The sequence below is a fragment of the Pleurodeles waltl genome, chromosome 6, assembly GCF_031143425.1.
Source record: "Pleurodeles waltl isolate 20211129_DDA chromosome 6, aPleWal1.hap1.20221129, whole genome shotgun sequence".
Taxonomy (NCBI): domain Eukaryota; kingdom Metazoa; phylum Chordata; class Amphibia; order Caudata; family Salamandridae; genus Pleurodeles; species Pleurodeles waltl.
This window is the reverse complement of record NC_090445.1, coordinates 951,325,177-951,469,355: the sequence shown is the minus strand read 5'-3', so window position 1 is coordinate 951,469,355 and position 144,179 is coordinate 951,325,177.

The following is a 144,179-nucleotide window of genomic DNA, read 5'->3' as shown; positions in this document are numbered from 1 at the left end:
AATGTGCGCAATTCACTTCCCAATGTTTTTTTCTGAGATGAACACAACAATACCAGAGTTCTAGATGTAATGCTGTGTGTTCCTGATATATATTCTTAAAAGGAGATTCATATGGTTGTTTAGAAATTGCTCAGAGTGTTTCCTGATTCTCATGCTAAAGAAAGTACTCAAATCTGAAAGTCCTATTTAACTTTTCCTGTTTCCTCCTCAGGCATTCGGTTATCTAAAACCTAGTCAGTTTTAAGACTATTTTAGGGTTGTTCATGTTTTTTTGGGAAAAGACGAAGCTTAGAGTTGTAACATGGTACTGATTTCATGAGATATAATTTTGATGTTGTGTTTTAACCTTTTGCTTCCTACAGGTCTCCTTCCCAGCTGTTCCCGTCCTAATCCCCTTTTCCCCACTTGGACTCTCTTTGACTCTGTGATAAATCTAATCAGAGTATTGGAGCTGTCTTGTGGTGGAAGTGTTGGGAACGTGCACAGACCCCGAGGATCTGGTGACTCTGACAGAATAGTGAGCCCACAAAATATTATCCTCCTGGTTTGTGTATGTTCTCAGCATGGCCACACTGGACGAACTAGTCAAGGCTATTGTAGGAAAGTACCATCTTGCCTGGCATGTTACCCCCATTTTTCACTGTATATATGTTGTTTTAGTTGTATGTGTCACTGGGACCCTGGTAACCCAGGGCCCCAGTGCTCATAAGTGTGCCTGAATGTGTTACCTGTGTAGTGACTAACTGTCTCACTGAGGCTCTGCTAATCAGAACCTCAGTGGTTATGCTCTCTCATTTCTTTCCAAATTGTCACTGACAGGCTAGTGACCATTTTTTACCAATTTACATTGGCTTACTGGAACACCCTTATAATTCCCTAGTATATGGTACTGAGGTACCCAGGGTATTGGGGTTCCAGGAGATCCCTATGGGCTGCAGCATTTCTTTTGCCACCCATAGGGAGCTCTGACAATTCTTACACAGGCCTGCCACTGCAGCCTGAGTGAAATAACGTCCACGTTATTTCACAGCCATTTTACACTGCACTTAAGTAACTTATAAGTCACCTATATGTCTAACCTTTACCTGGTAAAGGTTAGGTGCAAAGTTACTTAGTGTGAGGGCACCCTGGCACTAGCCAAGGTGCCCCCACATTGTTCAGAGCCAATTCCCTGAACTTTGTGAGTGCGGGGACACCATTACACGCGTGCACTACATATAGGTCACTACCTATATGTAGCTTCACCATGGTAACTCCGAATATGGCCATGTAACATGTCTATGATCATGGAATTGCCCCCTCTATGCCATCCTGGCATTGTTGGTACAATTCCATGATCCCAGTGGTCTGTAGCACAGACCCTGGTACTGCCAGACTGCCCTTCCTGGGGTTTCACTGCAGCTGCTGCTGCTGCCAACCCCTCAGACAGGCAGCTGCCCTCCTGGGGTCCAGCCAGGCCTGGCCCAGGATGGCAGAACAAAGAACTTCCTCTGAGAGAGGGTGTGACACCCTCTCCCTTTGGAAAATGGTGTGAAGGCAGGGGAGGAGTAGCCTCCCCCAGCCTCTGGAAATGCTTTGTTGGGCACAGATGTGCCCAATTCTGCATAAGCCAGTCTACACCGGTTCAGGGACCCCTTAGCCCCTGCTCTGGCGCGAAACTGGACAAAGGAAAGGGGAGTGACCACTCCCCTGACCTGCACCTCCCCTGGGAGGTGTCCAGAGCTCCTCCAGTGTGCTCCAGACCTCTGCCATCTTGGAAACAGAGGTGCTGCTGGCACACTGGGCTGCTCTGAGTGGCCAGTGCCACCAGGTGACGTCAGAGACTCCTGCTGATAGGCTCCTTCAGGTGTTAGTAGCCTTTCCTCTCTCCTAGGTAGCCAAACCCTCTTTTCTGGCTATTTAGGGTCTCTGCCTCTGGGGAAACTTTAGATAACGAATGCATGAGCTCAGCCGAGTTCCTCTGCATCTCTCTCTTCACCTTCTGATAAGGAAACGACCGCTGACCGCGCTGGAAGCCTGCAAACCTGCAACATAGTAGCAAAGACGACTACTGCAACTCTGTAACGCTGATCCTGCCGCCTTCTCGACTGTTTTCCTGCTTGTGCATGCTGTGGGGGTAGCCTGCCTCCTCTCTGCACCAGAAGCTCCGAAGAAATCTCCCGTGGGTCGAAGGAATCTTCCCCCTGCAACCGCAGGCACCAAAAAGCTGCATTACCGGTCCCTTGGTTCTCCTCTCAGCACGACGAGCGAGGTCCCTTGAATCCAGCGACGCTGTCCAAGTGACCCCTACAGTCCAGTGACTCTTCAGCCCAAGTTTGGTGGAGGTAAGTCCTTGCCTCACCTCGCTGGGCTGCATTGCTGGGAACCGCGACTTTGCAAGCTACCCCGGCCCCTGTGCACTTCCGGCGGAAATCCTTCGTGCACAGCCAAGCCTGGGTCCACGGCACTCTAACCTGCATTGCACGACTTTCTAAGTTGGTCTCCGGCGACGTGGGACTCCTTTGTGCAACTTCGGCGAGCACCGTTTCACACATCCTCGTAGTTCCTGTTTCTGGCACTTCTCCGGGTGCTACCTGCTTCAGTGAGGGCTCCTTGTCTTACTCGACGTCCTCTCTCTCTGCAGGTCCAATTTGCGACCTCCCGGTCCCTCCTGGGCCCCAGCAGCGTCCAAAAACGCCAAATGCACAATTTGCATGTAGCAAGGCTTGTTGGCGTCCTTCCGGCGGGAAAATACTTCTGCACGACTCTCCAAGGCAAGAGGGATCCGTCCACCAAAGGGGAAGTCTCTAGCCCTTTTTGTTCCTGCAGAAACCTCAGCTTCTTCTGTCCAGTCGAAGCTTCTTTGCACCCGCAGCTGGCATTTCCTGGGCATCTGCCCATCTCCGACTTGCTTGTGACTTTTGGACTTGGTCCCCTTGTTCCACAGGTACCCTAGATTGGAAATCCACAGTTGTTGCATTGCTGGTTTGTGTCCTTCCTGCATTATTCCTCTAACACGACTCTTTTGTCCTTAGGGGAACTTTAGTGCACTTTGCACTCACTTTTCAGGGTCTTGGGGAGGGTTATTTTTCTAACTCTCACTATTTTCTAATAGTCCCAGCGACCCTCTACAAGGTCACATAGGTTTGGGGTCCATTCGTGGTTCGCATTCCACTTTTGGAGTATATGGTTTGTGTTGCCCCTATCCCTATGTTTCCCCATTGCATCCTATTGTAACTATACATTGTTTGCTCTGTTTTCTAAGACTATACTGCACATTTTTGCTATTGTGTATATATATCTTGTGTATATTTCCTATCCTCTCACTGAGGGTACACTCTAAGATACTTTGGCATATTGTCAGAAAAATAAAGTACCTTTATTTTTAGTATAACTGTGTATTGTGTTTTCTTATGATATTGTGCATATGACACTAAGTGGTACTGTAGTAGCTTCACACGTCTCCTAGTTCAGCCTAAGCTGCTCTGCTAAGCTACCATTATCTATCAGCCTAAGCTGCTAGACACCCTATACACTAATAAGGGATAACTGGGCCTGGTGCAAGGTGCAAGTACCCCTTGGTACTCACTACAAGCCAGTCCAGCCTCCTACATTGGTTGTGCAGTGGTGGGATAAGTGCTTGAGACTACTTACCACTCTTGTCATTGTACTTTTCATAAGAGAAAAATATACAAAACAAGGTCAGTGTATATACACATAGCCAAAAAGTTTTGCATTTCCTCTTTTCACTCTTTTCTAAGTGCTGAAAAGTACTTCTAAAACTTTCAAAAAGTTCTTAAAAGTTTAAAAAGTTTTTTCTGTCTTTCCAAAAAGTTCTGAAAACTTTTTTCTCTTTTTCTATCACTTGCAACTCTCTCTAAAAAATGTCTGGCACAGGAAAGAATGTTGAACTGTCCAAACTTGCATATGATCACCTTAGCTGGAAAGGAGCAAGGAGTCTCTGCATAGAGAAAGGTTTGAGTGTAGGGAAGAATCCTTCCTTATAACTGTTAATTAACATGCTTAGAGTACAGGATAAGGGCATAAGTGCCCAATCTGTGGAAAAAGTAGCTAATGGTTCTCAATCTGATCCAGGGACTCCCCCAGGAAAAGGTTCAGGAAAGAAACTTCTCAGCCTGCCCATTACTAGACAGTCTAGCATAGTTGGTACAGAGGTTGAATCACACCATACTGATGGTGTGCTCTCACATTATACTGGTAGCCAAGCTGTTAGGGTGCCCTCTGTAAGGGACAGGTCTCCTTCTGTTCATTCCCATCATACCTCTGTATCTAGAAATGTCCCTCCCACCCACCCTGATGACAGATTGTTAGAAAGGGAGCTCAATAGATTGAGAGTGGAACAAACCAGACTGAAGCTCAAGAAGCAACAGCTGGATTTGGATAGACAGTCTTTAGAATTAGAGAAGGAAAGACAGAAGTTGGGTTTAGATACCCATGGTGGCAGCAGCAGTATTCCCCATAGTCATCCTGCAAAAGAGCATGATTCCAGGAATCTGCACAAGATAGTTCCCCCTTATAAGGAGGGGGATGACATTAACAAGTGGTTTGCTGCACTTGAGAGGGCCTGTGCTGTACAGGATGTCCCTCAAAAGCAGTGGGCTGCTATCCTATGGCTATCATTTACTGGAAAAGATAGGGATAGGCTCCTTACTGTAAAAGAAAATGATGCTAATAATTTCCAAGTTCTTAAGAATGCACTCCTGGATGGCTATGGCTTAACCACTGAACAGTACAGGATAAAGTTCAGAGAGACCAAAAAGGAGTCTTCACAAGACTGGGTTGATTTCATTGACCAGGCAGTGAAGGCCTTGGAGGGGTGGTTACATGGCAGTAAAGTTACTGATTATGACAGCCTGTATAACTTAATCCTGAGAGAGCATATTCTTAATAATTGTGTGTCTGATTTGTTGCACCAGTACTTGGTGGACTCTGATCTGACCTCTCCCCAAGAATTGGGAAAGAAGGCAGACAAATGGGTCAGAACAAGAGTGAACAGAAAAGTTCATACAGGGGGTGACAAAGATGGCAACAAAAAGAAGGATGGTAAGTCTTCAGACAAGGGTGGGGACAAATCTAAAAATGAGTCTTCATCAGGCCCACAAAAACACTCTGGTGGGGGTGGTGGGTCCAAATCCTCCTTTAATCAGAACAAGGAAAAGAAACCATGGTGCTATTTATGTAAAATAAAAGGCCATTGGACAACAGATCCCAGTTGTCCAAAGAAAGGCACCACAGCTCCTACCACTACAACCCCTACTGCTACACCTAGTGTCCCTACTAATAGCAGTGGTGGTGGGAGCAAACCTACTAATAGCCAATCCAAGGGAGTAGCTGGGCTCACTTTTGGTAATTTAGTTGGGGTTGGTCTGATTAGGGAGACCACAGAGGCTACTTTAGTCTCTGAAGGGGCTATTGATTTAGCCACTTTGGTTGCTTGCCCCCATAACTTGGAGAAGTACAAGCAACTAACCCTAATAAATGGTGTTGAGGTCCAGGCCTACAGGGACACAGGTGCCAGTGTCACAATGGTGATTGAGAAACTGGTGCACCCTGAACAACACATACTTGGACACCAGTACCAAGTAACCGATGCTCACAACATAACACAAAGCCACCCCATGGCTGTTGTAAATCTCAACTGGGGGGGGGGGTAACTGGTCCAAAGAAAGTTGTGGTAGCTTCAGATTTACCTGTAGACTGTCTATTAGGGAATGATTTGGAGACATCAGCTTGGTCAGATGTGGAGTTGGAGGCCCATGCAGCAATGCTGGGCATCCCAGGGCATATTTTTGCTTTGACAAGGGCTCAGGCCAAAAAGCAAAAAGGACAGGGAAGCTTGGATCCTGGAACAATGGACCAAGTGCTCCCTAAAGCTAGGGCTAGTAGAAGCAAACCACTTCCTACTATCCCTCCCTCTACAGTGGATTCTAATTCTGAGGAAGAAGAATTCCCTCCCTGTGCAGAACCTACACCAGAGGAGCTGGAAGCAGACACTGCTGAGCTTTTGGGTGAAGGGGGACCTGCCAGGGAGGAGCTGAGTGTGGCACAGCAAACCTGTCCCACATTAGAGGGTCTAAGACAGCAAGCTGTCAAACAGGCTAATGGGGATGTCAGTGACTCTCACAGAGTTTACTGGGAGGACAACCTCTTGTACACTGAGCATAGGGATCCTAAACCTGGAGCTGCCAGGAGATTAGTGATTCCTCAGGAGTACAGAAAGTTCCTCCTAACACTGGCACATGACATTCCCTTAGCTGGGCACCTGGGTCAAATTAAAACTTGGGACAGATTGGTACCATTGTTTCATTGGCCTAGGATGTCTGAGGACACAAAGGAATTTTGTAAGTCCTGTGAAACCTGTCAAGCCAATGGCAAGACAGGTGGCACCCCAAAGGCACCCCTTATCCCACTGCCTGTGGTTGGGGTTCCCTTTGAAAGGGTAGGGGTTGACATAGTTGGCCCCCTTGACCCTCCTACTGCTTCAGGCAATAGGTTTATCTTGGTGGTAGTGGACCATGCCACAAGATACCCTGAAGCAATTCCTTTAAGGACCACTACAGTGGCAAAGGCCCTCCTGGGAATATTTTCCAGGGTGGGCTTCCCAAAGGAAGTAGTATCAGACAGAGGAAGCAATTTCATGTCTGCATACTTAAAGGCCATGTGGAAGGAGTGTGGTGTAACTTACAAGTTCACAACACCCTATCATCCACAAACAAATGGACTGGTGGAGAGATTTAATAAAACTCTCAAAGGCATGATTATGGGACTCCCTGAAAAACTCCGCAGGAGATGGGATATCCTTCTACCATGCCTCCTTTTTGCCTACAGGGAGGTACCCCAGAAAGGAGTGGGCTTCAGCCCCTTTGAACTTCTTTTTGGACACCCTGTTAGGGGTCCACTCACACTTGTAAAGGAGGGTTGGGAACAACCTTTAAAAGCTCCTAAGCAGGATATTGTGGACTATGTACTTGGCCTCAGATCAAGGATGGCTGAGTACATGAAAAAGGCCAGTAAAAACCTTCAGGCCAGCCAAGAGCTCCAGAAGCAATGGCATGATCAGAAGGCTGTTTTGGTTCAGTACCAACCAGGGCAGAAAGTGTGGGTCTTGGAGCCTGTGGCCCCAAGAGCACTCCAAGATAAATGGAGTGGACCCCACACAATTGTTGAAAAGAAGGGTGAAGTCACCTACTTGGTTGACTTAGGCACTGCCAGGAGTCCCCTTAGGGTGCTCCATGTCAACAGCCTGAAACCCTACTATGACAGGGCTGATCTCACCCTGCTCATGGCAACAGATGAGGGACAGGAAGAAGACAGTGATCCTCTACCTGATCTCTTCTCTTCCACAGAACAAGATGCTGTGGTGGAAGGTGTAGTTTTGGCTGATTGTCTTACTGCTGAGCAGAAAGACAATTGCATAAATCTCCTAGGACAATTTTCAGAACTCTTCTCTACTGTGCCAGGCACCACTTCTTGGTGTGAGCACACTATAGATACTGGAGACAGTTTACCTGTCAAAAGTAAGATCTATAGGCAGCCTGACCATGTCAGGGACTGCATAAACCAAGAAGTTCAGAAAATGTTGGAACTAGGAGTGGTTGAGCACTCTGACAGTCCATGGGCTTCTCCTGTGGTACTGGTACCAAAACCCAATTCTAAAGATGGAAAGAAGGAAATGAGGTTTTGTGTAGACTATAGAGGTCTCAACTTGGTAACCAAAACCGATGCTCACCCTATACCCAGGGCAGATGAGCTTATAGATACACTGGCATCTGCCAAGTATCTAAGCACTTTTGATTTGACTGCAGGGTATTGGCAGATCAAATTGTCAGAAGATGCTAAACCTAAGACTGCATTTTCTACCATTGGAGGACATTACCAGTTTACTGTAATGCCTTTTGGTTTGAAAAATGCACCTGCCACTTTTCAGAGGTTGGTGAACACAGTCCTGCAAGGGCTGGAAGCTTTCAGTGCAGCATATTTGGACGATATAGCTGTCTTTAGCTCCAGCTGGGATGATCACCTGGTCCACCTTTGGAAAGTTTTGGAGGCCCTGCAAAAGGCAGGCCTCACTATCAAGGCTTCAAAGTGCCAGATAGGGCAGGGTAAGGTGGTTTATCTGGGACACCTTGTTGGTGGGGAACAGATTGCACCACTTCAGGGGAAAATCCAAACTATTATTGATTGGGTTCCCCCTACCACTCAGACTCAGGTGAGAGCCTTCCTAGGCCTCACTGGGTATTACAGGAGGTTCACTAAGAACTATGGCTCCATTGCAGCCCCTCTTAATGACCTCACATCCAAGAAAATGCCTAAAAAGGTATTATGGACAGCAAGCTGTCAGAAAGCTTTTGAGGAGCTGAAGCAGGCCATGTGCTCTGCACCTGTCCTGAAAAGCCCTTGTTACTCTAAAAAATTCTATGTCCAAACTGATGCATCTGAATTAGGAGTAGGGGCAGTCCTATCACAACTTAATTCTGAGGGCCAGGATCAACCTGTTGCTTTTATTAGTAGGAGGTTGACCCCTAGAGAAAAGCGTTGGTCTGCCATTGAGAGGGAGGCCTTTGCTGTGGTCTGGGCTCTGAAGAAGTTGAGGCCATACCTGTTTGGCACTCACTTCATTGTTCAGACAGACCACAAACCTCTACTTTGGCTAAAACAAATGAAAGGTGAAAATCCTAAATTGTTGAGGTGGTCCATATCCCTACAGGGAATGGACTATACAGTGGAACATAGACCTGTGAGTAGCCACTCCAATGCAGATGGACTCTCCAGATATTTCCACTTAGACAATGAAGACTCATCAGGTCATGGCTAGTCTTATTGTCCTTCATTTGGGGGGGGGTTGTGTAAGAAAGTACCATCTTGCCTGGCATGTTACCCCCATTTTTCACTGTATATATGTTGTTTTAGTTGTATGTGTCACTGGGACCCTGGTAACCCAGGGCCCCAGTGCTCATAAGTGTGCCTGAATGTGTTACCTGTGTAGTGACTAACTGTCTCACTGAGGCTCTGCTAATCAGAACCTCAGTGGTTATGCTCTCTCATTTCTTTCCAAATTGTCACTGACAGGCTAGTGACCATTTTTTACCAATTTACATTGGCTTACTGGAACACCCTTATAATTCCCTAGTATATGGTACTGAGGTACCCAGGGTATTGGGGTTCCAGGAGATCCCTATGGGCTGCAGCATTTCTTTTGCCACCCATAGGGAGCTCTGACAATTCTTACACAGGCCTGCCACTGCAGCCTGAGTGAAATAACGTCCACGTTATTTCACAGCCATTTTACACTGCACTTAAGTAACTTATAAGTCACCTATATGTCTAACCTTTACCTGGTAAAGGTTAGGTGCAAAGTTACTTAGTGTGAGGGCACCCTGGCACTAGCCAAGGTGCCCCCACATTGTTCAGAGCCAATTCCCTGAACTTTGTGAGTGCGGGGACACCATTACACGCGTGCACTACATATAGGTCACTACCTATATGTAGCTTCACCATGGTAACTCCGAATATGGCCATGTAACATGTCTATGATCATGGAATTGCCCCCTCTATGCCATCCTGGCATTGTTGGTACAATTCCATGATCCCAGTGGTCTGTAGCACAGACCCTGGTACTGCCAGACTGCCCTTCCTGGGGTTTCACTGCAGCTGCTGCTGCTGCCAACCCCTCAGACAGGCAGCTGCCCTCCTGGGGTCCAGCCAGGCCTGGCCCAGGATGGCAGAACAAAGAACTTCCTCTGAGAGAGGGTGTGACACCCTCTCCCTTTGGAAAATGGTGTGAAGGCAGGGGAGGAGTAGCCTCCCCCAGCCTCTGGAAATGCTTTGTTGGGCACAGATGTGCCCAATTCTGCATAAGCCAGTCTACACCGGTTCAGGGACCCCTTAGCCCCTGCTCTGGCGCGAAACTGGACAAAGGAAAGGGGAGTGACCACTCCCCTGACCTGCACCTCCCCTGGGAGGTGTCCAGAGCTCCTCCAGTGTGCTCCAGACCTCTGCCATCTTGGAAACAGAGGTGCTGCTGGCACACTGGGCTGCTCTGAGTGGCCAGTGCCACCAGGTGACGTCAGAGACTCCTGCTGATAGGCTCCTTCAGGTGTTAGTAGCCTTTCCTCTCTCCTAGGTAGCCAAACCCTCTTTTCTGGCTATTTAGGGTCTCTGTCTCTGGGGAAACTTTAGATAACGAATGCATGAGCTCAGCCGAGTTCCTCTGCATCTCTCTCTTCACCTTCTGATAAGGAAACGACCGCTGACCGCGCTGGAAGCCTGCAAACCTGCAACATAGTAGCAAAGACGACTACTGCAACTCTGTAACGCTGATCCTGCCGCCTTCTCGACTGTTTTCCTGCTTGTGCATGCTGTGGGGGTAGCCTGCCTCCTCTCTGCACCAGAAGCTCCGAAGAAATCTCCCGTGGGTCAACGGAATCTTCCCCCTGCAACCGCAGGCACCAAAAAGCTGCATTACCGGTCCCTTGGGTCTCCTCTCAGCATGACGAGCGAGGTCCCTCGAATCCAGCGACGCTGTCCAAGTGACCCCCACAGTCCAGTGACTCTTCATCCCAAGTTTGGTGGAGGTAAGTCCTTGCCTCACCTCGCTGGGCTGCATTGCTGGGAACCGCGACTTTGCAAGCTACTCCGGCCCCTGTGCACTTCCGGCGGAAATCCTTCGTGCACAGCCAAGCCTGGGTCCACGGCACTCTAACCTGCATTGCACGACTTTCTAAGTTGGTCTCCGGCGACGTGGGACTCCTTTGTGCAACTTCGGCGAGCACCGTTTCACGCATCCTTGTAGTGCCTGTTTCTGGCACTTCTCCGGGAGCTACCTGCTTCAGTGAGAGCTCTTTGTCTTGCTCGACGTCCCCTCTCCCTGCAGGTCCAATTTGCGACCTCCTGGTCTCTCCTGGGCCCCAGCAGCGTCCAAAAACGTCAAACGCACGATTTGCGTGTAGCAAGGCTTGTTGGCGTCCTTCCGGCGGGAAAACACTTCTGCACGACTCTCCAAGGCGAGAGGGATCCGTCCACCAAAGGGGAAGTCTCTAGCCCTTTTCGTTCTTGAAGAAACCTCAGCTTCTTCTGTCCAGTCGAAGCTTCTTTGCACCCACAGCTGGCATTTCCTGGGCATCTGCCCATCTCCGACTTGCTTGTGACTTTTGGACTTGGTCCCCTTGTTCCACAGGTACCCTAGATTGGAAATCCACAGTTGTTGCATTGCTGGTTTGTGTCCTTCCTGCATTATTCCTCTAACACAACTCTTTTGTCCTTAGGGGAACTTTAGTGCACTTTGCACTCACTTTTCAGGATCTTGGGGAGGGTTATTTTTCTAACTCTCACTATTTTCTAATAGTCCCAGCGACCCTCTACAAGGTCACATAGGTTTGGGGTCCATTCGTGGTTCGCATTCCACTTTTGGAGTATATGGTTTGTGTTGCCCCTATCCCTATGTTTCCCCATTGCATCCTATTGTAACTATACATTGTTTGCACTGTTTTCTAAGACTATACTGCATATTTTTGCTATTGTGTATATATATCTTGTGTATATTTCCTATCCTCTCACTGAGGATACACTCTAAGATGCTTTGGCATATTGTCATAAAAATAAAGTACCTTTATTTTTAGTATAACTGTGTATTGTGTTTTCTTATGATATTGTGCATATGACACTAAGTGGTACTGTAGTAGCTTCACACGTCTCCTAGTTCAGCCTAAGCTGCTCTGCTAAGCTACCATTATCTATCAGCCTAAGCTGCTAGACACCCTATACACTAATAAGGGATAACTGGGCCTGGTGCAAGGTGCAAGTACCGCTTGGTACTCACTACAAGCCAGTCCAGCCTCCTACAGCTATCACCCAGCTCCAGTCAGAAGTGGTATCATCAAAGGATTTGACAAATAGTCTAGCTGAGAGGGTGAGTCAGTTACAGAATAAGGTTGAGAAGAAAGAACAAAGTCCCACAGGTGTGTCTTGGCCAGGTACTTCTTCTCAGACTTCTGGAGGTAATCCGACTAACATTTCCCTCAATGTTCCTTCAGCCATTCCTTTAGCTCCCCCAGAACGCTTCTCAGGTGATCCCTTGAAAGCGCAATCTTTTCTGGTTCAAGTGGAACTTCACTTCACCTGCAGACCACATACTTTCCCCGATGCCCAGTCTAAAGTAGCTTTCTTGTTGTCATATCTGTCTGGAGATGCAGCTACCTGGGCTATTCCTCTTGTGCGTAAAAATAGTCCCCTGTTGTACAACTGGAAACATTTTGTTCGTGAATTTGAGAGAGTTTTCGATCGTAGAACCGTAACACAGTCAGCAGATCGTGAATTATTAGACTTACGCCAAGGGAATCAGGACTTAGGGGGTCATTCTGACCCTGGCGGTAAAAGGCTCTTACCGCTGGTCAGAAGACCGCCATCATCCCGCCGCGGCAAACCGCCACGGTCATTCTGACCCACAACTGCCAAACCGCCAAAAACCCGACATCCACTGAAGCCCGCCTCATCAGCGGTCAGCGATAAACTGGAGATGACCAAACCTCCACCGTCACGCCAACACAAACACGCCCATGCCATTACTAACCACGAATCCACGCGGCGGTCTTTGAACCGCGGTATTCCATTGGCGGTACACACCGCCGCGCTCAAAATACACACACCTTTACAAAACACAGCCACATTGGACAATTCAAAATACACACACCTGAGACACATACACACACCACACCCACACATCCATCACCATATAAAACACACACCCACATCACCCACAAACCCCCACAAATCGAAATTCAGAGACAAGGCGCAATACACAGAGAGAGAGCACAGGGAACGCAAACCACAACACACACAGGAACCCAACATCATCACCCACACCACATCTACGCACAAAACACCACACACCACCACACTCATCACCACAAACACCACCCCACACCTCATCCACACCAGTCCATGGCACCCCAAAGACCCCCCAGGTTCACGGACCAAGAACTCAGGGTCATGGTGGAGGAAATAATCAGGGTAGAGCCCCAGCTCTTCGGCACACAGGTGCAGCACACCACAATAGCCAGGAAGGCGGAGCTATGGCAAAGGATCGTCGACAGGGTCAACGCTGTGGGACAGCATCCCAGAAATCGGGAAGACATCCGAAAGCGCTGGAACGACCTACGGGGGAAGGTGCGGTCGATGGTGTCAAGATACAACATCGCTGTGCAGAAGACTGGCGGCGGACCCCCACCCACTCCACCCGAATTCACAGCATGGGAGCAAGAGGTCTTGAACATCCTGCATCCTGAGGGCCTCGCTGGAGTAGGCGGAGGAATGGACTCTGGTAAGTCTAATCTCAACTACTTCACCCCCCCAAACCACCAGCATGCCAACCCACACCCCCACCCTCACCCCTAACCCCCCAGCACACATACTCCCTGTTAATGTCTCACCAGCACAACCCACCCAACCCAACTCAAACCCCTGAATGCCAACACAAACCATGGACACCCATCACCAAAGCATGACCACTGCACATACCCATCCCCCCCCACAAACCACCCTCACAACTCCTCCCACATGGGACTGCCAGCACTGGGGGACAAGGGCACCCACAAATCGCACGCCACGGCACACACAAAATCAATAACCATATTCTTTTACCCCTGCAGGGCCCGAACGCCAACACACCGGCCAGGAGGGTCCAGATTTGTCCATCCCACCCCCAGAACAGGCCCCCAGTGATGACAGCAGCTCTGTCGACCTAGAACCTGATGACCAGCCCGGACCATCGGGGACCTCTGGACAGTCGGTTACCCTCAGTCAGCCCCAGGCCACAGCAGACCTACCCCCCTCAGGAAACACCAGCACAGCACCCACCCAGCGGGCCCATGCTTCTGTCTCCAGGACAGGTCAAGCAGCGGTGTGTCTACCAGTACAGGGCACCCAGGGTAACCCACAACCCCAACAACAACAGGGACCTGGGGGCACTGGTAGTGGGCACACCGTCCAGGGGACAGAGGCCCAGGAACAAAGAGGCACTGGGAGGGCTGCTGTGCGACAGAGGGAGGACAGGCCTAGGGAACCCACTGTCCAAGATGCCCTCACCACCATCATGGGAGCGTACCACCACTCCCAAGAGACGATGGCGACGGTCCTGGCCAGGTTCCAGGAGATCCAGGCCATGCAGGAGGGCCAGTACATGGGGTTCCGGGAAGAACTGCGCAGCATCAGTTCCGCAATGGGTACAATCGTGGTAGCACTCAACCAGATTGTCACCACATTGCGGGACCATGTGGCCCCCCAAAGGGCCCCTGCCACTAGCATGGAGGAAGAACAGCCCACCACCTCCGCCGGCGCTAGTGGTCAGGAGGCCCCGACACAACAGCATCGGCCCTCCCGGACCCCACCCCCTGCAGAACAAGAACCACCCCGCAAGAAAGGCCTGAGATCGAGGAAGAAGACAGAGTAGGATGTCAAGACCCCCGCCATGCACGGAAACCCCCGGATGTCATCCCACTGTCCCACTTGTTTACCCTGTCCAACCTTGAACTGCCCCTGCTCCACCTTCCACAGGCATATGGACAATGGACCTGTAGGAACGACAGTCTGGACACTGCCATGGACATGCCTCCACCATCACCCTGTTTGAACTATACACCTATTTTAAAACTTCAATAAACACAATTATTGCACATTAACCAACTGGATTCTGCTATCTATTTATTTAAACCAATTGTATGCGATATAACCAACAAAACATTTCTAGTTAGATTGTGATGACAACATACCAGTGTCACACAGCTGTAGTCCATGGGGAAAAAAAACAAAGGGCACTCCATGGGGATCAGATCACTGAAATAGGAAGTGATATACACAACTAAGTTACCATACATTGGGGTGAAAGGTCAGACAGTAGAGAGCCACTACAGTTACAGATATAATACAATGCAGGAGTAGATTATTACCTGTGTGTCACTGGAAATACTGCAGTATCACTCTGTCCCTGTTGTCTGTGTCGTCCTCTTCGTCTTCCTCCTCTTCACTCTCCGCAGGCTCCACAGCGGCCACAACACCACCATCTGGACCATCCTTATGCAGGAAAGGCACCTGGCGTCGCAAAGCCAGGTTGTGAAGCATGCAGCAGGCTACGATGATATGACACACCTTCCTTGGTGAGTACATTAGGGATCCACCAGTCATATGCAGGCACCTAGACCTGGCCTTCAGGAGGCCGAAGGTCCGCTCAATCACCCTCCTAGTCCGCCCATGGGCCTCATTGTACCGTTCCTCTGCCCTGGTCCTGGGATTCCTCACTGGGGTCAATAGCCAAGGCAGGTTTGGGTAACCAGAGTCACCAATTAGCCACACACGGTGTCTCTGTAGCAGTTCCATCACATAAGGGATGCTGCTATTTCGCATGATGTACGCGTCATGCACTGACCCTGGGAACTTGGCATTTAAATTGGAGATGTACTGGTCAGCCAAACAGACCACCTGGACATTCATCGAATGATAATTTTTACGGTTCCTGTACACCTGCTCATCGTCTTTTGGGGGAACCAAAGCCACATGGGTACCATCAATGGCACCAATGATATTGGGAATGTGTCCAAGGGCATAGAAATCACCCTTCACTGTAGGCAAGTCACCCACCTCAGGGAAAATGATGTAGCTCCGCATGTATTTCATCAGGGCAGACAACACTCTGGACAACACCTTTGAAAACATAGGCTGAGACATCCCATATGAAATGGCCACGGTAGTTTGAAATGATCCACTTGCCAAAAAATGCAGTACTGACAGCACCTGCACTAGAGGCGGAATCCCTGTGGGTTGGCGGATGGGTGACATCAGGTCTGGCTCCAGCTGGGCACACAGTTCCTGTATAGTGGCACGGTTGAGTCTGTAGGTGAGTATGACGTGTCTTTCTTCCATTGTCGACAGGTCCACCAGCGGTCTGTACACGGGAAGATTCCTCCGTCTCCTCGCAAGTCCCAGTGGACGATGCCTAGGAAGGACAACATGGAGCACAGAGTCAAGCAACCCACAGGTAAGTGCCCACAGCATGCCCAGTACACGAATCTCTCGGGATTGAAGGGCTAGTATGATTGTCGGTGCAAGGCCTAGCCATGTGTGACGCAGTAGGAATGAAGCCATGTGGGCCCTTGAAATGGCGGCTGCCTGACTTGTGAAGTGTGACAATGTGAAGTGAGGTCATTGCGCAAGCGTGGCACACCGTGGCGGTAGGCGGTCGCAGTCCGCGGCGCAAAGCCGCATTGGATAACATTGAACCCTATGGGTTTCACGAGCCAATGGTGGTGAGCGCCGGCGGTCGCGGTACGCACCGCCGCGGTACGCACCGCCGCGGCACGCACCGCCGCGGCCGTAACCGCCATTTTCTCTCTGCTTGATCGCACGAGACCTGAGCATCCACAGGAGAGGACCTATACTGCAAGTGCTGCTGTGACCTCGGTCTGGAAGTGACAATGGCTGCTGCGACTGGGGAAAGGGCCCCCGCCTTCAGTTCTGAGGAGTTGGAGAAGCTCATGGACGGGGTCCTCCCCCAGTATGCACTACTCTACGGGCCTCCAAACCAACAGGTGAGTACACGGGGGCAATGCATAGTGCCCAATGCCTGGGCTGAGTGGGGAGGATGTACGATGGAGGGGAGGGCAGCGAATGACGAATGCATGGCACGACAGATGAGAGCATGTGCCACATGGCAAGGTTGGGGAGGGGGGGCCACTCACATCCAGCATGGAGAAAAGTGATGACGTTTCTCTTCCCCCCTGTACATGTCACATAGGTCAGCGCCCATCAGAAGATTGACATTTGGCGTGCCATCGCCAAGGACGTCCGGGCCCTGGGGGTCCACACCAGAAGGGGCACCCACTGCCGCAAGAGGTGGGAGGACATCCGCCGCGGGAGCAGGAAGACCACGGAGGCTCTGCTGGGGATGGCCTCCCAACCTAGGAGGGGTGCTAGTCGTACCTTGACCCCCCTGATGTCCCGGATCCTGGCGGTGGCCTACCCCGATTTAGATGGGCGCTTGAGGACATCACAGCAGACACAAGGGGGTGAGTACCAGCACATTCAGCTATTTTGCGCGCAGTGGAGGTGCCTGGGTGGGGGAGGAGGGCTGTGGGTATCCCTAGGCCAAGGTGAATTCTGTAGGATAGGCCCGTCGGTGAAGTATGGTCCTGTGCCCCCGCCCCCCACCTCTGTAGGGTGCCTAGTAACGCGATTCATGGACCAGTGTATACTGTGTGGGCAGTTGTCGCCCATAGGCTTGTAGGGCATGTCCCAGTGAATGAGTAGTGTACCCCAAGTGCGCAGCATAGTGCAGGGGGCTTCTGTGTCTGTCCTCTCCGCCAACGGTGTCCCCAATGCATGCACTCAACTTGTCTTTATGTTTTCCACCCCCCCCATTTTCTTTGTTTTTCTATGAATGTGTGCATTAGCATCATCAGGAGGAGGAGAAGTGGCATCGGCGCAAGAGGGAGCTGCATCTCACATGGCCCCGGAGGGCCATGCAACGGACTCCGACATGACCAGTGAGACGGAGGGCGAGGGGGGCTCCACCACGGGGACCCGTGGAGACGGCAGCGACACCGACACGTCCTCGGAAGGGAGCTGCCTTGCGGTGGCGGCAACATCCGTGCCCACCGATCCTACAGGTACAGCTGCCACCCAGCGCACCAGCTCCGCCCTCCCAGCAGCCCCTCGGCCTTCGGCCCGTGCCCGCAAGGCCAGGAAGCCGGCCATCTCCTTCGCCCCAGGCACCTCAGGCCCTGCCCCTGTCACCCCTGCTGCCCTGAGTGAGGAGGTCATTGACCTCCTGAGGACCATCATTGTTGGGCAGTCTACCCTTTTGAATGCCATTCAGGGTGTGGAGAGGGAGGTGCATCAAAGCAATGCATACCTGGAGGGCCTTCATTCGGGTCAGGCTGCCCATCAACGATCGTTCAACGCTCTGGCCTCAGCACTGACGGCAGCGATTGTCCCTGTCTCCAGCCTCCCTCTTCTGACTCCCTCCACCCAGTCCCACTCCCCTGTTCCTCTGCCTATCCCATCCACACCTACAGACCAGCCTGCACACACCTCTACACCCAAGGGCAGCTCATCCAGACATAAGCACCACAGGACACACAAGCATTCACCCAAGCAACATCCAGATGCAGACATGCCAACAGCCACTACCTCCTCTGTGTCCCCCACCTCCTCGTCTCCCTCCTCCCTCCCTGTGACGTCTCCAACACACCTGCAAGCACACCACCATCAGCCATTGCACCCATCACCAGCACACCCTCCACACCAGTCCGCACACGTGCAGTCACCACCCCCACTGCCATGTACACGTCCCCTGTGTCCTCTCCCAGTGTGTCTGTCAACCCCGCTTCCCAACCACACAAACGCAGGCAGACACCCAAACAACAGCCATCCACCTCACGTCAGACTCCTGCCCAAGCACCTGCACCCAAAGACAGCACACTTGACTCTCCTACAACCACATTCTCTTCCTCCACTCCCATACCCACTCCAGCCACCCTTCCCATGGCTCCAAAGAAAATTTTCCTCTCTAAAGTGGACCTCTTTTCCTCACCTGACCCACCCCCTCCATCCCGTAAGAGTTCCACAAACACCTCAGCCACCACCAGCCCAGTAACTCCAAAGAACGTCGTGCCTGGTTTTTGGAGTCCGCCCTTTCCTTGGGCTGGGACATCGTCCAGCAGCAAAGGCACAGCCAGCCCCCCCCCGGGAAGAGGACCAAAAAACTGAAGGGCAGGCGCGACAGGCCTGATACGCCTGCCCCCAAGGAGGGTAGCCTTGCACCGTCACCTGCCACATCGGGTAAGGGAGCCAAGGGCCACGGACAGTCTGCCAAGGAGGGCAAGGGCAGCAAGGAGCAAAAGGCAGGGAGCAGCCGACCTGGCCATGAGGGCCCCACCAGCCCCATTCCGGGGTATCGAAGGAGAGCCAGGGCCCCAGGACTCCATCACAGGAGAGCCCCGCAACGGAAAGGTTCGATGCAGACTGAGCGGCAAGTATTGGCCAGGTGTGGTTCACTGGAAACACAAGACAGGCACCGCTGAACAGGGCCCCGCCGTGAGGAGCACCGCTGAACAGGGCCCCGCCGTGAGGAGCACCGCTGAACAGGGCCCCGCCGTGACCAGAACCGCTGAACAGGGCCCCGCCGTGAGAAGCACCGCTGAACAGGGCCCGCCGTGACCAGAACCGCTGAACAGGGCCTGCCGTGACCAGAACCGCTGAACAGGGCCCCGCCGTGACCAGAACCGCTGAACAGGGCCCCGCCGTGAGGAGCACCGCTGAACAGGGCCCGCCGTGAGAAGCCCTGCTGAACAGGGCCCCGCCGTGACCAGAACCGCTGAACAGGGCCCCGCCGTGAGGAGCACCGCTGAACAGGGCCCCGCCGTGACCAGAACCGCTGAACAGGGCCCGCCGTGACCAGAACCGCTGAACAGGGCCCCGCCGTGACCAGAACCGCTGAACAGGGCCCCGCCGTGAGGAGCACCGCTAAACAGGGCCCCGCCGTGAGAAGCACCGCTGAACAGGGCCCCGCTGTGACCAGAACCGCTGAACAGGGCCCCGCCGTGACCAGAACCGCTGAACAGGGCCCCGCCGTGAGGAGCACCGCTGAACAGGGCCCCGCCGTGAGAAGCACTGCTGAACAGGTCCCCGCCGTGAGGAGCACCGCTGAACAGGGCCCCGCCGTGAGAAGCACCGCTGAACAGGGCCCCGCCGTGAGGAGCACCGCTGAACAGGGCCCTTCCTGTCAAGCACCGCTCCGCTGGGCCCTTCATTTCAAGCACCGCTCCGCTGGGCCCTTCCTGTCAAGCACCGCTCCGCTGGGCCCTTCATCTCAAGCACCGCTCCGCTGGGCCCTTCCTGTCAAGCACCGCTCCGCTGGGCCCTTCATCTCAATCACCGCTCCGCTGGGCCCTTCATCTCAAGCACCGCTCCGCTGGGCCCTTCATCTCAAGCACCGCTCCGCTGGGCCCTTCCTGTCAAGCACCGCTCCGCTGGGCCCTTCCTGTCAAGCACCGCTCCGCTGGGCCCTTCATCTCAAGTACCGCTCCGCTGGGCACTTCCTGTCAAGCACCGCTCCGCTGGGCCCTTCCTGTCAAGCACCGCTCCGCTGGGCCCTTCATCTCAAGCACCGCTCCGCTGGGCCCTTCATCTCAAGCACCGCTCCGCTGGGCCCTTCATCTCAAGCACCGCTCCGCTGGGCCCTTCCTGTCAAGCACCGCTGGCCCATTGGCAGTCCCGGTTCTGTGTCGGACAGGCCTTCACGACGCACTCTGCCCACCATGCCTCCTCCATGACCAGTGTTCTCTGTAATCCACCTGATGGACTGTGGCTTTGCACTCCCCAGGATGTAACAGTGGGCAATCCACCCACTGTAGAGACTTGTGAGACTGTGGCTTTGCACTCCCCAGGATGGCACAGTGGGCAACCCACCCACTGTAGAGACTTGTGAGACTGTGGCTTTGCACTCCTCAGGATGGCACAGTGGGGAACCCACCCACTGTAGAGACTTGTGAGACTGTGGCTTTGCACTCCCCAGGATGCCACAGTGGGCAACCCACCCACTGTAGAGACTTGTGAGACTGTGGCTTTGCACTCCCCAGGATGGCACAGTGGGCAACCCACCCACTGTAGAGACTTGTGAGACTGTGGCTTTGCACTCCCCAGGATGGCACAGTGGGCAACCCACCCACTGTAGAGACTTGTGAGACTGTGGCTTTGCACTCCCCAGGATGGCACAGTGGGCATGGAGGCCCTTCGTGGATCTGGCGTCGTGGACTCATGTGGCTGAGGTGCCCCCCCTTCCCTTCCCCCTGAGGTGCCTGTCTTTTTATTTTAGTGATGCCCCAGCAGTGTTCTCTCCAATGGACTCGATCTCGTGTGTGGGCTTTGCCCATGTGTTGCTGCACATTGGCCCACGGACATTTGGACTTTGAATGACTGGGCCGGACTTTTGCTACTTGTATGGATAGAGTTCTAGATGTGTATTCATTCTTCATATATTGCTAAAGTCGCTATACTTTATTGTTGCAATAATATGGTTCTACTTTTACATTCATTGCCTTTTGTATTTGTTTTTGGGGGGGGTTGGGGTTGTCACTCTGACTTTTTTATCTGCATAGGTGTGTAGGTATTTCGGTGGGGGTGAGGGTGGGGGTGGGTGTGTGGCGTATGTGTGTGCCCGTAACCTTTCCTCCTCCCCCCTCCCCTGTGTCGTAGGTGCAGTACTCACCGTTGTCGTCTGCGGCGAGGTTCGTGATCCTGGAAGAAGAGCAGGAATTCAATGGCTGGGAGGATGTGGAGTTCGGGTTCCATGCTGTTCCGATTCCGCGTGGAGTGTGTCGAGGTAAGCGTTTTCCATTGGAGATGTCTGTTTCCGCTGAGTTTTTATCGGCGGGGCTCCCGCCCCGGAAAAGGTGGCGGATTGGTGGGTCGTGATAGGGTGGGCGGTACATTGTCTGCCGCCTGCCTGTTGGTGGTGACCGCCGCGCTGTTTGTTTGTACCGCCGTGGCGGTCGGAGTGTTAAAGCGACGGCCTGTGTTGGCGGTTCCCGCCAGGGTCAGAATTCATATGTTTATGCCGCCAGCCTGTTGGCGGGTTGGCCGCCGCTTTAACACTGACCCACAAGGTCAGAATGAGGGCCTTAGTGTCATATTTAGCCAACTTTAATCGGCTGGTCGCTGAGACATCCTGGCCTGAAGAAAAACAAGCGGCCTTGTTTTACAGAGGACTCAAAGAGGAGCTAAAAGACATCTTAGCGCAAATCGACCCACAACCTGCAAACTGTCAAGATTTAATAAACCTTGTCTTGAGGCTTGATCATCGTTTAAATGAACGAAAAGGAACGCGTAAAAAGACTGAAAAACATTCTTGGCATGCTCATGATAACAAAGACTCAAGAACTTGGAGAGAAAGAACACCGGAACTGATGGAAATTGGAACCATCAGGAGACCTTTGACCAAAGATGAAAAGGACCTACGCAGAAAAAATGGGCAATGTCTCTATTGTGGGCGGAAAGGTCATTTCGCCAAAGATTGTCCAATCAAAACAAAGAGCAAGCGAGGCCCAGTTCAGAAAGTTGCATCCAATGCATCAGTCGAGTCAGAAAATCTAAAGCACCCAAGTTGCAGAGAAGGGTTGCTCTTGGGTGTCACCGTGGATCCTTCACAATCCAAACATCTAAAATTGTGAATAAGAGTTCAGGTCAAGAAAAAGACCTATTTCAAGAAGGCTCTAGTCGACTCTGGGGCTACCGGAAACTTTGTTGACGCCCAATTGGTTCGTGCATGGGGGATCCCATCTATTGAAAAGAAGACCCCAGAAACCATCCAGGCAGTTGATGGGAAACTCTTGACTGGAGGTCCGATAACTCTTCAGACTGTCCCTTGACAATAATTTGTGAAGGTAAAAATCAAAGAAAGAAAAATAAAGAGGAACTCATCCTTGACGTGATCCATGTTCCCCAGTATGGGATCATCCTTGGCTTGCCATGGTTAACTCATCACAATCTAGAGATTAATTGGGCAGAACGAAAGATCGTGTTCTCATCAGTGCTATGTAAAGAACATTGGGGGTCATTCTGACCCCGGCGGCCAGGGTCGGCGGGAGCACCGCCGACAGACCGGCAGTGCCCCGCAGGGCATTCTGACCGTGGCAGTTCGGCCGCGGTCAGATGCGGGAAACCGGCGGTCTCCCGCCAGTTTCCCGCTGCCCTGCAGAATCCTCCATGGCGGCGGAGCGCGCTCCGCCGCCATGGGGATTCTGACACCCCCTACCGCCATCCTGTTCCTGGCGGGTCTCCCGCCAGGAACAGGATGGCGGTAGGGGGTGCCGCGGGGCCCCTGGGGGCCCCAGCAGTGCCCATGCCCATGGCATGGGCACTGCAGGGGCCCCCGTAAGAGGTCACTGCACCCGTCGCACCTTCCCACTACGCCGGCTCAATTCTGAGCCGGCGTCCTCGTGGGAAGGTTGATTTGCCCTGGGCTGGCGGGCGGCCTTTTGGCGGCCGCCCGCCAGCCCAGGGCAAATCCCAAAATACCCTCAGCTGTCTTTCGACCGCGGAACGGTATTTTGGTGGGGGAACTTCGGCGGGCGGCGGAGGCCGCCCGCCGAGGTTAGAATCACCCCCATTGTCTCCAAAGGACTCAAGAATCGGAAGTTCGCCATTCTTACATAGCTACCGCCGCAGAGAAAGAAGTTCAGTTGCCCAAACAGTATTCGTCTTATGAAGATGTATTTGATGAGAAGGAAGCAGAGAACTTACCTCCTCATAGATCTTATGACTGTCAAATTGATCTAGTCCCAGGGGGGATACTTCCCAACTGTCGTGTGTATGCCCTGTCAGAACATGAAAATCAACATTTACGAAAATACTTGGATCAATTCTTAGAGAATGGTTTCATCCGCCCCTATAACTCTCCCACAGCTTCTCCTTTATTTTTTGTTTCAAAAGCGAATGGAGAGCTTCGAACTTCTATCGACTATAGGGGCTTGAATAAAATCACCATCAAGAACAAATATCCTTTGCCTCTAATTCCGGTCTTACTGGAAAAAGTAAAGAAAGCAAAAATCTACACGAAGCTTGATCTTCGAGGTGCTTACCATTTGGTCAGAATGAGCGAGGGTGACGAATGGAAAACGACATTCAAAAAAAGATATGGCCTTTTTGAATACACCGTCATGCCTTTTGGTCTGTGCAATGCTCCAGCAGCATTTCAATTTTTCTTAAATGACGTTCTTAGAGAGTACCTCGATATCTTTGCCATAGTTTACATTGATGACATTTTGATCTACTCAGACAATGAGAATGAACATGTTCAACATGTCAAGAAAATTTTGGCAGCCCTTCGTAAACACCATTTATATTGCAAGCTAACCAAGTGTGAGTTTCATGTTACCACAGTTGAGTTTTTAGGGGTTATCCTTACCCCTCAAGGTATGGTGATGGCAGAAAGGAAAGTAAAAGCCGTATCTGAATGGCCCATCCCAAAGACTGTTCATGATGTACAATGTTTCCTGAGCTTTACAAATTTTTACCTGAGGTTCACCAATCATTTCTCCTAGACAGTGGCTCCAATTACTAAGTTATTAAGAAAGAAAGAAAAATGTGTATGGTCCCCAGAAGCAGACCAAGCCTTTTCAACTTTGAAAGAAGCTTTCTCCACTGCCCCAGTCTTGACTCATCCAGATGCGGATCGACCTTTCATAGTGGAAGCTGATGCTTCAGATGTGGCGATAGGAGCAGTCTTGTCACAACGAAACAAAGACACTGGTCAGCTTCATCCTGTAGCTTACATGTCTCGCAAGTTGAACGAAGCCGAACAGAACTATGTCATTGCTGAAAAAGAGCTTCTGGCGATTCGTGACGCCTTTAAAGAATGGAGACATCATTTGTTGGGAGCTAAATATACTGTCACAGTATATACTGATCATCGCAATCTTCAATTAATGAGTTCTGCCAGACTTTTGACTCCTCAGCAATTACGCTGGATGCTGTTTTTTGCCGAGTTTGATTTTGTGGTAACCTTCTGGCCTGGTAAAGATAATCGCAAAGCTGACGCCTTGTCCCGCCAAGAGTCTACCACATTGCCTGCAGTTCAAACCTCCAGAGCTATCATTGCTCCTGACAAGGTCCTATGTATCATAAAAACAGAAGATTTCTTTGAAGACATCCGCAATTCATTCACTCTTGAAAAATGGCAGGCGTGGGCCCAAGCAGATCCGAAAAGATCAATCAAGCAAGGATTACCCTTTCACGATGCTCGTTTGTTCGTGCCCACTACCAAACTTCTCAAGATAGTGTTTCATTGGTTGCATGTTAAACCTACAGCAGGTCACCCTGGTACTCCTAAAACTCTTGAATTAATCCAACGCTATTTTTGGTGGCCTACCTTAACAAAGGATGTAAAAACAATGGTAAACAACTGCGAAGTCTGTGCTCGCACTAAAACAAGTCATTCAAAACCGAAAGGGTTGTTACACCCACTCCCAACCCCAAGTCGTCCGTGGGAACACATCTCTTTAGACTTTATTACAGGTCTGCCAGTGGTTCAACAGCATTCAGTAATTCTGGTGGTAGTAGATAGTCTCACGAAATATGGACATTTCATTGCCTGTAAGAAATTACCCACCTCTAGTGAACTGGCAACTATCTTACTGAATAGAGTGGTTCGTTATCATGGACTGCCAAAAGTGATCCTCTCCGATCGGGGATCACAATTTGCCTCCAACTTCTGGAAGACATGGTGTAAAACACTCCAAGTGACATCTACCCTATCTACTAGCCACCATCCTCAAACAGATGGTCAAACTGAGAGACTAAATCAGACTTTGAAGCAATACCTACGTGAAAAAGCACTTAATTCATGGACATCAATGCTCTGGTTAGCTGAGTTAGCCTACAACAACTCCTTCCAGACGTTGACTGGCGTTACACCCTTCTTTGGTTTGTTTGGCTATCACCCTGACACCTTGCCCATTACAATTCCTCAAGAAAGTTCTCTCACTCCAGCTGTGTCAGAAATCATTCAACATTTGCATCAAACTCAGAAATCGATTCAACAACATTTAGAAAAAGCCACAAAAAAATACAAAAAGTATTATGACAAGAAACATTGTGAGGGACCGCAGTATCAACCTGGTGACAAAGTGTGGCTTTCCACAAAACATATAGGGGGTAATTCTGACCTCCGCGGTAAAAGGCACTTACCGCCGGTCAGAAGACCGCCATAACACCGCCGCGGGCACGGGAAACTGCCACGGTCATTCTGACCCGCAACAGGCAAACCGCTAAAAACACGACATCCACAAAAGTCTGCCACACCAACGGCCAGCGAAAAACTGGCGATGACCAACCCTCCACCGTCACGCCAACAGAAATACGCCCATTCCATTCCGACCCACGAATCCATGCGGCGGTCTTTCAACCGCGGTGTTCCATTGGCGGTACACACCGCCGCGGTCAAAATACACACACAGCTCCAAAACACTGCCACATTGGACATTTTGAAATACACACACCTGATACACATACAAACACCACTCCCACACACCCAACACAATATAAAACACACACCCACATCACCCACAAACCCCTATGACCACCATTTATTGACTAAGGCCAGAGATAGACACCACCAGCTAGTACAGAGCATTCACAGGCACATAACACCATCACTCACACAACATCCACGCACAAAACACCACACACCACCACACTCACCACACTCATCACCACAAACACCACCCCACACCTCATCCACACCACCCCATGGCACCCCAAAGACACCCCAGGTTTTCAGACGCTGAACTCAAGGTCATGGTGGAGGAAATAGTTTGGGTAGATCCCAGCTCTTCGGGACACAGGTGCAGAACACCACCATTGCCAGGAAGATGGAGCTATGGCAAAGAATAGTGGACAGGGTCAACGCTGTGGGTCAGCATCCACGAAATCGGGACGACATCAGGAAGCGGTGGAACGACCTACGGGGGAAGGTGCGTTCCATGGTATCCAGACACAACATCGCGGTGCAGAAGACTGGCGGCGGACCCCCACCTCAACCCCCAGAATTTACAACATGGGAGGAACAGGTCTTGGTGATCCTGCATCCTGAGGGCCTCTCAGGAATAGGCGGAGGAATGGACTCTGGTAAGTCTAATCTCAACTACTGCATGCCAAATCATACCCCCACCCTCCCCCCCACCCCCATCACACATCCTCCTTGCTAATATCTCACCATCACAACCCACCCATCCCAACACCAAGCCCTGCATGCGACCACAAACCATGGACACCCATCACCTAAGCATGCCCACTGCACATACCCATCCCCCCCAAACCACCGTCACAACAGCCCCGGAAAAGGTGGCGGATTGGTGGGTTGTGATAGGGTGGGCGGTACATTGTCTCCCGTCTGTCTGTTGGCGGTGACTGCCGCGCTGTTTGTTTGTCCCGCCGAGGCGGTCGGAGTGTTAAAGTGGCGGTCTCTGTTGGTGGTTTCCGCCAGGGTCAGAATTCCATTTTTTTTACCGCCTGCCTGTTGGCGGGTTGGCCGCCGCTTTAACACCGACCGCCAGGGTTGGAATGACCCCCATAGACTTCAAGAAGAAGCACATGTTCAACCCCAAATTTATAGGTCCTTACACTGTTCTTCAGCAAATCAATCCTGTGACCTATAAACTACAATTGCCGAAATCATTACGGATTCATCCAGTGTTCCATTCTTCCCTCTTAAAAAAGGCATTCCAAAAGGTCCACCCTCATCCAGCTCCTGTTCTAGTACAGGGGGAAGAAGAATATGAAGTCAAGAAAGTGTTGGACTCTATACTGAGAGGGCGTAACCTATGGTACTTAATCTCATGGAAAGGTTATGGCCCTGAAAGTAATTCATGGGGTTCCGCATCTGATGTTCATGCTCCAGTACTTGTGAGACGCTTTCATCGTCTCAATCCAGATAAACCAGGCCCTAGAGCGCGCCTGGGAGAGGGGAGTACTGTCAACACCAGGACAGTGCGCGCTCTACGGGCATCTAGAATGCAAAAACCCAACACTCGCAAGATAATGTAATTTATGCATTGTGATGATATGTTATTGTTGAACCTTTTGCATTGCAGAATTCCATCCAAAAGATTCATTTTTAAGGTAGGTGCTTATAAATACTGTACATTTGCAATGTATTGCTGCAGACATTCAGAGTGTGTTAGGGTGTGGTCCCTTTCCAGGGCCTTCTAGAGACTTTCCCTGCAACATGCCTGGGCGTGGTTCTAGGCTGGGCCAAGACTCTATAAAAGAGAGTCAGCCCAACTTCCAGTGCTCACTATTCAGAGGTCCCGGTGCAGAGCAGCAGCTTCTTCCTGAGCTCCTGTCCCGGCGGCCTATTTGGATTTTCCAGTCTTCTGCACTCATCTCTCATTGGTGATCACTGTTTCCAGGTGGTAAGACGGTGTTTGGACATTTCCCAACACCGTAATTGAGAATTTTCATATTCTTGATTTTAATTCTTAAATGAATAACAGATTACTTGTGTGCTGCCATTTTTTGACATTTGTATGGTGGTTTGCAAATAGGGAGGATGCGCAATTTATTCCATAAAGATTTGACTTCGTTATTACATTGTTGTTCATTGCGCGCTGATATTTCTTGACATTTACATGATGTTTTACGAGTTGGCAAGACGTGCAACTCGTTTCATGAGCATTTAACTTTGTTGTTCATTGCACGCTACCTTTTCTTGACATTTACATGGTGGCATTCGAATCGGCGAAACGCGCGCTTCACTTCTCGTGTGTAATTCATGCTGTTCATTGTGCGCTACCATTTTCTGGCATTTACATGGTGGCATCCGAATCGGCAACACGCGCGATTCTTTCCTTGAGTGTTTTTTCATGTTATTCATTGTGCGCTACCATTTCTTGGCATTTGCATGGTGGCATTTGAATCGACAAGACGCGTGACTCTTTCCCTGAGTGCTTTTCATGTTGTTCATTGTGCGCTACCATTTCTTGGCATTTGTATGGTGGCATTTGAATCGGCAAGACGCGCAATTCTTTCCTCGTGTATAAATAATGTAAATTACTGTGCGCTACTATTCTAAGACATTTTCTTGGTAGCATTTCAAGTTGACACGTTGCGTGATTTATTCCTTGAATCTACGCTGTGTGATTTCATGGTGCACAATCCTTTATGGTGTTTAATACTCATATAAAAATCTGCAATGTGCGCAATTCACTTCCCAATGTTTTTTTCTGAGATGAACACAACAATACCAGAGTTCTAGATGTAATGCTGTGTGTTCCTGATATATATTCTTAAAAGGAGATTCATATGGTTGTTTAGAAATTGCTCAGAGTGTTTCCTGATTCTCATGCTAAAGAAAGTACTCGAATCTGAAAGTCCTATTTAACTTTTCCTGTTTCCTCCTCAGGCATTCGGTCATCTAAAGCCTAGTCAGTTTTAGGACTATTTTAGAGTTGTTCATGTTTTTTTTGGAAAAGACGAAGCTTAGAGTTGTAGCATGGTACTGATTTCATGAGATTTAATTTTGATGTTGTTTTTTAACCTTTTGCTTCCTACAGGTCTCCTTCCCAGCGGTTCCCGTCCTAATCCCCTTTTCCCCCCTTGGACTCTCTTAGACTCTGTGATAAATATAATCAGAGTATTGGAGCTGTCTTGTGGTGGAAGTGTTGGGAACGTGCACAGACCCCGAAGATCTGGTGACTCTGACAAAAGCCTACTCGACATGGCACCACCAATGTTTGGTCAGGCTTTAATTTTTGGGTCCTCCAGAGTATCTCTGTCTCATTACATACAAAGACACCTTGGTACTATATACGGAGATGTCCGTGGAATTGAGGATTTTCCTCCTCAGCCAAGTAGGGAGTACCTAACTAATGCAGTAGGTTGTTCAAGCTTGAACTCTCAAAGGATAATCCCTATTTGGTGTGCTCATCTCTGAACAAAACTCACCATTCATTATTGCGAACCCACAACAGGTAGCAAATGCAGGTTATATGTGATTTATAGCCACATGGCCTAGTGGCCCGGGGGGTCCAGTTACATTTGTTGTTGAGGCCGATCCAGACTATAGAACACAAGTTTTTTATTCTTCTATCACATTTCGAGCAGCTGATGGGAACACAAATACTTTTCATCACTATACACCTGCAAATGCACCTGCACAATACAGAACATATGAATATCTCGAAATACCTCTATCATATCAAGAACATAATAATTGGCTTGATGGTGTCCTACCCCATACAATTCTACATTTTAGGTTGTGTCCTCTGAGTAATTATGGTCCTACCTGGCCTCTATTGGTCACATACTCGCCTCACCCTGCTACAGCGAACCTTAAGGTAGCTGAAGTCCATTACTATTATGCTGAGCAATATACAGACGATTAGTTCAGTTGTTAATGCAAAAATTTAACACAAACCTATCACGTGCTGCTCCGGCGCAACCACATGCAGTAATGCCAGGCATTAATCCTGCAACTCTACATTTGATCATGGGTAAAGTTCCCGCCAAATGAGAAGAGAATCCATTGTGGTTAGCTCAAAAAATAAATGCACTGGAAGTAGTATTTCCCCACACAGGACCACAGGATAAGCATAAAATATTAACTATGTGCTTGCCATTTGGGATGGTTCCCAAAATAGACAACTGCAATACCTGTGATACGGTATTTGCCTTGCTCTATACTACCAAACATGGTACACCAACACTTGCCAATATGGCGGAAGTGTTGAAACAAATTCAAGATGAATACGGGGCTACCCCTGCCCTGGACTTGGGGTGGAACTAATGGGCAATTTTGCCACAGTATCTTCAATTATATTAAGTAACCTTAAAGGGGAAGCAGTTGCACTAGCAGTGCGCATGCAGCTCTGGGATTTTCCTCCACAGGTACAAGAACGTGAGCTGACAAAGATTATCGCAGAGACCTACTCTAGTATTGGTTGAGATAGTCTGGGGGCCAGACCTCCAAAACCACCATTTCAGGGTAAATCTAATAAAGATTCTACCAAGCAAACTCTTCAGGGTAATAGGAAACGCTGGGATAAAAAACAACAAACACCTAAAAAAGAAAGGGGATCATCTCCACATACGGAGACCCCCACAGAATAGATATAATCTCCGAAATAGCGATAATATAAAAACGCCTGGCAGATATCAATATACTGATACACACCAAACTCGTTCCTTTCAGGACTCACTGGAAAAACGCAGTGAGAGAGGTGGGCAGTCAGAGCGAAGAACTGAGTACATGAAACCGAGACAGGAATCACAACGCTTAACAGAAGTTTCTGTTAAAAAAAGAAGAGAAACTTCCACAACAAAAACCCTAGTTTAAAAAGAAAAAAGTGGCTGCAGTTGCAGTTTGTCATGCCACTCAAGAAGAGGGCTCTATTGAAGAACAAGAAGTGGGCATTAGCGCTATTAGACAGCGCGGCAGAGGTCACAATAGTTTGCCGGAATCTTAAAGAGCATCTGGAGGTGAAAGCAACTGTTGACTTCCTGCAAATTGAAACTGCGGACATGCGTGTCTCCATGCCTTATAACGTGTACAAAGTAACATTACAGTTAGAAGGAGAAATTGAACGCACAATCAACGCAATATTTTGGGACCGTGTCGTAAATATATATGTTATTCTATTGGCCGAAAGAGATTGGCCACCTGAATTTGTCCATACTTGCCCATATAGATGTTATCAAACTTTTTTTTTCTCACCCCTTGTTCCTGATGAACTAGCAGAATCCTACGCCATTGATTTGGCATTGGCCTAGGCACCCATGTTATATCTCAACCACGTAGGGTGGGATAAAGATTGCCCCATCATGTAATTCTAATTAAAAATCAACCTCGACCTCAACTCGAGTATCCAATAAAACATAATGCTAAAGCAACCGTGAGGGAAATCCTCACACAACTGGAGTACCAGGGCGTAATTGAACCCTGTGTCTCACCAATGGATAATTCTGTATTCCCAGTAGCTGCACCGGACCATTCATACAGAATAGTCTTAGACTACAGACATTTAAACAGTCATACGCGCACATACGCTATACAAAACTCACATAGCACTGCACTCATGAACAACATAGTGTGCAAAAAATACAAAATAACACTGGACATTTCCAATGGTTTCTTCTGCCAAAATATAGCACCTGAGACTAGAGAGCTAACAAGTTTCAGCGCACTAGGCTCCCAGAAATAATTCCTTTTTACCCAAGGGGTACAAGAACAGTCCAGGACTGTTCGCGCCTTGTGTGACTTCATAAGCACACAACATTGACCCTGAAGAATTGTCCTATGTAGATGGTATCTATCTCATGGATGATGAATTACTGCAACATCTAAGATGGGTAGCCCGCACTGTTGTAGGATTTGCCGAATTTGGCTATAAATTAAATTTCAAGAAAACAAAAATAGCCTTCCTTAGCTTCCTGTTTTTGGGATATGAGCTATGAAGCGAAATAAAGAGCCTAGCGCCACAGTGCTTGGAAAATGCGCACAGTTACAACATCCAAATACCATTAAAAAACTCCAGTCCCCATTGGGTTTTCTAAAATTTGGCAGAATTTACATTCCAGATTACACATCACGCATAAAACCTTTATATGACTTAATACGTCCTGACTTTTCCAATAAATACTGGACAGTCGAACACGCACACATTCTCAGAGCTTTGCAAACAGGCATGCTTGCAGAACAACACTTACACACAGGGGACAATAAAAAACATATGGTCATCAGAGTAATTGCTGGTGCCATTTCTTTCACCTGTGTAATTTTCAAAGAGGGTGAGGTCCTGATAGCATACAAATCACATTTGTATTCAGCAGCAGAACAGCGCTTTGTTCCCACTGAGACAATTCTCACTGCTGTTCAGATGGCTGTCATGAAAGAAAGACCACTAGCCCGGGAAAACACATTATTGTTGTATCTCCAAACCCAGCCCTTGAAGCTGTTACCAAAACCAGCGTTACAAACGCTAAAGCATTACATCCATGTTAGATCCAATGGGCAGCGTTTATGACAGCCACTGATGTTGACTATATTTTTTACTCAAAACTACAAACTCAAGAATTTTTTGCAATATGAACTAGAATACCCAGTTCCGGCAAATACATTACATATTGATCAGTATCAAAGAGTCATGTACACCGATGGTTCAGCACACCCTGCAGTGGGCACAATGCATCAATACTCCGCTGCTTGCGCAGTTGTAAGTGGCTACATGGAGGATTGTACATTTTGTCCCCAGCATACATTCAGGCAAACCCTAGGGGATTGCACAGCACAACTAGCAGAGCTAAAGGCTCTGGTGATGGCATTGGAGCACACGGGCCCTGCACAGCTTACACTGATCATCTGTGATTCGTATTACTGCCTCCAGTCGTTCAACGAATATCTACATTACAGAATGGGTTCAGAGATTTTAAAGCCAACACCATTAAACACAGACTTCTGTTGGGGAAAGTGGCAGATCTGAAGGGAACGCTACCAAATGTCCATGTTGTACATACACTTGGACACCAGTGCATTGAAATACACGTTGCTGGAACTACACTGGCTGATGAAGCAGCCAAATCAGCAGTAGCTATGGCTTCTGTTGCTGCAGTAGCTCGTTCTGGACGAAACCAGATGATGACATATGGGCTGCCGTGAAAGCTACGGCTGAAGGCACGCTCTGTAGAAAAGCATTTCCTACTAAATATTCCTACCGAATAGGAGGCTTCCTTGACATAGAAGTAAAAATATCAGGCTTGGGAGATCGAGTAATTCCCAACAAAGACAAAAGACCAGAGTTAATTAAAGCAGCGCATGAGGGGGGGGGTTGCATTTGCCCATGGTGGTGTGGCGGCTACAATACCACTATTGCAAGCACGCTATTGGTGGCCAGCTCTATACAAACAAACCAAGCAGTACTGTAGTGAATCCTAGTTTGTTTTAATGGGATAACAGGGGTTAGCTTAGCCTTTGGCTTGCAGACTCGTGCCCCCGTCACCTGGTGACTTTTAACCTAGTTAGCGTGCTCTGTCTTAGTCCATTTAATTATTTAATTGTTCTAAGATGGTTGCCTTGTTTATAGTTAGGCCACTTGTTATGATTTGCATTACCAGTGCCACCGCGTTAAGGCGTCAAGATCAAGTGACAAAAACAAACAAATAGTAGTTGTTCACACTTAGGGACTTTCCCTCTCTATGCTTTTGAGGGAATTGTTTATATTATTTGCCGCCCCAAGCATGCCTGTTATCTATTGTTTGGGAACATACCTACGTCAGGGGTCCAAGTAGATCTGTATGAATACATCACACTTTAGACAGACAATCAGAGCGATTCCGACCAGTGGGCATTGCCACCATCGTTGATATCGATGCTGTACGTCGTCTTGACGCTTGACCCAGTCTTCGTGTCCCTACGGAGTCTGAGATAGAGACCTAATTCCATGGAAACAAGGGTTGGGGGCTCCTCTCCTGGACATGGCATTGGCAGATTAGGGTTAATATACCAAGCTCTCCTTTAGGTAGGAGGTTAGGCATATCATGATAGGGTATTAGGACATATTATACACCTCATGTCTTTTCATGTCATTGCAAGATGGTGGAGGTCTTTGTAATAATGACTCTTGTCTTTACAATTCTGTTTCTTGCATTGTTCATTATCCTAATCATTGCAGCCCATGACACCGATCGCAAATTGCAGTTATGTTAAATAAAAACCATTTAAACTTTACTGCATCTTTGTTATTGCCTGTGTTTGTATGAGACATGATATATCTGTGAGAAAAGGGTAATCTCCGTTTAACCACGACACTCCCAGAGATGTCATACTTTTGAGTCCATGCTTAAAGGCTGCCACAAATCACCTTTTACTGTTTGGGTTGTTGGTGAGGTGCTGCTAGTGAGCCGGTAAGGTTGGGACGACAGTTGTGACGTGTTGTAGGATAGGCATAGTTGCCTACAAACATAAGTACTGTCATCCTTCAACCAGCAGTCTTTCCTAGAGCAAGAGTCCAAACTACGACATGGTGCCACCAACGATGGTGCTTAGGCACTAATTTACGAATACCCTGACTATCACTGTCTCACAGACAACAAGTACCCTAAGTACCATTATACGGAGACGACTGTGGTCTTTAGGGAAGATCCTCCTCAGCTGAACAGGTAACACCTAATTAGGCTGTAGGTTGTTCGAGCTCGAACTCATAAAAGGACTTTACTCCCCATTTGGTGTTCCATTTCTCTAAACAAATATGGCTAACGCCATAGAAATTCCTGCGAATGCTAGACATGCATTAACACAACACTTAATAGCGCATGGCCTTACAGAAGATGGTGGGGATTTTACACTCATAATAGAAGCTAATGAAGCATACCAAACAGAAACATTTTATTGTTGGCTCACCTTTCCCGAGCTCGACCAAAGAACACATACATTCCACACATATGAAATTGCAAACATACCTCTACGGTACCAAGCATACCAGTATCAGGAAATATCGGTCACATACCAAGAGCATCAGAACTGGTTTGAAGGCACCTTACCACATGTATTACAAAGGGTGAGGTTAGGTCCTTTAAGTAACGATGGACCAACGTGGCCTATGTTTGCCACATACACACCTCAACCAGCCATACCAAATATGCCTGTAGCAGATCTGCGAAATATATATAATTAATTAGTGACATTATATAGACGACTAGTTCAGTTCGTAATGCGAACTTTGAACACAACACCAGCGCGACCAGCTCCACCTGCACCTGGTGGGTACCAATTGGCTACTGGGATTAATCCACAAACAGTGCATACTATCATGGGTAAAGTACCTACAGAATGAGAGAAAATACCGTTCTGGATTGCCCAGAAAACAAACCAGCTGGAAGCTGTGTTTCCCCATACAGGACCACAGGAAAAACATAGACTACTAACAATGTGCTTGCCCTTTGGGATAGTTCCCTCAGTGGATGACTGCGCCACATGGGGTACAGTCTTTGCTGCTATATATACTACCAGGCATGGTATCCCGACACTTGCCAATTTACCAGAAGTGTTGAAACAAATACAAAATGAGCACAGGGCTGCACCAGCCTTAGATTTGGGGATGAAATTAATGCGTAACTTTGATGAAGTTTCCTCAATAATACTCAGTAATATTAAAGGGGAAACAGTAGCACTGGCTATACGCCAGCGTCCCTGGGAAACTCCACAATTGGAACAGGAAAGACAGCAACCGAAAATAATTTCCGACACCTATACTAGTATAGGGCGGGATAGTTTGGGAGCCAAGCCAAAGAAATTGGAATTACAAAGTACCACCCTTAAGGAAGGTACCAAGCAGACACATGAGGGCTCTAAAAAGCGCTGGGAAAAACAAAAAGAATTTAAAGATAGACGAAATAAGAGAGCTGATTCTCCAAACCGAAGAAATCCGAAAGGAGATACAATCTCAGAAATAGGGAAAATATAAAAACTCCTGACAGATGTACTGATTACCGTCCCTCTCGTTCCTTTCAGGACGCACCGGATAGACGTAGCAAGAGAGGGGGCCGGCCTGATCGATGTCCTGCCACAGTTTAAAAAGAAAAAGGTGGCAGCACTGTCAGCTAAAAATGCCAGGACACTTGAGAACACTGTTGAGGAACAAGATGTGGTCATTGACCCTGTTAGACAGCCCAGCAGAAGTCACGATATGTCGCCAGAGTCTGAAAGATCATCTGGATGCGAAAGCAACTAGCGATTTCATTGCAGTTGAGGCTACGGGCGGCCGCGTACTTCCACCCAACAGGGTTTATGATTTAAAAATTGAAATAGAGGAAGACGTGGAGCGCACCATTGGTGTGATATTTTGGGATGAATTTAATAGTGATATCCGATTGGCCGAAAGAGACTGGCCACCTAAGCACGTCCGTAAGCTCCCACATGGGGAAGATTTCATTTTGCCTTCTTTCTCTGATCTTGTTCCTGAAGAGGTTAAACAAGCCTATGCTGTTGAATGGGCTTTTGCGCAGGCACCTGCGTTGTACCGCAATCATGTAGGTTGGGACAATATCCTGTTATACATGAAGCGAAAGCTCCAGTGAGGGAGATCTTCACTCAGCTCGAGTATCAGGGAGTAATTGAGCCCTGTACATCCGCAATGAATAACTTGTTATTCCCCGTTGCAAAGCCAGACCATTCCTACAGAATAGTCATTGATTACAGACATTTAAATAGTCAAACACGTACATTTGCTATACAAAACTCACATAGCACAGCACTAATAAACAATATAGTGCGTAGAAAATATAAAACAACGTAAGATATATCTAATGGATTTTTCTGCCAGAATTTAGCACATGAAAGTCGGGACCTGAGTGCATTCTCATTTGGCTCACAGAAATGCTTTTGTAGTTTACCCCAAGGCTATAAAAACAGCACAGGGCTATTTTCAGCCTGTGTAACATCAATATTACATGATATTGATCCTGAGGCGTTATCCTACATGGATGACATATATCTCATGGGCGACAACATCAACATTCATCTTGTTAGGGTCGATCGGATCACTTTGGGATTTGCCGACCTTGGTTACAAATTCAACCTTAAGAAAAGTAAAATTGCCTTTCTCAGTGTATTGTTCCTGGGATACGAGCTATCAAACGAGGGGAAGAGCCTGGCCCGCACTTTCTAGAGAAATGTGCTCAACTGCACCCCCCTAACACTCTCAAGAAACTACAGTCTTTACTATGTTTCTTCAACTTTGGCAGAACATATATTCCAGACTATGCACAGCATATCAAGCCACTTTATGACTTGGTACAGCCAAACTTTTCTAGCAGACAATGAACAGTTGAACATACACACATCCTTAGGGAATTGCAACAGGACATGCTAGAAGCTAAACACTTGCACACACCTGACAATAAAACTAATTTGGTCATCAGAATAATTTCTGGTGCCATTGGATTTACTTATGTCACCTTCAATGAAGGTGACACGGTACCCATAGCATATAAATCACATTTATATTCAAATGCAGAACAACGTTTTGCACCTACAGAAAAGATTCTGACTGCAGTTCAAATGGCCGTCATAAAGGAGAGGCCACTTGCCCAAGGGAAACGCATCATTGTCGTTTCCCTGGTGCCGGCCTTAGAGGCTGTCACCAAAGCAAGTGTAGTGTGGTCAGTTTTACGTATATTTTGCGCATTAGCTTCAGGCCTTAGGCCTCTGTGCACTTTGCCCTAAATATATTTTATTAATTTGCTAACAGCTTAGAGCCTCTGTGCACTTTACTCTACAGTAAATGCTTTCTATTAGGCTTCGTACTGTTATTTTACAGAATAGCCAGTTCTACGGTGTTGTTTTTTATTCATATCACACTGTTTTGCCTACTTCAGCACTGGAGTTCTTCATAACATATTCACTCTGTGCTTTAGTCAAGGATACAGTCTGGTACATTGCCGATAGACGTAGTAGGAGTCTAGACTTGCCATTCCTGCGTAGGACCATTTTGTGATCACGATGACATGTTAGTTATAAAATCACTTCCTTGTCCCAATACATGCAAGAGGGAGATTCCGACCAGGGAACCACAACTAGACGCTGACTGCCTCGTTGCAGATGCTGAACCAGATCACAGGCCTTTGCTCAGGTATGAGTGTGTCCATCTCCCTAGTGATACAGAAAGGCAAGCTAGAAGCTTAACATGCTGTGCTCTAAATAGAACAAGCAGAGGGAGAGTAGAAACGGTTAGGAATTATGATAGCGTTATTCTTATGTTTTACTCTCCTGGTTACTATATCAATCCTACTATGTTGTATTGTTCTGGTTATTGCGGCTCACGCCTTAATATCTAAAATACAGTCGTTTTATTAAAACATTATATAAAACTTATACTGTCTTTGTCATTTGTATATGAGACCATATTGTGAATGAGAGAGTTGGTTTGGATCTGAGTGACCACGACTTCCCTGAGAAGTTCCATAGATGTCATGCGCTCGGCTGCCCAATAATCTCTTCCCCGTGGGAGAAATGAGGCACTGCTAGTTAGCCGGAGCAACAACCGGATTTAGGGTGACAGAGTTCCTTACGCGTGGGTCAGACTGAGTCCCCCACACCGTTATCGATCCTGCTGCCTAGAAATCCAGTAGTCTCATTTAGGATAATGAGAGCCCACGCGACACAAGCGTTCCCAACGCTAAAGCATTACATCCACATTGGATTCAATGGCCAATGTCTCTGACCGCCACTGATGTTGATTACATCTCTGATCCAAAACTTCAGACACAAGAGTTTCTCCAGTATGAACAGGAGTACCCCGCTCCTCTAAATATCTTGGCACTTAACAGATACCACACTGTCATCTATACTGATGGTTCAGCACAACCAGCTGTAGGTACTAAACATCAATACTCAGCCGCTTGCGCAGCCATGAGCAGAGTGATGGAGGATGGAGTTTTCCACCCTCACAATACCTACACGCAGACCCTAGGGGACTTCACAGCTCAGTTGGCTGAACTTAAAGCTCTTATACTAGCGCTAGAACACACAGAGCCCGAAAGCCTGACTTTAATAGTCTGTGACTCATACTACTGTGTTCAGTCATACAATGATTATCTTAATCATTGGAAGCTGAACAGGTTTAGAGATTCTAAAGGGAACACCATTAAACACAACACATTGTGGGGGAGGGTGGCTGATCTTAAGGATAAGCTACTGTTTGTCCATTTAGTACATACACTGGGCCACCAACGTGTAGGAGTACACGTTACCAGCAATGCTTTGGCTGATGAAGCAGCCAAATCTGCAGTAGCTACGGCTTCTGTGGCTGCAGTGACTCGTTCACAAACGAGATTGGATAATGAAATACTGACTGCCATGAAAGCTTCGGCTGCAGGCAAGTCCCTTCCAAAAGGATCCCTAAAAATTATTCATACCATATCAGTGCACAGAATGTTGCCTATGCAAAAATTCCTGGGGTTGGAGATTGAGTGATCCCCAACAAAGACCAGAGATTAGATCTAGTAAAAGTAGCGCACGAGGGTGTAGCTTCTGCACATGCTGGTATCTCGGCCACAATAACACTCTTACAGAAACGCTTCTGGTGGCCTGGTCTATGCAGACAGACAAAGCAATATTTCCTTTGTTGTGACATTTGCCAGCAAATAAAGGGCTCCAATAGCAAACGCCCACCACAGACATCCCTCTTAGTGTCCAGCAGGCCACTACAATGTGTGTACCTAGACCACTGTGGTCCACTCCAACCAGATGGTACATACAAATACAACTTAGTCACTGTAGATTCTTGTTCTAGATTCCTGTGGATATGGCCGCAGTGGTTGGCTGACGCTCGAACTGTTATAAAAGACTTGCTGATCTTTATTGGTACATATGTGGTTGCAGCATTCTATTCGGACCAGGGCCCTGCATTTGCCTCTAAGGCATTCAGGGACACCATGGGGACAATGGGTGTTGAACTCCATTACTCCTCACCATACCATCCGAGGGAAATTTGGTAGTGGAGATGCGGAATCGTGATCTAAAGCAGTCCTTAATAGCTCGAGTATTAGGTTCAGGCCTCAGTTGGCTTCATCACCTATATGGGGTCCAGAGAGCACTGAATAATCTGCCAAGACGGTCCGTGGGGGGACGCGCTCCTTATGAGGTTCTCTTTGGGATACCTATGTATGTCCCAGATCTTGATGCCTCTGGTTTAGTGGCAGCAGAAACACCATTTGACATAAATGAACGTCTCACTGTCTTACAGGAGCTTCAGCAATTTTGTGATGATAAATCATCTACTGGTGCTGCCACATTAGGAATAAGAGATTTAGCGAAAATGTCAACTGGCTGGATTCCTAAAGTTGGGGATTTGGCTTGTAAGAAGATCGCCGTGAAGAAGGAATTAGGTCCATCATACAGAGCAACTGTCCTGGTCTTGGGCATTCAAGGTACCAGAACTGTTATCTTACCACCACTGCCTGGTTCCAGAACGAACAGATTAATTTCCATTGATGACATCAAACTACACCCTGTGGCTGATCCTTCACAGTAGACCAAGAGGTCCCTTGGGGTTCCCGATCCCCTCTCACTACCCTACAGGACATACTTCTACATAGTAGAATGAACAACACTTCTACGGACTATGCAACTATGTCCAGAGCTGTTACAGATACCTTCTCGACCATGGGGAGGGCGGAAAACATACTCTTGCTAGTTCCAGTTACCACTTCAATAACAACACCTGTCAAAATTTGGCTGTTTTCTACACTACACAGACTGATGACACCGTCTACCATGAGCCTCCACGTGAATTGGACCAAAGTACAAGTAATGCACCCGCTCCAGTATTTGCGGAGACTGTCTCTGGCTATTTCGTAGACATTGACGATTTTTCCTCAGACTCATCCACTATTGTGATTGGAAATGTATCAAAAACACGTAACCTGTATCAATGGCTTAAAAAGAACTATTTAATCTACGCATGAAACTCTTTATGGTTCTGTTTGACATTTTCTGCATTATTTTTTTGGGTTGGTTTTGTGACTGTTTTCTTTTTGCTCATAAATAGCCATTACAGTCCTGAACACTCCTCTGTTGAGCCTGTGGATGAAGTCTTAACTCCATATCATTCCTCACACAAGGTCCGAAGAGACTTGTCCCCTTTGAACATTACAGCAATACCGATTTCTGATGGGATTGTATGGGACAACGTTCCCTTTGATATATATGGGCCTACTGAGATTATTCAAATTCCATATGTATTCAAAATATCTATGATATATGTGATTACACCTGATGTTGCATCTGATGATTGGGATGTCCAAACAGTTGATTCCATGCTAACTGAAATGAAGGACTATTCCCTATTTGAAAGTGATGATGTATATGGACATACAATGAATTATGGGGAAATGTTCTTTTATAACAATTGGGGACATTACTACCTACACTGTGCCACTAGACACAGGCCATTATTGAACTATACACAGTGAGAACACTGTTCAACACTACCGGTGGGGAGCCCAAAACACTATACAGATAAATTTACATATTTCACTGGGCATGACACGAAGAATGCTGAGTCATATTACTTCAAACTGCCTCCTTCACAAATTACAGAAATTTTGCTAACTAACACAAAATTGATTTATTCGGATTCCTTTGTTTCCCGGCTCGTAGTTGAAGGTTACGAATACTGGAAGAGCACTGTTGACTTAAAAAGTGTATGGGGAACACAAGATTGGCAAATACAGGGTAGGGAAGCTTTGTTTAGAGCTTGCTTAATTCCTGTGCAAATGATCTTTTTAAATGACACCATTCAACAGACATCCTGTCTGGGGTTAGCAAAAATTAAAGACATGAACACGCCCAGTAGATCCACACCGGTGAAGTTTAATGATTGGCAATATTTCCTTAATATCACAGAGGAAGGGCTAGATGCAATGGTTACGGCTGGTACCTATAATTCTTCACTTTCCAGTCCCGGCGGCTGGTTAAATTGGCCAACTGACACCAATAGGTGTCAAGCACGTTTTTTTAACTCTTCAGGGGGTTTTACAATTAACAGGCTAGACCCTCGCTTTGTATCGGGTCAACATACAGGTATAGTTACAACATACAGTGTGGGTAAACTGTGCCAACAATGGGTACAGACTAACATGTTAGCCGCAGTTAAAAAAACATCTTAACCCTCTTTCTGAAGATATAGACTTGCAGGATTTCCTGCTAGGTCCTAAGAAACAGCGCTCTAAAAGGGTCCTGTATGCTATGTTTAATGAAATATGGAAACTTTCACAGATAGAAGCTGCTGCACATTTAAGGCAATCAGATAAGGAAAACTTGTCAAAAAGCTTTAGCATTTGTGGACAACGGCATGACCACTCTGTCCAACAGGATTTATTCACTATCAAACATTGTGTCGTCTGATATTGATATCATTCAGACAGACTTGTCCCGTTTATATCATGGACAAACACAACTGTGTTCCATCATGCAGCTAGGTTGGACATTACAGACACAAAAAAATGGCCGCATCCCATGGAAGTATATTAACAGTAGTGAATTGTTCACTGCTTTTAATCTTTCCAGGGAACAGCAGACAATAGCTAAAAGGGAAGGTAGTTTCACCATGCTTCACATTGAAAAGTTAGATAAGTTGCCCTTCACAGTAGCAGAGAGTCCTTCAACAATTTGGCTCTTACATGGCATAATTAAATTGCCCATCTCGACCTTTCGTTTCTCGAATTGCTTGAAACATCTTGCAGTGGGCAGGTTCGAGCAGTTAGGCGATAGCTATATTAAGGAAGAGTGGGAGCTGCCCTTTGAGTATAAATGTTGGAATGGCGAAACAGAGGTTTTTCTAAGCGAATGTGAGACTTCTGTTAGGCATTCAATGATATACAAGCAGGTGTCCCTTCACGGCCTTTGCAATGCGGGAGTCACAAACTTGGCCTGTTTTCTAGAGGGTACTCCTGTCCCTTTGATTCGACTGGTGTTTCATGTACTTTCAAATGGAAGTTATGTGGTTCTGAGTGATCAAAGTTGTTGCGGCATGCGACCAGGAATTGCCTACGCAATCTCGGTCTCAAAGGTTGTTACGTGTTGCAGACATGTTTTATTCCCCACAACACGAGAGATAAAAGTATCTGGTATGTTTGCTAGAGAGACGTATTCTCTCCAGATAGCGAGATCATCAGTCGAGATACAATCCCTATTAAATACCAACTTCCCCAAGCACTTTGGAGAACTGGTATCCAGAATATTCAATGCTTCAAGCACTGCTGGGATTGCTTATTTCTTTAAAGCTGTCGGGTCTGGTTGTGTGTCCATCTTCCAGACTGTTTTCGGAGTCATCCCATCAGCCATCCATTCACTCTTTTCAAGCGTGTTTGACGGTTTTCCGATTATTTTGTCATTAATTGACAGACTACTACTGCTATTTCTCCAGATTGGCAGTGGTTGTTTCTTTCCAGCTACGCAGAGCGATGGAGCCACTCTCACCATCTCATCTTTGCCGTGAATTCAGGGTTTGGATCTTCGATGCTTCCTTGCTGGTGGAATTGGAGTGTGATTGGTAGTTGTCATTTTGGCCACTTCTCTGGTGCGTACAACCAGTTTTCCACTGCGTGTGGTGCCTATTCGAACACCTGCCTATGGTGAGTCTTGCTGCTGCACTGACATCTCCTGTGGACCAAGAACTGCTGGTGTCCCCGATGACGGTTCATTCACGGTCGTACCCCTTGAGACTTAGACTGCTCAGCGAGGCCACTTATGAGCCTTCAGTTTTAAGATCTACTATGGACAATGGCACTGCTGCTGGTGGACCTGCACATGAGACTGGCACACACTTCTGCTCTGTGGATCCGTATGCCCGCCTGGTGATCGATCTAACATCTGACGATGTGGATTCATTTTGAGATCCTTGGTTGGTGACTTCGATGACACTCTTAGAGATCATGACTATAGCAAATAATTTTATGAATTGGCTTGCCATTCCCAATTGAAAGTATACATTCAAATTGCTTTTACTTTAGCCTGCTGTGCTTGTCATGGTTGACATTAACTTTCTCTGTATGTATTTTTTAACTAATGTTTTTACTACTTTTTAATAAAAAATTTAACGTTTTTTAGCTAGTTTTTATGCTTTTAGCTTTTTAGTCGAGAGCAATTTTAGTGTTTGGATTCATCCACCTTCGGTGGCGTCCAGGTATGGCGTCATACTTGTTACGGCAATGGGGAGGGTGTAGTGAGTCCTAGTTTGTTTTAATGGGATAACAGGAGTTAGCTTAGCCTTTGGCTTGCAGACTCGTGCCCCCATCACCTAGTGACTTTTAACCTAGTTAGCTTGCTCTGTCTTAGCCCATTTAATTATTTCATTCTTCTAAGATGGCTGCCAGGTTTATAGTTAGGCCACTTTTTTGCATTATCAGTGCCACCGCGTTAAGGCATCAAGATCAAGTGACAAAGACAAACAAACAGTAGGTGTTCACGCTTAGGGACTTTCCCTCTCCATGCTTTCGAGGGAATTGTTTATATTAATTGTCGCCCCAAGCATGCCTGTTATCTATTGATTGGGAACACACCTACGTCAGGGATCCAAGTAGATATGTATAAATACATCACACTTTAGACCAGTGTTCTCCAAACTTTTTAATGCCACGCCCCCCCAGTTGGAAAATAATAATCATTGGGCCCCCCCTCAGAATTTTTTACAATTGTTTTATAAAAATTGCAATGTTTAAATATGTCTAAACCTATTTAAACATTGCAGTTAAGTACTGTTACTTTTTTAAAAATGCAATAACAAGCTTCTGCTTAAAACATAGGCATGTTATCTGCATAATGCTTTTTTTTGTCAGTGTCTGGCGCCCCCCCCTGGGATCACTTGCCCCCCTATGGGGGCCAGCCCCCCAGTTTGAAGACCTCTCCTTTAGACAGATAATCAGGGGGATTCCGACCAGAGGGCATCGCTGATATCGATGCTGCACAACATCTTGATGCTGACCCAATCTTCGTGTCCCTACAGAGTCTGAGATAGAGACCTCATTTCAAAGTAACAAGGGTTGGGGGCTCCTCTCATGGACATGGCATTGGCAGATTAGGTTTAACATACCAAGCTCTCCTTTAGGTAGGAGGTTAGGCCTATCATGATAGGGCATTAGGACATATTATACACCTCATGTCTTTTCATGTCATTGCAAGGGGTCTTTGTAATAATGACTCTTGTCTTTACAATTCTGTTTCTTGCATTGTTCATTATCCTAATCATTGCAGCCCATGCAACTTATCACAAATTGCAGTTGTGTTAAATAAAAACCATTTAAACTTTACTGCATCTTTGTTATTGCCTGTGTTTGTATGAGACATGATATAACTGTGAGAAAAGGGTAATCTCCGTTTAACCACAACACTCCCTGAGATGTCATACTTTTGAGCCCATGCGTAAAGGCTGCCACAAATCACCTTTTTACTGTTTGGGTTTTGGTGAGGTGCTGCTAGTGAGCTGGTAAGATTGGGATGACAGTTGCGACGTGTTGTAGGATATGCATAGTCACCTACAAACATAAGTACTGTCATCCTTAAACCAGCGGTCTTGCCTAGAGCAAGAGTCCAAACTTTGACACTATTTTGTTTGTTGTGACATCTGCCAACAAATTAAGGGTTCCACCGTCAAATACCCACCTCAGACACCCCTCCTAATTTTCAATAAACCCCTATTGTTGTGGCCAATAGATACCAATGGGTGTCATAAACGTTTTGTAAACTCCACGGGAGTTTTCTAACAAGTAGGCCAGACCCTCGCTATGTGTTATCCGAACATGTGGGTATAATAACAACATAGGGTGTAGGGAAATTATGCCAGCAATGGTTGAAGAGTTCCTCACTAGATGCTATTAGAGAATACCTCAGTCTCCTGTCTAATACCACTGACTTACAGGATTTTCTGTTAGACCTCAGAAAACAACGCAGAAAGCATTTCTTATTAGCAGTTTATAATGAAATTTGGAAGCTTTCTCAACAAGAAGCTGCTGCCCGACTAACGCAAATAGATCAGGAAAACTTACAGAAGGCATTAACTATTGTAGATAATGGGATTAATACCCTTTCTCACCGGATATACACATTAAAAAACATTGTTTCTTCTGCAATAGACATAATACAAAGTGACATGTCTTCTTTAAACCATGGACAGAGTCAACTAAGGTCCATTATGCAGTTGGGTTGGACACTACAAACATTGAAGGCAGGTCGAGCTCCCTGGCAATACGCTAGTGCAAGGGATAGATATATTTGTCACATTTAATTTAACGTGACAACAACAACTAATGGGCAAGAAAGAAGCGACTTACGTCATGTTAAATGTGAAAAGTTAGAAAAGTTGTCTTTTACTGTGGCTGAAATACCATCTGCTGAGTAGTTAATATACAGGGTCATTAATCTGCCTATTTCAACACTTCAATTCATGTCCTGGTTAAAACATTTTCCAGTAGGCAGATTTGAAAGGCTAGGAGACAGTTACATCCATGAGGTGTGGGAGCTGCAAATGTCTCAGTGGCATGAAGGAGGTCTTTCTTAGCGCTAGTGAATGCAAGACTTCTGTCAGCCATTCAATGGTTTGTAAACAGCTATCCTTGCACGGGCGTGTAATGCTTTGGCAGCAAACTTTGCTTGTTATCTGAAGTGAGTTCCAGTCCCCTTGATTTGACCTGCATTCCAGGTGCTCTCCAATGGCACCTATGTCCTCCTCAATAGTGAAAACTATTGTGGAATATGAGCCGGAATAGTCTATGTTATTTGAGCCTCTAAGATTGTTAACTTTCCGAGACTCTTTGGTGAGCTCATGGGACGAATATTTAATGCACCCAGTACTACTGGAATCGCATATTTCTTTGAGGTTTTTGGTTCTGGTTTTGTTCACACCTTCTCCCCTATATTTGGTTTAGTACCATCAGCCATCCACTCAATATTTTGAGTACCATTTTTAGTACCATCAGCCATCTCCAGTATTTTGGGGGGATTTCCGATAACTTTGGCTATAAGAGGTGGCATCTTGCTATTGCTATTTTTTCTACTCAATGGCTGACCCACCGCAACAAGCAGTACTTTAAGCACTCCCACCAGCGCAGCTGTGTCGTGAATGCATGATGCAGTACTTTGGAGCAATTGGAGTGTGACTGGTCTCTGTCATTCAGACCAGTCTTGCATTGTGTGCAGCCTGTGTTTCAGTGCTTCTCGTGCTCGTTTGAACATGCACTGAAAGTTTGTCTTTCTACGCAGCCCTTGCTTCATTGGACGCTGATCTGTTGATGTTCTCACTGAGGGCTCATTACCAGACATGCACGTTGAGGGTGCGTTTGTTATGGGTAGCTGCTTATGAGTTGCCCTTTGTGCAGGATGCAGCTCTAAACTCATTGTTGGGCATACCACGGAATGCTGCTGTCCTGGCTGAAACTCAGGCTTTGAAACACGAATGCTCCTTGGTTTTCCTCGGCAATTAATTTCCTACTTTATCACCTGTCGAAGTGGAAGATGTCCTGTCTTCAATTATACCAGATTCGATAGCCAACTTCTAAAATTACTCTGACTCTTGAAATTCTGCCTTTTTTACGCCACAGTTAACATTTTTAAATTGTCCTTTTTACACATGCGTCTTTTTAACTTGTCATTACTGACATTCTTAAATATATATCTTAGGTTGAGTTTTAGTAGCTTTTATACATAGTTAGGTTTTAAACCACCTTTGAACCGGCAAGGGGAGGGTGCTGTGTAGCCATTTTATTTATAGCTTCATACACGTTATTTTAGCGTACTAGGCCTGCCGCTGTGCACTTTTACCTAGATATATTTTATTCAGCTTTGTTTATTATTTTAACAATTGCCACATTTGCAGTCTTGTTTTATTTCTCTCTGTCTGGCTGTTCTTTGCCTAAGCCAGCACTGCCTTCTTAAAGAAGACATTTCTTTCACTCTGTGCTTTTCACAAGGCTGCAGTAAGATAGGTTCCTGGCAAACATGGTAACGTCTTGTCTTTAGTGTTCATAGAAACATACACACTCTTACATAGGGATCCTTTCTTGGAACATCAGCTGTTTTATCATGAAAACAGTACTTTGACCCATGTACGTTAGAGGGAGATTCCAGCCAGATGACCATGAATGTTTGCTGATTGCTGATTGCTGAGTGCTTTGCTTCAGCTGCTTAAGTAGCCTACAGGCCTCTTGCTCAGGTATGAGGGATGATGTCTGCCAAGAACCTGAAGGGCAGAACTAAAGCTTAACATGCTGTGCTCTAACATATCCTAGGTAGGAATTATTTTAACGATTCTAGTGACAATATGGTAGCGTTATTTTTATGCTTTGCTCTCCTTGTCACAATTTTAATCCTGTAATGCTTCATTGTCCTAGTTATTGCAGTACGTGTTTTATTATCCAAGATGCAGTTATTTCAATAAAATCTTATTGAATTTTATTCTGCCTTTGATTGTCCTTATATATGTGAGACTAATGTAACTGAGAGAAACAGATGCGATCTGAGGTGACCACGATTTCCCTAAGGAATAAATTGTGTCATGTGCTCGGCTTCCCAATCATCCCTGCTCTTGGGTGGAGATGAGGCACTGCTAGTTAGCCGGAGCAAAACGCGGATTAAGCCGACAGGTGTCACCCATAGTGGGTTCAGACTCAGTCTCCCACAGTGCAAGTGATTCTTCCACCCAAATCCAGTAGTCTCATTAGAATAATGTGAGCCTAAGCAACACACCCAAAACAGACCCAACCCTCTCCACAACCAAATAAATAAGTTTCCCCAGTGTCCAAAGTAACAAAATTGTCCAAAAGTCCTTGCCCTAACTTCCTTTCTCAATTTCTACCCTCTCCACCCACAACAAAAGACCCTCACACCTAATAAATATATTTAAAAAATGCACTTATAGGGTATAAAGGTGTGCCACCTCTTGGCAAAGCAGTACCAACTACTGTAGGATGCAGCAGGGAAAGTGGTCTGTGGTGGATGATGATGTGGAGGTGTCGTGGGAGTGGTGGATCCCAGCTGACAATGGTGCCTGCGACATTGTGCCCAAAATGAAGGTGCTTGCAGCTGGACAGAAGGACTGGTGGCAGTGGCATGAACCTCTACCTCCTCCTCGAAGGCCATAAGTCAGTGAAATGTGGCCTGGTTGGCCTCCATGCAGTCGCATCGCAGCTGGGTGGCTATCTTTTGGCTTGATGGTGGACCAGCAGGAGTAGCTATATCAAGAAAGAAAGAAACTTTTAAAAACATAAATTGAAAATAATGCTCAGTGCAAATGCTTGTTTATCTAGTGACAGACTACCAGAACATTACTGGTCCCATAGGGCCATTGATATTTTTGATGTGATTAGAAAAAGGGCTAGGTTTTCCCCAAACATGCGTAACATAAAGCACTAACTGCAAGGAATTAAGCCAGAATGCCACCAGAATAAAAGTGATTTTTTCCATTTACAGGATTTCATAGCAAAAACTAAACAACACTTTGGTTGTAAAAAGAAAAAATACCTCTCATTAATGAGTAAGGCATGGACTGAACTGTGGTGATCAGAGTTTTGAGGCCCACTAACTCAGTGCGGGTCACTGAGGCAAAAAATGTAGGGGTGCTTTTGACACCTCCCTTTCCTGTGCTATTCAGACCAAGAGGACTATGGGCCAGATGTACAAACCCTATTTACATTTCTTAATGGTCTGAATCGCTATTTTGGGCATTAAGAAATGCAAACTGGGCTTCCCTTATGTACAAAGCCCTTTAAGGAACTGCAAATTGTGATTTCTATCCTGTAGAAATCAGAATTACGATTCCTAGAGTAGGAAATCACAAATAGGAACTTCCTATTTGTGATTCCTATTCTGATGTACCATGCATTTCCTAAAGGCAACTTGGTCAATTAGGAGATACAACTACCATTGACTTAAATTTGATGGTAACCAGGTGCAATTTCAAATAAGCACCCAAAAGTGCTTTTTATTAATTGTAATAGAGCACACATGCCCCTTAGGCATATGTGTGTTCTACAGGTGCACCCCTATTTTTGAGATACATCAAGGGAAAGCTTTTTCCCATTGACATCCTTGGTTTTGCATTTCCTAAATAGTGATTTCCTAAAAAGAAGTCACTATTTAGGAAATGTAAAGCCGGCCTATTGACTTAAATGCAATGAGATTTCCTAATAGACATTTCCTAATTGGGATTCCTACTTTGTAGGAATCGCTATTAGGAAATCAGTATTTTAGTACATTGCAGTTTGCCTTTCTTAAATATAATTTTTATGAAATCGCTATTTAAGAAATGCAAAATTGCACTTTGTTACATCTGGTCCAATGAGCTAATTTTTCTCCATTATCAAAACTTTAATAAAGATTTTCCCACTCATACCAGCCGATCTCAGAGTTGCAGTGCTCATTGTTCCAGTTACATCGCACCTTGACTAATGCAGTGCTCTGCACTTAAACTTTAATAATGCTATCCCAAATAGACTTCTGACTATTCAGAATGTGGCTGCTCAATTAATACTGGACCTTCCAAAATGTCTGTCATCAGAGAGGGCATTCAGTCCCTGCATTGGCTGCTGGTCAGGAAGCATGTGACTTTCAAAGCCTTCTGTCTGGTTCACACTGCCCAGTGTTGCCAAGGGCCATTGACCCTGCGAATGGTCTTCCACTATATTCCCAGTAGACAGATGAGGTCTGCCTCTCTTAGGAAGGTGAAAATGCCTAGATTTAAAAAAAAAACAGGTAGGGGGTTGCCCCTATTGGGTTGCTGTAGGACGCTGGTCTGGTTTATAATGGGTACCAAAAGTACTTACATCTTATACCAGGTCCAGTTATCCGTTATTAGTGAAATGTAGTCAGTGTCTAGAAGCCAGGCTGCCTAGAGGTAGCTGTAGGCAGAGCACCCTAGGCTAAACTAGGAGACATGCAAAGGTCTTGCAAAATCACTGTAGTCACACAGTACTCACACACATGAAAAACAATACTCAGTGTTACAAAAATAACTTTGTTTTAGTCACACAATGAAAAAATACTTTGGAGACTATACTCCCTTAGGAGGTAAGTAAATTACATAATGTATATACTAGTAACCAAAAACAGGTAAAGTACACAGAAGGAAAATAGTGCAAATAGTGAAAATTACAATAGGTTGCAATGGGCCTAGGGAACACAAACCATTTACTAAAATAGTGGAATGTGAACATCGGTTTCACACCTAGGCAAGTGTAGTGTGGAGAGGGGCGCTGGGAGTGTAAAAATACACAAAAATAATTTAATTAATGTACCCCACCCCAGAGCCCAGGAAAGCAGGAGTAAAACACAGCAAGTTTCCTAAAACACACTAGAAATCATAAAAGAAGATAATGCAAGAACCAGAAGAGACTGCAAGACACCAACAATGGATTCCTGAACCTGAAGACCTGTGGAAGAAGGGGACCAAGTCCAAGAACCACTGAAGAGTCCAGGGAAAACAGGAGCTCCTGCTAATCCAGATGAAGGTGCAAAAGAAGAACCTCCAGTGAGAAGACATGGGCTCTCATAATGACATTGGCTGTAAGTCCCGCTTACCGCCATGCTGACTACCGCCAACATACCGCTACCCATGTCATGACACACATATAACATTCCGTCACTATACAGACACACACACAAGTCCGCCAGCCCAAAGGTCAGTGACAAACTGGTGGTATCCAAACCCACAACGTTACGCCAACAGAACTATGCCCACAGGATTTTTTTTTTTTTTTTTTTGTCCTCATTTCGCCACCCACGCTTTGGTTAAGAGGAAAAAGGCAATGGCCAAGGCAATTAATAGTATGGCTCCAGATGTGCGGTCCACACCACTATTGGGCCACCCCACCTGTTCTACTTATTGCACTTTTCCCAATCGACTGCCATCGACCAAGTCTTATTATTTTCTTCAAGACCTGATCGTAACCAAAGCAGCACCCAATAGGGAGAGGGGAGTTCTAATCATTGGACTTAAGTTTCAAGAAGAGGAGACCAAACAAAGGAGCTACAAAACATAAATTTGATAAACTGCTGATAAACATTTTCCCAATCCACCCAAAAGTTGTCTCTTCTAGTGAAAGAACCTCATTGTTCCATTTTGCACAGTCGATTTACAGATGTTTGCCAATCCTGAACAAGGGTGGCAGAGGGTCCACCCATTTACAACATATTTCTCGTCTGGCTAAAAGCATTAATACAAACAACAAGTGCTCCTGATGTACTGACATTTTCTGATAATTTATACCCTGTTCACAAACCCCAAACACCACCATAAGAAGATTTATTCTTAAGTTTACATTAAAAATTACCTTTAGAATGCTTCCTATCTCCTCCCAATATTTAATCAACCTTGAACATTGCCAAAACATATGAACATCATCTGCTTTGTCTTCCCCACACCGCGGACAGTTTTTCTTAGCTTTCCCAATAGCTGTTAATCTAGCAGGTGTCCAATAAACCCTGTGTAGTGTAAACAAATGTTTTTTCTTCAACCCTGCAGGTTTAATAGTAAACCACAGTTCTGAACAAGACTTTTGCCACAATGCTGTAACTTCTAGGGTTGGAAACCCCCCCCCCCACTTCAAAAAGGGAAGGGATGCACCTTCCTCTACTGTTTCCAACAAAGCATGATACCACAAAGCAACCTCTTTTTTAATGGCTATCTGGTTTAATTTCTCTTCCCATGAGCTCCTCCCTATTTCTCCTGCTCGTTGAGATTTCACCCAACTAGATAACTGAAAATACTTGAATTTAGAGACTGTCCCTCTAGTACCCTCCTGAAATGCAGACCAGCTTAACAATTCAGATCCTTCTATAATCTGACCCTATCTTACCATCCCACTTGTTCTCAGAGGAATTGATAGCTTGTCGATAAGACATTCAGTGGTACCGGGTGAATCCCAGATAGGAGCAGAACTACAATAATAAGGTATCCCTAGCACCTTCTGAAAATAAATCCAAACATTACAAGCCTGTCTGGGGAGCTTCAAACGCACCTTCTTGAAGTATTTTGGGTGTCCAAATTTATATAAGAAATGATCTGCTCCTTCCTTAAGATGTGCCGTCAGAGCTCTCCAGACAAGTTCATACTCTGACTTCTTATTCAATAACATTCTGGTATTTTTTAGTTGAAAAGCCAGATAGTACCTAAAAAAATCTGGAGACGCAATACCCCCCCTTTCTTTCTACTCATCTTTTTCCAAGAAATCCTTACTCCCTTGGAGGCCCATACAAACGAGGATAAATCTCCCTGTAATTTTTTGAACCAGCTCCCCTTAAACTCTAATGGGATTGTATTAAATAAAAAGGTACATTTTGGAAGAATACACATTTTCAAGATATTAGATCTTCCGATTATAGAGAGTGGAAGAGCAGCCCACGCCTTTAGCAGTTTTTGAGTTTCCCTATAAGTTATGTCAAAATTTTACTTAGCTACATCATTAAGATCAGTTGTTAATCGGATTCCCAAATATTTGATCTCTTGATTAACTAAGGGAGAAACATAAGCCAAGTTCCAACACATAATTTCCGTCTTTTCTGTATTTATACTATAACCAGAAAATCTACCAAATTGCTCCATCAATGTATTGACCATAGGTAAAGTAGTCATCACATCGCTAGTATATAGCATAAGTTCATCCGTGTATAACGCTACTTTCTTTTCCCAGCCCCCAATCCGAAACGGGGGAATGTCCTTACAGGCCCGTAGTAAAATTGCCAAAGGTTCAATATATAAATTGAAAAGCAAGGGAGATAAAGGACACCCCTGTTGCGTGCCCCGCCAGATCCTGAATTCCTGTGATAGTTGGCCATTAACCAAGATTCTCGCAGAAGGACATCTATACAGTTCCCTAACAGCCCTAATAAAAGGAATTCCCAAGCCCCCTTTTTCCAACACGACCCCCAAGAAAGACCAATTAACACGATCAAAGGCTTTTGCTGCATCAAAAGTCAGAATCGCTAATGGAGCCTTTTCTTGTTCCGCCAGGTCTACTGCAGCAAATAACTCGTGAGTTACCTCATGGAGTTGCCTGCCCTTCATAAATCCCTTTTGATCCAAGTGAATCAGGTTACCTATAGCTTTCCCCAATCTCCTAGATAAAATCCCTGTGTACAATTTGTAATCCGAATTCAACAAGGAAATGGGTCTATTGGATGAACAAGACATTGAGGGGGTCATTACGACCCTGGCGGTCATGGACCGCCAGGTCAGGGGACCGCGGATGCACCGCCAACAGGCTGGCGGTGCATCCAGGCCTATTCTGACCGCTGTGGTAAAGCCGCGGTCAGAAAAGGGAAACCAGCGGTTTCCCGCCGGTTTTCCCCTTGCCTGAGGAATCCTCCATGGCGGCGCTGCAGGCAGCACAGTCATGGGGATTCCGACCCCTTACCGCCAGCCTGGTTCTGGTGGTTTTGACCGCCAGAACCTGGTTGGCGGTAACGGGTGTCGTGGGGCCCCCTAACAGGGCCCCACCAAGATTTTCAGTGTCTGCGTCGCACCCTTTCCACTCCGCCGGCTCCATTCGGAGCCGGCATCCTCGTGGAAGGGGGTTTCCCTCTGGGCTGGCGGGCGGCCTTCTGGCGGTCGCCCGCCAGCCCAGCGGGAAACTCAGAATTACTGCGGCGGTCTTTTGACAGCGCAGCGGTATTCTGATGGCGGTACTTTGGCAGGCGGCCTCCGCCGCCCGCCAAAGTCAGAATGAGGCCCTGAGTACTTACCTGGCTTTAGCAATAAACACATTATAGCTTCTCTCCAGGATTTAGGTACCTGTGCCCCTTCTACCAGCATAGAATTAAATAATTCCAATAGAAATGGAATAAGTTATTCCCCCAAAACCTTATATAACTCATTAGGTAAATTGTCTGGGCCAACTGCCTTCCCTTTTTTTAAGGCTTTTATGCCTTCAACAAGCTCAGCCCCACTTATCTTACAATTCAATGACAGCTTTGCTGATTCCTCTAAGACTGGGAGATGCGCTTTTTCCAAGAATGCTCTGATCGACTCCTCTGAATTTACCAAACTTTCTGAATACATTTCTTGAAAAAAAGATACAAATTCTCCCTCAATCTCTTCTTGCTCCGTACAGATCTGATTCGTAAGGTCTGATTTAACCGATAAAATATGCCTTTTAGAGAGGTCTGACTTAACCTTCCAAGCTAACAGTTTACTACAACCTTCTCCATATTCATAGTGTGCATATCGACTACTTTCAAAATTTAACCTATTGTGCTTCTCCAAAAAAGCATCTAAATTGATCCGAACCTTTTCCTCTTGGCGTATCAGCTCCTCTATTAGTTCTTCCTTCCCTTCTAATCGTGCATTATGAATTAAAACTTGAAAAGTTTTTAAGGATGATTCCATATCCCCCAACTTTTCCCTTTCTTCACAACGCTTATATATTGCCAGGCTCACAAGCCTCCCTCTAATATAAGCCTTATACGCGTCCCAAACACACCATAAGCTTGCTGTTCCTCGATTTAAATAGAAAAAATCTCTTGTATCTTTTTTTAACACCTCTACTATTGAGTCATCTAAGAGTAAAGAGCGATTAATTATACTCCTAATACCCTTATTTACGACCCTGATATCCAAGTGTACTTTTACAGCTGAGTGGTCCGAAAGGTGTGCTGGGTTATGGGCTACCTTTATCACCTCTGAACATAGACTTTTATGTATTAAGAAAAAATCTATTCTAGATCTATGCCCATATTTTTTTATTGTAGAATGTGTATCTATCTCCTTCACCCCCTTTCCAGTGCCATATATCTATCAATCCTAAATCCCGCATGGCTTGCTTCACCTGTACCCTAGTTTTAGGTGAATTAACCGTACCCCAGGGGGTCGACTTATCATGAGCAGGATCTAACAATATATTAAAATCCCCACCTAGCACCACTGGGTACCTAGCTAGAAGTAAAATGTTAAATAATTCTTGAAATGGCGTCGGGTCATCTAGATTTGGCCCGTAGTAACCCGCCACTGTGACCCAGTAACCACATAAACACACTTTTACCACTACCCATCTCCCCCTAGAGTCTACTTGCACCTCTCCTACCTTAAGCCTTATGGACTTTTTAATCAGGACTGCCACACCTTTAATCGCGCTAGTTTGGGAAGAACATACACTGAATGAAACCCAATTTAACCACTTAAGCCAACTCTTCCACTCATCTTGTTGAAGATGAGTTTCCTGCAATATAATGATCTCCTCCTCAGCCAATCTTAAATATTCAAAAATCTTCCTCCTCCTGTATAACACCCTTAGGCCGTTAACATTCCAAGAAAGAAATTTTTATCTTAAATTAACATACTTAGTCATTCCTGAAAAAAGGAGAAGAAAAAGGAAAAAGCATGAACACAAACCTCCCCCCTCCTATTTAAGCAAGTTATAAGGACTTTCCTATTTTTATCATTTTCTACCCACCTAACCCAAACCCAACCCCTACACCCAATGCCTCCCTCAACCTCCACCAGCACCAACACCAACACACACCCACACCCAAACCCAAACCCCCCCACAAGGGAACCCTCCCTATTTCTACTAGGATAGCCATCCTGTTTTCCTTAATTCGAACTCACCGTCAGACGGGACTTTTTCCCAGATCTTCACTGAGATGCCTTAATCTGTTCTATAAATGCACTAACCTCCCCCGGATCTCTCATGTTATACATTTTATTCTTCCACATAATACGTAGAGCAGCCGGGAACCTTAATTGAACCGTAGCCCCAAGAGAGCGGATCTCCCGCATAAAATTTCCCAATTCCCACTGCCTATCTAATGTTGCTTTGGACACATCTGATCTTATCCTGAAGGACCAATCTCCCTTGGAGAAAGCACCAACTTTAAGGGCTTCAGACAAAATTCTCTCCTTAATAGAATATGTACTGAAGTTTATCAAAATCCTCCTGGGGTTTTTCCTTCCGGGGTTCTTCTTGAACGGATCCCGATGGACTCTTTGAATATCCTCCTCTAAATTAAGCACTGCTATGTTCAGGATAGCCACCTTGATTAGAGCAATCACATAGCCTTTAATATCTTTCCCTTCCATTCCCTCGGGGACTCCCAAAAGCCTAATATTGTTTCTCCTCATGTTGTTTTCCAATGACTCTAGCTTATCCTGTAACATCTTTTCTCCACGTTTTAACTGTAAAATATCCTTAGATTGTGCTAACACCCACTCCTCCTGAGCCTCCACCACAGCCTCCAGCTTACCCAACCGATCTGTTAACAAATTAATTTTGCTTTCCAAAACTTCACAGGCTTCCCGAATCCTGGCTTGATTATTTTCTGAAATCTCGAATTTCTCTCTAATCTCTTTAATAAGGGAGATTAACAAAACCTGCACATCCATACTGTAAGTCACTGATCCACCAGAAGGGTTACCCTCTGCTTCTGGCAAGGTTAATGTAATGGAAGAGTCCTCCCTCTGCCCTTTTAGCTCCTTAACTATTTGATCTGACATATTTTGGACAGAGCTTACAGCTTGTTTTGATGCCCCCAAATCACCTAAAACCGGTTGAGCATTTGCCATAACTTGCGGTGGAAGAGTTGTGGTCCGGAAATACCTTGTGATCAAAGACTCACTCTTTCCCAGAGGCTCAATTCGGACTTCCTCTAGGGAGGGTTCCTGTATGGTTGTGATTGCCGTTGTTGGCGTAGGCTTGTGTGAGTAGTGATTTGGTTGGATAGGTGATTGTCTCAAGTGTGCATGCTTTGGTGATGGGTGTCCATGAAGGTCTGTGATGGGTGTCCATGCATTGGTGTTGCATGGAGGGCTTGGTAGTGGGAGGGGTGGATTGTGATGGTGGGGTGTATGTGAGGTGGTGGAGTGATGGGAGTGAGGGTGAGGGTGGGGGTATGTGATGTCATGCAGGTAGGGGGGTGATAGTAATAGAGATTTGACTCACCAGAGTCCATTCCTCCTGCTACTCCTGCCAGGCCCTCAGGATGCAGTATTGGCAAGACTTGCTCGTCCCATATTGTTAGTTGTGGGGGAGGAGGTGGGGGATGACTGACAGTCCTCTGTACTGCTATTTGGTGTCTTTCTGCTGTGGAACGCACCTTCCCCCATAGATCATTCTACTTCTTCCTGATGTCATCTCTTGTTCTGGGGTGCTGTCTCACGGCATTGACCCTGTCCACGATTCTACGCCATAGCTCCATCTTCCTAGCAATGGATGTCTGCTGCACCTGTGATCCAAATAGCTGTGGCTCTACCTGGATGATTTCCTCCACCATGACTCATAGCTCCTCCTCTGAGAAACTGGGGTGTCTTTGTGGGGCCTACCAGAGACTCCGGGGTTTTCAACTAGGAGAAATTTAAATGGAAGTTTGGTAAGAGGAGAACGCGACGGTGTCGGAGCCTCACGGTGTATGTCGCCAATTAAGCTTGGCCCCGGGGTGCACGGGCAGAAGTTAAAGACTTGGTAGGTGTGAAGAAAGGTAAGCCTGGCCCCCTGGGCGTGAATATTAATCCCCAGCTACTAGAGACTGTAGCAGTAGCTATTGTAAGTACTGGATTAGAGACTCATGGTGAGGGTTTAGTGAGGGGGATTGATCACACAGTGTCATATTTGGAACTGGCCCATCAGGGACCTCCGGACAGTCAGTTACCCAGGCACAGTCCCATACCACCAAAGAGCCTCCCTCTTCAGGAAACACCACCACAGTACCTATCCAGTGGACCCATACCCTGTCCTCAGGACACATCAATCAGCAGTGTGTCCACCACTACAGGGACCCCAGGCCACACCACAAACACAGGACGATCAGGGACCTGGGGTCAGTAGCAGTGGGCACACGGTTCAGGGGACAGAGGCACAAGACAACAGGGAAGCTGGGAGGACTGCTGTGCGACAGGGGGAGGACAGGCCCAGGGAACCGACTCTCCACGTGGCACTCACCAACATCCTGGGAACATACCACCATTCCCAGGAGACGATGGGCCAGATACTGGCCAAGTTGCGGGAGACCCAGCGGCTGCAGGAGGGACAGTATCTGGGGATCAGGGAGGACCTGAGGAACATCCACACCTCCCTGGTCACCATTGCAGGGGTGCTGGCTGACATGGCCAACACCATGAGGGAGGCAGTGGCACACCAACAGGCCCCTGACACTAGCCACACCGATGAACAGCCCTCCACCTCCGCTGACGCTAGTGGACAGGAACAACAGGCCACCAGCACCCCAACCCCTGCAGAAGGAGAACCACCCCACAAACGGTCCTGGTGATCCAGGCAGAAGCCAGAGAACATTACCAAGGCCCCCGCCAGGAAATAAGACTCTCCTGATTGTCACCCTTGTGTCCCACTCTGTCACCCTGTCAACCTTCAACTGCCATTGCTTCACTTCCTATGTCCCCTTGAACAATGCACCTGCGATACAGATAGACTGGAACTCTTACCTGGACTCTCCTCCACCACCCTCCCAGCCTACAGCAATACCCCATCCACTTATTAGCACATAAATACACATCCTTGTAAAAAATACAAGTGTTGAGTTTGTCAAGTGATTGAACTATGTATTTGTTTAACAATCTGTAGACATTGCAATTGTGTTGCAGTCAATACACCAGGAGCCAAAGTGGGGCACAGCTATCTGTAAATAGACATGTCAAAGGGTACAGTAAGTGGCCATAGTAGTGGGAATATCAGCCTGCCAGTGAAAATTTACAATACAAAACTGCAATGGAAGGTGAAGTTACAGTGTCTTACCTGTGTGTCACTGGAAGTACTGTTGTATGATTGATAATCTATTGTCCACATCCTCATCCTCAGCCTCATCTTCATCACTGTCAACAGGCTCCACCGCTGCCACACGCCCATCTGCAGCCTCATCCTCCTGCAGAAAAGGCACCTGGCGACATAAGGCAAGGTTGTGCAAAATGCAACATGCCACGATGATCTGGCACACCTTATTGGGTGAGTAGTAGAGGGAACCACTTGTTAGATGGAGGCACCAAAACCTGGCCTTCAGGAGGCCAAAGGTTCACTCCATAATTCTTCTTATTTGCCCATGTGCCTCATTGTAACGTTCCTCTGCCCTTGTCCTGGGATTCCTCACTGGGGTCAATAGCCATGAGAGGTTGGGGAAACCACAGTCACCTGCAAATACCGACGGATACCTGTTAACCAGACACTAACACTTAGGGCCAACCCCATACACCAACATATACTGGGTGGGGACCATGGGCTCACCTATTAGCTACACCCTGTGCCTCTGAAGTTGAGCCATCACATATAGGATGCTGTTATTCCTCAGGAGAAAGGCATCATGCACAGACCCAGGATACTTTGCATTGACATGGGAAATATATTGGTCCACCAGGCACACTATCTACAAATGCATTGAGTGAAAGCTCTTTCGATTTCTGAACACATGTTCATTTCTCCATGGGGGGGGCAACTGCAATATTTGTACCATTGGCTGGGACATTCCTGCTGCCAAGCCCATTGTCACTTGGAAGGAGCCAGTTGCCAAGAAATGGAGAACAGATAGGACTTGCACAAGAGGGGAGATCCTAGTGGGGTGACGGATAGCAGAGATCAGGGGCCAGATGTAGCAAAGTTTTGCGAGTCGCAAACGGGCCGAATCGCTATTTGCGACAGTGCAAAATCGGAAATGGGATGCAAAAAGCCCATTTCCGACTTGCAAAAAGCGATGGGACCCGTTTGCGACTCGCATCCGTTGCGACCCCATTTTGCGACCCGCAAATACCAAGGCGCAATTTGCGAGTCGCAAACCGTATGCAATTGCAACTCGCAAATTGCGACTAGTTGCAAAAAGCCCAGTTTGCATGTCCCATTTACCACTAACTCAGAGCAGGTGGTAACCATTACCAAAGTATAAAAGGAGACCCAGAAGGCATCTGGGTTACACGAGATGGCGGAGATATACCTGATAGCAGTTAGAAGGAGAGTCCACGCAGCCCAGCAGAGGAGGAGGAGGGGCCACAGACAGGAGAAGATATATAGAACAAGGCAGACTCTTTTTCAGCAAACTGAGGAAGATATCTATGACAAATGGCGCCTTAGCAGCGCAGCCATACTAGATTTAATAGATTTACTCAAACCACAGCTAGAACACCAGACTCTGCGTGGCTGCGCCATCCCTAAGCATGTGCAAGTGCTATGCTCACTGCACCTCTTGGCCTCAGGGAGCTATCAGGGGGTCATTGCTGTGGCAGGTGGGGTATCCCAAAGTGCAGTGTCAAGGTTCCTCAGGGCCTTCCTAGATGCCTTAGTCACGCACATGTCCCACTTCATATACTTACCAAGGAATGAGGCAGAAATTAACAGCACCAAGCTGGACTTTTACCGCATTGCCCACTTTCCCCATGTCATAGGGTGTGTAGATGGGACACACATTCAAATATGCCCCCCTGCTAATCTAGAACACCTTTTCCGCAACAGAAAGTGTACCCACTCACTCAATATTCAGGTTGTTTGTGACGCCCATTATGTCATCACGGACATTTTAGCTAAGTTTCCAGGCAGTACCCATGACTCATACATTTTTAGGCATAGTGGGATACATCAACGCCTGGAACGTGGGGAATTCAGAGACGGTTACCTCCTAGGTAGAGCCACAGACACTTGCAGACATACACACAGGTCACTGTGCACGACAATCTAGACTTCCTAACAGTGTACTTTTTGTGCACAACAGGTGACAGTGCATATGCTCTTAGGCCTTGGATCATGACTCCGTTTTTAACACCCAACAATCATTCAGAGAGGCAATACAACAGTGCACATAAGAGGACCAGGAACCTCATCGAGCGCACCTTCGGACTCCTGAAGGCAAGATTCAGATGCCTCCACCGCAGTGGAGGTGCCCTCCAATACACCCCCATTACCGCATTCAGAATTGTGGTCGCATGCGCCATCCTCCACAACATAGCCACCCGACGTGGGCTACCTCTCACCCCTGCAGACCCAGATCCTGATGATGAAAAGCAGGAACAACCACATCGCCATCATGGGGATAGGAGTATAGCTAATCAAGGCAGACTGAGACGGGAACACATTGCAACACAATATTTTGGACGGTACGTGTCAACTCCCACCATACTCACCTATTGACCAAAAACTCCATTTGTTAAGTGAAACAAAAATAACTGTTTTATTAGTGCATTAATGAAACTATTCACAAGTACTGATTGTCCATGGGCATGAAAATGCTAACCAGGCATGTGGCACATTCACGTCATGTGCCACATTTTATGGTCCAGGGTGATCTCTAAGACCTTCTGCCCCTCCTGCCAGCCTGGCTGGTCCCTGGTGCTTCCATGGTGCTCTGCCTGCCACTCCTGAGCACCCTGCTGTCAGTGACAGAGACATTGCTCACTGTCGAGCCCTCCTCACTGTCCTGGGGTGTTTCCCCTGTGCCCCTCGACATTTCCCGTGTCTCCATCATTTCTATAATGTGGGTCAGACGTCCCAGGCCCCTAGCCACATCCCCAGCGAAATGGCCCATCTCCACTTGCAGCCCAACTGTCCTCCTCCACAGGCCTGTGGTGTTCATGGCGAGCCTGCCGATGGATGTGGCCATCCTGTCCAGTCTGTGCATGAGCTGACGATCTCTGCGCCGCCCACCCTCGGCCTGGGCCAGTAGTCCTCCCGCCAGTTCCCTCATGGCAAGGGCAAGGTCCCCAGTGTTATTGCAAATCATGTCCATCCTTGTGTTGAGGTTCTGCATGCTGGCATGGTTATTGCGCACGAAGCGGTGCAGCACACCACTAATCCTCCCCAAAATTCTATTTTGTAGGCGCTGACCACGCAGCAGATGTGCCTCACTGGTGCTGGGAGGAAGTAGCCCGGATGCAGACTGCAGCCCTGATGGTATGGACCTGCGACGCCTGCGCAGCGGTGGCTGCCCTGTGCTTCCACCTGTCTCATCCCTGCCTGTTGCTGGGGCAGCCTCTTGTGGAATTGTTGCAGCAGGTGTGGCTACTGCAGGGATGCTGCTGACCGTGCAGGTGGGGGTGCTGGTGGGTCCTGAGGTGTCCTCATGGGCCTGGCTGCTTGGAGTGTTGGTGGTGTCTTGTTGGAGACCTGTGGGACATGGGGAACAGACTGTCAGTGTCTACTCTCTATTGCACACTTCATAATAAACATTTGCCTATGAACTGCCTACTTGACTACATTTCCCATAATGCATCATTCTGGCATTTGCTACCCTGAAATGGAGCTATCTTGGTTGTGCATGCCCCTGTGTACATGGTGGGTGGGGGTATGGCATTGATAGGGGTACAGGCATATCACATGGTACTCACCGGTTGATGTGCTGGGCTCTGAGGTGTCCAGGTCCCCAAATCCAGACACTGCCTCCTGCTCCAATGTTTCCTCCACCCTTTCTTCCAGGGGTGTGGGTGGTGGCACAGACGATGGTCCCCCTCCTGTGCCTCTCATCTCCCGGAGCCTTTCAGCCACCCTCTCCTTGGTCCGGGAGCGGAGGTCATACCACCTTTTCTTTATGTCGTCTATGGTCCTATGGCTCACCCCCAGGGAATTAATCTTGTCCTGTATGTCCTGCCACAGCTGTTTCTTGGTGGCTTCAGGAACATTGAGGGCTGATCTCCCAAACAAGTCATCATAGTGCTGACAGCCTTCCTCTGTCAGCACCTCCAGCTCCCTGTCAGAGAATTTCAGCTTCCTCTTCCTTGGTGTTCCCTCCATGGCAGCTGCTGTTTGTCCTGTGTGAAATTCGGCAGTTATAAAAGGGTGTGGTCCTGCCTCCTCCCAGGTGTATTAGTAAACTTCCTGGCTGTGATGTCATCATCATGTGCCAGGAAGTGTTTCCAGAGTGCTCTGGAGTGGTTTCTGGAGTGTTCTGCTGCACCTGTAATCAATTTTCAAGGTAATCGCAATTTGCGACATCTACTCGCTAATTGCGAGTTCGTTTTTTGCACACTCGCAAAAAGCGACCTCGCAATCTGCGGACTCGCACACTGCGTTGCGAGTCCGGGTGCGAGTCGCTATTTCGGCACGTTTTTTTTCCCTGCATTCCAATTTGCGACTCGCATTTTGCGAGTCGCATCAACTCGCAAAATGCGAGTCGCAAATTTTTGTTTTGCTACATCTGGCCCCAGGTCTGGCTCCAATTGGGCACACAGTCCTTGGATTGTGGCCTTGTCAAGTCTGTAGGTGAGGATAATGTGCCTGTCCACCAGGGGTCTGTACAGGGGGGATGTCTCCATCTCCTCTTCATCCTCAGCGGATGTAATCTGGGGGCAAAACGATGAGCATCTGGTCAATATTCAACATTTCCAAAATGTACAGTGCATTGCATGTTGTGACAGAAACTGTATGTTGTTGTATAGGCCCAAATGGTGCCTATGTGTGCTGTGACGCAGTTAGGGGCCATGGCCTGCTCCTCCCCCCCTGAAATGGCGTCCGCCTGTCCTGTGTGGATGGACAGGTGGAAATGAGGTAATGTCGCTGACATTGTGGGCGTTGCAGGAGGCAGTCGAGTACCGCTGTGCAACTCCTCATTGGTTGTCATTGAGCCCTATGGGTTACAGTAGCCAATGGCGATATACGCCGGCGGTGACGGTACGAACCCCCGCGGACGTGACCGTCATTTTCTATCTGTTCTCTCACTTGCTACCTGACCTTCAACAGGAGAGGAGCTACACTGCATGTGCTGCGGTGACCTGTGTCTGGAACCGACCATGGCTTGTGTCACTGGGGAAAGGTCCCCTGCCTTCACCGCTGTGGAGTTGTAGAGACTGCTGTATGGGCCTCCAGACCAACAGGTGAGTACGCTGTGAGCATGATGCATGGGTCATAAATGCATGGAGTGCTGTATGTGATGGTCTCGTGTAAGGAGGGTAGGTTGAAGGGTCCTGGGCAGCGTGCTGCATGTATGGTGGGCAATCTATGTGCGTAAGGGGATGGGAGGATTATGGTGGGCCATTATTGTAACAGACCAGACGGTATGACTGATGCCCTTTTTCTATGTGTATTTCCTCTGCAGGTCAGCGCCCATCAGAAAAAGGGTATATGACGTGCCATCGCCAAGGATGTGCGGAGCCTGGGGTCTACGGCAGGCAGAGCACCCACTGTTGCAAACAGTGGGAGGACGTGAGATGGCTGGCACGGAAGACGGCGGAGGCCCAGCTGGGGATGGCCTCCCAACGAAGAAGGGGTGCCCGTCGAACCCTGACCCCCCTGATGTTCCGCATACTGGTGGTAGCCCATCTGGAGCTGGATGGGCGCTTGAGGCCATTGCAGCAGCCACAAGGGTGTGAGTACAGTTTCCCAATAAACTACTTGCGCGTGGTGGGGTGGTCTCCTGGTGGGGGATGTGGGCCTGTTGGTGCCCCTAGGCCAGGCTGGACATTGCAGGGTAGGTTCCTTGTTGGGCAGGGGCTGATGAACTCCACCTCCAACCAAGCTAGTAGGCATCCACTACCCAGCAGGGCTCTGTGGGTCTCAGGTATGCTGCAATTGGCGTTAGGTATTACTGTCCATGGCATGTTGACTAGCATTGTGACTGGTAGTGCATTGCCTAGTGCGTAGGGCTGTTCCCTGTGTTTTTTGTACACCAACGGTGGTGTTGTTGCTGCCAATGACAAAGTGTCTCCTCTGTCTCTTCCCCCCTTTTTGTTTTGTCATCCTATCCTTATGTGCATTATCTGGCGGAGGAGCAGAGGCACCGGCGACGGAGGGAGCTGCATCCCACAGGCCGAAGGCACCAGTGGGACGGAGGGCAAGGAGAGCACCATGGCAGAGACAGGTGGGGACAGTTCTGAAAGTGATACCTCCTCCATTGGAAGCTTCCTAATGGTGGCGGACAGCTCTGTGCCCAACCCAACTGCAGGTACAGCCACCACCCGCATGCCAGCCCTGCCCTCCCAGCAGCCCCTCAGCAAGTTTCCCGTGCCTGCTCACCCAGGAGGTTGGGCATCTCCTTCGCCCCAGGCACCTAAGGCCCTGTCCCAGTTAGCTCTGCTGCCCTGAGTGAGGAGGCTATTGACCTCCTGAGATCCATCTCTGTTCGGCAGTCAACCATAGTGAATGCCATCCAGTGGCTGGCAGGGCATTTGCAACAAACAAATGCATTCCTGATGGGCATTCACTCTGGCATGGTGGCCCAACAGAGATCATTCCAGGCTCTGGCCTCCTCCCTGATGGCAGCCATTGTTCCTGTCTCTAGCTTCCCCCCTCCAACCTCCTCTGCCCAGTCCCATTCCCCTGAACCACAACCTATCCCAAGCACACATTCAGACCAGCATGCACCCAAGACAACACACAGGAGTGGCTCAGGCAAACACAAGCACCACACATCATCCCACAGGCACTCACACAAACATCATCCAGATGGAGACACACCAACATCCAATGCCTCCACTGTGTCCCCCTCCTCCTTCTCATCCACCTCACTCCCAGTAGCATCTCCACTCACACCTGCACGCACTACATCCACACTGTGGGAAAACAGGGCTGATTGCAGAGCCCCCTAACTTTTTGCCCCCATTTTCCACTTTTTGATGGTGTTTTCCTGACTCTGATGGTGCCCTGGGTACTGCTAACCAGTACTAGGGCCTGTGCTCTGTTTAAAATCAATATGCAAATTAGGCTAATTATAATTGGCTAAGTTAACCTACCTATAAGTCCCTAGTATATGGTAGGGCATGTAGGTTTAGGGACCACAGCATAGGTAGTGCACCCATAGGTGCACTGCTGAGGCACCCAGTGTCATTTTAAAGGCAGGCCTGCCTTGCTGGCTGTTTTTAAATTAAAGTTATATGCAAATTCGACTTTGGAATGAAAAGTAGTTACAAAGTCTTAAACTACCTTATTTTTACATATAAGTCACCCCTAAGGTGTGCCCTATGTGCCCCTAGGGCTGTGTGCTATGTAACTATAAGCAGGGACCTTATTAAAGTAGTTTTATAAGCCCTGGTGAGGTAAAAACAGCCAAATTTGTTTTTCCCTCATTGTAGTGAATGGCCTTCATAGGCTAGAATGGGGAGACTTTATTTTAATTTTTAAAGTCCCCTTAAGTAATGGATACCAAGAGTTTGGTATCAAATTAATTGTTATATTAAATCCCACAACTTCCAGTTGTGGGATTTAATATAACTTGTTCAGGTATAGAGTTTTAAACTTTACCTGAAAAGTTGCCAATTTCAGCTCTGCATTGTTTTTGCTGCTGTGCTCTGATTGGCCAGCCTCTGGCAGCCTGGCCAGGCTGCATTGACGAGGTGTGAAGTGGCCTGGCTTCACAGAAAGAGATGTGCCTGTGGGAGGGAATCTCCCCTCAGCAGATGGTGGGGCAGGAAGGGGGAGGGCTGCTAAACTGGTCTTCAAAGGCAGAGAAGGACATTTGGAGCACCCCAGCAACACCCCCACATCTTGCAACCCCAGACAACTGGGTGCCCCCTTGATTAGGTTAGGAGAGGGCAGGAGAGGGGTGTGTTTATGATTTTTAGCCACACCAGTGGGTGGGCTCAGCCAGATGTAAGAAGTTTTTCACCCAGGAGCAAGGATAAATCTGGCAGACCTGCACCCACAACTCAGTTCCCTACCACATCCAACAAGGAAGAACCAAAGGAGAAGAAGGACTGCCCTCCTGGACCCCTGGCCTGCACCTGAAACCTGCACCCAGAAGGACTGCACCAGCTGCACACTTGGGCTTCACCACAAGAAGGACTTTGCCTGTCTTCAACTGGTTCAAGGAGGGACTCCCTGTTTGCTACAGGTGAAAAAATGCTAACCAGAGTCCCCTGCACCAACTCCTGAAGAAACCGACCATCTGACCACTGCCCAGTGCCCAAAAAGGAGTTGTGCCAAGTGTATTCTGGGAGTTGTAGTCCGCACCCCCCCAAGGATCATCTCAGAGCTTCTGGACTCTTGGGGTGAGCTGTGGACCCCAAAAGAACCTTAAAGGAACATCTGGGAGAAGATCCAGAAGTTTGGAGAAGTTTGGAGAACTTTTGAAAAAAAGCTCCATAGAGGGACCGACCCGCCCCGGCAACTCTAGCCGGCTTGCCTCAACTGCGACCCGGCCTGATTTGTGATATTTGAATGCTTTACACTCTGGGGGTCATTACAACATTGGCGGTAAAAGCCACTTACTGCCATGCAAAAGACCGCCAACACACCGCAGCGGCCGTGGAATTCCACCACGGTCATTATGACCCACAGCTCGGAATCCGCCAAAATCCAGACACCCACACGAGTTCGCCACACAAGGTCATTGATAAACTGGCAATAATAAAACCTCCACCGTCAAACCAACAGGAATACGCCCACACTATCATGACCCACGAATCCACGCGGCGGTCTTTCAACAGTGGTATTCCATTGGCGGTACACACCGCCGTGCTCAAAATACACACACATTTAAAAAACACTACCACATTGGACAAATCGAAATGCACACACCTGATACACATACACACACCCAATACAATATAAAACACACACCCACATCACCCACTCACTATTGCGACTGAAGGACAGAGAGAGACACCACCAGAAAGAACAATAGCATTCACAGACACTCAACACCATCAATCACACAACATCCACACACCTCACACAACACACCTCTAAATATCACCCCACACATCACAACACACACCACCCCGCACATCACCCACACCACCCTATGGCACCGCAAAGACAGCCCAGGTTCTCTGAGGAGGAGCTCAGGGTCATGGTGGAGGAAATGATCCGGGTAGAGCCACAGCTATTCGGATCACAGGTGCAGCACACCACCATAGCTAGGAAGATGGAGCTATGGCGCAGAATCGTGGACAGGGTCAACGCAGTGGGACAGCACCCAAGAACTAGGGATGACATCAGGAAGAGGTGGAATGACCTATGGGGGAAGGTGGGTTCCGTGGTCTCAAGACACAACATCGCGGTTCAGAGGACTGGCGGTTGACCCCCTCCTCCTCCCCCACAACTAACAACATGGGAGGAGCAGGTCTTGGCTATACTGCATCCTGAGGGCCTCGCAGGAGTAGCTGGAGGAATGGACTCTGGTAAGTCAAATCTTTCACTATTTCATCCCCCACCCTACCTGCATGCCATCACATACCCCCACCCTCGCCCTCACCCCCATCACTCCAACTCCTCACACATGTCCCAATATCACAAACCACACATCCCAAACCCAAGCCCTGCATGTAACACCAAAGCATGGACCCCCATCACCAAAGCATGGCTACTGCACATACCCATACACCCCCCAAACCATCATCACACAAGGTCCTACACAGGAATGCAAGCACTGGGGTACATGGTCACCCACCGATTGCACACCATGGAACACACGGATGCAATAATCATGCTTTTACACCCCTGCAGGACCCCTACCCAACGTCACCGGACAGGAGGGTCCAGATATGTCCACTTAACCCACAGACGAGGCCCACAGTGATGACAGCAGGTGTGTCCAACTGGATCTAGATGACCAGCCCGGCCCATCTGGGACCTCGGGACAGTTGGTTCCCCTCACACTGGCACAAGCCACTACAGAGCTTCCCCCCTCTGGAAACACCAGCACAGCACTCACCCAGCGGGCCCATACCTCTGTCCCCAGGACACGTCAAGCAGCAGTGTGTCCACCACTACAGGGAACCCAGGCTAACCCAACAACCCAACAACACCAGGGACCTGGGGGCAGTGGTAATGGGCACATGGTTCATAGGAACACAGCGGAACTGGGAGGGCTGCTGTGCGACAGGGGGAGGATAGGCCCAGGGAACCCACTCTCCACGAGGCCCTCTCCAACATCATGGGAGCCTACCACCATTCCCAGGAGACGATGGCAACGGTACTGGCCAAGTTTCAGGAGACCCAGCGGCTGCAGGAGCAATAGTATTTGGGGTTCAGGGAGGAACTCAAATCCATCAATTCCACCCTGGGCACCATAGTAGGGATGCTGAAGGCACTCGTGAACACCAGGAAGGACACTGTGGCACAACAAGGGGCCCCTGACACTAGCCTGGATGATGAACTGCCCACCACCTCCGCCTGCGCTAGTGGACAGGAGGCACCGCCACAGGACCACCACACCAGCACCCCACCCCCTGAAGATGGAGAACCACCCCGCAAACGGTCCCTGAGATCCAGGACAAAGACAGAGAACAATGCCAAAACCCCGCCAAGAAATTAGACCACCCTGATTGTCATCCTTTTGTCCCACTATGTCACCCTGTCCATCCTTAAACTGCCCCAGCTCCACTTCCTATGCCCCTTTGGACAATGCACCTGTGAGACCATTAGACTAGACTCTGCCACGGAAATTCATCCACCATCACCCCTGGCCATTTTACAACACCCTTCAATATTGAGCACTTAAATAAACACCCTTAAATCACAAAACAATCTGGTGTCTGTCTGTGATTTCGAAATTGTGTATTAGCAAATACAGTGCTATATCAAATGTAATGTCAACATACCTCTGTCACACAGCTCTAGTCCATGAGGAAACAAAGCAGATGTCACACAGTGGGACCCACATCTGTGAAATCGTAAGGGAAAGTGACAACTCAGTGAGCATACACAGGGTGAAAATGACAGACAGATGAGAGGTAGTAGAATTAAATCAGATGTAGCAGGCAGTGTTGTCTTCTTACCTGTGTCTCACTGGAAGTATTGCAGGAACACAGTGTTCCTGTTGTCGCTGTCCTCTTCTTCTGCTTCCTCGTCTTCACTGTCCACAGGCTCCACAGCTGCCACAATACCTCCATCTGGACCATCCTCCTGCAGAAAAGGCACCTGTCATTGCAAAGCCAAGTTGTGAAGCATACAGCAGGCCACAATGATCTGCCATACCACCTGTCATCTGGAGGCACCGGAACCTGGCCTTCAGGAGGCCGAAGGTCCGCTCTACAATCCTCCTAGTTCGCCCATGGGCCTCATTGTAGCGTTTCTCTGCCCTGGTCCTGGGATTCCTCACTGGGGTCAGTAGCCATGCCAGGTTGCGGTAACCAGAGTCACCTGCAAATGGCGAGGGACAACTGTTAGACACACACTAACTCATAGGGACATCCCCAGACTCAGACAACTATTCACACTGTATTGGGTCCATGTCCTCACCTAATAGCCACACACGGTGCCTCTGGAGTTGCCCTATTACATAAAGGATGCTGCTATTCCTCAGAATGTAAGCGTCATGCACTGAGCCAGGGAATTTTGCATTCACATGGGAGATGTACGGGTCAGCCAAACACACCACCTGCACATTCATCGAATGGTAACTCTTCAGGTTTCTGTACACCTGTTCACTCCTGCGGGGGGGACCAAGGCCACATGTGTCCCGTCAATGACACGTATGATGTTGGGGATATGTCCCAGGGCATATAAATCACCTTTCACTGTAGGCAAATCCTCCACCTGAGGGAAAACGATGTAGCTCTGCATGTGTTTCAGCAGGGCAGACAACACTCTGGACAAAACGTTGGAAAACATAGGCTGGGACATCCCTGATGCCATGGCCACTGTAGTTTGAAAAGACCCAGTTGTTAGGAAATGGAGTACTGACAGCACCTGCACTTGAGGGGGGATTCCTGTGGGTTGGCGGATAGCTGACATCAGGTCTGGCTCCAACTGGACACACAGTTCCTGGATTGTGGCACGATCAAGTCTGTAGGTGATGATCATATGTCGCGCCTCCATTGTCAACAGGTCCACCAGCAGTCTGTACACTGGAGGATGCCGCCATCTCCTCACATGCCCCAGCGGATGGTGCCTATGGAGGAGAACAGCGAGCAGAGAGTCAACCAACTCTGAGGTACATAAACACAGCTTACTCGACATATGCCTGTATGAGTGTTTAGGCAAGGACTAGATATGTGTGACGCAGTCCAAAATAATGCCATGTGGGCCCATGAAATGGCAGCTGCCTGACCTGTAATGTGGGACAAGGGGTTATGAGGTAACTGCGCTGGCGTTGTACACCGTCGCAGTAGGCAGTCGAAGACCGCAGCGCAAACCTGCATTGGTTAAAATTGGACCCTATGGGTCCCAGGAGCCAATGACGATGTATGCCAGCGGTGACGGTACGCACTGCCGCGGACTTGACCAGCATTTTCTCTCTGTTCAATCACTTGATACCTGATCTTCGACAGGAGAGGACCTACACTGCAAGTGCTGCTGTGACCTCATTTTGGAAGAGACAATGGCTCGTGTGTCTGGGGAAAGGCCCCCTGCCTTCAGAACGGAGGAGTTGGAGAAACTTGTGGATGGGGTCCTCTCACAGTACACGCTACTCTATGGTCCTCCAGACAAACAGGTAAGTACACTGTGAGCATGCTGTATGGGCAATGCCTGTGTGGAGTGGTGTGGATGAAAGAGAGGGGTGGGTGAGAATGAGGCGTGCATGAAACGACGGTGAGTGCATGTGCGTCATGGCAAGGGTAGGGATGCGGGCCGATGACTGTGATAACTTCTCTTTTTCCCCTGTACTATTCCTGTAGGTCAGCGCCCACCAGAAGAAGGACATTTGGCGTGCCATCGCCAAGGAAGTCTGGACCCTGGGGGTTTACCACAGACAGAGCACCCACTGCCGGAAAAGATGGGAGGACATTTGCCGTTGGAGCAAGAAGACGGCGGAGGCCCAGCTGGGGATAGCCTCCCAACGTGGGAGGGGTGCCTGTCGCACCATGACCCCCCTGATGTTCAGGATTCTGGCGGTGGCGTACCTGGAGTTGGATGGGCGCTTGAGGGCATCACAGCAGCCACAAGGGGGTGAGTACACTCTCATTCTGCTGATTCAGCGGGCATTGTAGATGTCTGGGTGGGGGAGGTGGGCTGTGGGTTCCCCTAGGCGTGGGCGAGTTTAGTAGGCAAGGACCCTTCTTAAGGCAGGCCCTGTGGCACCCCACCACACCTGTGTACTGTCCCAAATACACCTAGTCAGGCTCCTGTGACATCCATGTGTGCAGAAATCGGGCACAGCCTTGTAACCCATGTCCCTGGGATTGAATAGGGAACTCCAAGTGCGCAACGTGGTGCAGGGGGCTTCTGTGTCTGTAGTGTCCGCCAACCGTAGCAGAATTGCATGCACTGAACATGTCTTTCTTCTGTCTTCCCCCCCTTTTGCAGTGTCCCTGTTCTTGTGCGCATTAGCATCATCAGGCGGAGGAGCAGTGGCACCGGAGCAGGAGGGAGCTGCATCCCACATGGCCCTGGAGGATGACACTACGGAGTCTGAATTCACCAGTGGGGCGGAGGGCGAGGGGAGCTCCACGGTGGGCACAGGAGCTGACACCAGCAATATGGACTCCTCCTCTGATGGGGGCTCCCTTGCGGTGGTGGGCCCATCTGTGCCCCCCGCATCTACAGGTACAGCGGCCACCCCTCCTACCAGCACCGCCCTCTCAGCAGCCCCTCAGCGTGTGTCCCGTGCCCGCTCACCCAGGAGGGTGGGCATCTCCTTCCCCCCAGGCACCTCACCCCCTGTTGCCCCTGCTGCCCTCAGTGAGGAGGCCATTGACCTCCTCAGGTCCCTCACTGTTGGGCAGTCTACCATTTTGAATGCCATCCAGGGTATGGAGAGGCAGTTGAAACAAACCAATGCATACCTGGAGGGCATTCACTCTGGTCAGGCAGCCCATCAGCAAGCTTTTCAGACTCTGGCCTCAGCATTGATGGCAGCCATTGTCCCTGTCTCTAGCCTCCCCCGTCCAACTTCCTCCACCCAAACCCAAACCCAAACCCCTGTACCTCAGCCTATCCCAAGCACACCATCAGACCAGCATGCACACACCTCAACACACAAGGTAAGCTCTGGCAAACACACATCCCACAGGCACTCATGCAAGCATCAGACACATGCAGACACACCAACATCCACTGCCTCCACTGTGTCCCCCTCCTCCTCGTCTCCCTCCTCCCTCTCTGTCTCTTCTCCACTCACACCTGCCTGCACTACACCCTCAGCCACTACGTCCATCACCAGCACACCCACCAGCACACCCCGCTCACGTGCAGTCACCACCCCCACTACCATTCACACGTCCCCTGTGTCCTCTCCCAGTGTGTATGTAAGGCCACCTCCCAAGGTACACAAACGCAGCCACACACCCACCCAACAGCCATCCACCTCACAACAGCCTCCAGCCCATGCACCTTCAACCAAAGTCACCAAACGTGCACTTCCTACAACCACTACCTCTTCCTCCACTCCCAAACCCCCTCCAGCTACCCGTCCCAGTGTTCCTAAGAAACTTTTCCTGTCCAACCTTGACCTCTTTCCCTCACCTCCCCCACCCCTTCAGTCTCCTAGGGCCCGACTCTCCAGGTCCCAACCCAGCACCTCAGCCACAACATCGGCGGGACCAGTGGTGCCAGTAGTCACCGGCTTCTGGAGTGCACCAGGCAGCAGGGCAGACAGTGTGGCAAGGAGCCAGAGCACGGACAGTCCCCCACCTGTAAAGCATAAAAAGTTGGCCAGTGCCCGGCGGGAGAGGGGAAAGAAATCAGCCACCAAAGCCGCTCCCATGGGTACAGTTGGGAGTGTGGAGACAGCTGCGCCACCATCCAAGGTGGGGAAGGAGCACAGTAAAACCGGCAAGTCTGGGAAGATCTGCACGGCGGACAAGACCGCCACCAGCCAGGACACCGCTGCCACCAGCCCCGCTGCCCAGGACACTGCCGCCAGCAGAACCGCTGCCCAGGGCACCGCTGCCAGCAGCACTGCTGCCCAGGACACCGCCACCAGCAAAACCGCTGCCCAGGACACCGCCGTCAGCAGAACCGCTTGCCAGGACACCGCCGCCAGCAGCACCGCAGGCCAGTGAGCGCCAATGATTCTGATGCTACTGAGGCCGCCACGGGCAGGATGATGCACTCTGGGCATAGAGCCCCCTCCAGAACCAGTGGAGAAAGGCATCCACTACCTCTGTCCTTGGCAGGATGAAGCACTCTGGGCACCAAGCCCCCTCCAGAACCAGTGGAGAGATACATCCACTACCTCTGACCTTGGCAGGATGAAGCACTCAGGGCACAAAGCCCCCTCCAGAACCAGTGGAGTATCACATCCACTACCTCTGTCCTTGGCAGGATGAAGCACTCTGGGCACAAAGGCCCCTCCAGAAACTAGTGGAGACTGTTATCCACTTGAGAGACTCTGGCTTTGCACTCCCCAGGATTGAACAGTGGGAAAACCACCCACTGTAGAGACTTGAGAGACTGTGGCTTTGCACTCCCCAGGATACATCAATGGGCATGGAGCCCCCTCGTGGATCTGGCATCGTGCAATCATCCGGCTGAGGTGCCCCCCCTTTCCTTCCCCCTGAGGTGCCTGTTTTATTTCTATCTGATGCCCCAGCAGTGTTCTCTCTGTCTTGTTCGGGTATTGAGTGTGGGCCTCGCCCATGCCTTTTGGGCCCAGTGGTCCACGGACTATGATAGTGGAATACCTTGGACTTGTATTCTTGGTGTATATATTTGTTTATAGTGTGAATATATTTATATATGTATATATTTTTGATTACTGTATTTGAATATATTACAATCATTCGACTCATTTCCTTTTGTCCTTGCATTCTTCCAGGGGGGATGGGTGTGTAACTGTAATGTATCATGATGTATTAGTGTGTGTGTTGTCATGGGTGAGGGTGGGGGTGGGGGTGTTGCGTATTCCGTGTGTGTGTCACTGTTTTTTCCCTCCCCCCTCCCCTGTGTCGTATATGCAGTACTCACCGTTGTGTTCGCCGCCGGCGTTCGTGCTCCTGGTAGAGGAGCAGGAAGATAAAGGCTGTAAGAATCTGAAGTTCCGGTTCCATGGCGTCCGGGTTCCTCATGGGATGTGTAGAGGTGAGCGTTTCCCCTTCCAAGTCCTGTTTCCACCGTGTTTTTGTTTGCGGTGAATCGGCCCCGGTAAAGGTGGCAGATTGGCCTGTTGTAATACAGTGGGCAGTACATTGTCCTCTGCCTGTCTGTTGGCGGTTACCGCTGCGGTGTTTGTTTGTACCGCCTTGGCGGTCGGAGTGTTAAAGTGGCTGTCTATGTTAGCGGTTTCTGCCATGGTCCTAATTCCATTTTTTTTACCGCCGGCCTGTTGGCGGTTTTACCGCCGCTTTAACACCGACCGCCAGTGTTGTAATGACCACCTCTGTCTCCTAAGTTAAGCCTTGATGCTCGTTGCCAAGCTACCAAGGGTTGAGCTGGGTTTAATTTACTGAGACCTAACTGGACCTAAGTGGAGGTTAGTGGCCTATTGCAAAGTGTAGGTACCTACCTGCCCTTACCAATAACCCATTTTCCAACATTTTTGGTGCACAGTGCTGGGATCCTGTACTTGTGTTCAGTATCACGTTACAGTTTTAAGTAAAACAAATTAAAAATCCTTTAAATTGTCCTAGTGCAAAAATAGATTTTTACTTTTTAATTTGGATTCATTTCAATTTTTTTATTTTTCAGATTTTTCGAAATTCTTGTTTCCAATTTTTGCAAAACGTTTTTGTTGACACAAAACTAGGGAACCATGGAGCTTGATCTGGCTAGCCTACCCACACTGACAGTAGTCCAGCTTAGGGGGTTGTGTACTGAAAGAGGGTTGCCTGCAACCACTGACCTCAGGAAGCATGTCCTGATCAAATCCCTGACAGCTTGGGCTGAAGCCCAAGAGGTAGACCCAAACGAAGCTCAAGAGGAGGGAGAAGTAGGGGAGGATGCTAGCTCCAAGCACTCAGGGGAGGGAGGGCATCTGAGCCTAAGTGAGGATGAGGAAGACCAGTCCTCATTACATACAGTCACTAGGGACAGACCCAATCTAGTTGGGGGAAGGGGGTCCCTTCAGGAGGAGAGAACCTGTCCCTCAGGGAAAGAGAGCTGGAGGCCCAGCTAGCATTTATAGCTTTGGAGGCACAGAAGCTGGCCCTAGAAGAGAAAAAGTGGGCAAAGAAAGAGAAAAGAGATGGTGGCAGCGACAGAGAAGCTGAGGTGTCCATGGGTGGAGGGTTTTGCCCCAGATTACCCAAGAGGGTGGTTCCTGTTTATGTAGAGGAGGATGACATAGACAAGTGGTTGGAGGCCTTTAAGAGGGCACTCCAAATGAGGAGGGTTAGGCCTCAATACTGGGGTTCACGTTTATGGGAGTTGGTCCCCAACTACTGGAGGGATAGGCTTCTGACCTTAAGTGGGGAGGAGGCATATTCATACCCTAGTATGAAGAGGTGCTTAACCAAGAAGTTTGGTCTGACCCCAGAGCAGTATAGGATGAAGTTCAGGGACACCCTGAAGGTGAGTACCCAGTCTTGGTTTGACTTTGTGGACACCTCACTTAAGGCACTAGAAGGCTGGATTCATGGTAACAAAGTAAATACTTATGAGGGGTTATACAATCTGATCATGAGAGAGCACATCTTGACCAATTGTACCCAAGAAAGGTTACGCCAGCATCTAGTGGACTCTAAGCTGACCAACCCTAGAGAACTAGTGGAGGCTGCTGATGAGTGGTTGAGAACCAGGGTGGTTGTCAAGTCCCAGGGGGGAGACTCCAAGAAGGGGGGGTCAGGTCCCCAAAAACCTAAGAAGGGAGGTGGTAAGCCCACCACAGAGACTCCCTCTGTACCCCAGAACCGTAAGAAGGAGGAGAGTAAATCCTACCCAGGGTTAAAAAAGCTCTTGGACAGTAAGGCTTGCTTTGACTGTCAGCAGACAGGTCATTTCAGAGGAGATGCAGCCTGTCCAAAGAAGGTGGTTAGCACTGGGCTGTCCAGTGTAGCCATGGAGGAGGACTCCTCAGATGATGAAGTCCTCCTAGCATTGAGCTGGGAGGCAGGACCAGATGGTAAGCTGGTGATCCCTGAGGGTGGGAGTAGGCATTTCCACTCCATTCAGGTGAATGGGATCCCTACCACTGGCCTGAGAGACACCTGTGCCAGTCACACTATAGTGAGTGACCGGTTAGTGACCCCAGACATGTATGTCCCAGGAGAGACCCAGGAGAGACCGGAAAAGTCATGATAGCCACAGGGGAGGTCACCTCCAAACCTGTAGCCATAGTGCCCCTAGGGAGGGAGAGTATCCTTCACTGGTTTAGGGTGTTAGCCAGTGCTGACCTCCCCCTAGATTGTATCCTGGGCAATGACCTCCCAGAGGTGAATCTGGTCCCAGATGGGGCGGTCGCCCAGGCACCCCCTTAACCCAAAGTCCTGGGGAGTCAGTCCCCACAGTTAGGAGACAGGGGTCACCAAGAAAAGGAAAGAAGAAAAGGATGGGTGGGCCACTCTTAAAGAGAGTTCCAGGGAGCCAAAAGCCTTCTGCCCCAGTAGGGGGGGAGCCCAGAGTTGGCACTAGTCAGCCCTCAACTGACCCCAAGGAAGTCCTGAGTAGTCAGGCAGCTGTCAAGATGCAGGGTGTTGCCCTTGCACTGACAGAAGAGAGAGTGGAAGGAGGGTGTCTGCCACAGGAGGTGGTAGCCTCCCCCACTCTAGACAGCAAGAGGGGTGCCAGGACCCCACAGTTGCCCCTAAAGCAGCTCGGCCACCTGTCAGTGGAGAGCTTAGGGTGTGGATCTGGGTACTGACAGCTGTCAGTAGCCTCTGCTGGGTGCTAGCCTTCCTGGCAGCACTGCACTTGGCCTGGGAGGCAGACCCCAAGGCCAAAAGCAAAGTAGGCCCCCTGACCCTGTTGGTCATGGCGGGGTTGCTCAAGTGTTGGGTGACCTCTTTGGGTAAGCTAGTGGTTGCCCTAGCAAAGTTAAGAGTAGGGGAGGTGGGCACCTCACTACCTAAGTTGGCAGAGAGATAGAGGAGTAAGACCCCCTAGAGGGAAGTTTCAGTTTGAGATGGGTCCTTTCACTGTTGGGTTGGATTCACTACCCAGAGGGAGTGACCATGGCTGGAGGATGTAAGGCAGAGTAGGCCCTGCAAAGGGACAGCCTGTTCTCTTCATTGTCTTCCTTACCTGACAAGCCAGGAAGCCTCTCCCAGGGTTGGGCTGAGTTTCCTGGGCATGTGGGATGGGGGGGGGAGGGCTTGTGTGAGAAAACAGGGCTGGTTGCAGAGGCCCCTAACTTTTCGCCCCCATTTTCCACTTTTTGCTGGTGTTTTCCTGACTCTGATGGTGCCCTGGGTACTGCTAACCAGTCCCAGGGCCTGTGCTCTGTGTAAAATCAATATGCAAATTAGGCTAACTATAATTGGCTAAGTTAACCTACCTATAAGTCCCTAGTATATGGTAGGGCATGTAGGTTTAGGGACCACAGCACAGGTAGTGCACCCATAGGTGCACTGCTGAGGTGCCCAGTGTAATTTTAAAGGCAGGCCTGCCTTGCTGGCTGCTTTTAAATTAAAGTTATATGCAAATTCGACTTTGGAATTAAAAGTAGTTCCAAAGTCTTAAACTACCTTATTTTTACATATAAGTCACCCCTAAGGTGTGCCCTATGTGCCCCTAGGGCTGGGTGCTATGTAACAATAAGCAGGGACCTTATAAAAGTAGTTTTATTAGCCCTGGCGAGGTAAAAACAGCCAAATTCATTTTTCCCTCATTGTAGTGAATGGCCTTCATAGGCTAGAATGGGGAGACTTTATTTTAATTTTTAAAGTCCCCTTAAGTAATGGATACCAAGAGTTTGGTATCAAGTTAATTGTTTTAATAAATCCCACAACTTCCAGTTGTTGTATTTAATATAACTTGTTCAGGTAAAGAGTTTTCAACTTTACTTGAAAAGTTGCCAATTTCAGCCCTGCATTGTTTTTGCTGCTGTGCTCTGATTGGCCAGCCTCTTGCAGCCTGGCCAGGCTGCCTTGATGAGGTGTGAAGTGGCCTGGCTTCACACAAAGAGATGTGCCTGTGGGAGGGAATCTCCCCTCAGCAGATGGTGAGGCAGGAAGGGGGAGGGCTACCAAACTGGTCTTCAAAGGCAGAGAAAGACATTTGGAGCACCCCAGCAACACCCACACATCCTGCAACCCCAGACAACCAGGTGCCCCCTTGATTAGATTAGGAGAGGGCAGGATTGGGGTGTGTTTATGATTTTTAGCCACACCAGTGGGTGGGCTCACCCAGATGTAACCTCCAAAAATCAGATTCAGCCATGATGGATTTTTGAAGAATGTTGCCTCCTGGGATTGATTTTTGCCACATTTCAAAGGAAGTGGTCATCACAGGGGGAAGGACCCTGCACCTGATTGGAGAATCAAGACCCCCCTATTTTTCACCCAGGAGCAAGGATAAAACTGGCAGACCTGCACCCACACCTCAGTTCCCTACCACATCCAACAAGGAAGAACCAAAGGAGAAGAAGGACTGCCCTGCTGGACCCCTGGCCTGCACCTGGAACCTGCACTCAAAAGGACTGCACCAGCTGCACACTTGGGCTTCACCACAAGAAGGACTTTGCCTGGCTTCAACTGGTTCAAGGAGGGACTCCATGATTGCTACAGGTGAAAAATTGCTAACCAGAGTCCCCTGCACCAACTCCTGAAGAAACCGACCACTGCCCAGTGGCCAAAAAGGAGTTTGCGCCAGGTGCATTCTGGGAGTTGTAATCCGCACCACCAAGGATCATCTCAGAGCTTCTGGACCCTTGGGGTGAGCTGTGGACCCCAAAAGAACCTTAAAGGAACATCTGGGAGAAGATCCAGAAGTTTGGAGAAGTTCGGAGAACTTTTGAACAAAAGCTCCACAGAGGGACCGACCCGCCGCTGCAACTCTAGCTGGCTTGCCTCAACTGCGACCCGGTCTGATTTGCAGGTTCATCCCGCTGAAGAAAATCTCTGAAAAAGAGACTAAGGGCCTGATTATAACTTTGGAGGACGGTGTTAAACCGTCCCAAAAGTGGCGGATATACCACCTACCGTATTACGAGTTCCATAGGATATAATGGACTCGTAATACGGTAGGTGGTATATCCGCCACTTTTGGGACGGTTTAACACCGTCCTCCAAAGTTAGAATCAGGCCCTAAGTCTGAAGGTAAAAAGTTGACCGGGACCCCCCAGCCAGCGTATCCGAGGAGGGCTGCAAGGACGTCGGATCAAGATACAGGTTTTCTCCTTTCAAAGGATTTTCACCTCGGAAAAAACTACTAAGTCCGAAGGTAAAAATCTCCACCGAGAATTCCCGCGACGCGGATCCAGAGAAGGGCTCCAGGAGGTCAGATTGGACTGGCAGGTTCGTCCCGCTGAAGAAAATCTTCAGAAAAGAGACTAAGGCCCTCATTCCGACTCTGGCGGGCGGCGGTAGCCGGCTTTTGCCCGCCATGCGGCCAAAAAACCGCTTCCCACATTCTGACATTCCCGCTGGGCCGGCGGGCGCTAACCAAGTTAGCGCCGGCCGACCCAGCGGAAATGGGGGCCGCAACACAGGAGCCGGCTCCGAATTGCACCTGTCCCGCTTTTCACTGTCTGCTAGGCAGACAGTGAAAAGCTTCATGGGGCCCTGTTAGGGGGCCCCTGCACTGCCCATGCCAGTGGCATGGGCAGTGCAGGGGCCCCCAGGGGCCCCAAGACACCCCTTACCGCCAGCCTCTTCCTGGCGGTGAAAACCGCCAGAAACAGGCTGGCGGTAAGGGGGTCAGAATCCCCAGGGCAGCACTGCCCTGGCGGATTCGCCCAGCCGGGGCAAAAACGGCGGGAAACCGCCGGCCCCAGTTTTCTGAACGCGGCTTTACCATCGCGGTCAGAATGGGCTTGGAAGCACCGCCAGCCTGTTGGCGGTGCTTCCGTCATTCGTGGCCCTGGCGGTCTTGGACCGCCAGGGTCCGAATGACCCCCTAAGTCCGAAGGTAAACTTTTGACAGAGGCCTCCCGCGAGCTGTAGCCGAGCAGGGCTCCATCGCGGTCGGCCTTAAACTTTGACTTTGCCCCGGTCGAGGTGCAACCAGATGACCCGATTGGCGCTTTTTGTTTCTAGGCGCTAAAACACAATAATTCTTTACAAATTCATATCTCCTGTTCCCCTTATCTGATTTTATTCGTTTTCATATCATTTTAAAGATAAAATTATAATCTATTTTAATAAATTAGTTTTGGATTTTTAAACTGTTTACTGTGTTTTATTTAATTACTGTTTTGTGATATTTGAATGCTTTCCACTCTGTCTCCTAAGTTAAGCCTTGACGCTCATTGCCAAGCTGCCAAGGGTTGAGCTGGGTTTAATTTACTGAGACATAACTGGACCTTAGTGGAGGTTAGTGGCCTATTGAACAGTGTAGGTACCTACCTGCCCTTACCAATAACCCATTTTCGAACACACATCCACTGTCTCCATCACACCTATCACTTCATGTCCCTCAATTGGAGTCACCACCCCCACATCCATGCACACGTCCCCTGTGTCCTCTCCCACTGTGTCTGTACCCCCTCCTCCCAAAGTACACAAACGCAAGCACTCAGACATCCAACAGCCATCCACCTCACAACAGCATCCATCCCATGTACCTGCACCCAAACACAGTAGACAGACACCTCCAACAACCACTCCCTCTATCTCCACGCCCAAACCTTCACCATCTTCCCACCCCAGTGTCCCTAGGAAGCTTTTCATCTCTGCTGTTGACCTCTTCCTCACCCCTCCCCTCCGTCCTTCACATCGGGCCAGGGTGGGCATAACCCAGGCTAGCTCCTCAGCCACCCAATCCACGGCCACAGTAGTTTCGGCAGCTACTGCAGGTGTGAGAGGCTCCAAGGAAACACCCATCAGCACTGGCAGTGTGCCTGCACCAGCTACCAAGGGAAAGGGCATGGATGTAACACCACCTGCCAAGGGGAAGAGCAAGGATGTACCACCAGCTGCCAAGGGGAAGGGCAAGGATGTGCCACCAGCTGGCAAGGAGGCACCACCAGCTTACAAGGCGAAGGGCAAGGAGGCACCACCAGCTGGCAAGGTCAAGGGCAAGAAGGCACCACCAGATGGCAAGGGCAAGGGTAAGGAGGCACCACCAGATGGCAAGGAGGCTCCACCAGGACAAAGGGCCTTCCCCTGCAGGCAGGAAAGACAAAAGGCCTGGTGCAGGGACTGAATCTGAGCCCCCAACACCAAATATGGCACTTCAGCCACTTGAGGCTGCAGGGGAAGGGCTGGAGCCTCCCCCCACCACTGCCTGCACTGCCACCAGCACCACTGCCAGCAGCAGCAGTCCCAGTGGGGCAGCCGTCCGAGGCTGCGTGGGAAGGGCTGAAGCCTCCCCCACCACTGCCTGCACCGCCACCAGCAACACTGCCAGCAGCAGCAGCGCCATTGGGCAGCTGTCTGAGGCTGCAGGGGAAGGGCTCGAGCCTCCCCACTACTGACAGCACCGACACCAGCACCGCCACCTGCACCGCCACCTGCAATGCAACCAGTACTACTGCCAGCACCACTGCCAGCAGCAGCAGCCCCAGTGGGCAGCCGTTCAAGGCTGCAGGGGAAGGGCTGGAGCCTCCCCACACCACTGGCAGCACCGACACCAGCACTGCCACCACTGAGCAGCCGTCGCCACTGGCGGGCAGTGTGTAGTCTTGCCTCCATAGACTGTAGTGCATCCTGACTACTGCAAATCGTGTGGGTCTGACACGCAGGTGAGTGACTGTGACCTTGTACTCTCCAAGTGCTGCATCACAGGGCACAAAGCCTCCTCCAGAACCAGTGGAAGAAGGCATCGACTTACCCCCTCCTTGCCAGGATGAAGCACACTTGGCACAAAGCCCCCTCCAGAACCAGTGGAGAAACCATCTGCTTGAGAGACTGTGGCCTTGCACTCCCCAGGACCAAGCAGTGGGCAAACCACCCACTATACAGACTGTGGCTTTGCACTCCCTAGGACTAAGCAGTGGGCAAACCACCCACTAAAGAGACTGTGGCTTTGCACTCCCCAGGACCAAGCAGTGGGCAAACCACCTACTTGAGGGACTGTGGCTTTGCACTCCCCAGGACCAAGCAGTGGGCAAACTACCCACTGGAGAGACCATGGCTTTGCACTCCCCAGGACAAAGCAGTGGGCAAACCACCCACTAGAGAGACTGTGGGTTTGCACTCCCCAGGACCGAGCACAGGGCATGTTGCCCCCTCAAGGACAAGTGGTGTTGTACCATCTTCCGGCTGAGGTGCCCCCACTCCCCATCCCACTGGGATGCCTGTGTATTTTCTACCTGATGCCACTGCAGTGTTCTCTCCATGTTGATGCAGGAGTAAGATGGGGCTTTGGCCTATGTGATGTGGCTCTGTGGCCCACGGACATTATGGCCTGGGCAGTGTCCCTCCATTTGTAAATATGTAAATACTGATTTGATTTTTGAGGACATATTTTGAGTATTTTATCTTATTACACTCAGGTCAATCACTTCCTTTTGTCCTTGCATTATTCCTGAAAGGTACGGGGTGGATGTGTAATGTTGTTACATCTGTTTGTGTGTAAGCTGTTGCGGGTGTTGTGTGTGTGTGTCACTCTCTTTTTCCTCCCCCGCTTCCCCTGTGTGCTCGGTGGCAGTACTTACCGTGGTGGTCGTTGCCAGCGCTGGTATTCCTGGTGTAGGAGGAGGTAGACCAGCATGGGGAACACCTGCAGTTTGGGCTCCATGGCGGCGTGGTTCTTCCCTGAGTCCTTTGACTTCTGAGATCTGTTTCCGCCGTGCTTTTGATGTCGTTGGTACCGCCCCAGAAAAGGTGGCTGTTAGGCCTCTTGTGATACTGTGGGTGGTACATTGTCTTCCGCCTGGCTGTTGGCTGTTACCGCTGCTGTGCTTGTTGCTACTGCCGTGGCAGTTGGTGTGTTAAAGTGGGTATCTGTGTGGGCGGTTTCTGTACGTGGTCCTAATTCAATTTTTTTACCACCGGCTTGTTGGCGGTATTATCGCCACTTTATCACCGACCGCCAGGGTTGTAATGAGGGCCAAAGTCTGTATTTCACCAAAGAAGACAAATGCGGGTTCCTGGTTGGTGCAGAAGATGTCCCACACCAGCTGGATGAATGCAGTCTGGTTTGTGTCGCTGGATTCTGCCAACAAGCCTTGGCACACGCAAAGCTTGCAGTTAGTGGAAATTGGCACTGCCCGGAACAAGGAGGGACCTTGTGCTCTCTGCCCAGGAGGGGAGGCAGAGGGGGCTCTCAGCAACTCAGAGAGCCCTCAGAAGACCAGGCAGCATGCACAGGAGTCCCAAAGCACAGGGACAAAGGAGGTGCAAATGGAGGCCCACGCAGCACGACACAAAGGATTCCCACGCCGCCGGAGAACCACTTAGGAAGCTGTGCATCGCATGATGGAGTGCTGGGGGCCTAAGCTGTGCACAAAGAAATTCTTGGAAGGTTGCACACAAGCATCGGCAACTGCAAGTCACAAGGTGCAAGGGGGTACTGTCTTGCGTAGGGAGGCACTAAAGTTAGACAGCTGGACGCTGTGACTGCCAGAGTCACTTTAGTCCACCACCTGTGTTTCTGGATCCATGCCTGTTGTCTGGAGAGGGGACACAAGCCACCAGTCATTGCTGCAGAAAGGTGCCTGCTGAAGCAGGGAAGTGACTGCATCACTCCATGGGAGATTCCTTCGGTTCTTCTGGTGCAGGCAGTCCACAGAGGATGCACGGCCTGGAAACTGTTGCAGTTGCTGGCAGGAGCTGAAGATACATTGTTGCAGAAGTCGTCTTAGCTTCTTTGTGGCAGTTTTGTAGAGTTCCCGGTATAAGATAAAGTACAGGATGCAGAGGATTCCTGCTGGAGTCTTGCAATCCGAATCTGATGAAACACCCAGAGTAGTGACCCTAAATTGCCCTGAGAGGGGGATTGGTCACCTAACCAGGTAAGCACCAATCAGGAGGGGTCTCTGATGTCACCTGCTGGCACTGGCCACTCAGACGATCCCAAAGTGCCCCACCACTTTGGAATCCAAGTTGGCAAAACCCAGGGACACTCTGGAGGAGCTCTGGGCACCACCCCTGGGGTGGTGATGACAGGAGAGTGGTCATTAGAGTGGTCATTATCCTTTCCTTTGTCCAGTTTCATGCCAGAGCAGGGACTGGTGGTCCCTGAACTGGTATAGACTGGATTATGCAAGGAGGGCACCATCTGTGCCCTTCAAAGCATTTCCAGAAGCTGGGGGAGGCTAACCCTCCCATGTCTGTAACACCTATTTCCAAAGGGAGAGGGTGTAACACCCCTCTCCTAAAGGAAATGCATTGTTCTACCTCCCTGGGATTGAGCTGCTCAAGATCCAGGAAGGCAGAACCCTGTCTGTGAGGTGGCAGAAGCTGGGGCTGCAGTGGAAACCTCAGAAGGTTGGTATGGCAGTACTGATGGTCCACTGTGGAGCCCCCAGAGTGCATGGGATTGTGCAACCAATACTGGAATCAGTATTGGGGTACAATTCCCAGTTGTTAGACACCTTACTTGGCCATATTTGGAGTTACTATTGTGAACCTGTGCATAGGTATTGACCTATGTACAATGCACACTTAAAATGGCATCCCTGCACTCACAAAGTGTGGGAAAATGGGCCTGGACGATGTGGGGACACCTCTGTTAGTGCAGGGGTGCCCTCACACACAGTTACTTTGCACCCAGCCTTCAGGGTTGAAAGACCTTCTCACATTATTCCTCTCTCCTTTTCCTAGATACCGTGCAATGGTGAGAATGAGACATGCACCGATGTCTCGGACCCTAGTCGGCCTTCCTACTCTGGAAGAGAGACACATCATCCAGACCTATCTTCAGAACCATCAGACCATCATGGAGCTGTGTACCCAGTTGTAGCCGTATCTCTTGGCTGCCATACGCAATCCCTATGCCATTCCTCCAACAGTACAGGTGTTGTGTCTGCTACACTTCCTTGCCTCAGGCCTGTTCCAAATTACAGTGGGTTTGGCAGCAGGGATGTCACACTCCATGTTCAGTCATGTGTTGAAGGATGTACTGTGTACTTCACTCAAACAGCTGGACAGCTACACCAGGTTCCACCAACATGCGGATTTGCTGACTGTTAAAGCTGACATCTATGATATGGCACATGTCCCTCATCTGATGGGGGCCATAGTTGGCACACACATTACTTTGATTCCTCCCAGGGCCAATGAACAAGTGTACAGGAACAGAAAAAGCGTTTAGTCCATCAATGTCCAGATTGTGTGTCCCGCTGACCAGTATATTTTCCAGGTGACAGCCAAGTTTCCTGGTTCTGTGTATGACTCCTACATTCTGAGGAACAGCAATGTCCCACACATAATGGCACAACTACAGAGAGAGAGGGCCTGGCTCATTAGTATATATTCAATAGTATGTGTGCATCTGTTATCTCACCAATCTGCCATGTGTCTCTACTGGTATTGTGATGGGTCAAACCTCTGTGCACAGAGTTGACTCTGGCTATCCTAATTTACCATGGCTGCTGACACCAGTGAGATACCCAACCACAGATGGGGAACACCGTTTCAATGAGGCCCACAGCAGGACGAGGCATGTCATCGAGAGAACCTTTGGGCTACTGAAGGACAGATTTCGGTGTCTATATGTCTCAGGAGGTGCCCACCTCTACAGACCACTAAAAGTCTGCCAGATCATTGTTGCCTGCAGCATGCTACACAATCTAACCCTGAGACATCACATCCCATTACTGGATGTTGAAGAGGTAGGAGCTGGACCAGTGGCTGATGATGGAGACACAGATAGTGATGAGAGGCAGATGATAAGGATGCAGCTGACTCTAGAACAGAGTTGATCCAACAATACTTCCAATTAAATACAAGTATGTGTTAAGTGTGTTTTATGTGAACTGTACTGCTGTCTGCCTTGTGACATTGATCCTCCTGGCGTGTGCCATCAGTCGAGGTGTTAAATGCAGCTATGCCTTTTTGTGGGCTTGGGGGAAAACATATTGGCTATCAGGGGAGGTGTTACTGTTCTAATGTCAGAGCTATTTTTACTGTGCTGTTGTCTAGCATCACATCAGCAAAGACGTGAACATGCTGTATGTTCCCTGTACTGCTATGTCAACTGCAATAGGACTACCAAACAAATTAGTGTTATCAGTATTGCTACATATCCTCCGTTTACACAATGGACTATTATGGAACACATCTTTTACTGACAGTGGAACTTGCCTTTAGTGGAGTTACGTCAGCTATGAGGGATGGACCATTGGAAATGCATCTCTGGAATATGTGAGTCTGCCATGGTAATACGTGTTAACATTCCACCTGCCAATCCGCACTAGGGAAGTCGACAATGTACTGCATGTGTGTTGAGTAGCAACATTGACTCCAATCGTGATGGTTGACACTGTTTTGGTCTATTTGCAGGTCTGTTGGGTGGTGCAGCTCTAGTTCCTGGCTTGACTGTTGGCTCCTTTGAAACAAGATTTCTTACTTGTTACAATAAAGAAAGGTAAGCAGTAGCTGTGCTCAATGGTGTTTATTGTGATTCACAAGTGCAGTGGGTGATGAGTGGTGTCACGGTGGATGAAACCATCAGAGTAGTTGGACTAGCTGTAGGTACTACAGGTCCAGTATCCAAGGGGCCAATGTAAAATGTAGACATGACAATGGACAGTCAGCAGGGTTCTCAGTGGCACACAAGAGAGAATGGTCACTTCCTGGCAGTGGTTTTGGTCTTGGCATTAGGTCCTGCAGGAAGCCTGGATGGAGAACCTCGTTTGCGTGGGGGTTCCTCAGCTACAGAGGGAGGGGTGATGGTAGTTTGCAAGTCCTTTGAAAGGTCCTCCATTCCACTAACTGTGGCAGAAATGGATGGCTCATGTGGTATGTGGCTAGTGGAAGGGGACTGCTGGTGGGTGGAGGATGCACCAAAGATGGTAGTAAGTTCCTTCAGCACCCCTGCAATGGAGGCCATGGTGGCACTGTGAGCCTGTCACTGCTGTAAGGCCTCCTGGTGGTTTTCCCTCTGCAGCTCCTGGTTCTCCTGCAAGGTTGAGAGGATCTGGCCCACCATGTCCTGGGATTGCTGGCATGCTCCTAGGACTTGGGAGATGGCCTCCTGGCCAGTCGTTTTCCTTGGGGGCCCCATTCTCTGGCCTGTAGGTGCCCTCCCACTGCCCCTGGCCCCCTGTTCCTGTGCTCCTGGCACAGTGTGCCCACTCCCAGTTTCACCAGGACCTCTATCGTCTTGGATGTGAGGGGTTGACTCTGATCCCTGTTCTGTGGGGCACACTGCTGATTGTACAGTCCTTACAACACAGGTTTGGGGGCAAGGGGTGGCTGGGCTGTTGTTGCCACTGGGATGGCAGACTCAGATGTGGGCAGGGTGGGGCTGGTGGTGGTGGACTGACTAGTTGTCCCAGAAGGGCCAGGTAAGTCATCAATATTCAGACATCCACTGGGGCCTTCATCCTGGGGAGGGCTGGCTGTCTCTGGCATCCTCTGCAGGGTGGCAGTGGCAGTGGTACCTGTAGATAGAAAGAGAGAGAGTTACATGGTGGAGGTGTACTTGTTAGTTTGATAGTGTGATTCATACAGTGGCTTGACTTGCCTCCCAATGATAGCAATGCTAGATGCAGAACTGCAGAAATTGTTTGTGGGAGATGGATTGTGACAATTTGTCCATGTTGCATTGAGGGTAGTGGATAGTGGATTGCATTGCTGTCATTCCCATGTACTAGTACACAGTCAAAACATCCAGTATGTGTAGCTTGTGTGATGGTTTTACGTGCAAATATTCCACTGCAAGGTGGGAATGGCATCTTTTCATGTGTAGGGAGTATGCATTGTGGGAATTATGGTGCTTGCCTTTGTGAGTGCTATCCGTGCACTGGGGAGGGACTGTGTGGGGATAGTAGGAGTCAGGTGTTATGGCATGCAGGGGAGGGGCATCAGGTTGAAGTGGGGAGTGATAGGGTAGTGTGCACGCATACTGTACAGGAGTCATTGGTGACGGGGAGTGTTGTTGACTTACCAGAGTCAGGTCCTCTGGTTGTTCCAGTCAAGCCCTCTGGATGCATGATGTCCAAAACCTTTTCGTCCCATATTATGAGCTATGGGGGAGGAGGTGGTGGTCTACCGGCAGTCTTGTTGATGGAAATTTGGTGCCATTAAGCCATGGAATGCACCCTCCCCCGTAGGTCATTCCACCTTTTCCTGAATTCCTCCCTTGTGCATAGATGTGTGCCCACTGAGTTGACCCTGTAACTATCTTCTGCCATAATTCAATTTTCCTAGCTATGGATGTTTGCTGAATGTGTGCTCCCAACAGTTGTGGCTCTATCCTGATGATTTCATCGACAATGACCCTCAACTATTCATCTGCGAATCATGAGTGCTTTTGAGGGGACATGGTGATAGTGAAGTCGTTTGGGGGTGGTGTTGTGCGGAAGGGTGGGGTGTTTGGGGCTTAATGGGTTGTGGGGGGTGCTTAGTTTGGTGTGCTGGTCTGTTGTGATGTTTGTGTGCAGTTGTGATATGTGTATTGTGTTGCTGGTGCAGTTGTGTGGTGTGTGCTGCATGTGAAGTGTATGTATGCTTATAGTGTATCATTGGTCAGTGATGGGTTTGTGGGTCCTCGCTGTCTGTTGGTGGTTGTAGTTGCAAAGGATTGTTGGTTGTGTGGGGGGGTGTTTTATAGTGGTGAGTGTGTGTAGTGTGGGTGTGTGTGTCTGGTGTGGGGTATTCAAACTGTCCGATGTGTTTGGGTTCTGCTAGAGGTGATATGTTGACCACTGCGGTTCTTACTGTCAATGGTTTTCTGCCGTGCACTGACCGCTGTGCAGATTTGTGGGTCGCAATATGGAGGGCAGGATGTTGTCGGTGTGGCGGGGCTGGTGGTGGGACAGCCTCACTCCGCCCTCGGTCGGCCTGGGGATGTCGGCTTTGAGGTGTTTTTGGGCGGTCTTCAATATGGGACTCGTAAAATGGCAATTGGGATACCGCCATCACTGGCATTATTTGGCGACCGCCACCACGGCGGTCTTCCAAAAAGACCGCCAGACTCGTAATGAGGGCCTGAGTGTGACTGTGAATCTCCTGTTGCCAACAGACCAACAACATGAAGAAACCTGAATTGAAAATATGCATCACCTGAGTGGCATCTGTGTTAGAAGGAGTCAGATGTGAAGATCTACAATCCAATAAACGGTTGCCCATTCATCGTTGAAGATGAAACAAAGAAGAAGACAAACTTCCTTGAATTTTTGCTAAAGTCCTGATGACTTTGAAACTAAGAGGTATAGCTTTGAAAGAAATATGCTGATTTTGTTTTTAAGTCCAAATAAAAAAACTGAGAAAAAGAAATACAGAAGAAATATCTTACAAGCCTTTTTTTTGTTTTTTGATTATTGTTTGAAAAAGATTGATTATTATTTGGAAAAAAAAGCCTTATTTTTTATTCTAGACTTTTAGACAGTTTTAGTTCTTATTTTGTTCTCTGTAGAAGATGGCATGCAGCAGATGCTTAAAATGTATAGTATGGTTTCACAGATAGTGATAATAGTGTTAATTGGTCTAATTTGACTAATTTCATTTTTCTGTAATTAACCATAGTACATAGCAAAGTAGAAACATGACATTAACTCATAGGGACAGATTAGTGAATAGTTATGGGGAAAATATTGGTGCTAATTTATTTGCCTAATTTATTTGATGAGAAGACAGAATTATGATTGTGTGTACCTTTCTTCCTTCTTCTGCAGATGAAGAACCAGCCTGATACTAACTGCCATTATCATGTAGTCTAGTCTGAAATATATGTATTTGTATATTTAATAGACAAAAGTTTCTGGTGTCATATCTTTTGAACTAACACTTTGCTTGAAGAACATCCTATTTCCAAAGATTCCCATTATCTATTCTAAGTATTTAAATATATCTCTGCAATCCAACTTGAACAATACAATTACTAAAAGAGGAGATTTTCACAGTCTGAGAACAGAGGCATGTGAATGTGTAGCAAAATTGAGAGGAGGGTGAACATTTTGAGAAATTGAAAGGATGAGAGCAAGAATAGGGAATAGATTGAGGTTATAGAGAAATATAGAAATTCAAATTTGTATTTGATGTTGAGAATGGAGCATGAGAGAAAGGGTGAATTGCTCATGCTGAGTTATAAACCCACACGAGCTAGGACAGTTTAGTTTGTGGAGTGAATGTTAATGGAGTTATGTTGTCAGTGGTGAGTTTCTTGTTGGTGAGGGGCCAATTCTCAGAGGAATTTATTATGTATGCTGTAAGAATGTCTAACATAGCCTGTGTTTTATTTTGGTGGATTTTTGCTACATTACTTTAATATTCCCAAGAGCTTATCATGTGAATGAACTGAGTCATTCTGTTTGCTTAAAGATAATTAAACGAGGATTTGACCAAATTGGGCTTTATGTGTGAGGAGCTATGATTCCATGGATTGGAGTGACATAAATGATGTGATAAGAAGATTGCTTATGCTTCTAGATCACCTTTCTTCTAATACAATTAAATTAGATAAATAATTAATTAATTGCTATTCACACAATGATTATGCAAAACTCCCTTATGCTAGGCAGCATTCATGTGAAGAAGGGCAGAGTCTGTAGAGTTTTGAAGGTGATAACTGTAAAATAATTAGCGCATATGCAACTAAAAACACTAATGTTTCTCATGAAGATAGAGCTTTTGAAGAGCCTGGCTTGTGGTAATCACTAGGGCCAAGATTTAACAGGGCATAGCAGCATTTTAATGACACATTAGCATCATTTTGTTTAAGCTAATGTGGTGTTAAAATGCTAAAAACATTGCACCATATTTACCAAGTGGCACAATGCATGCATTGCGCCACTTTGTAACCCTTTGCACTACATTATGCTTGCGCCAGGCATGATGTATGCAAAGGGGCACTCCCCCGTTAGGGGGGACGGAAAAATGTAGATTTCTTTGCGTCATTTTTTACTGCACTTTTAACACCTACTGTGAGCAGGTGTTAAATGGAGCCTCCCATTAGTTCCCTAAGTATTGCAATGGTCACCTTATATTAAACTTGGCGCACACATGGTGGCATTGGGAGTTGCTAAGAGGCACTAGAAAGGTGCCGCTGAACTAGGTGCAGTGCCACGTTTCATAAATATGCCCCTAGGTTTCTAGTATGGTGTGATCAAGAAGGGCTTTACAAAGGTCGGTGAGTGGTTTGATAGTTGACGAGGGGGCATGCTAAGGGTTCTACTAACATTTAGAATTATTGCGTTAATTTGTGCAATCATTCTATTTCTGTTGTTCACATTCTCTGATTTAATCATCAATGAATTGGATCTCAATTTTGGGTGTAAAAAAGGATTGACATCTAAGAGGAAAAGGTGTAAGATGAAGATGGCGGTAGTTGCTAGGGTCTGCATCTAAAATCTGCCTATAATGTTGGAATAATTGAGATACAAGAGACAGAAAGCAATACAGACTGAAATATAGTTTGGGGTTAGTGTTGTTAAAATCATTAGGGGAAGTTGATGATGTGTTTATGCATGTAAATCAAAATGTCCATTATTAATACACTCTTGAATTCATATGTGTACATGGACATAATGTAGTTGAAACAAATTTGCTACAGCATGTTAAAATGTATTTTCCTGTCTTATGCTAAGAAGGCTTCAGTTTGGCCTCAATGCCATCTTGCCTAAAATGGATGTCACAGCATCGTGTTTAATCTCCATTTATTTTTTGATGCACATAGTAAAGCAAGATGTGTTTATTTCTCGACGAAGTTGCTCTATCCTACTGTAACCCTTTTTCAATGACCTTCCCCTTGCACACAGTGTTACATTCATTCAAAATAGTTCACCTACAAATGACATTAAATGAGAAGGGTTGGATCAATATTCATTTAGTGGGTTAGTTCTAAGGGTTATGTGACATTTTTAGAAATCTGTAATTTGATTTGTTGAGAATGTAATTATTTTCCTACACCATGGTGACTTTGCAGTTCTAATGTTTGTCTGTGAAGACAATGGGTGTATAAACCCCTGAATTTGTGGATGAACCAGGTCATTTTAGGTTTCTACTATGGATGCTGCCTGATTTCCTGCTGATTCTGCTGTATATTTGCGACTTAGTGCCTGATTTATATATTGGTTTATTCGGTCCAGCCATCAATTTTACATTGGATTTCCCACCCGCCGCTTTGGCGGTCAGCCAGCTGTATTTAGATGGTGGCGGTTCCAAAGATTATTGTCCGTTGACGAACCGCCTTCACCATCAGGATTTTACACCCAAGTCTACAGTGCCATAGGCAAAAGAGGCTTGTGGCAGGACTCTAGCCAGTTTTACTGCCAGCTCAATCATGATTTGCCTTCCTGCTGATGTAACTGCAGCAGCTAAACCTCAGTGCCTGAGCTGGCGGAATGGGGAAGGTGTATATGCACAAAACTGACGGCGCCCAGCGGTTTCAACTTGACGGGTGGCGGTTGCCGCCCACCAAGGTTGAAATGAGGGCCATTATGTTAAAATAAACACATCTGCATTCTCAAGTTATAAAAATATGTACAGGTATAATTTTGGTGTATCTTGATGAATGCTTGCACAAAAATTAACACGTCAATCACAAATATCCAACTCTAATGTATGCACTATATAAATATGTCAGAAATAAAACTTGTGCTTTTCACTGTCAGAAATGAGAATAAGTGCATTTCACATTTGAATAAATAACATTATCAGCCATCAATTGCTAATAATCTAAAATAAATGCCAGGACAAATGCCAGGACAAAGGCATTGAAAATAAATGAAATTGTAACACAACAAGGAAATGTCAGCCATTTTGTGTGGTCAGCCAGAGTGTCGTTGACAAAGGCTTACATACAAACATCATAATTATTGAGCATTTTTTAAAGATTGTGTTTATGTTTTCTCAATTTAAATTTTTACGTTTTAGTTTTCATTTTTACACTATTTCTTATTTCATTTTTTCAATTTCTTTTTTCTTTTATTTTTTATATTTTAGCTTGAATTTTGTATATTTTCTATTTCTTTTACTTTTTTATTTCATTTATTTTGATTTTTAATTTCTTCTGAATTTTAATTTTCATGTACTTTTTAAAATATATATTTTTTTTTATTTAATTCTGCATTTTGCCTTGCTCCATCCATCCACATCCATCTGATCCATTCTATTCCTCCATCCATTCATCCACCAAAGACACACATCTGCATTACAGCTTTCAGTTTCTTAGGTGTAATTCCATTTCCTCCAGGACACCATGGCTGCGGAGCACGGCAGACAAATCAACAGCATCTTTTTTTTGTCAATTAGTCCATTCCTCCTGGGCCACCTTGTCGCCATAGGTTATTTAAAGGATTATTCCATTTACCCATTCACCGCTCTCTGACCACACCAGATGTCTCCTTTAAAACAGATGGAGATAAAGCAAAGAGCTAGATCTGCCTGTTGTGCTGTCAGATTTGAACTGCACTTTTGTTGGTGTGGTGGCGTGGTTTGCCTTTATAATGTTTGATTAAATAGGTATATTACATAAGTAACCATCCACACTAAGATTCCATTTATCTTTACTATTTTCAACCTGCAACAATACCATGTTTCACTAACTACTTGTTTTTCATGCTTGTTTGTTCTTATGTGCACAAGAGAAAAGACCCCCATCACTCACAGTAAGCCAAAGAGAAAGCCTTACAGTTACTTCGGTCCACAGGCACCAAACTCTTTCGCTTGTGCATCTTAGTGCCACTGCCAACCTAGAGCTTAAAATGCCCGAAAAGAAAGTTACTCCCAAGAAAGTGGTCAGTGATAACAAGCAGCTTTCTGCCAGTGGCGAGCCAACTGCAACCTTTTTGGGGACTTGTGCCTGCCACAACTGCCTCTGGGAGCAGCACTCTCGCATCAATAGCACCACCTCAACCCAAGACCATGCCTGTCAATGCGGCAGCTACTGCAATCATGGCGACTCTGACTGTTAGAAATGTGGTCTCTAGTTGGCAGAGATATATACCCTTGTCCAAGTAGGGACCCCAATCCTAGTTAGGGTGAGTCACAACACAATACAACTTATACTATGCTAGTCCTCTGGAGCTTGGCACATAGCAGACAGGCTTAACTTGGAAGGCAATGTATAAAGCATTTGAGTAATAACTCATACAGTAACACAGTGAAAACACCACAAAAGGTACTCTACACCAGTTTAGGAACATAGATATTATTTACCTGAATAAAATAAGATAAAAAAATAACAAAAATCCTATATGCACAAGTCAAGATATCACTTTTTAAAATTTTAAATGAGTCTCAATCCTTAAGAATCAGTTGTTGTATCCATTTAATACACAGTACCTGGAATGTGTAAAAAATGACAGCGAACGGGGGCCACAGAGAAGGAGATCTATTGAAAAATAAGGCACTGCATCAGATTTTCCGGTGCGGCACAGACGATGTGTTGTTTCTTTCCACTCTGTAAGTTGATGTGTCAATTTTCAGGAACACAGCCTTGGTTGCTCACTGTGATGCAGGGATATTTTGACATCCAGGGATGATGCGCTGAAAAACTGTGATGCGCTGGTAGGAAGGAGTAGGTGCTGCATCGATCCACTGGGAGATCTGGTGATTTTTCAGCCGCAATGCAGGAGCTGTGTTGATTCTAACAAGCAGTGCATTGATTTTCCACCGTGCAGGGATTTTTTTCTCTTTACTGAAGTCTTTGTGGCACTGAGACTTCAGAGCAAGAGGCAAGCTCAATCCAAGCCCATGGAGAGCACTTGTGGGAAAGGCAGACTCCTTCTAGCAGAGTTGGGGTCAGAAGGTTGCGGGGCAACAAGTAGGGCAGCACTCCTTCTCAGCAAGGCAGTCTAGATGAGTTCTTTGGGCAGTCAGGCAGCCAGGCAGTCCCTCTGACAGAGTCCAGTTGCAGGTCCAAAAGTGTCTGGTTTGGTGGCATCAGAGACCTAGTATATATATCCAAATATGTCTTTAAAGTGGGGAAAACTTCAAAGAGTGGTTTTAAAGGACACGTTTCCCTTTCAGCCCAGTCCTGTCTGCCAGGATCCCTGCTGAGGGTTATCTGTCCTTTGTGTGGGGGCATGCAACTGGCCTTCGAAGTGTAACAGAGAGCACCTCCACCCTTCCTGCCCAGGGAGACCCATTGAGTATGGAGATGAATGCAGATGTGGCTGAGTGTGCCGTATTTATGGCTGTTTGGGTGGAATGCACAAGGGGAGCTGTCAACCAGCACAGACCATACGTGGGTTGGAGATATTCTGTAGGGCACAGATGGCAGTATGTGCAGGGAAATACCAACTTTCTAAAAGTGCCATTTCTAAAATAGTAATATTAGATCCAACTTTACCAGCAGGATTTTCTATTACCATTCTGGCCATACTAAACATGACAGGGCTACTCCTTTCAGATCAGAATCTACCACTTGAAAGCATATAAGGGCAGTGCTAATGCTGACCTATGAGAGGATCGTGCCACACAGTAGTGGAAAATGAATTTGTGAGTTTTTTACTACCAGCACATGTAAAACGCATAACTTCATGTCTTGCCTTTTTGTGGATACCATGAATGAAGAGGTATTTTGTTCAACCACTATGCTTGGACCAACAGAGGTAACTAAGTAACTATTGTACCAATGAGTGTTGATATATTGATTGATTGTGATTGTGAATTTGTGAGTGATGACTGATGTATGTGGTGGCTGACAGTGAGGGAGGGAGCTCAACAAATTTGTAAACTTTTTTCCAATGCTTGCGATGTTTGGTGGCTGATGCGTGGTCATTTTGTCCTGAAAGTGATTGGCCTTTCAAAAGTAGTGAAATGTACTTGCAGTGTCTACTTGTTTTTCATGGTCCCTCAGAAGAAACTAACCACATTAGTTAGCAAACGTAAATCTTCACAAAAAATACTTCAGTTCTGTTTCTCTATTTGTTCTTCAGCAGCACTGCACTTCACAGGTTTACCTTGCTCAGTTTGGGTCTGGGACGGAGTTACTCTGAACCTAGAGGAGGAAGATGGAAGGACTCTGGGTGGAACTACAACAGCAGCTAGAAAGGAGAAAATTTTTTACTTCAAAGAGAACCCATGATGAAGCGAAGACTCTGAGGCCTAGTACTCACCCAGCTCTGTGAACTGGAGAGAGGCGTGTTGATTTGGAAATACTGCTGCGTATGTGTTTGCTACATTGAAACTCCTTTTATATTCTTGTGCTGCCTCCGAGACTTCCTGGTACACTCCTAACTCCTTATGAAGTTTACCTTGCTTTCTATTGTCCTTTTCCTTTACTCTATAATACAGTTATTGTTTTTTCTAATACACAGGCCTTCTTCTAGTCCTCTCCTGCACGAACAAAACTTGGATAGCTGGTGGCTCCAGCTTGCCTACCAGACCGGTTCAGACAGGCACTAGAGTGGCAGACATTCCAAGAAGAGTTTGGCAATACAGTATAATTTTCCTTTTAACAATCATAATTTTTAGAACTGGGTGGGTTACATCGAATCTCCCAAATTTCAAAACTAGATGACATTACACTTAGGATTCACTATCTGGGGTCTCTCTGGGGCAGAAGGACTGTTTCCAATGTATTTACTGAACTGTGTCATACGTACTTATCCCTTCATTTCCTTCCACAACAGATTGTTAATGGTGTGCTGCTCAGTGCCCCAATGAATATTGGTGTGGTTTCTTTTGTGTAGTGTTTGTCTTTGTCATACCTTTCCTCAAATCCCCTTTCCCATCCATTCATTGAGCCCTTAACCAGCTTCCCCCAGGCTGCATGATTTATTGAGGTGTGACCTAATTTTACACTGTAAGTGAATTACACACTTGCTAGAGCAGATGTGGTGAAAACACCAACTCACTGCATGACCTTCTACCTTTTTTTACCTGAGCAATATTCCACACCAGCCCCATCAACATCTTCTTTCATGCCTTGTGTGTGTGTGTTCCATAAACGCTTAACCTGGTCCCAAGATTCTTGAGTCTGAGCCATCTTCTCCTGACCCTATTATTTAATTTCCTAAGTTTAGATTTATACTATTGGTCCCACCATTTCTCAGAAGAAATTGATATAGCTAGATGTTATTGTCATATGAAGTGATTTTTGCAGTGTGTAAAATACAGTAATTGTGGTAGTCTGGTCTCAGTCTTCCTAAAGTTATGATAATATGATGATGACCCACTAACTCTCTGTTTTCGTTCAATCCAGTTGACAGTGATGGATAAATCTTTGATTAATACTGTAGATTAGTAATGATAGGGGGGAGTGGCACCTTCTATGAAGTTCAGTCTTTCCTACTAGCATGTTAGCCTGCTACTACTACTAACCCCCTTAAGATGCCATCTTGGGAAAAAACTTCTAGTAAGAAGACTCACTCGCTTCATCTATTTAGGTAAGAGAAGAACTGCGGATTGAAGTGAATTTGTTTAGTTAGTATTAAACTCCTACTGAAGAAGATGTTGTCTGTGTGTACTGTTTTTTTTGGAGGCAAAATATGCAATGGCAATCATCCCCTAGTGGTCAGTAATAATTGTAGAGGGCAATAGAGCAAGGGTCTACGTAAATGACATTCCACTTTTTTAGCAGATTAAAAATAACAGACTACACTACAAGACAGCATTGCAAACTAAAAGTCCAAAACATCAAAATAAAAATTTGAGATGCAAATGAAGTGAAAAAATCCCCTTTATTTTTTACATACAGAAACACTCTCTCTCCACCCAAAACAGCCCTACACCTCTCTCTGAACAAATAACCCTGTCCTCAAAAAGTCTAAAGTCCAACCCAAATCCCTCCCCACCCTCTCCAACCACAAGTCCCACCCACTAAAACAAAAAAATGAAAAAACGTCTTAAAAGAGGGCACTCTCAATATGGGTCTGGGGCTGGTCGAGGCTCTGCTCAGTGCTGACATCTCGGCTCTCCATCCAGTCAATCTGCTTTAAGATGCATTGGAGCAATGCCTAGTGGAGCAGGAGGGTGCAGAAACAGGTGCACTTAGGTTTTATGACAGCTGGCAGCAGTTCTTATGATGTACTGGCTGGGAGGCTGGGGGCTGGCGTGCTGCTTTTCTGGGTCCTGGGTCCGAGGCAGCTATTTTTAGCCTCTTCCTCCTCCAGCATGACCAAGAGCTGGTATTCTGCATAAACGTTCCCCTGCTTCTGCTGCCCAGACTGGCTACTATCTCCTGGCTTATTATAGTGGTGGTAGTCAGGCCGGAGTAGCTAAATCGAGAAAAAGAAGAATAACAAAAAACTAATTGAAACTATGATCTGAAAAAAACACTTCATCAAATGATAGATAGTGGGTGGCACAGTAGCACTACATTGCTGGTCCCATAGTGAAGTTGCAATTTGATGTGATTATCTATTATTAGAGGAGTCACAGGGCAATATTTCATTTGCTTACCTACACATGCCTCACATAAGAAGCATTAACTGTCTAGTCGAAAAGGATTAAGGAAAAATAAGACCAGAATAAAAAAACAGTGATTTCATTTTTTAAGGCTTTTTTAGTAACTAAAAAATGGATTACTTCTCATAATGATGAGTAAGGCATTAAGACGATGGAGTAGAAGTTGTTGTGCCAAATAATTGAAGGCATGCTAGCCAGTGCGTCAAGTACGTTGCTACTGTTTGCAGCTCGAGCAGCTGTAGTTGACAATTATCTATATTTACTTCCAATGGCCCTGCTGTTCCTCACATGCCTTTCAATTAGTTTAGTTTCCACACTGACTCCAAAGAGGCAGATGAATAAATAAGATACATCACACGTCATGCATAAAATGTGGATATATTTTATCTGGTCTGCCATAAGTAGAGGAGGGGGAAACGATGCACTGCACTACAGGGAAAGGAATGGGCTACACAGATTGTATTTGGCACGTTTGTCACAAAGTATCCCCTACGCCAAACTTGAAATCAAATCAGGCACTTACTAGTCCCACTTTTCTCACTAGTCTTGCCCACCATCACAAATTCTTTCCAGCAAAATGATTTGCTGGGCAAAAGGAAAGTGAAGAAACTTGACTTACCCTACTGCAGAGAAAGGCAGATGGATTAGACAGGTAGGTAGAGCTTTTGCTGTAGAAGAATAGAGGGGTGTCACTGATCTCTCTACAGAAGAAGAGCTCTTTTCTTTATTCATCCAAGCAATTATTCATTCATTCCTTCATTACACCCATAGTCACCATTAATTAAGCTTTGCTTGCTCTCATCAAGTCTTTCAACCAAATTCACAATCCTTAATCCATCCATTCAGTACCCACACTATCCATCCTTTCTTTCAATCACCTTTTCATCAATCCACACATTTACCCTATACCAATACTCACCCACACTTCCTTTTTCATCCACCCACGCTTCCTTTCCTTTCACTTTTTTCACCCATACTTTCTTATAACCTTCTATTTTATCACATTCCCATCAAGGCATCATTTTTAGTATACGTTATGTGTGCTTTTGCTGAGCAGCAAATAGAAGAGGCCATAAGTAACCCAACCACTGATGTGGCTGTAATGCATGGGGTTCATAAATCTGATCACAACAAAGCCCTTGTAGCTAGTGAGTAAGAGTAATTGTCAATAAGCAAGCAAAGTGACTTACCAGCACCCATACCTGCTGCTGCGTCTCCCCCGCTCCATCTGCTAATGCAATGGTCGAACTTGAACCGGCTCCACTCATTGGTGTGGCTATAGAAAAACAGTATACAGTTTTGAGGTACCAGGTCACATTCTTAATTTTCAAATAAAAAAAGGGAACCACAATTGTTATAGTATGGTTAGCAGTCTTCTGTCAAAAATATCACTCTGGGCATTTTGTTTAAATGTTAGAAAAGCCAGATAGTCAAGCCAACCAAAAGCTTTTCATAGTAGAGGGGCAAAGCTATACCCTTTGACTGACAGTGACTTAAAGTAATTGAAGAGCAACAAAGGGGTGAAATAGAAAATGGTCAATAAACGACAGAAAAAAAGATCATGCATGAATAGTAGGAATTAAACAAAACTCGGATAGGGGAGTTGGAAAAAAGGAGAACAGTATAAAAAAAGTAAACAAGGCAAAATTAAAAATAGTACAAAAGTGGATAGAGGTAAAGGTTAGGGAAGTAATAATAACATGAAATAATAGGACTTACTCGGATGAGCAGAGACATCAGCATAGATGCTGGTCGTCGGTTCCTCCCCAGCTGCCCCAAACAAGTAGCAGGGAGTGGTGCCTGCAGCAAAAGAGAGGCCACCGCTTTTAAGGGGGGGTGGGTTCAGCCAACTAGATAGGGAACAAGAGGAAGGGTACAGATAGTACACCACGCTAGGGACTGGTCTTCTGTGGAAGCCTCCAAAGATGATGATGTGCACCTCGTGGCCTCCATGCCAGTCCCCTCACCCTCTGTGCCACTGGATCCCTCGGTGTCGGTGGTCTCTGCATCCAAACTACAGTGGCCAGCTGCTTCCATGCCTATGTGGCCAATGTCTCCTTTGTCTGCTCTGTTAATGCTGAAATGACAGATACAACATGTTTATTGTATCTATGCAAATATAACTGATCATGAACTTTGATCAAAAAATGTTTTCCAACTTTTTATATTTGACCTGCTTCAAGGATCTCAAACTTTGGTTCTTTATTATTATATCATGCTTGTAGAGAACATTTTCAGAAACCATTTGTTCACAGTTTTGTGGTTCCACATGATAGCTCCCATATGATGTATGACCTTGACTCTCATATCCATTTTAATTTCTCTGCAGGAATTGTTTATCACCTCTGAATGGATGGGCTTTGTAGTTAAGAATAATAAACTTATGTCACCAAAAATGATATTCTTGTTTGTGTATACAAAACACTTACTAATGCGACATCTGGAACATCCACTGTATAATAAAAGCAGTGCTTGCAATGTCATCTGTAATAGGGCTAAAGTAACACCATTCACAACAGTGAAGGAGAAGCACACTTGACACTTTAAAGACCAGTGGCCTGTTTGGTACTACTGTCCCTTATTACATCAAACTACCTGATGTATATTTGTTGTTTAGGCCGGCATGTGTCTGCTCAAACCAGCTTTTTGGTAGTGAACATGAATCAGGTGGTATCTTTTCCCAAAATGAAATCTACAAAACACATTATTAAACACCTTGTGCAAAAATTATAACTTCAAGAACACTTCTTCTGCGTTGGACATATGGCAGCCCTAATGTTGATGGCAAAATTAGTTGCTGTACAAAATTCATTTTACATGTTGAAATCACACTCCAAATTACTCCCTTCATGCTGCTGTTGGGCTCTCAACTGCCCATCAAGGTCCAAAGAACCCACCACAAGTATGTGGGCCATTAGGAGGGTCAAGTGCAGCATCTGTTTTTCACACTTTGGGAGGACTGGCCTAGATGGATTTTGGATGACTCGCGTTGTAGGTCCTCCCACCTCTTATGGTAATGGATGCTGCACCACTTATAGACCCCAGGGTTTGCATCTTCTTGGAAGCGGCCTTTCATATCACCTTCTGCTGATGAGAGCTGACCTGTATGGATAAGGAAAAAGAAAGAAAAAAACATGTTTTGAGGTTTTGTTTGCCTGTATTGCTGTGACACAATTGTGTAACATCTCTCACAAGCATTTCTAAATAGTCATTACAGATTAGCTACCAGCATTTTTTTTTCCTAGGAAATACTCATTTGTAGTGACCTGTTGACTACCCTCAACATTTTCACTGTCCTCATGTTACTAATTCAGGCCACAAACGTCATCTAGGCAGGGGTCTGAAACCTTTCCTGTAGTGAGAGCCACTTCTGAGCATAACAAATCATTGTGAGCTACTAAAGGCTAAAATTGTACAATTTGAGCAAACACACTCATGCACAGCTACATTCTTTATATGTTTAGAGGCAGACACTATGGTTTGAAACACATACAATGGCTAAGAACAATATGGAAAGGCTACCATGTATGTCAGAAAGAGCATGGCTTCTAGTGATGTACAGTATGAACAACTGTGTGTAGTAATGGGACATATTTGTATGGGTGATAGAGAGTCTGTGTCACTTATAGTTCCAACTCCTCAGGGAAGAAGTTAGGAGCCCTGTCGCCTGCTTTGCCCGGCATTCTGTCAGCTAAAGGTCAGTAACAGCAGCAAAAGTAGAGGAGGGCCTGTTGGCTGCAGTGTTAGGAGGCAAGCAAGCTTTTTTGAGATGCCACTTACAATTACAGGGAGTATGCAATCCACGACAGAAATGGACACAGCCATTGATTTTTGGGCATAGCAGTCACACAAGTTAGCCTATGGCTCTGTCCATCATGGAGTGTTGCATCTACTACGCAGTCAACTTCAGCTGACAGCCATTGGATACCCAATGTCCTGACATCAAGTTTAGGTGTCTGCCATTTTAGGATGTGAAGCAGTGTATTTTTTAATTTGGTGAGCGTCACCACCACTCAAAATCGTAGCTAATTATATTACCAATGCAAGATGCATACAACCCAGTTTTTTCAAAATTTGACACATTAACATTCAAACCATTACTTTGTTTAACATCGATACTATTGCTATTGCTATTTATAGTCACCAACTAGTATGGGAAGCCCAAGTGTTTAAAGGATTAGGTACGTCTTTGAGGTCCTGACGAATCGCATAGCGAGAAACATGTTGACCTATGATGTAGAGTAACACAGGGGATCCTGTGTTCACCGCTTTTCATTCACACTACTCTCCAGTATGAGAGTTGGTGACTATAAATACCAATTCTTTGTTTTACGGGGTGTGTAGACATTATTTTACTATATTCCTATGTATTGTTTTTAATCTTGCCAGAGGTATTAACATTTAATTAAAGATATGAACGGTTTTTACCTCTAGACATTTTTACCTTTTCTATACCAATCCTCGATCCCTACTTTCGACCGGTGTGCATTTTGCTCAAAAAGATCTCCGGCAAAGAGCCCCCGTGTGGGGCCCGTCAGGCATTGCAGCGCCGGCCTGACGAGGAGCACAGCCCTATGATGAAGCATGTCACCGAAAGGTGATTGAGGGCTCGTGCTTGGAACCTTTTGGTTTTCCCTGATATGGAGAACCTGTAGAAAAAATCCCTCGTTTTTTGGAACCATGTGTGTAATTTTTTGGTTTATACAGTATTGGGAGCTCCACACACGGGACCAGGAGTCTGTCCTCCAAATATCCCACATTTCGCCCCTCCTGTTGTTGTTTTTTGATGAGTCTTCAGTTACAGACAGTGGTCCACTGGCCCTGGGTGTTGGACCAAAAATTAGTTACAAACAATATGAAATGATAGGTCTAGGCTATACCTTAAATGTATCTTCATGCGACATATGAAGCAATCTAAAAGTAAAAATTACTATTATTGGAATTATTAGGCCTTTGTTTGTTTTTAATAATTTACACATGCAGGTTAATTTACACAGATTCAAACTGCAGTAAAACTGTTGAAGAGTTGTCCTAAAATGAAAAATGTTGTTTAGAAAGTGTATGTTACATGTACCAGACTTTCAACCCAACACAGTAGAGAGGAGAAATGAGAAGAAAAGCCATTCCAAGGCATAGCAGACTATAATACAACTTATTAGAATTAATGGCATTGGTCATCATATGAACACTGCAAGGTAAATTGTGCATTAATACTTCCTATATTCAGCATGGCACAGAACATATTTGGAAATCTTTGATTCAACAACACTATGAATTATGAAAGCAAATACATCAATTCGATGGAGTAAAGAGAAGGTTACAAGCTACTAGATTAACACAACATGTGACATTTTCATAAAAAACATGAACTGGTGAGTGAAAAATGCATAACTGTTAGAAATGGGGTATTTAATTGGCAGTCAGGTTACCCCCTGTCCAAGCAAGGACCCTCACTCTAGACAGGGTAAAAGAGAATCACCCTCAGCTAACCCCTGCTTACCCCCTTGGTAGCTTGGCACAAGCAGTAGGCTTAACTTCAGAGTGCTAGGTGTAAAGTATTTGTACCAACACACACAGTAACCTAATGAAAACACTACAAAATGACACAAAAGAGGTTTAGAAAAATAGAAAATATTTATCAAAACAAAACAAGACCAAAACGACAAAAATCCACAATACACAAGTCAAGTTATCACAAAAAATGCAAAAAGAGGGGGGCGTGGTCTGGCCGGTGATCCAAATGGCCGCCTGAGCAGAGAGCTCCGTGCGCGGGGTCAGATCGGGGACCTCGGTAGGGGTGCAGTTTATCGCCACAAGCCCCCTGAGGGCCTCTGCAGGACCGATCAGCTCACAACTCTCGGAGCCATTCAGTGCACAATGGGGGTAGTGGCCGCTGGGTCGACGCAGCCGGATGAGGCCTAATGTGGCGTGCTGAGCCACGGCCTCGATTTACACTTTGGGCAGAGAGCCCCAGCAGTGGACTGGGCAGCTGGGGGTGCCTCCCACCGACCACGTGGAGAGACGGCCTGAGACTGGCTCCCACAATCAGGACCTGAACATATTTGAAAGGGGAGGCGAGGGATGCACTTCCCTTCTGAGCAGCAGGAGAGTTACCGGCATACTGCGCAGAAGAGCGTTGCAGACCGGATGACAGCCCCATGAGTGTCTAGGGGCTCACTCGAGTTTGCAGGACCCTGGTGGCCTGGCTGCAGAGATCTTACCTGGTCCCTGGAAGGTGCGAAGAAGCGCCACCCTGCTGTTCGGAGTGTCCCGGCCAGAGACAGGTGCCGGTTCCGAGGGGCCCTACAGGAGGGAAACCACCCCCAGAAGTGACTAATACCCCTGGTGGAGTTTTGTGAAGGGTAGGGCCCGTCTGCCTGACTACTGTGGAGCAGCGATTTGGATCCCAGGCAGCCATAACCCCCCCGAGGCTCAACAGTGACGGCACCACCCGGCCGCCCTCTACCCTATCACCAACCCGTTCAAGCTTGGTAATTCAAACTCGGCTCAGGGCTAGCACGGGCTTCCCTGCAATATTTGTGTGAGGGGCCCACCACCTATCAAATCGTCGGAAGATAAAGAGGAGAGCTGAACCTCTTGCTTAGGAATATGCTAGCAGCTACATGCCTCTAACGCCACGTGTGACATCTTTCTCTGGATCCAGTTCGCTTTGTTGATCCCCCACAGAGGCTACAGTGTCAGAAGTCTCAGTGGCAGCAATACAGACATCATTGCTCTTGCAGTAGGAACAAGACCTTGGGGCCATGTCTACACTTGAAATTATTTCTCAGGACCTTCCCCCCCCCAGGGCAATGCCAAACGGGAAGTCTTCCGGCAAACACTCCTGTCAACTATTGTTTCCCAAGGCCATGGCACAATCGAAACCAATGGCAGCACAGATGGCCCCTTCTGGCCCATGACCCCGCCAGCTGACCCCCACACAATGGAAGCAACGGACCGTATCCTGCAGGAGATCACCGCAGTGGGGCGACGCCTGGAGGCAATGGACTCAAAGATATCGGACCTGGCCGTGGCCTCTGCCTCCATACGGGCTGACATTGCCGGCTTTGGGGAGACAGTAACTGACCTGGATCGACACCTCATGACTGTGGAAGATCATGTCGTGACATTGCCCAATCAAGAGGCAGAGTTACGGTCTCTATGTGCAAAGGTCATAGACTTGGAGGACAGGAGTCGCAGAGATAATGTCCGCGTTTTTGGCATTCCGGAACACAAAGAGGGTGCTGTCATCAAAACCTTTCTTAAGCATCTTCTGCTTGAGCTCACTGGCCTGGACTTCTCACCGCCCTTGGAGTTCCAAAGTGCCCACAGGATTGGCCCTCTACAGAAAGCGACCTCCGGCAAACCCCGTCCCATTATTGCATGTTTTCGACATCTCGAACAAGCCCGACAAATCCTCTTGGCTGCTAAATCCCAAGGGCCGTATTCCCTGGAGTATCATAAGATTGGGATGGCAGCAGATTTCTCCAGGATAACAAATGAAAAGAGGAAGGCGTTCTTGGCCCTCCGTCCACAACTCAGGAACCAGGATGTTAAATTTGGTCTTTTTGAACCTGTTCATATGTGGATCATATATAATGGCAAATCTAGGGACTTTACTGAACCTGCGGACGTCAGCTCCTTCCTGGACCGCCTCGCTCAACACCCCATGGATTTCGCCACAGCACATCCGGAGCCCGACGTCTTAACCCCTGGAGATCCTTCCTCTGTATTTGTTTCTCCTTCCCCGCCACAGCTTCATTGTTCAGCCCCGGCGAAGAGGGGTAGAGTTTCTGACCGCTCGCTCAAATCACAGGGGGGCCGGGACCATGTTCTTCAAGCGGTGATTGACCACACCCAGGACCAGGAAATGTTGGGCTTCATTACGCTCAGTGGCCCTCTCCCACTACAACTGGCAACAGGCGCTTCCTCATCGGACAGCTAAGTGTCATATTAGACTATCTTTCTCATTGTCTTTCTTCTTGGTTAGAGGGGATGGGGGCTCAGGCCCAGTGTTATGTCCCCGCGATTGTGTTGTTGCTGATATCACCCGCTCCTACCTCTGGACAAGTTGCATGGACAGCTTCAATATAAGCCCTCTAATGCTTTGGGGGTCAATTTATGGTTGGTAACGCTGAGCAGCAGTAGGCCCCAGCGATTTGTTTGAGTATTCTCACATATGTTTCAAGTTACAGTATATTCAGATTTGTTTGCTCATCGCTATCACTTTTTGTACTGTACAATACACACTACGCATACCTTTCAACCTGCCTCTGGATATGGGATATGATTGCACCTCCAGGTGTCACCAATTCCTTCTTTTGCGCTCCATCCCTCTATGCCTCCTTTTTCATCTACTCTGTAGGTCTGCAGCCGGAGTGAGCCTCCACGAAACATAGCCTCAAGGGAACCCTGTCCTACTATACACCTTTGAATCCTGAGAGGTTTGTGTTTCTCCCCCCATGCCACTCACTGTTCGCACGTCATACAGGGGTGCTGCTCAGTTGGCACAAACCATGAGGTCTTAGTACCCAATCTGCGTTTTCCTTCGATCACTCTATCCCTCAAAGGGACACCATGTACCGAGTTGTTTTTTGTATTCTTCCATTCACATTTATGGGGGCTCTGTCGTGTCCCCCTTAGTATTCACGATACTGGCGACCACCGACATGCCTGTCATGAACCCCGAGATATATTTTGGATGTGGTGCCTGCCTGGATGTGGTACAGCACGGTACTTACCCTACCTCTTTGCTTTGGAGGGCGCTGACCTTCGATCACCTGTCTTGGCCGCAGGCCATGTTGTAGTCCCCCTTCCTATCCTGGTAATGCCCCACGTCGCATTTTACCCTTACAAGCTCTCTGTTCTCCATTCACCTAAGTAGCATTTAGCTTCATATATCAGTGGGTGCTTCTTGGTGGTCCAATTGGGCCGAATACATGCTTTCTCTTCCCCCTCTCGCCTTCCCCAGTGCGCGTCCGGCTCCGGCGCCCGGATCTTACAGGTTCCGGCCTGCAGCTTAACAGGGCTTTCAGTGGCGAGATATTGCCTCGCTCACTGGAGTTTTTGTTTCTTTTTTCTTCTCTTATATTCATTTCATTCCACTCTTCTTTCGTATCCCACACACCTTCTCTTTCTTTTGCACCTTCACACTTCTTCCCTCTCCCTTCGTGACCTCTATCTCTTTCGTATTTCTCCCTTTCTTTTCTTTTTTTTTCTTTTGCCTGTCTGATTCTTTTCTGTTTCCTGACCAAGAGTTTCCCCTATACTTCCCTCCCTACCCGTATGTTCCCTTCCAGAACACAAGTGCTCTGAGCTTTGCTGCCCCCAACCTATCCTTCCATTAATTAAACCAGCGCACATGGCACCTCCCGCCTCCTCCGAATAGGACTCATCTACACTTCATAATGGGGTCGGTGACCCCGCTCCCGGTCCTCTCCTGGAATGTACATGGTATGACAAATTACGTCAAGCGACAGAAAGTCCTATCTTATCTGCGCTCTAAAAGAACTGATATTGCCTTATTGCAAGATATGCACCTTTACCCATCAGAATCGTAAAAACTCTGCAGAGACTGGGTGGGCAAGGTGCTTTTCAGCGGAGCACCGTCCGTGCATGGTGAGGCGCAGGGTTCGGGGTAGAAGTGCGGGGTGGCGATACTCATTCGTCAATCCTTACAGCTCAGGCTTCTTAAGATGTGGTGCAATCCGGAGGGGCGTTACTTCCTTGCCAAGCTCACCATGTGCTCTTCCACAATTTGTGTTGGTACTATTTATGCTGCCAAGGGCTCCAAACGTTCTTTTTTCCTTTCTCTTAATCGACTATTGACAGAGATTGGTGCCTCCCAATACCTGCTGGGGAGACTGGAATCTGGTACAGGATGCCATTCTAGATCGATCAAGTGGTCTTGACACGGGCAATAATGCTGATCGGGCCATTCTAGGTGAGGTTTTTTCAGAGCATGGTCTGTTGGACCATTGGCGCCTTTCCCATCTGACCAAGAATACACCTTTATTTCCACGGCCTATGGGACTCAATCCCGTTTAGACTACTTTCTTGCTACTCACCGGTTATTACAGATGATTCGATCATCTGAAATCCTACCGGCCGCATTGTCTGATCACTCCCTGGTGTTATTGGCCCTGGAGTTGGGACTGGCTTCTCCTGATCGTAATCCCTGGTATCTCCAAACCTCCAGATATCGAACGCTGAAGGGAAAGGAATAACTCAGATCCCACATTACCACCTACCTTCAGAACAGTAAAGGTTCTGTCTCTTCACCTCAGCTGCTCTGGGTGGCGGCAAAGGCAACTATTAGAGGCCAGCTCATGAGGGACGCGGAAGGGAAAGGAACAACTCAGATCCCACATTACCACCTACCTTCAGAACAGTAAAGGTTCGGTCTCTTCACCTCAGCTGCTCTGGGCGGTGGCAAAGGCAACGATTAGAGGCCAGCTCATGAGGGACGCGGCCATTTTCAATGCCCAAAGGCACGATCAACAGAGAAAACGAGAAGATCGCATTGTCCAGACCACCCGTGTGTACACACTAACCCCCTCTCTGCACACCCGTCACTGCCTGGAACTAGCCAAAATGGAGCTCAACTCCCTCTACACGTCACAGACGGAATATGCCTTACAGCGATTGAGAGGTTGCCACTACGAGCATGGGGAGAATGCAGGAAGTCTGTTAGCTGCTCAGCTCCGCCAGAGGGAGGTAGCATTAGCTATACTGGCCTTGCACAGTGCCAATGGCATGCTAATTACACACCCTCAGGCAATCGCAGATGAGTTTGGTCATTTTTACCAAACCCTATACACTCCAGAGATAACTGAAGACACTAGTTGTTTGGATGCCTTCCTCGAGAGGGCGAATATACCATGCCTCTCTGACGAGGGCAGAGCGCTCCTTGAGGGTGACATTAGCAAAGAGGAGATACAGCAGGCAATAGCCAACCTCCCATACCATAAGGTGCCTGGCGAGGATGGGTATATGACAGAATTTTATAAATGGACGGGGACAGATACCGTAGATGCCTCATATGAGGCCTTTTGTGGGGCTGATCAGATGGGCTCTTCACATCCTCTCTCCAACAAAGCCTCCATCACTGTTCTACCCAAGCCGGGAAAAGATCCTCTTCCATGCAGTAGTTACCATCCCATATCCCTCCTTAATGGAGATATCAAGATCCTGGCAGGGATCTTGGCATCCCGCCTCAACAAGGTCATTCCCTCTCTGGTTCTTCACACCCAAATTGGTTTTGTACCTGGGCACACATCGGGGAACCACCTCCGTACCCTACTCCATGCCATCTGGATGACTCGATATTTGCAAGAGGAATCCCTTGCCCTCTTACTGGATGCTGAAAAGGCATTTGATCAGATAGAGTGGTGGTACCTATTTGAAACATTAAAACGTTTCGGTCTAGGGACGAGCTTCATTAATAGAGTGTGTTTGCTACATGACTCCCCGACAGCCAAGGTTAACTGCGGCGGGATCCTGTCAGACACCTTCTCTGTCAACAGAGGGACTCGTCAGGGCTGCCTTCTATCTCCGCTATTATTCCTACTAGCCGTTGAACCCTTAGTGGCAACAATTTGCGGTTCTAATCTTATTTCCGGAATATCAATCCCTGGTGGCTGCTCCACCATTTACTTATAAGCTGATGATATTCTACTTACCCTCACCGACCTACCTACTTCACTACCAGCTCTCAGAGTTATCCTATCAGAGTTTGAGCTTCTCTCGGGCTATTGGATCAACTGGGATAAAAGTGAGGCGTTACCACTATCCCCAGTAACAGTAATCGTGTCAGTTCGGGGATTCTCAGTCAAATGGAAACAGTCACGTCTTCACTATCTGGGCATGGATATTAAGAGAGATCTAAACAAAATGGTGGCTGACAATCTAGATCCACTGCTAGGCAGTATGAAACGAGATTTTGATAACTGGACACACCTGGGCCTCTCTTTGTGGGGCAGGGTGCAGGCGGTACAAATGGTGACCTTACCGTGTTTTTTATAGGTCCTGGGCATGCTACCTCTGCGAATATCTTTGTCTCTCCTCCGTGAGATAGATCGTCGTATACGGGCCTTTGTCTGGGGGACCATGCACCCACGGTTACCTACAGTCGCTTTACTCATAAGAAGTGAGTTTGGGAGGCCAGGTCTTCCCTCAGTAGAACTCTACACCCTAGCAGTACATCTCTTGCTGATGGTCTTTCTACTCCCGGGAGTGCGGGACCCTCCGCTCTGGGCGGAAGTGGAACGGACACTTTCCTGTTCCACATATGGACTCCAGGTACTCTTTAATGCAGGAACAACACCCCATTATACCACCAATCCTATGATCAGAGTTGCGCGAAATTCTTGGCGCCAAGCACACCGCTTAATGAAAGTGGATCCCCAAATACATGACAGGGCACCAATATGGGGCAATAAAGGTTTTCTGATTGGGGGAAAGACTATTTTCTGGGAGGAGTTGCGCTCAAAAGGTCTCCTGAGGGTGGATCAGCTTATAACAGGGGACAGATTGAAGTCATTTGCGGAACTCAGGGAGGAATTTGATCTTCCGGTACATCACTTGTGGCGCTTTATACAGGTTAGGAATTGTTTGGAGAGACGCATGGGGAACTCCCCATGGCGACTACCCCAATCCCTGATAATTCAATATCTGGATATCTGGGGTCGCTTGAGGGGCGCCATATCAGGACTGCAAGCATTGATGAATCGACGCCTTTTCTCTCTCCCCCTCCTCATCTCCCTCAAAAGTAAGTGGTGGGTGCGTCTGCAGGTCAAATACGAATTGGAGGATTGGGCAGACTTAATCGAGGCCAGAGACTGCGGAGCATGGGAGGCTCGATTGAAATTCAGTCTTTTTAAGACATTACATGAGTAGTAATGGACCCCTCAGAAATTGCGTACCGCTAGCTTACTGTCTCATGCCTCCTGCTGGTGATGGCCTCATGCCTGCTGCGATTTGCTACATATTCTACACGACTGCCCTGTCATTCAGCCCTTTTGGCGATCAGTGGGAGATACCCTCAGAGATGTGTTACCCTTACCATCTTCCCTCACCCCTTCCCTTTTTACCTCTGCATGATACCAGAGGCTAGTACGATATCTCCTGACCTCAACTTCGTTTACTACATATCGCATAAGCCACAGCAAAGGTATGTATCCTCAGGCACTGGCGCGCTGCAATTGCCCCCTCCTACGGGGAATGGATCACTGTGATGTATCAGGCTGCCTCCCATGAACGACTCATATACGACTTCCAAGATAAAACAGATGTGTTCCTACAAACGTGGTCATCCTTTCTTTTAGAGCCAGTGAGCTGACTCTCCACCGCGGAGGTCACAATGCAAGTGATCAAGTGGGGCCAAGGTTGTCCGTACACTCTCATACCACACATCAGGACGATATTGCTCCCTTACATGCCGTACTGGCTGCAGTTGCGTGCATGTTGTATACATGTACACGCCTTCACTTGTTCTCTGATCTCCACTCGGCCCTTTTAAGAGTCCACTGGCCACCTGCCCCCATTTTTTTCCCTTTCTCCCTACACCTCTTCAACCACTCCATTATTCTATTCTATTCTATTCTACTCTCCTCACTGACATTACTCCCGCCAACCCTCTTAGAATGTGCCCCTTGTCCTTCCCTCCTCTCATCTGTCCTACTCAGTCCGCCCCTCGGTCACAATCACTTTCACTTTCTCTATCACTATCACTACCATTAATATTATCATCTCCAGCTATACTACTCCTGTCTATACTCTCACTCTGACTTTTTTTTTCACTTTTTCCTTTCCTTTTACTTACATTGTCTCTCTTCCTTCCCCATATCACTTCTGTTCCCACTACTTTTATTAATAACCCCGTCATTCCTCCTCCGTTCATTCCCCGCTATGCTTCCTTTTGAGCTCTTCCGTCCCCTTCCTATGGCATGGGTTTCACCCATCACCACAGACCGCTCTGGTCACCTTTTTCCACCATTAACTTGTATTCTATGTCTGGAGGGCCTTCAGGGTTATCGCCTATCTGTAATTAACCATCCCCACGAGACATCCTCGTGCTCCACATACTATCGTACTCAATTTAGTCGTTGGGTAGTGGCGCTCTGAGACGCTTGGAGGAGAGATGGCTAGAGATGGTACGTTCTTCTAGAACCTATCTATACTTTGCAGTGAGGGGTCCAGGGGAACGAAGGAGGAGTATTATATTATATTATATTGTACTGTATTGTAGTATGGTATCGTTGTTTTGTTGTGTTATTGTATTATTGTTTTCTTGCATCGCCGTATTGTACTATTGTGCTATTGTTCTACAGTGTTATGATCAATCTATTCCTTTTATTTCAGTTGACTTTGCATGCTTAGCCAAATATAGAGGGTGCCCAGGTTCTTGTTGATTTTATAATATACCAGTGTGTCTTTCTTCCCTAATATGCTCGATATTTTCTGCAATGATCTGCCGGAACATATGGTGAAGGATGTAATCGAATCATACAGATCTGTTATATGCTATATGCACAATATTGTTCACTCTGAAAAAGGAAAAAATTACAACACAAAAAAAATGCACAAAGAGTCTTCATGTAATTTTAAACACAATGCTAACGCTGTTAGCGTGAAAATGTACCTTAGGTGCATCAAAAATAACCCCACACGGGTAAGTGTGTGTCAAAAAGGGTCTTGCAATGCGTCAATTTCACTCACAAGTGAGACCTTGCCCGGTCAGCACTCTCAGGTCCGGGCAGGCCTTGCGTTGTTTTTACACGATGATCTGATAACCACACAGCGCGGGTTGCGATCTCACCAACCTCCATCAGCGATGCTGTGCATCGTTTCACCAGCCCCAGACGTTGTTCTTCGGGTCGGGTTGCAGGCGAGCATCAATTTTCAGCTGCGAAACTGACGGGGTGTCGATTTTTCAGCCGCAGATCAGAGTTGTGTCGATCTTTTCCCCGCACAGCGTTCTGTGCATGGATTTCTCACTCTTGGGCTGCCAGCTTCTCCTTTCAGGGTCCCAGGAACTGGATGGGCACCATTTGGCAGAGTAGATGTCTCTCCAGAGACTCCAGGTACTGGCAGGGAGAAGTCTTTGCTGTCCCTGAGACTTCAAACAACAGGAGGCAAACTCTAAATCAAGCCCTTGGAGATCTTCACAAGATGGAAGGTACGCAAAGTCCATTCTTTTCCCTCTTACTCTGGCAGAAGCAGCAACTGCAGGATAGCTCCACAAAGCACAGTCACAGACAGGGCAGCTCCTCTTCCTCAGCTCTTCAGCCCTTCTCCAGGCAGAGGTTCCTCTTGGTTTCCAGAAGTGTTCTAAAGTCTGTGGTTTTGGGTGCCCTTCTTATACCCATTTTCTCCTTTGAAGTAGGCCTACTTTAAAGCAAAGTCTCTCTTGATTGTGAAATCCTGCCTTTCCCAGGCCAGGCCCTATACAAACACTAGGGGGTTGAAGACTGCATTGTGTGAAGGCAGGCACAGCCCTTTCAGGTGTAAGTGACCACTCCTCCCCTCCCTCCTAACACAGATGGCTCATCAGGAAATGCAGACTACACCCCAGCTCCCTTTGTGTCACTGTCTAGTGTGAGGTGCAACCAGCCCAACTGTCAAACTGACCCAGACAGGGAATCCACAAACAGGCAGAGTCACAGAAATGGTATAAGCAAGAAAATGCTCACTTTTTAAAAGTGGATTTTCAAACACACAATCTTAAAATCAACTTTACTAAAAGATGTATTTTTAAATTGTGAGCTCAGAGACCCCCAAACTCCACATGACCATCAGCTCCAAAAGGGAACCTACACTTTAATCAGATTTAAAGTTAGCCCCAGTGTTAACCTATGAGAGGGACAGGCCTTGCAACAGTGAAAAACGAATTTAGCAATATTTCACTGTCAGGACATATAAAACACATTACTATATGTCCTACCTTAACCATACACTGCACCCTGCCCTTGGGGTTACCTATGGCCTACCTTAGTGGTGTCTTACATGTAAGAAAAGGGAGGTTTAGGCCTAGTAAGTGGGTACATTTGCCAAGTTGAATTTACAGTTAGAACTGCACACACAGACACTGCAGTGGCAGGTCTGAGACATGATTACAGTGCTACTTATGTGGGTGACACAACCAGTGCTGCAGGCCCACTAGCAGCATTTGATTTACAGGCCCTGGGCCCCTCTAGTGCACTGTTCTAGGGACTTACTTAGTAAATCAAATATGCCAATCATGGATAAATCAATCAACCATACAATTTACACAGAGAACATATGCACTTTAGCACTGGTTAGCAGTGGTAAAAGTGCTCAGAGTTTAAAAGCCAACAGCAACAGGTCAGAAAAAATAGTAGGCAGGATGCAAAAAGATTGGGGGCGACCCTGGAAAAGGGCAAATTCCAACAATAACACTTTGACATATGTGCATACATGTAAGTAAAGAGAGGTTGAGCAACATCACATTACACTATTATTTTCCAGAGCCAATACAGGGGATCATGGTAGTTGTAGACATTTGCAAACACCATTGTCAATACTTGTTAAAATGTGAGTTAAACATACCTATTTAAATATATACAGTAAAACTGAATAAAACAATCACTTACAAGCACTATTCCTTCATGGGAAAATAGGTGGAGTACATAACCTGTTTCTTTAAGTATACTTTGAAATAAAGCAAGGACCTAGGCAAAAGCAAGGGATGATCAATAGAGAACAACACAAATTGAGCAAAACATATTGATCATTGGTAAAAAAAAAAGGGTGGTACAACTATGATGCCAGCAATTTGGATGAAACAAGATATTTTGGTGAATCAAGTTTAGATATATATGTTTTGATAAAGGTCTTAAAACATTCAGAACAGCTAATTTAAGGGTACAAACTACATTTGTGATCAGTGAGACATTGCTAAACTCAATTTACCAGTTTCCACTCCACCAGGGATTCCTGTCAAGCCTTCAGGATGTAGGATCTGAAAGACCTTCTCCTTGCAGGGCAAGAGTTGTAATGGGGAGCTGGGAGAACCAACACCAGTTCTCTGGGCCTCCAGGTGGTGCTTGGAGGCTAGTAAATACACTCTCCTGAGACGGTTGTTCCACCTCTTCCTAATTTCCTCCTGTGTGTGCAGATTGTTTGCTACAGCATTCACACTGCAACTATTCTGGTCTACATGTACCTTTTCTGAGATATGGTTGTATTTTGTACTTGGACTCCAAACAGATGTGGCTTTACTCTAATAATTTCATCCACCTTGACTTACGATTCTTCCTCTGTAAAACATAGATTCCTCCTCCCTGCTATAGTGAGTAACTAAAAAAATGATCTAGTGCCCCAAACGTTGATGGGATAAAAATAAACAGAGGAAACAAAATACTGAGAAAAAACCTGACTTCTGTGTGGCAAATTCAGCAGCAAATTGGTGTTCTGCAGTGGAATGGCAAAGGACCATGGACTGAAATGGGGTGTGTTTTATAGTGTGGTTTTTCAGTGTCCACAGTTGACTAGCATCCATCCAATAACTACAGCCATAGTACAATGCTGAACAGGTCCTGCCACGGACTCCCACTGTCAGGGGACAGTCACTGATACATCGCCAGCACAATTGTTTTGTCTAAATATGGTTAGAAAAACACTGCTGTCCCAATGGTGATCGCGTTCTATACTCTAGCATTGGAGCCAGCCATGATGGCTGCGGATACTGCTCGCTTGAAGGAGTACACTCCATCAATGCGAATGGAGGTTGAACTGCCATAGATATAAATCCGGGGGTCAGAACTCCGTCAGCGTGATGGAGTACTTAGGGCCGTCTTCGTGGAGCAACAGTTTTAGTCCTGCCAAGATCTAAATCAGGCCCTTAGTCTAGTTCTGGTTTTGCCTATTATTCTGCATGTGTTCCTAACACTGGAAGCCTTCTTGGCAATGACTTTAAACATTGAACTTAGCCTTTTGTTGCATTTTTATATTGTATCTTTTGAATTTTGTAATAAAACTTAATGGATTTTCTAAATTCCAATCTACAACTCACTTTTTTGAGTCTGTCCTCTTTTTTATTGACTGTATTTTTAAATACTGTTTCGAACTTTGGCTCTGGGACACATTCTCTCATGAAATTAAGGTTAACATCATCCCGATCCACCCAACCAACTCCTGGGTGTTCTTTTGAGATGCTCTATTTTATAGGGCCACGGTGTGCCCACAAAATCATGAAATCTAATAGGAAATTATATGCAACTGTATGCAACGTTGACATGGCCAGGTCATAGTAATTTAAAGTATGGAATCTAAGTCAGCATGTACTGCATATTACCCCTCTACACTGGAGTTGGGTCAGACTGACAGACGTTTTCTCCTTTGTTGTTAATTAGAGTCAGAAAGAGCATATCAATTCTAAAGATAAGATCTGAGTAGGGCAGGATCGCATAACATCGCATAACATCCCCTTATCTTTGATAACTTAAATCTTTGTGCCGGACTTGACTGAGCTCAACGGCATTTGTTACTGCAAAGAGTTGGGCAGCAACTCAGTGTGAGTATGGGGGGGTCATGTAGATAAAAAAGAAGAATGCACCCTTACCACATTACACAGAGGTTTGCATACCATTGTTAGTTATTTTCTCTGTCTTTGTGCCTATTCAAGGTCCACAGGTCTCATCTGTCCATCTAGGTACCAAGTTCTTTGTTACTGGTTTTGAACTAACATGGTCACAACAGTACACTGAAAATAGTCTACAATATTGATAATGGGTTGACAGAGGAGATTTTGAGAGTAGTGGTGCCTGATATGTATATTCGGTGGATGTACATGTGCTTTAGTCAGTGTCTCAAATCCCCTGCATCTGATAGAGTTCTCCACCACAGACAGTGTACATATCAAACCTTCAGGACAACCTACAAATTGCAGGTTTTACATAATTCAGTCAGTGTTTTAATTGTTGGAGAGGCATGAGTGTTGTCTTTAAAAAAATGCCAATTGAAAGGACGTTATTGTAAATGTGTCACCATTCTTGAACGTTGTATATACACTGATGTACCCTGCTGTACAGACCTACTTCACATGATCACTTTTAAAGTTTTGATCATACAAACTACAGGGCAGAGTTAAGAAAAGTGGTGCTGCACCAAGTGCAGTGTCACTTCCTTTGTGCCCCTTAGCACCCCCCCTATTGCTAATATGGCGCAGGGTAGGGGGCAATAGCGTCATACTTTTTTACGCTGTTGATGTTCTGTTCTGGGTTTGCACCACAATTTTGGCGCTAACCATGAGCAGTACATAGACCAATGGTGAGCCTCCTTTTAGCACCCGCTCTGAGCAGGCGTTAAAAATCTTTCAGATTTCTTTGCACCATTTTTCTGTCCCCCTATTGGGAGAACGCCCCCTTGCATACATTATGCCTGGTGCAGCCATAATGTGGCTCAAGGGGATACAAAGTTGCGCCGCTTTGTAAATATGGCACAGCGGTTTTGCCATAATATCGCCACATTAGTGTGAATAAAAATTTGGCTAATGTGGTGATATATGGCGCAAGGGGCTCTTAAATCTGCCCCTACAAGTATTAACACACAGCAGATATATTATTTGCTTTGATGTGTCACACAGGCAAATAGTTTGTGTCAAAATACAACTTTCAGCAGTTTCACAAAGGTTTCATCACTTTTCTGGCGGGTGTGGATCTGACTTCGGTCATCTTTCAGGCTCAGAACTGTATATTTGGTGTTAATTCCTTGCTCACACAGGAATTCCAACTTCCGGAAAGTAGGAGAACCTGAGAATCAAGACTGATAGACATCTCAATACCGCTTTTTTGAATAATTTACAGACAATTGATATAATGGCAATTGGATGGAAAAAGGCCACGTGTCCTAGGACCTACTCTGGTTTTACAAAAAGGGAAGCTTTTTTTACATTTGTAGTAGTACCTGTCCCTTTTTAAGTGATGCTTAAATGATCACAATAATAATGATAGTCAACATGTCGGCTAAAACTCGTTCAAACTACATCATTGAGGCATTGTATCATTTGGGACAGCAGCCTGGTTCCGTCTTGTGTGACCCATACAAATAATGAAAGAGCATTATTCTCCATTTAACTGACTGATATCATTTCTTGAGGATGACAGCTCGAGGGGGATTTGAAATGCTGCATTTAGAACAATATACAGTTCACAGGCACAAATAAGATCACAAGGGATTTATTATAGAGAAGAAACAAACCCAGGGTCACAACTGAAATTGAAAAAAAATGAAGCAGAATGTTGGTTCAATACATGGCACATGTATGCCCGAGACCATTTGTTGGGCCTGAACGAACTGTCAAGTAACAGCATACTCTTGGGAACAATAGCAATGGCCATCAATTTATTACGCTGCTAAGGATTGTTGAGTGGAAGAAAATTGGAATCTTGTAAAGGGAACATTTACATGAGGCTGTCGAATATTCATTTTCGTGAAAAGCAGAGAATAGTCCATTTAGAGAGAGACATCGTGCATCCCTCCTGGAAATGACAGTCGGAAAGGCAAAAATAGTAATAGAAAATTAATTAAACACCCTCTGAAAGAGACAAGGGGGACCAGATCAACAAAAGGACCCATGTCAAAACGATACAGCCTGCTGGTAAAACAGCAACTCACCAACATACAAAACTTTCCCTTTCCACTTTATTTGCAGGCACTGTTTAATTACTTTAGCCCACAGCAAGCACTAGGATTTATTTTCATAAACTAAGAGAAATGAATGAGATAAACAACACAGGTATGGTGAAGTTAGTGAATTTCAAAAAGGAAGAAAAGCTGTGTAGAAATGACATTTTTATGTATTTCACTTATTTCGCTGAAGACAAACCTAGCAAACCGACTTTGGAAAACAGTATTTTGCATAAAATACTTCTGCCAGGCGCTTGATTCGAAACAAAGTCCATCACTTTGTAACTTTGTTGAAATCGAATACCTTAACTCTGTGACCCTATGCAACGCTCCACCGCCTTTTTGACAAGCAGAGCTCAATAAAAATGGCTCATACATGCACACACACAGTCTGTTTGTGATTATAATTCTAAATTGCACGTACAAACAGTTTTGATAACTGGGCAGCATATTTTAAAACACACAATTAAAAAAGCAATGTATCCCTAAATGAGTTTGGAACTACTTTTATGAAACATATATTTTTTTAACAATGAAAGGTAATACAAAAAGCGTTAAAAAAAATTCTAAAAAAACTAAAACAATTTGAAATATAAAGCAAAGCTTGAACCATATGCACTCCATTGTGCTCATTCTACCATTAAGAAATGGGATGTCTATGTTATAAAAAAGATACTTATGGCCTGGATTGGAGTTTGGCAGACAGGGAACTACATCACAAACCTGACGGAGTACCCTGTCTACCAAACTCTCAAACCGCCTGCCACATTTAAAGGCAGGCAGAATATTAGCTTTCTGAAGGTGGAGCCCCCATTGGCTCCATCAATGAAAACCTTACTCCAAGGATCCAAAGGATTTAGGCCTTCTCGGAGTAAAGTCATCACACCACCCACTTAATTTAAAACTGATGTTGTATTTTTTATTTTTTCCTGTCCATCACTGCCAGGAAAAGTCTGGCAGTGAGAGACAGCAAAAACACCAATTACCCCACACTCTCAGGGAGAAAACTCCCAGGCTGTTGGAGTGATACATTTTGTTTTTCAGAAACAAACTCCCTCCTTTTGTGTTTGTTTCTGGTCCAGATATGATTGCTGGGCCTGTCTCTAAATTTAATGGAGTGAATACCGTTGAGATGGTGGACCTAATATCCTCCACCAACCTAATGGAACATTCTCGATACATCAAACTATAAATGAGACCCTTAATCTCTGATTTTGATTGGCCTGTGATTTTTCTTGTTATTTTCCAATCCAGAGTTACCCTGTAATCCCAGTTTTGGAGAATAATAGGCAGACGTCAGACTTTCTGTTCTGATTTCAGCACTTTGTCCCTGGTATATTATTCCTTTCTGCTTGCTGTAGGTGACATCTCTAAGTGAAACACCACCAAACTGTGGAGTTCCCACAAAATGTATAATTCTGTTATTCACCCATCGAAACCATGTGCCACTTGTAATGAGGTTCTTAGAGGAGCAGAGGCTATTGATGAAGGTGAGTCAAAAGTCCTCCCATATAAATAGGTGACTATAGAAAACAAGCATTTTCAAAGCCAATTGGACACCCAAACAGGGACCAAAATATACAGAACTGCTTGGCCCTTAGAATACACTGACTAGCATGCAATCAACCATACATGCATATTGATAGACGTCTTATGGTAGGTAGGTTGCATGTTTTATTCCATTCTGCTGTATGGCAATTTCAAAGTGCTAGATGTAACTGGTGAGTAAAAAAATGGAACAAAAGAGAGAATGAAGAAATAGCCTTCTGATTGGAAAAATCTTCCCATAATCTGAATCAGCAGTAGATGGTAGTCTGTCTAAGGCGTCCTTCTGGCCAGGATGTAGCAGTATATAAAAAGGTTTATAGAAATGCTAAATCGATGGGGCAACAATGTAAGATATTTGGGTCTAATTGAGATACCCCCGGAACAGTGTAAGCTACTGGGGTCTAATGGAGATATCGGTGCAAGCTTACCCCTAAGAATAAACCAACACATAGAGGGAGAAACACAGACAACATATTGTGACATGCCAAAATCACAAGGATGGAGGTCTGCAAGCAGACTATCATGTCCGTAATTGTGTTTGAATAAAAACATTTAGGCAGGTAATTTTTCTTAAAGGAAATGTCTGGTTTTCACAAAAGAAAATCGTTTTTTAATGTTTCAGAGAGTTGGTAAGAACCCCTTCCACTTTGTGATTCAGCTACCACATTGTTTGAGGAGTCAGTTACATGTCAATGGTTTGTGACTGTAACTCAGTTCAGAAACCATTGATACATCTGATATTGAATCGCAGTTCAGAATACACCTTCCAAATTACGATTTTGTATCCAGTCTGTAAATATTTACCAACTTCTAAAATGGGTTTAGTACATAGCATAAAACAGTTTAGCTTTTACAAACCCCCAACATTAGCACATCGCAGTGTTTAAGACTACTAAAAGATTGTGTACATCTGGCCCTAAATTTGGAAAGATGTGAGAGTCACAACTGTCCAAGGCTCCTACTATAACAATTGGGGTCTTTCCTTTTATTTTCCAGTGAAGCCACGACCTACAACTGCACATAACTTTAATTGCACTTTTTTAGTTCTCTTACAACCTTACTTTCTTGTCCAAGTCCACCCTGGAAACAAATTTACTACCACCTTCAATAAGGGTGAGTCTCAGACTATTTGCTGGGTGTGTATGAGTTGTGGAGTAGTTTGTGAATGCCCACAAACTTGTTAACTTGTGACTGTGTACAAGTAATTCTGGATCCTTGCCCTGAAAATCTCAGCTTCTGCCACTGGGAGAATACTTGTAGATTATATAACAATACACAGGAATAATACTATGGGCCTCATGGACAAGGCCTTTGTGTGGTGCAGGCAGTGCTCTACACTGCTCCACAGTGGGTCCAATGCGTCAGCTTGTAAAGCCTTGTGTCACATTATATCTGTGCCAGGTATAATGTATGCAATTTAGGTGTTCCCACTGGAAAAGCCATGCAGAACTGACACAGTGAAATGGTGTAAAGTTCACTGTGTCAGTTCTGCAACTTCAATGTGCAAGAGTTTTACTGCATGCTCAGACTAGGCGTAAAACTAATGCAGGGTGTTTTTCAATGGGGGTCTCTGGCATTGCTGGAACAGCGTTAATTTTGATGTTAGTCCTGCAATGTGTGCGTTTAGTGCCACAGATGTGTCAGAATTTCTCATGCAACTGTGAAAATGCAAGCCGTGAAGCTCTGTATTGTACATACACTGCATCCATGGCATCATTAGGGAGTCATAGGGCAGTGCAAGAAATCTGACGCTTGGTAGCTGATGCATCAGATTCTTGTAAATGAGGCCCTGTGTGTAAGAAAAACTAATTTCTAGTTTAGGAGAGTTATAAACATAATTTGCACTTATAAATCAAGACATTAGTATTAACAGAAGAAATAGCTTTGTGAATCAGCTACTGTAAATATGGTCCAGGACTTTAGTTTACATGAAATTAAAAGAAAGCTCAGGACTACAAACATTGTGCCCTCCGTGAAGAAATCTACCCTGAAATATTTGCTTATTCTGTGATTCATGCTTGTGAACAAATTTAAAGTATTTTAGTATTTTATAGCGTTGCGAAAATGCAAAATAATGCTACTCAGATTAATTAGAGTTCATTTAAGTGTTTAACAAACATTTGGAGGTTATATTATTCTATTTTTATGTTCTGGCCAAGGAAAGAGTTAGATGTTTTTGCCATTTAACATCAAAAGTACTCACTGCCATGCAATGTATTTAAAAAAAATTAACTATACTTAGCAATCTGTATCTGTTAATTATTCTTGCTCACAAATGCTTCCTGGCCTTGCAATAACTTCTAGGTTATAACATGGAGCCCTTCTTAGAAACTAAGGCCCATATTTATACTTTTTGACACAAACCAGCGCTGGCACTGGTTTGCGTCAAAAGATTTACCGCTGGCAAACGCCATTCCAATGCGCCAGGCGGGCGCCTTATTTATGGATTGACGTTACCCGGCGCTGCGGGCTGGTTAAAGTGAGAAAAAAAAATGACTCTAACTGGGCAGCGCAGGCACAGGGAAGAATGGGGGTTGTGCATCAAAAAATGGTGCAAGTCAGGTTAGAGTAAAAAATCATGGCTCTAACCGGACTTGCGCCATTTTGTGACGCACAACCCCCATTGAAATGACTCCTGTCTAAGGAAAGACAGGAGTCATGCCCCCCTGCTCAATGGCCATGCACAGGGGACTTCTGTTCCCTGGGAATGGTCATTGGGCACAGTGGCATGTAGGGGGGCCCAAGTTAGGCCCCCGTATGTCACTTAAAAAAAAAAATCAAAAATTACTTACCTCAACTTACCTGTCTTACCTGGGTTGGGTCCCCCCATCCATGGGTGTCACCAGGGGTGGGCAAGGGTGACAGGGGGTGTCCCTGGAGGCAGGGAAGGGCACCTGTGGACTGCTTCCATTGTTAGAGACCATGGAAATTAGCCCACAGGTCCCTTAACGCCTGCCCTCACCCAGGCGTTAAAAAACAGCGCAAATCAGGCTGTTAAACATTTTTTAAGGCTCACCCCCTACTGTGAGTCAAAATGACGCAGGAGTATAAATAAGGCACACATGCCTTGAAGTCATTTTTTGGACGAGAACACCTACCTTGCATGTCATTAACGCAAGGCGGTTTCCCACATCCAGAAAATGACGCACACTGCTGAAATTTGACGTTCGCAGGGTCGGGCGTCAAAGTATAAATCTGGTGTTAGGTTTGCGCTGAATTTGCGTCAACAATTGTGACACAAATTTGGCGCAAACAGAGTAGAAATATGCCCCAAAGGACGTTACCTTCAGATAGTCACACATAGATGTGTTGCAACAAATCCCTGCCTCAAAATGCCCTCTCTCCAAAAGCAAGTGGTTTTACTAATGCCCTTGGAAAAATGATAGAAAAAAACAAATGAAGATGATAAATAAAATCATGTGATAAAATCGGTGATTGAGTCAGTATGTGTACACATCTCTCTCTTCACCAATCGCAAACCATTTTATCCTACTCAACCCCAGAAAACTCTGCTGTTTGTTATGTACAATAATTTGCCAGGAGCGGCACGCCATTAAGGGAAACCTTAAAAGAAGAAAGAGAGGGCTAATGTGGGGAGATCAGAAAAGAGGAATGGAAGGAGGCTATGGAGGGAATCACCCGTTTAATTGTGAAAGACTGCGGCTAGTGGGTTTGAAACCAGTTTGCAGAAAGACCTGCATTCCAGAATGTAACACAATTCCAAAATCATTGAAAAGTAAAGTGATGCAAAGAAAGAATTTTTGTTTTCCAATTATTTTTTAACATGGTTACATCAAAACTATCATTTTTTTAAATAAAGTTTTTCATATTTCTCACTTTTAGTTTCGAACACAGGTCTTTTCAAACTAAAATATCTCTCCATCAATGTATATAGCTTTATCATGAATCTAAAATGCATACAAAATATAAGAAGCTTTTAATAATTTTACTGTACCTCTCTAGCCATGAAAGGAGACTCAACTGTCCATTTGCACATGTATGTGTCAGTGTCTGTGAACAACAAGCATGCACGTGTGCTAGGTGAGTGTGTGTGAAAAGGGTAGTGAGTGCAAGCCTCACTGGATTGTGTTGGTCCAAATTCAGTAAATACATTCAAACATGTATAGGACAAACTTGATAACAAAATGTTTAAAAGGTAGCCATGGTGAAGCTGTGGTCCACTTATTTTTGTTTGGAAATTCTATGCTTCTAAAAATACTAAAATAGTAACAATTGAAGTTAAAATGTAGAACATGAAACTGTGTTTGATGTCACTTAAAAGAGTACAATCAGTTCCAATACTTACTTCCCTATTCTCCTAAGTAAATTAATTGCTAGCTCAATAGTATTTGACCTCAAACATAACCTTCATAAACTAATGTATATAATCATCCAACAAACATATATGCAGATATCTGCTTATCTGCACAGCGACAGGAAGGTGAACATGGTGTATTCTCTTCAAGCTTTATCTTTCTATACACTTACTGGCTGCCCATCCACACTCACCATTCAAGATGAAAGGATTAAATAAACTGTAGGGCCTTCCTTTCCAGGATGGTAAGTGGGATAGGGGTTCTGACTTTACAATAACTTTTTTTATCTAGGGCTTTATACCACATTTCATTGTCTTTAGCACTACAAATAACTGTTGTTAGCATTGTATAATAAAATTATATTCAATTAATTAAACCGTCAAGGTATGAATTTATGTTATGGCATATTATGCCTATTTTATGGCATGCATATCACCTGCCATGGTATCCTTCAGCCTAATAAGGATGGAGCTGCCCTAACTGGAGTCTGTTGGGAGAGCCGTGTTTTCAGTTTCTAGCCTAAGTCTGTGATGGAGCGGGTAGCTCTGATGGGGAAGTGGAGGTTCTTATCGGCTTGGGGACCAGATAGGAAAAGATGTAGCCACAACTGAGGCTCAGCAGATGTCAGGGATATGGGCAAGGAGAAGGTTAGACAAATGGAGGTACCTAGTTGGTTTGTGGAACTGGATACAGCTGTTGCGGTATGCTAGGCCTTGCTTGGATAGTGCCTTGTAGGTGTGTGTGAGGACTTTGAAGAGGGCACGTTCTGTGAAGTGGGAGCCAATGGAGGATCTTGAGGTGTTTGATATGTGATAACAGAGTGGGAGCTTGAGAGTGAACTGGCTACTGTGTTTTGTATGAATTGGAATCTCTTTGTGAGTTGAGGGGTGATGCTGCCATTAAGGGTGTTGTCACAGTTAGTAGATTAGGGCTTGTGGAATTGATCTCTGGGTGTCCAGCAGGTGCCACCTGTACACTTTCTTGGGGAGCGTGAGTGTGTGGAAGCAGAAGGATGTGATTGTGCTATTCCGATTACTAGGTTCCTGCCCAAGCTGGATGAGCTTGGTGGTAGTCTTAGCTCTGAAGAACACCTGGCCAAGGACCAGAGAGAGAAGCCTTTTCAAATTGGGCCACTTCTATCTTCCTGGAGTTGAGTTTCAGGTGGTTGGCTTTCAACCAGTTTGGCAATCTTGATGATGCAGTTGATGAGTGCTCAAGCTGTCGTCAGAGGTGGAGAGGATTACCTGGATGCCATTGTCCTAAGAGATGAAGCGGAGTCCATGAACACTGATGATTTTGGCAAGAGGGGTCATATAGATGTTGCACAGTGTAAGACTTGTCAAGGAGCCTCGAAGGATGCTGAACACCAGGTTGGAGGCAATGGGTGAGCACAGGTTTAAGCTGACTGTTTGGGAACATCCTGAGAGGAAGAGGCCAATCCATTGGAGGAATGGTCTGTGAAATCCGGTCCTATGGAGGCATTGAGAGAAGATGAGACGGGAAATGGTGTCAAAGGCAGCCATGATTAGACTGATGTCATCAGTGGTGGTTGGCATTGAGGTGGTGGGCAGTCAGTTGACAGTAAGCTTTGCTAATACTTTGACTGGGTAGGCGAGGAGGAAGACAAGTCTGTAGTTAGCCTGTATCTTCAGTTCCACAAATTATTTTGTCAGGATTGGTAAGATTGTGGTGAGATTCCAGGGATCTGGGAAGGTGATCACAGTGAGAGAGCCATTATGAATAGGTGTGAAGGCTGTGCTTATGGGGCGAGTCCTGTGGTGAAAATAAGGTGAGGACAGGGATCTGAAGGGGCTCCCAAGTGGTTAGAGAGCATGGAGTTGGTGGTATGCAGAGGGGTGACGGCTGGCCAGCAAGTTAGTTAGCTTCTGAGATTCTTCTGTCACTTGAATGGAGGATAGCTTGGGTGCAGCAGTGCGGTTGAGGTGTGAAGATGGTATAGCTTTTGTTGATTTTATTGGCCAAGTAGTGGGAGAGTTCAATATAGAATCTCTGGGAAGGGATGGTTGTGGATCTGAAGGCAGGGGACATTAATTCAACTGAGATGAGGAGGTGGTTTTTAGCAGCACCATGGAGTCTTCACAGAAGGTGGTCCATGGTTTGAGGTTTATGATGGCACATGATAGGCCACCACAGTGAGGCACTCCTCGTTATTGAAGCTCTGTGGTCCAGATTTCTTCCGGGAACTTGCTTCAGTTGCGCCAGACTGTCTTGATTTGTTTGGTTCTCTATTGGTTGAGCAAATGGAACCTGAATCAGGAAAGAGAGTAGTTGGTGCAGGTAAAGGGATAGGCTTGTCCACTGTGATGTTAAAGAAGTTAGTGAATACAGGGTTGAGTGTCTGTCCAGTTATGTGAGTGAGGTAATTTACTCATTGGGTAATGTTAAGAATGGGGTCGTTGGTTGGCAGTCAGGTTACTCTCTGTCCAAGCAAGGACCCTCACTCTAGTCAGGGTAAGTCACACACAATCCAAATTATCCTGTGCCCACCCTCTGGTAGCTTGCCACTGAGCAGTCAGGCTTAACTTAGAAGGCAATGTGTAAAGTATTTGTGCAATAAATCATACAATAACACAATATAACACCACAAGCATTCATCACACAGTGTTTAGAAAAATATATAATATTTATCTTGTTAAATGCAGGTCAAAACGATTAAAAAGCAATAAGTATATGTTGAGGTATCACTGGAAAGTGATTAAAAGTGTCTTAAGTCTTTTAAAAGCAAACAAAGGGGGTCATTCTGACCCCGGCGGTCTGAGACCGCCGGGACCAGGGTCGGCGGGAGCACCGCCGACAGGCCGGCGGTGCCCCTCAGGGCATTCTGACCGCGGCGGTTCGGCCGCGGTCAGATGCGGAAAACCGGCGGTCTCCCGCCGGTTTTCAGCTGCCCATGTGAATCCTCCATGGCGGCGGAGCGCGCCCCGCCGCCATGGGGATTCTGACACCCCATACCGCCATGAACAGGATGGCGGTATGGGGTGCCGCGGGGCCCCTGGGGGCCCCACTTTGTATTTCAGTGTCTGCTTTGCAGACACTGAAATACGCGACGGGTGCCACTGCACCCGTCGCACCTTCCCACTCCGCCGGCTCAATTCTGAGCCGGCGTCCTCGTGGGAAGGATGATTTGCCCTGGGCTGGCGGGCGGCCTTTTGGCGGTCGCCCGCCAGCCCAGGGCAAATCCCAAAATACCCTCAGCGGTCTTTCGACCGCGGAGCGGTATTTTGGAGGGGGAAGTCTGGCGGGCGGCCTCCGCCGCCCGCCAGACTTAGAATGACCCCCAAAGTCTCTTTCAAGTACAAAGTACCTGGTTTGCGTGAAAAATCTCTGCAAAGAACCTCAGAGGAGGAGATGCGTGGAAACAAAGGGGTGTGCATCGATTTCTCTGGCCGCACACGGCGATGCGTCGTTTAGTTTTCACACAGGGACGGCTGTGCTTCAATTTCTGGCGCTCGGTCATGGATCCTCTTCGGGTTGCACGGTTTTCAGATGCCCCGGGGATGATGCGTGGATTTCCTGCGCTGGCAGGATGAAGTCACAGGAGGTTCTTCGATCCAGTGGGTGTTCCGTTGAATTTTCTCCCGCATGGCAGGTGCTGTGTCGATTCCTCTCTGGAACTCGGGCTGCATCGTTCTGGGTGTGCTGTGCCTCAATCCAGTGGGCCGTGCGTCAAATTTCTGGTTGCTACGCTGGCGCTGCATCAATCTTCTCATCGCGAAGTCGGGCTGCATCGTTCCGGTTCGGCGTGCGGTGAAATTTTCACTGCGGGGCAGGCTGTGCGTCATTTCTGGCAGGTTGTGCATTGAATTTCACCGCACAAGGAGTCCTTCTTGAAGAGATGAAGTCTGTTTGGTCCTGAGATTTCAGGGAACAGGAGGCAAGCTCTATCCAAGCCCTTGGAGAGCACTTCTTCACCACAGCCAGAGAGCAGCAAGGCAGCAGGGCAATAGCAAGGCAGCAGTCCTTCACAGAAAGCAGTCAGGTGAGTCCTTTGGGCAGCCAGGCAGTTCTCCTTGGCAGGAGGCAGGAGGCAGGTTCTGGTTACAGGTTTCTTTTCCAGGAAGTGTCTGAGTTGGAAGGGGCAGAGGCCCTGTTTATATACCCAAATGTGCCTTTGAAGTGGGGGAGACTTCAAAGAGTGGCTTAGAAGTGCACCAGGTCTCCTTTCAGTTCAATCCTGTGTGCCAGGGTCCCAGTAGGGGGTGTGGCAGTCCTTTGTGTGAGAGCAGGCCCTCCACCCTCATGCCAAGTAAGACCCATTCAATATGCAGATGCATGCAAGCAAGGCTAAGTATCCTGTGGTTGGGGTGTGTCTGAGTGAATGCACAAGGAGCTGTCAACTAAACCCAGCCAGACGTGGATTGTAGGGCACAGAAAGATTTAAGTGCAGGGAAATGCTCACTTTCTAAAAGTAGCATTTCTAAAATAGTAATATTAAATCCAACTTCACCAGTCAGCAGGATTTCATATCACCATTCTGGCCATACTAGATATGACCTTCCTACTCCTTTCAGATCAGCAGCTACCACTCATATAATGTCTGAGGGCAGCCCCAATGTTAGCCTATGAAGGGAGCAGGCCTCACAGCAGTTTTTAAAATAAATTTAGGAGTTTTACACTACCAGGACATGTAAACTACATAGGTACATGTCCTGACTTTTGCCTACACAGCCCCCTCCCTTATGGGTTGCCTAGGGCATACCTTAGGGGTGTCTCATATGTAGAAAAAGGGGAGTTTTAGGCTTGGCAAGTACTTTTAAATGCCAAGTCGAATTGACAGTGAAACTGCACACACAGGCCTTGCACTGGCAGGCCTGAATCAAGGTTAAGGGGCTACTTAAGTGGGAGGCACAATCAGTGCTGCAGGCCCACTAGTAGCATTTAATCTACAGACCCTGGGCACACATAGGGGGTCATTCTGACCCTGGCGGTCATCGACCGCCAGGGTCGACGACCACGGAAGCATCGCCAACAGGCTGGCTGTGCTTCCTTTTGTATTCCGACCGCGGCTGTGAAGCCACGGTCGCCCAGCCGGGTCCGGCGGTTTCCCGCTGGATTACCCCCGGCTGGGAGAATCCTCCATGGCGGCGCTGCTTGCAGCGCTGCCATGGGGATTCCGACCCCCTTCCCGCCAGCCTGTTTCTGGCGGTTTTCACCGCCAGAACCAGGATGGCGGGAACGGGTATCGTGGGGCCCCTGGGGGCCCCTGTACTGCCCATGTCACTGGCATGGGCAGTGCAGGGGCCCCCTAACAGGGCCCCAGAAAGATTTTCACTGTCTGCATTGCAGACAGTGAAAATCGTGACGGGTGCAACTGCACCCGTCGCACCCCTGCAACTCCGCCGCCTCCATTCGGAGCCGACTTCATTGTTGCAGGGCCTCTCCCGCTGGGCCGGCGGGCGCTCCTTTGGCGGGCGCCCGCCGGCCCAGCGGGAAAGCCAGAAGGGCCTCCGTGGTCAAGCGGCCAAGTGGCGGTTCCCGTTTGGAATGAGGCCCATAGTGTGCTACTGACTTATAAGTAAATTAAATAGTCCAATTGGGTGAGATCCAATGTTACCATGTTTAAAGGGAGAGAACATATGCACTTTATCATTGGTTAGCAGGGGTAAAGTGCGCAGAGTCTAAAAAACAGCAAATACAGTATCTAAAAAGTGGAGGGAGGCAGGCAAAAAGTTAGGGGTGACCACCCTAAGGCTGTCAGGTCTAACAGGTAAGTTCTGATATACTCTGGTATTCCTGTAGTTTGTGGTGTTGGGGGTGGGATGATCCTCTAGATCAGTGATTCCCAACCTGTGTTTCATGGACCTGTGGGGGTCCACGATGCCTACTCAAGGGGTCCACTATTACATGGAAAATAAATAATATTCACTGATTAATAAAGTGCATATACATAATGAAGCTAAATATACATATTCAAAGTTTAAAATGTTCTATAAATGCAAGGAAATTTTAAATTGGAGACTAAAAATAAGGATAGGATCCTCAGATTGATTTGTAAGAGCAGGGCAAGTGCATCAAATGCATTAGAGTATGGATGATGATTGGCCTCAGTGGAATTTAGAAACACTTGAACTTTCCTATTTAGATTACAATTTAGAGTTTTGTAATATTTGATTGTGGATTAAATAAATTATTTTGTCATTTACATATTTGTTTGATGAATGCTTCTTTCTGTATTGTTTGTGTATCTTTTAGCCATTCAAATCATTGAGAATTTGTAGGCTAGGTTACTCGGCTTCCAGTAATAACTCAGTGTGAGACCCCAATTCCAATATTAATTCAGTGGGGGGCCCCCGGTTACCCAGCAATGGCGAAGTGGGGGAACTTAGTAGTCAAATGGGTAAGAACCATTGCTCTAGATGAACATTGAGGTTGTCGGGTAAAACAAAGGGGTTGGAGAAAAGCGTCAGTGTGTTGGAGGGTGATGAGGTCCTCAAGATTGGTTCTTGGTCAAGGCAGCTGGTAGGGAATGTCGCCCCCAGAGTGGTAGTGCTCAATGAGCTCAGTTTGAAGACCATGTTGGTCATTATAACCCTGGTGGACGGTGTTAAAGCGGCGGTAAAAAAATTGGAATTACGACCGTGGCGGAAACCGCCAACAAAGACAGCCACTTTAACACTCCGACCGCCACGGCGGTACAGACAAACAGCTTGGCGGTCACTGCCAGCAGACAGGCGGAAGTCAATGTACCGCCCACAGTGTCACAACCTACCAATCCGCCACCTTTTCCGGGGTGGATTCACCGCAGACAAAAACACGGCGGAAACAGGACTTCGAAGGGAAAACGCTCACCTATACACACCCCACGAGGAATCTGGACGCCATGGAACCAGAGCTGCACATTTTTCCAGCCCTCATCTTCTTGCTCCTATACCAGGAGCACGAACGCCAGCGGTGAAGACAACAGTGAGTACTGCACCTACGACACAGGGGAGGGAGGAGGGAAAAAACAGGGGCACACACACGCAACACCCCCACCCCCACCCTCACCCACCACAACACACACACTAATACATATTTCTACATTATAGTTACAGCCCCCCAACCCCGGGAAGAATGCAAAGACAAAAGGAAATGAGTGTAACCATTGTAATATATTAAAATCAAGCATGCAAAAATATATATATACACCATAAACAAAATATACACCAAGCTTAGTAGTCCAGGTAGTGCTCCAATGAAGTCCGTGGAACACTGGGCCCACACGGTATGGGCGAGGCCCGACCATGATGGAGAGAACACTGCAGGGGCATCAGAGAGCAAGAAAACAGGCACCTCAGGGGGAGGGAAAGGGGGGCACCTCAGCCGGTTGAGTGCACGATGCCAAATCCAAGAGGGAGCCACATGCCCACTGCTCCATCCTGGGGAGTGCAAAGGCACAGTCTCTCAAGTATCTACAGTGGGTGGCTTGCCCACTGTTCCATCCTGGGGAGTGCAAAGCCACAGTCTCTCAAGTCTCTACAGTGGGTGGCTTGCCCACTGCTGCATCCTGGGGAGTGCAAAGCCACAGTCTCTCAAGTCTCTACAGTGGGTGGCTTGCCCACTGTTCCATCCTGGGGAGTGCAAAGCCACAGTCTCTCAAGTCTCTACAGTGGGAGGGTTGCCCACTGCTGCATCCTGGGGAGTGGAAAGCCACAGTCTCTCAAGTCTCTACAGTGGGAGGGTTGCCCACTGCTGCATCCTGGGGAGTGCACAGCCACAGTCTCTCAAGTGAATAACAGTCTCCACTGGTTCTGGAGGGGGCCTGGTGCCCAGAGTGCCTCATCCTGCTAAGGACAGAGGTAGTGGATGTGATACTCCACTGCTTCTGGAGGGGGCCTGGTGCACAAAGTGCTTCATCCTGCTAAGGACAGAGGTAGTGGATGTGATTCTCCACTGGTTCTGGAGGGGGCCTGGTGCCCAGAGTGCTTCATCCTGCTCATGACTGACTCAGTAGCGTCCGTGCCCTTGGCGCTCATGGCCCAGCGGTGCTTGTGGCGGCGGTGCCCTGTTCAGTGGTGCTTGAGGCGGCGGTGCCCTGTTCAGCGGTGCTTGAGGCAGCGGTGCCCTGTTCAGCGGTGCTTGAGGCGGCAGTGCCCTTTTCAGCGGTGCTTGAGGCGGCGGTGCCCTGTTCAGCGGTGCTTGAGGTGGCGGGCTCCTTTGCAGCGACTCAGCTGCTGGTGGTCCTCTCTGTCCCAGCGGGGCTTGTGCTGGCGGTCCTCTCTGGCCCAGCGGGGCTTGTGCTGGTGGGCCACCTCTCTGTCCCAGCGGGGCTTGTGCTGGCGGTCCTCTCTGTCCCAGCGGGGCTTGTGCTGGCAGTCCTCTCTGGCCCAGTGGGGCTTGTGCTGGTGGTCCTCTCTGGCCCAGCGGGGCTTGTGCTGGCGGTCCTCTCTAGCCCAGCGGGGCTTGTGCTGGTGGTCCTCTCTGTCCCAGCAGGGCTTGTGTTGGTGGTCCTCTCTGGCCCAGCGGGGCTTGTGCTGGCGGTCCTCTCTAGCCCAGCGGGGTTAGTGCTGGCGGTCCTCTCTGTCCCAGCGGGGCTTGTCTGGCGGTCCTCTCTGGCCCAGCGGAGCTTATGCTGGTGGTCCCCTCTGTCCCAGCGGGGCTTGTGCTGGCAGTCCTCTCTGGCCCAGCGGGGCTTGGGCTGGCGGTCCTCTCTAGCCCAGCGGGGCTTGTGCTGGCGGTCCTCTCTGTCCCAGTGGGGATGATGGCGGTGGCCTCCTGGGCAGCGGGGATGATGGTGGTGGCCTCCTGGGCAGCGGGGATGATGGCGGTGGCCTTCTGGGCAGCGGGATGATGGCGGTCTCCTCCGCCGTGCTGCTCTTCCCAGACTTGCCGGGTTTCTTGTGGTCCTTCCCCACCTTTGAAGGTGTCGCAGCTGACTCCACACTCCCACCGGAACCCCTGGGAGTGGCTTTGGCGGCTGGAGTTCTCCCCCTCTCCCGCCGGGCACTGGCCAACTTCTGATGCTTGACAGGTGGAGGACTGTCCGTGCTGTGGCTCCGTGCCACACTAACTGCCCTGGTGACCGGTGCACTCCAGATTCCGGTGACTACAGGCACCACTGGTCCTGGAGATGTTGTGGCTGAGGTGCTAGGTTGGGACCTGGAGAGTCGGGACCTAGGACACGGACGGGGTGGGTGAGGTCAAGGTTGGACAGGAAAAGTTTTTGGGAGACACTGGGACGGGTAGCTGGAGGGGATTTGGGAGTGGAGGAAGAGGTTGTGGTTGTAGGAGGTGTTCATTTGGTGACTTTGGGTGAAGGTGCATGCGCTGGAGGCTGTCGTGAGGTGGATGGCTGTTGGGTGGGTGTGTGCCTGCGTTTGTGTATCTTGGGAGGTGGCCTCACAGACACACTGGGAGAGGACACAGGGGACGTGTGAATGGTAGAGGGGGTGGTGACTGCATGTGAGCGGGGTGTGGTGGTGTGTGTGCTGGTGATGGCAGTAGTGGCTGTAGATGTAGTGCATGCAGGTGTGAGTGTAGACGAGACTGGGAGGAAGGAGGGAGACGAGGAGGAGGGGACACAGTGGAGGCAGTGGATGTTGGTGTGTCTGCATGTGTGTGATGCTTGCGTGAGTGCCTGTGGGATGTGTGGTGCTTATGTCTGCCTGAGCTTCCCTTGTGTGTTGAGGTGTGTGCATGCTGGTCTGAAGGTGTGCTTGGGTAGGCTGGGGTACAGGGGATTGGGTCTGGGTGGAGGAAGTTGGAGGGGGAGGCTAGAGACGGGGACAATAGCTGCCATCAGTGCTGAGGCCAGAGTCTGAAAAGCTCGCTGAAGGGCCGCCTGCCCAGAATGAATGCCCTCCAGGAATGCATTTGTTTGTTGCAACTGCCTTTCTACACCCTGGATGGCATTCAAAATGGTAGACTGCCCAACAGTGAGGGACCTGAGGAGGTCAATGGCCTCCTCACTGAGGGCAGCAGGGGTGACTGGGGCAGGGCCTGAGGTGCCTGGGGCGAAGGTGATATGCCACCGCCAGGATCCTGAACATCAGGGGGTCATGGTTCGACGGGCACCCCTCCCACATTGGGAGGCCATCCCCAGCTGAGCCTCCACCGTCTTCTTGCTCCAGCGGCGAATGTCCTCCCATCTTTTCCGGCAGTGGGTTCTCCGTCTGGTAGACCCCCAGGGTCCGGACGTCCTTGGCGATGGCACACCAAATATATTTTTTCTGGTGGGCGCTGGCCTATATGATTTGTACAGGGGGAAGAGAAACTTATTACCAACTGCACCGTCACAGTCATTGGCCCCCATCCCTACCCTTGGCATATGGCACATGCACTCACCGTCGTTTCATGCACGCGGCACTCTCCCCTCTTCATTCTTACATCCACTCCTCTCCACACAGGCATAGCCCATACAGCATGCTCCCAGTGTACTTAACTGTTTGTCTGGAGGACCGTAGAGTAGCGTGTGCTGGGGGAGAACCCCATCCACGAGCCTCTCCAACTCCTCCGATGTGAAGGCAGGGGCCCTTTCCCCAGACACTCGAGCCATTGTCTCTTCCAGACCGAGGTCACAGCAGCACTTGCAGTGTAGGTCCTCTCCTGTCGAAGATGAGGTATCGAGTGATTGAACAGATAGAAAATGGCGGTCACGTTCGCGGCGGTGCGTACCGTCACAGCCGGCGTACATCGTCATTAGCTCCTGGGACCCATAGGGTCCAATGTTAACCAATGCAGCATTGCGCTGTGGTCTTCGACCGTCTACTGCAACGGTGTACAACGCCAGCGCAGTTACCTCACATCCCATTGTAACACTTTAGAGGTTAAGCAGCCGACATTTCAGGGGCCACATGGCTTTATTTATAACTGCGTCACACATACTCAGGCCTAGACTCTACACACATACAGGCCACTTTTCGGATTATGAATCGTGTTCTATGTAAGCTGTGGGTACATACCTCTGAATTGCTTGACTCTGTGCTCGCTGTTGTCCTTCATAGGCACCATCCGCTGGGACATGTGAGGAGATGGCGGCATCCTCCGGTGTACAGACCGCTGGTGGATCTATCGACAATGGAGGAAAGACATGTGATCATCACATACAGGCTTGACCGTGTCACAATCCATGAACTGTGTACCCAGCTGGAGCCAGACCTGATGTCAGCTATCCGCCATCCCACAGGAATCCCCCCTCAAGTGCAGGTGCTGTCAGTGCTCCATTTCCTTGCAAGTGGGTCATTTCAAACAACTGTGGCCATTGCATCAGGGATGTCCCAGCCTATGTTTTCCAACGTGTTGTCCAGAGTGTTGTCTGCCCTGCTGAAACACATGCGGAGCTACATCGTTTTCCCTCAGATGGAGGATTTGCCTACAGTGAAAGGTGATTTCTATGCCCTGGGACATATCCCCAACATCATAGGTGCCATTGATGGGACACATGTGGCTTTAGGTCCCCCCCCGCAGGAGTGAACAGGTGTACAGAAACCGGAAGAGATATCATTCGATGAATGTGCAGATGGTATGTTTGGCCGACCAGTACATCTCCCATGTTAATGTCAAGTTCCCTGGCTCAGTGCATGACACCTACATCCTGCGGAATAGCAGCATCCCTTATGTGATGGGTCAACTCCAGAGGCACCTTGTGTGGCTATTAGGTGAGCACCTGGAAGCAAGTCAGTGGGAATGGTTGTCTGGGTCTGGGGATATCCCTACAGGTTAGTGTGTGTCTAACAGTTGTCCCTCGCCATTTGCAGGTGACTCTGGTTACCCCAACCTGTCATGGCTACTGACCCCAGTGTGGAATACCAGGACAAGGGCAGGAGAACGCTACAATGAGGCCCATGGGCGAACACGGCGGATAAACGAGCGGACCTTCGGCCTCCTGAAGGCCAGGTTCTGGTGCCTCCATATGACAGGTGGATCCGTATTCTACTCACCAAAGAAGGTGTGCCAGATCATCGTGGCCTGCTGTATGCTTCACAACTTAGCTTTGTGACGACAGGTGCCTTTTCTGCGGGAGGATGGTCCAGATGGCGGTGTTGTTGCAGCTGTGGAGCCTGTGGACAGTGAAGACGAGGAAGCAAAAGAAGAGGACATCGACAACAAGGACTCGGTGATCCTGCAATATTTCCAGTGAGACACAGGTAAGAATGCAAACCTTCCTACTACATGTACTTTAACATTACTACCTCTCTGCTGTCTGTCGTTTTCACCCAGTGTATGGTCACTGAGTTGTCACTTTCCCTTACGATTTCACAAATGTGGGTCCCACTCTGTGACATCTGCTTTGATTCCTCATGGACTAGAGCTGTGTGACATAGGTATGCTGAATTTACAAATGTAAGAGCTTTTTGCCACAGTAATTGATAATACACTAATTCGAAATCACAGACTGACTCCAGATTGTTTTGTGCTTCAAGTGCTCAATATTGGAGGGGGTTGCAAAATTGGAAGGGGTGATGGTGGAGGTATGGCCATGGCAGAGTCCAGTCTATTGGTTTCACAGGTGCATTGCCCAAATGGGCATAGGAAGTGGAGCTGGGGCAGTTTGAGGATGGACAGGGTGACAAAGTGGGACAAAAAGATGACATTCAGGGTGGTCTCATTTCTTGGCGGGGTCTTGGCATTGTTCTCTGTCTTTGTCCTGGATCTCAGGGACCGTTTGCGGGGTGGTTCTCCCTCTGCAGGGGGTGGGGTGCTGGTGTGGTGGTCCTGTGGCGGTGCCTCTTGTCCACTAGCGCCGGCAGAGGTGGTGGGCAGTTAATCGTCCATGCTAGTGTCAGGGGCCCCTTGTTGTGCCACAGTGTCCCTCCTGGTCTTGAGTACTTCCTTTAGCACCCCTATGATGGTGCCCAGGGTGGAATTGATGGCTCTGAGTTCCTCCCTGAACCCCAAATACTGTTCCTCCTGCAGGCGCTGGGTCTCCTGAAACTTGGCCAGTACCGTTGCCATCGTCTCCTGGGAGTGGTGGTAGGCTCCCATGATGTTGGAGAGGGCCTCGTGGATAGTGAGTTCCCTTGGCCTGTCCTCCCCCTGTCGCACAGCAGCCCTCCCAGTTCCCCTGTGTTCCTGGGCCTCCGTTCCCTGGACCGGGTGCCCACTACCACTGCCCCCAGGTCCCTGTTGTTGTTGGGGTGGTGGGTTAGCCTGGGTTCCCTGTAGTGGTGGACACATTGCTGATTGACGTGTCCTGGGGACAGAGATATGGGCCCGCTGGGTGGGTGCTGTGCTGGTGTTTCCAGAGGGGGGAAGCTCTGTAGTGGCCTGTGACTGTGTGATAGGAACCGACTGTCCTGAGGTCCCCGATGGGCCGGGCTGGTCATCTAGATCCAGTTGGACAGAGCTGCTGTCATCACTGTCGGCCTCTTCTGTTGGTTGTGTGGATATGTCTGGACCCTCTTGTGCGGTGACGTTGGGTAGGAGTCCTGCAGGGGTGTAAAAGCATGACTATTGCATCTGTGTGTGCCATGGTGTGCAATGGGTGGTTGACCGTGTATCCCAGTGCTTGCATTCCTGTGTGGGACCTTGTGTGAGGATGGTTTAGGGGGGTGTATGGCATGCTTTGGTGTTGGTTGTCCATGCTTTGTTGTTGCATGCAGGGCTTGGTGTTGGGATGTGTGGTTTGTGATATTGGGACATTTGTGAGGAGTTGGAGTGATGGGGGTGAGGGTGAGGGTGGGGGTATGTGATGGCATGCAGGTTGGGTGGGGGATGAAATAGTGAGAGATTTGACTTACCAGAGCCCATACCTCCAGGTGCTCCTGCGAGGCCCTCAGGATGCAGAATCGCCAAGACCTGCTCCTCCCATGTTGTTAGTTGTGGGGGAGGAGTTGGGGGTCCGCCGCCAGTCCGCTGAACCGCAAGGTGGTGTCTTGAGACCACGGAATGCACCTTCCCCCGTAGGTCGTTCCACCTCTTCCTGATGTCATGCCTATTTCTTGGGTGCTGTCCCACTGCGTTGACCCTGTCCACTATTCTTCGCCATAGCTCCATCTTCCTAGCAATGGAGGTGTGCTGCACCTCTGATCCGAATAGCTGTGGCTCTACCCGGATGATTTCCTCCACCATGACCCTGAGCTCGTCCTCCGATAACCTAGGGTGTCTTTGCCGTGCCATGGGGTGGTGTGGGTGATGTGTGGGGTGGTGTGTGTGGGGTGATAAGTGTGCTGATATGTAGTGGTGTGCAGTGTGAGGTGCGTGGAAGTTATGTGGGTGACGGTGTTGTGTGCCTGTGGATGCTAGTTTGTTGATGGTGGTGTCTCTCTCTGGCCTTCTCTTGTTGATTCTGGTCGTAGGGGTATGTGGGTGATGTGGGTGTGTGTTTTATATAGTATTGGGTGTGTGGGAGTGGTGTTTGTATGTGTATCAGGTGTGTGTATTTCGATTTGTCCAATGTGGCTGTGTTTTGTAAATGTGTGTGTATTTTGAGCGCAGCGGTGTGTACCGCCAATGGAATACCGCGGTTGAAGGACCGCTGCGTGGATTCGTGGGCCGTGATAGTGTGGGCGTATTTCTGTTGGCGTGACGGTGGAGGTTTTGTTTTCACCAGTTTATCACTGACCTTTGGTGTGGCGGACTTGTGTGGGTGTCTGTATTTTGGCGGATTCCGTGCAGTGGGTCATAATAGCTGTGGCGGATTTCCACAGGCGCAGCGGTGTGTTGGCAGTGTTCTGCACGGTGGTAAGTGGCTTTTACCGCCAATGTTGTAATGACCGCCCATGTGTTCTAGGTGGTCACTGGTGTTTGCTGAAATAATGGAGCATTTCAGTTTTCTTTTGTTTATGATGGCCAGACCTCCCCTAGGTGTGCTAGTTCTGCCTGGATTGTGATATTTTAGTGGGGGGTTAGTGTCATGTCCTGGTAGATGCTGGGTTATGCCCGTTTTTGATAAGGAACAGTAGGTCCAGAGAGAGGACATGCAGGAGGTTCCATACGTCTAAGTCATGTTTGTCAAACAAGAAGGTGTTGAGAAGGCAAGTGAGGATGGGTTGTGTTGTGTATGTAATGGTGTTTTGAGAGGTATGGTGGCGTGTAGTGCCTGGAGCTGGTGGAGATCAGGAGATGTGGGCTGCAGGGAACTGGAGGAGGTTTGAGGGTGTATGGTGGGAGATACATAAGAAAAGCAGTAGGAGGTCAAGGAGAATTCACCTTTAGTTCAGGTGAGGGAGGCAAGGGTGCAGTGCAGGAGCAAGGATGTCCCCCTCGGATTCATGTTGCAGAGGGCTTTGGCTGAGTAGAGTCCTGGCCTGTGGCTGGTTGACGGTGGACCAGGGGTCCTGGCACTGGCTATGGTTGAGATTGACACAGATGGATGCACCTTCAGCCCACCAGCAGTATGTCTGTGCTGTGGGATGAGGGAAGGAGATCTGGGGAGGTGGTGTGGGATAAGCAGGTGGAGCAGGAGCAAGGGATGGGAAACACAGCACAGAATCAGAAGGTGGCAAAAAGAATCATAAAGGAGGCCAAAAGGGGCAAAAGAAGGCAAAGAAGAGGCAGTGAGAAGCTCAAAATGGGATTAAAGTGAGAAAGAGTGACACACTGATAGAGTGGAAAGCGGGCAGAAAGAGGCAAAAGTGAAGTGAGTGAAGTGGGAGAGTGAGACCAAGAGTGAGAAACTGGCAAAAAGTGAGAGGAGGAACAAAGTGACAAGTGAGAGACAGATGCAGAGAAACTAGAGGCAGAAAAGAGGCAAACCACGGGAGGGAGGCTGGGGGCCTTGTTGTGACCCAACTCAGGGCGGTCAGAAAGGGCCAGGTCTGGTTGGATGACTAGGCACAGGTAAGGTGATCAGGCTATGCAAGGCAGCACTTTCTAATGGATAATGAGATACTAGGATTGTGGGTGATGGTGGTGCAAGAAGGTCAGAGCAGGAGTGAGTGGCAGGCAATACAATGTGTGAGCACAAGGTAACTGTAAGGCATACAATGGGAGTGAAAGAAGTAGAAAAAAAGGATAAAGGAGGCACAAAAGACAAAGATAAGGCAAAAAAGAGGCAGCTTGAAGTGAGGCTGAAGAGTGATAGAGTGGAAACAGGCTAAACAAAAATAAACTCAGAAAGAGTGGCAAAGATAGACACAGTGGAAAGCCTCAAAAAGAAGCAAAAATGAAGTGAGTAGAGCGGGGTGAAAAGTCAGATAGTGAGAAGCAAAGAAAAACTTTAGAAAGAGTGAAAATGAGACACCAGAGAAAGACATGGAAAGCCAGAGGCAGCAAAGAGGCAAATGGGGGCCTCGATCTAACAAAATGAAGCAGGATCAAAAAGGGTGGGTCTGATCAGACGACTGGGCACAGGTAAGCAACATAGGCAAGGTCCTGCACATCATAGGAGAAAGTGGTATATCACTAATGAATCAAATCAGGCAATTACCAATAAACGTGAGGCAGTTATTGATTTGTGATCATGGGTTGATTTGTGCTAATGGTAACAAGTGGAGAACACTATTATTTTTGGATCATCGTATTCACAAAAACTGGATTAAAAGGGAGTAAAGAAAGAGAGAACAAAATTGCAATGGGAGCAAGCAGGAGGGGTGGAAGAAAGAAGCATGAGGCAGAATGAACAAAAGAAACCAAAGTCAACATTCTGGGGCGCCAGCAGCTGTCTTCTAAAAAAACTGTTGGCCTAGTGCACTTTGTTTTTATACAAATGATGCACTGTGTGTTAGGTTTTGCTTGACATGTTACTTCCTCTGCCCAAGCATTCTTCATCTTTCCTAAACTCAATCATTTAAAAGAAATTCCTGAGCTACCAGTCGACAAAACACCTCTGAAAAAAGAACATTAAAAAATATGAAGTTCATGGCACAGGGCATGAAATGGTGAATGCTAATTTAATCCAATTAAGAGGCAACATCTTGATGTCTTTGTGTGGTCTCTTTTTCTGCTTTATCTCATATTAATGGAATTCCGTAAAATGATTAATCCAGCGGCCTCATACATTTGCATTGGACGGTCTATAATCACGCATTTATTAGCATATATGTTTTCAAAGGGTATTTCCTCTACTCCTTCTTCTTGCCTATTTATGACTAGAATATTCTTGCTTTTTGCCAAGATTGTCAAAGAGCATTTGTGACTAAGGGATTTTCTTTGCCAGCATACATTTCCGAGCTCGCTTCTGCTTTATGGCCTTTCAGCTCTCCAGCTTCTCTTTGCCAAAAGATGGTATGATCAAAGCAAATCGTGAAAAAACACGTGCTACTCAAATCATCATGAGCCAAGAGAATAGGTATTAATGCAGCTCGCAATCAGACATGAAACACTATTGATTAACAACTGCTCCGTATTCTTAAAGAATGGAGGGGGAGATGCACCAAATGTTTTTACAGTTGCAAACAGTCTGAATTATCGTTCGTGACCTCCAAAACTTTTTTTTCCATGGATTGATGGCAGTTTAGGAGTAGGTAAATTTTTACTGACTTCTACATTTGGACCCGTATTTATACTTTTTTGCAATGCATTTGCATCA